General features: G+C 33.3%; 1 long non-coding RNA gene across 1 annotated transcript; it reads left to right on the forward strand.

The window, feature by feature from the left end:
* Nucleotides 1-2,372: 2,372 nt before the first annotated feature.
* Nucleotides 2,373-102,548, forward strand: LOC116660017. The gene is made up of 3 exons (XR_004315372.1): nucleotides 2,373-2,784; nucleotides 100,016-100,128; nucleotides 102,004-102,548. It is a non-coding gene; the product is annotated as an uncharacterized LOC116660017 (long non-coding RNA).
* The last annotated feature ends 41,631 nt before the right edge of the window (nucleotides 102,549-144,179 follow it).

Genomic DNA, 144,179 nt, shown 5'->3' on the forward strand with positions numbered 1-144,179 from the left:
TGCTGTAATTAGGAGGTCCTCAGTTTTCCACCTAGCTTCATTTCCTGCCATAGCAATGCCTTTGCCACGCAACATCCATGAGATGACCATGTCAGTCATACATTACATTTTTTTGTTCTCCAAGAGCATGTCTAAGAAGAAAACAATAAAAAAAAACTAACACACACAACAACACAACACACACATTTATACACACAGCCTTATAGTTTATAATCTGATTTTGCCTGAAAGTCTGAAAAACTAAATTCTAATAAAATCTTTTGAGCATCTTGCACTGACATTGATGGTATTCTTAGTTTTTAATGTAGATTCTTTAAAAATTAATTTCTCATCTTCTGTGTAGCTAAATATTTTGAAACTATGTAATTTTTCCATCATGAAAAAAGGAATTTAGAAACATATTTCTTGACATCATTCCAATGGGAATTTCATGCAAAAGTAATATTTTAACAGCAGGCTGGAAGGAAGACTCATTGCCTTGTCAAGTGCCAGTTATAAAATTAGACACAGTCTTAAAGGGAATAAATGGGGGATTAAAATGTTTTTGAAGCTACTCATTTGTCTAAACTTTATTAAAATTTCCATGAAAGGGTAATGATATTGATCGATACATTGTCATACATACAGAACAAAAACAAAGTGAAAGGAAGAATGATAAATTATTTTGTCTTAAAAATTAACATTACCAATGGCCAGTGCTATCAGACCTATTTAGATGAATTAAACAGATGTTACACTTCTATTTCTAGAGAAAGAAATGTAATTCAAACTAAAACATAGGAAGGCAAATCTCAGAAAAATACGTGAAGGTTTAAAACAATCACAGCACTGCCTGTTGAGATGTCATTAGCAAACAATTTTATCGGAAATAAAATTTACATTATTATCATACTTGCTATCAATATACAATGTTTTTATGAATTTACAGCAGTGACTAGGTTATAAACCACAAATTATTGTATCATTGTGCTGCTTTTAACGTCTGTGTCCTTTAGGGTTTAAAGTGATCCATTATGAGTTTTTCTAGTCTTTTGGGCTAGTGTCCTTATACAGCCAGGCTGACAGAGCTACCTTTGATAACAGGCTGGGGCCTGGTTGTTGAGACCCTTTACTAGAGGGCTCGCACCTGAACAAACATGTCCTCGAGCAACAGAATGCAAACTAGAAGAGACTAAGAATAACTGCATGCATGTGTAATTGGGGCAAATTATGAACAATGAGACACAAAAAGGCCAAAAACCAACTGCTACTTGGACATGCCGGGAGCAAAAGCGAGGCACTGTGAATGGTCCCTACACACGGCACCACCAAGGGAGTGGGCAGACCACCTAAGCCACCCCTCCAACTCGACCCACTGATCTGCCCCTCAGCCCATTTAAGGAACCAGCCTGCCTTGTCGTTGAGGGAGCAAGGGTACCGGTTTCTTGTTTTCGCTCCCTGGTGCTACAGCATGAGTTCCAATAAAGTCTTAACCTGAATTTGTTTGCCCTCTTGTCAATTTCTATTGATTAAAGAGCGCAAGTACCAAAGGTCTGTAGCACCTTTACTCTTAATGGATTTCTCTTTGCAAATTGATGCATCCTTTTCTTTTCTCTTTACAAATCATGTTTTCTACTCTGAGTGGTTTTTTTTTTCCCCTGTATGTGACTTTATCGTTATTCCCTAGAGTAAATCACTGAATGGTGCATACACCAAACCTGCTGTAGTAGTACTTAGTTGAAAATCTCCTGGACAGAAAAGTAATAGGTGGATGTGCAGATTCCCCAGTGGCTGTTGCATTTGGAGCCCCCAAAGCATTATCTGGGGTGCAGGGCCGGGGGGGCGTTGTCTTTAAGCAACGTGTTTTTTTTTTTTTTTTTTTAATTTTTTGGTACAGTAAAAGGAAGCTGTTTAGTCTTTTTAAAGCAAACTAATTTAAAAAACCAGGTGAGGTTAAGAGAGAGAGACAGACAGGAGAGAGGATGGGCACTGGGCATGGACTTAAATGTCAGATCTTCTCCGTCTTGGACGTGAGGTCGTCACGGACTCTGCTCAGCTGTTTTCTTTAGGTTTCTGCAGAGAGTGGACGCACATTTGCTACTTTAGGGCCAAGGTCTTCCATCCCGGCCTCCTGTTTTTCAAACCTCTTGAAGAGGTCAGAGAAAGATTTTTCCCTGTAGTTCAGTTCTGCATTAAGTCACTCTTACTTTGAGAAGCTTCTGGATGCTGGCTTTGTCAAGTTCCTTCTGTTTCTGAACCTCATACATCGCCGGGCACGCCATCCCTTCAAAGCGGTCCATGACCTTCCCCACCTCCTCGGGCTTCACGTGGGGCGCCCGACACCTTCTCTTGGGCAACAGGGTCTTTTGTGTCGCTTCCGCGCCGGGTCCAGATTCTTCTGGCTGCACTACAGCTGGTCCGTGACAGGCCGAGGCCGCATGGAAGGACACCTCATCTCCTCGGAGCCCAGCGCCGGTCACAGACCGGGTGGGGGTTCCCCAGGAGGCGCATGCGCACCGCGCGCAGGGCCCGCCTCAGGGCCGGGGCGCTGGTCTCTGAGGGTCGCCCCTCAGGTACAGCCTGAGGCATACGGACCTTTCCCTCGGGGCTCCGGCTCCACTGGGCTCCGGATTCCCCTCAGGCCGGAGCCAGAACCCCAGCTGCGCCTCGGAAGCGCCCCTGGTTCCCGTCCTCATCCCGTCCGAGGCGGGGGAGGCGCTGCGCCCAACGACGCCGCGCCGGTTCCCGCCGTCCGCGCGCCGCCGTCCCGCCGCCTGTCGGGGCCTCAGGAGAGCCACCTCTGAGGTGAGTCCTGCGCGCGGGGACCCGCCGGCCTCCCCTGGGGCCGGGGGCCGGGCCCCTCGTCCGTCGTCTCTGACCAGGTGACCAGGACGCCGCCTCGCCCTGGTCCAGGCTGTAGGACCCCGGGCAGGGGGAGGAGGCCCTCGCCTCTGGCGCCGGGCTCCTCAAGGGACGTCTGAGGCCGGTCTCTTCCCCAGGTTTGCTTGGTGGTGGCGGCTTTTTCCTGGTGGCCGCGTGCCTGAAGTTAATTCCCAGCCTTCGGGGCCCGCGCGTCCCACCCTGGCCGCTTGGGCCTCGGCCTCTCCCTCCTGAGGCCCCGGGGGCCTGGAAGCGGTCCCGGGTGAGAGCTTCGGCCTGGCCCTCGGCTGTATCCTGGGACGCCGGGCCCCGAGGGTCTCCTAGGCCTTCCCTGGTTACCCCGTGAGGGGGGCAGCGTGACCCGGGCTCCACGGCCCGTTTTCCAGCGCAGGGCTCGTGGGTGGAGTCCTGCAGTGTCGGTCGGGGTTCGGGGCCGGCGGCCGCACCTGCGCGTCTCGGACAGAGCGCTGCTTGCGTGTTTGCACTTCGGCGTCCCTGGGGGGACACAGCCGCCGTGCCCCCGGCATGACCACTGCTTGGTTGGGGTTGAACTGTTCTTAGTAATCTTGGCTTTCGTCGTTTTTCAAGAAGCTTTGTAGGAGACCAAGCTCTTTTTTGAGAGACCAGCCTGCAAGTGTCAGTCTGGCTAACTTACACCCATCCCTGATAAAAAATATATATTTTCATTAAAATATGAACCATGGGTTTACTGTAAAGCATAAGCTGTATAGTTGTTACCGAGTCCACGCTTGGACAAGCCAGTAAATCCAAAGACATGTTGTTGGGGCAAGGGATTTCCGACTTTATTCAGAAAGCCAGCGGAGCAAAAGGATGGTGCACTAGTGTCCCAAATAATCACCTTGCCCAGGTTTGGAAGCTAGTTTCTTTTATAGAGCAAAGAATGGGAGATGAGGAGGTAAAATAAAAAAAGGCGATTAAGTTGTTGCAAATAATTCCTGATTCCAGCCAGACTCGGGGAGGGCATGTGTTAATTCCTTCTTTCCAGCAGCCATTCACAGTTCGGTTTGGTCAGGATGGTTCGTGTGAGCTTAAACAAAGATGTTTTAGCTTACCACTCAGGCACCTGAAGCATGGTTCCCTGAGATATATTCTTTAAGCTATAGGCAACATCCCTTTAATGATTAACTTGTAGCAAAAGCAATAGAATATAAAGTTTAATGGATCCAGTATGGAGTCAGAATTTTTCCTTCCTTACAACATTTCTAAATTTGTAATGTTTTTAAAATTATGACTTGGTTATAATTGAAAGTGTGTGATTATAAAATTAAATGAAAATTTAACATGTATAGATATTTGTCATGCATATGAAAGAGAACAGAAAGCTCAGAAAATACTATAAATATGACTGGCATAAAAATCAATGCCAACAAATAAACTTTCACAACTTCCACAATGAAAAACTATCCACAGAGTTTAACTCTTGTTTTAATAAAGTATATATATTTCCCATGATAAAAGAGAAAAAGTTAATCAAACAAAAATAAATTATATGGATTGTAACATACTTCCTCCATAATCGCCAAATGATAGCCTGTTCTCTAAAACTCACCACTCCTTAAAATATCTGCTTTTACTTAATTTGATTATTACCAGCCTAACTCTAATGAATACAATTAAAATGCAGTATAGCAATTTGAGATTTCATATCCTGCTCTATTCTTAGAGGCAGACTTGGAGAAAATTGTCTGACTTCCTATGCCTACATTCTATAATTTTAAAATAGAATAATAATACTATATCTCTTAAAAGTGTGTTGTAAAGATTCATTAAATTAATATGCATAAACTTCAGAACTGTATAATGCATAATATTCACTTCATGTTATTGTTAGTCTTATGAGAAAACTGAAAATTATAAGTCACATACCCAGTTGATGCCCATCTTTTATCTTCTACCTCCTTTCCCAATTTTTTGTTAATTATGTAATTCATGGTTCCTCTTTTAGTTACCTTTATAATTTAGAGTAGGGTATAAATCTATTTTTTGATCCATCAGATTTAGATATATTTTTGATTGATGATACTCATTGCATCCTTATTCTCAAATACAAGGAAAGTAGCATAGCTGTGCTTCCTCCACCCTCTGATTTATTTTTGCTCGATCTCTACCATCATTAATGTTCCTGACACTGGTAAGCTATAGTGTAGCTATATTAGTGTACATTGCTTTGTCTAAAGATCAGTTATATATATTGAATAACATTGAACACCAGTAGGAGCTAACAATTATGGTTTATTTTGTGCTAAGCACTGTGCTAAGTAGTGAATACAGGAGATGAATTATCTCAATTTATGATCTAACCAATCAGAATGGTTCTAATTTTAGAATGCTGCTTTATAAATGCAGTTATATTTTTAAAACTGTATTTTGTAAATGAGAACTCTGATGTATAGAGAAATTTTACAAAGTTTCTGAGACTTAACACCTAATAAATGAAGGAAATTTATATGCAGCAAATCTGCTACTAGCATTTTTAAAAGATATGTCATGATGCCACTCAAATATATGTACAAATCAGTATCATGGCTATGTAAATATTAAATATGTAAATATTTATGACATAATTAAATGCAGTAATGGACTTTTTTAAAAGTACTGTGATGGTTTCTTAAGTAAGAAAATGTAAATTTTTAAGCTACTTGAAGGAGAATGTTCAAACCATTGGGTCCAGTGCAGTCTCTTCACTCAATCAATTTCTCAAAACTATATCATGAGTTAGATTGCTTTATAGTCATACCATAAATACTTGTAGAGTATTCTTATTTTCCTGGAGTTTCTAGTTAATATTCTTTTTTGTATGTAGAAGAGTCATTGCAATTCCTATAACATGCATTTTGCTGGCTGGGAAAGGTATCTTCATCTTCTAACTTGCTGGTAATACACTCTTCATGGAGCTTCCTTTGACTTCCTTTTTTTTTTTTTTTTTTTTTTTTTTTTGATTCTTGTTTTCAGTTTCCTGGAGGAAGTCTATACTTAGGTTAGTTTGGATATTGCAGGTGGCTGAATTAGAATGACTCCAAATAATAGTGACTTTAAAAAAAGTAGTTTATTTCTAATGTAAGTATAAGATGGTCCTTGGCTGGTAAGGCAACTCTAGTTTTCAGACTTCTGTGTCATTTCTCTGCCCTCCTCAACACTTGGTTTCATTTTCATGGCCCGGTGTGTCCACTTCAGTTTCCTCTGTCGTATCACTTTATGCAGGAGAAAGGGAGAAATGGGAAAGGCAGTGATGTAGTGAAGAATTTTCTCTTTCTGTTAAGGGAAGAAACCAGAGCACTCTTACATTTACATTGCAATGGTCAGAACCCAGGCACAGAGCCACACCTAGGTGCAAGAAAGGTTGGGAAAACTTTTCTTTAGCTAGGTGATTATTGCTCAACTAAACATTCTTACATTGTAAGAAGACATATTACAGGGCTGCTAGCTGTCTCTGCCACTGTTCAAAATACACCTGCATATCTTTCTATTCACACACAGAATCCACAAATTTCTCTTCCATCATATCATCCACCTCGGGATTTCTGGCTGATGTGTAGTCTTCTCTTTCAGGACCAATTGTAGTTCCATGTGGTCTGATGATAGATATTTTAAAAACTTAAAAACAAACAAAAAAACCCAAACCTTAAAATTAATTTAAAAAAAAAGAACCGAGGAAGGTTATTTGCACACCCTGCCCCCATAAACACCAAATATACAGTGGTTTGGTATAAATAGGTAATTACAATACAATATATAATTTGAAGAAGGAAAAACAGGGAAAAAATACTGAAACAACTGTTCTTTAGCTGTTACCGTATTTTGCTTGGCCAGAATTGTGAAGACTTTTGACTGAGGCAGGGAGGTAAATTCCCTGGTAAGCCCCTTTGTCAGCACTGTACTGCTTTGTGGAAGAAATTCCTTTGTCCTTCACTGTCTGTTGACTTTGGTTGTGCTAAGTGGTCCTTCCTTTTCTGTTACCCTCTGTAGTCTTTCTGAGATCTACTGAAGATTTACAGCTGAAATTTTATTGGTGCATTTTGTGATAGAAATATCACAGGCCTCTGTGGGCTAAAGTGTAGTCTCTTTAACAATACATTTTCAGAAAGAAAAAAAATATAGATTTCCAGTCTTTTTGCTTTTTGTCAATTTCCTGTGCAAATTACCCCAGACAGAGAGCCCATCTGGACATAGAGATTAAACCTGAACACTTTCACCTTCTCTTTACTGGTCCTTGTGGTTTGTCCTTCAGAATCTCTCTCAGACCACAGGGAACTAAAATTGGGCTTAGTTATTGAATATCTACCAGTCAACACCAGTTTTAGCAAGCTGTATTATCGGTGGCAAGTTTGATGTTTGTTTAGTTTTTGTTCCTTTGCAGATGACCTGTATTTTCATCATATACATCTTTTAAAATTATGTATTTTTCATTGGAATTTTCATCACTCTTGTCTGTGTGTCTAGATCAGGAAACTCAGTATGTCTTTCAGTTAAAAGACTGAATGGTGTATTTGGCAATCACTTCATTAATTGCCATAGATATTTTCTGTCTTACTGGTCTTTGTTATTGTATCTATATTCTGTCAACCAGTGCTATTAGAAGTGTCACATTTGTAACACATTTATTGTAATTTTGATGGGATTTTGGAGGGAAAATTAAATTTAAAATGTTTTGTCAATCCACCTCCATTTAAAAATCTCAAAAATGAACACAAAATAAGAATAAGGACTAAAGCTTTCCAAATGAGAACAGTTACCAGGATTATTTCAAACTCCCGAACTATTTACAAAGACAGAGCTATTTAAATATCATAAGTATACTTTCTTTTAATGTATAGTAAGTATAAAAATAACTAAGTTATCAATTCTTTTTTTTTATTGTTTGCTCTTTTTAAAATGTTTAATATTCAGATAATTGACATATTTCCTGTTCCAAAATTAGGCGATGTTATATTATCTGAGTATTTTGAAAAAAAAAAAAAAAAAAAAAAAAGATGACTGGCAAACTATATCACAATCTCTTCCATGACAACAACAGTATGGAAAGCAAGGTACATTTTATATGTAAATAAATGTAGTTTGGATCTATGTTTTCCATTCTCAAATGGTACTAGAACATCTGATTGATGGCTTTATGTTAATAAATCTCTGGACATTGAAAGTCTGCTTGGGCTGTTGAAAACCAGAAAGCAACTGAGCAGTCGAGCAGTGGAGAGGAGTATGTATGTGCACTGAAAATGTGGTTATGCATTTATATTTAAAATGTTATTTTTCACACATTTTTAATGCATCAACCTCATGTGAAACTTTGTTGATCAATATTTAGAACTGCTTTTGTATATCTCTGTAACAAATACACATATGCATCTATTTACCTGAGTATGATTTAATTAATTGAGGAATTCATATCTCTCATTAGCTTATTTTGATAATGGCTCACAGTTTTTTCCAAAGGCCTTAAGGACCAATGTATAATAAACAAATCAATAAATTCTCAAATGTTATTATTCCTTGTTTTCATATTTGACATAAATAATTTGCTTCCCTATAGTCCTAGCCATATATGATTAATTAGGCAGAGTATTCCAATGTTGAAACTTCTTCCTTGTATATATTCCTCCTTTAGACTTTGAAACAACTTATTCTATAATTACCAGTTCATAAAGTTTTTGAAAGAAAATATTGTGAAATATCCCTGTCGTTGACTAACTTTGCACTTGAAAATTATATTTTAGTGGATCTGTAGGAACAAGCCAATTTTAAATTTAGTAGAAATGAGATATTTTGCAAATGGAAGAAAATAGCTTGTGTGGTGGCTGTTTGAGAGAAATGGTGTCGAGCAAGTTTGTATTGTTGTTTGTTTCATTTTGCTTTGTTTCTCTGTATCTAAAAAGGAACAATATATTTTTATATTTTTATACCCTTGAGAAGAAAGCAGCACAAAAATGTAAAATCAGTAAGACAGAACAGGAAACTGCCAGAGCGGTATATGTAAGTGCAAAGATGATTGAGTCTAGAAAATCAGTGGAGAGATTGGCTTGGCGTAATAACTTTGGCAGGTCACTAAGTTAACAGTTGGAAAGGCAGAGCCTGGGGTACAGATCCTGGTGGGTGGGTGCATTGGTGGTGGGAGTCTGTGGAACATCTCTCCTAAAGTTGCAGCCACACCAACAAAGGGTAAATCAGGACATTCCCTGAAATTAGGGAGAAGAGAGAGAGCTGGAAATTTGAGGAAAGAAAAGTTGTAAAGGAGCCATCTATGGCAGTGGGAGATGAAGGAGCCAGAGAGGTCTGACTGTTGGGCAGCCTAAAGGTCACTCAAGGTTTATGCCATCAATATAAGGGAGGCCGATCAGATGCATGAATGCAGAAATAGAGGTAGACAGTTGGGTTTAACCAAAAAGTGGTGCTTTTGCCAAGTGAGTTTAAACAGAGAGAAAAAGGTAGGAGAGTCAAGGAATTATATGAAAGAAACATTATTTTGATTGACCCTGATATTTAAGCTGGCTGAGGACAGGACATCAGATGGGTGAGGGATGTGAAAATGCAGTAAGCTTTGAAGATCTGATAGGTAGAGGGATTGTTGGAGAGTAGGTCTTTCAAGAAGTGATCTCAAATGCCAGTCAGCAGTGGTGACAGTGAGATGCATGAAATTGAGATCATGAAGGGTGTGCAGATATTTGTGGGGACAAAATCTGTGGTTAATTGCTTCTGTACGGTGAAGAATAAGAGCAGTAAGGGGGAGATCTGAAGGATGTGAATACTTTGGTGTTGGAAGCATCAACTATAGGCAGACTGAAGTCATGAAGAATTAAGACAGGTGACTTAAAGAGGATGATACTGAGTGGGGAACTGAAGTAATCAGTAAATAAGGGTGAATAACCCAGGTATTGGGAAATGACATTGATAAGTTTTGTAATTGGTACTATAAAGTAATAATAAGAGTTTTAAAAAGCTGGGCATTTTTAGGGAAGTGTCAGGGAAAGTGGTCTCAAGGGTAGAGAGCAGGAGACACCTATCCTATCCTATATCTGGAGCCAGTGGTTCAAGGTCATTTCAGGGGTATGGAGAACATTCACCACTAGAGATGACTGTGAAGAAACATTGACCTCTCCAGAAGAGGCCAGTTTCATTGGAACAAAAAGAATAAGGAAGTGTACAGAGAAGATATGGAAGATAAAGTCATTTTGCAGATGATAGGCTGTACATTTCAGAAGGCATGGTAGGGTTAAGAGTGTTGAAAACAAGGATGATAGATCGTTTTGTGGATTAGACTGTGAGGGAAGCCTGGTAAATGAGAGGCTTAGGCTTCCTGTGATGACCTGTTTACAAAGGATGAGAAGGCATAATGAAGTCAGTTTCATCTTGTCTGAGAGATGATAGTCATGAGGCTATGAGTGTGGGAAGGGAGGCAGAGTAGATGTCTAGGGCTCACTCTTGATCCCCGCTGGGGGAAGCTGAAGGGTGAACAAGTAGATTTTGGGCAGAAGGCAAAGCAACTGCAAAGACTGAAAAAAGCAAAGGGCATTTGGCTCATTCAAGAAACAGCAAGAAGACCAAGTAGAACGAAGATAACAGATCAGGGGAGAAAGGTAGCTGAGGCTAAATCGTATAGAAACCAGAAGTGTCTAAAAAAGACTTGAATTTAGTTTACGGTGAGATAGTCTTTGGAGGGTTTTGAGCAGAGGAATGATTTTATCTACCTTAGGGTTTTCTGAATGGCTAATTTGGGATTTATGTAGATATTGGTTCGATAAATATCCAGGCAGGCAAAGGTGGTAGCCTAGAAAAAGGTGGACATGGAAATACTGAGAATCAATAGGATTTTGCATATATTTTGAAATGAAAGCTGAGTAGATTTGTTGTTGGAATGGATATACACTTGAAGGACAGGTAATAGTCAGAGGTAATTTAAGATTTCTTGAGCTACCAGCTGGCAATTGAACTTGCATTTACCTTGATGGAGAGGGCTGATGGTGAGGATTTGTCCAAGTGAGGATAAAGTCAAGAGTTAGTTCTGTTTTCAGGATACTGTATTTCAGATGTCTATTAGACATGAACATGGAGATGTTGAATTAGAAGTTGTTGAATTTGTGAAAGTCTGGAATTTGTGGATGAAGTCAGGGTTTGGGATTTAAATTATCTTAATATTTCATGTATTATTTTGTTGATATTTCCCTTTAAATATTATAGTATATACAAGTATTATTTAGTCAACATTTTAGCTTTGTTCTGTATATTTTAAAAATATGAGTAACACTTTCCTCCTTTTCAACATTTTTGGCTCAGCCTTCTGCTTCATACCTTCTAGAAGTGATATTTTTTCTTCTGTGCCTGTTAACTCTTCCCTCACAGTTTCTATCTCTGTGAACATTGCCTTTTCCCCTGGGAAAATTGTCCCATTTAATTTGCTTGCTCATTAAACATCCCTCCTAAGTTTTCTGTCATTCTGCCATTATTAAGATTTTTTATTTTTCCCACAATAAACATTTTCATTGAAGAAATCTCTGCTATGCTATCTTATGGATGCACTGCCCTCTCATAGCACTCTGAAATTATTTTTTAAATTTTATTTTAATGTCTCTTGTTTGTTGCTTTATATATTAACTTTCATTTTGTTATGTTAAAAATTATTTCTTGTTTATTATATTTGATCTCTTTTATTTATGGAGTTACCTTTCCTGAAAGTTGTGCTGATTCTTGGTTTAATGCTCATATTTTAAATCAGAGATTTCCTATTGGCCTGTTTTATGAGTCCTGTGTAAGCTTCCTGTACCCTCCCTCCAGTGACGATGTGTAGGCAGCGATGTGTAGTTCTGGCGGGCATGGCTATGATTAGTCTACTGGACATGGAACCTTTTCTTTATCTTAGTGTCTCCTCTCCAGGATTATTCCTGCTTTCTGTCCAAACGGTTCACACTCTCTGCTCTTCTCCTAGACATGTTTCTGTTGTCTGCTGTTTGGTAGAAGTAAGTGTGGCATCAGGAGTCTAATTAGCCTAGCTGCCTCTCCAAACAAACATCTTAAGAGTTTTCCCCTTTTCCCCAAATTTGCCACATTTTAGATTGGAGCAACTCTCGCAGTGAACAGGGTTGCTACAAAAATAAAACACATCCAGAGTTTAATACCAGTCTTCCTACTGAATAGATGCCAGGCAGTCTGCTAAGCACTTCGTATGAAGTTAACCATCTCATCCCCATTTCAGATCTGTGAAATCAATCCTGTTGTTATTACTAGTTTGTTAAAGAGGATGGTATCAGAGTCAAAATAGTTTTCTCAAGTTCATAATATAAAATAATTGACACAATCCCAGTTTGTCTGCAGGGTCCATGCCTAATACATCATGATTTACTACCAAGTTTCAATGAAAGACTGCTCTGTATTTCTCCTTTTCTATAATCTGAGTGTTAGTTCCTTGTCCACTTGGAGCCTCCCATTCAGAAATTATTCCTCTTTACTCCACCTGGCTTTTCTTGATGATTTTCTAGTGTCTTTGGCTTTTCTGGTGGGATGATCTTTCTGTGGGTAAATTTTTTAGCAATTATATTTTATATATTCATCATTTAAGTCAAGCTGTAACAATGATGTTAAAGATTTCAGCTCTGCTAACTGTAGCTATTTTTATTGTATTAATTTTTATCCTTTGAGGTTGAATGTAAAAAGAATCCAGGGTAAATCTAAATTCTCTCAAATTATATACCATGTTGTGTTTATGTCTACATTGGTATTTTTTTTTTTCCTGTAGTTAAGGTCCAAAGATTTCATTAGGTCTTAAACTTGTAAACCGCAAAAGACATTATGTAGGAAAAATATCCCTACACACAAATATAATACCATACTTCATTTTGTAAACAAAATGGGAAACTAAAAATTGCATACAGACCGAGCGGCATGAAATGAAAAACATTTTCCATTGGATTTACCATTGGGAATGACAGTAAAAAGAGATCAGTAAAAGCACGAAAATGCTAAATCTTAAATCTTGCAAATATATAGGAGCAGAAGAAATGAACATTTCTCATGTTCTCATAAAATATAATGTTATTTACAAACCACATAAAACACATAAAATAGTTCTAATGGTAGAAAATGTGTATTATCATTCTAAATCAAGCCATAACTAATGACACTCAGAGAAAGGTTTAGTTTATACTGAGGCTAGGTGTCTTGCAAATGAAAAGCTATTTAAGTGCTAAAATCTATTGACTATATAATACCATGTTTTCTGATGGGAACAGTGCACAAAAGATGCCTGGAAGTTGTTTGTTACAATGGCTAAATGAGATTCTACCTCTGGTTATTATCAACCCATACATTCATCATTATAAACCGCTTCATTTTTATTTTATTATATTGATTTACCTTAGCACCCAAGACGGTTTATACTCCTACAAAATTCAGAAAACATTGATTTACATAAATTATTCAATACTTTACTGTATGGCTATTATGTCATTTAACATTTTAGACAAATCAATACAACTTTTTTTAATTGCCTGTCACATACCTAAGGTATTGCAAATGTGTTTTGCTGGAATCATTAATTTGCACTATGTTGATGACATTTTTATAAATCAACTAGTTTAGAACAATAAGTAGCATACGTGGGGGGAAAAGTACTAGAATATGAAATGAATAATTTAAACTAGTTGGAATATATAACACTGCAGAATACTTTATTAAATTTATAATAATTCCACTTCTCAAATACCTGAAAGGGAGATTGCTATCCTCTGTGGACATTGTATATGAATTTTTTCCCCTTTAAACACTGCATAACTATAATAGATGGGATGGTAAGGAAGCTCAATGCAATGTTTTCTGTTTTGAGAAATCTGCTGTAGAAAATCTGCTGTAGAAAATGGTAGAGGAATCATTTTAATTGAAAAGAAAGATACACTTCAAATGATATTTTGCTATCTTTGTGTATTAGAAGAGACCAAAAAAGTTGGTAATTAAAATGGTAAAATGAACTTATACAGCAAAATGATTATCTAAAAGTGTTAATGTGAACCTGCCAACACTATCTCCTTTCTGATCATTCTGGGAAGAGTTATTGTGAATGGTGGGCTCATTCTTCCACCTAGAAAATAAGCCATATATGGGCAGGGATTCATGCCTGTTTTACTTATTTGCTATATATGTAATACCTGTGATATTCCTGAAAAAGTAAGGGATCAAAAAGTGTAATTTTTATTGTCTTTTATTTAATTGGGGTACTTAAACCACTTGAGGCACCTACACTTGTGTTTTCCTGAGTTAAAGTATATACAATATAAAGATAAATATCAAATTAAGTGGACACAGTGAACACGTTACATTGAAGCTGAATTTGAACCCAAAGTGAATATTGTTAAAGTATCATCTATGTATTATAGAATAATAGGAAATATATATAGCAGAGCCTTAAGAAAAAAATAAGTCACCCAAAGTCATAGCAGCCAGAAGATAGCAAGGTACATAACATTGGTGTTCTGAGGGATGATTTAAACACATGCATATGGATTACTGCATTCCAGTGAATTTCCTGTCAGTTCTGTTTAATACCATGAAGAATTATAGTATGATTAGTATTACCTACTTTAAGAAAAAGATAACTATACCTTTGAAGGGTTTATATTTTATGAATGAGTGTGTTGTTATAGTTATCATAATTATTTACTTACTGATTTTTATACTATGTTTGAGGCATCTATTATGACCCAGAAACAGTTGTAGGTAATTTCTTGGAATTGAAGAACTTTACATCTGGGAAAGAAAAATACAAAGAGAATTTTAAATCAAAAGTGTGTTGAAAGTGATAAACTGTGGGAAAAATGTGATGTATGAATATAAACCAAATTAATGCTTCTAAAACCATATGTGGTAAAGGACTACTTTCCCCCAATGTGTCATAAACTAATATTTCTTAAAAATACAACAAAAAAGTGAAATTCTAGAAAAATGGAAATAAAACATATAAAATGTGTCATAAATTATAGTTAATAGATTTAGCAGAGATAAAAATAAAGTTGTATTTCAGTAAATACAATCATAACAAGCGTGGCATTAAAAAGAAAAATATTCACATTAAATATACCTGTTGATCATTGCAAGTCTGCACATTGGAGATAAGTTAAGAGAATCACTATTACATTTGTAATAACGTGTCATCATACATCATATCTAATCAGAAATTGATGAATGAAAAAGCAGTTCCATGTATAGAATATCTTTGAGCTCATTTTGAATAAATATCAGTATTTAAAGTTTTTAATTTGACAGGAAATGCTTGCTGTTTACTTATTAATTTATGTTAATCTAGAGTGGATTGCAACCTCACTATTTGTAAGAGACAATACCGATTCAGACTTTTCTATGATTTGTTTGAAAAACACTCATGTTAGAGAAGCCAGTTTCAGAGATGAGTTTTGACAAGAGTAGGCAAACAGATGATAAAGCAAGTTCAGCATATTCACTTATAATTTTATCCAAATGTAGAAATTTATGCTCTATTTTTGAATTTAATTTACCTATAATTTTTCAGTATAAAGCTGTTAAATTTAAATAAGCTTTTTGATACATTTTTTGAAAAGTATATTCAAATCCACAAATTTCTTATTGATAGATCTACTTAATGGAAAATAAAATTCAAAATATTGTATTAAATTCATTACGTGATTGACGATACCTTTCAACAAGGATGATGACCTATTTCACTGATAACTATTGTTAAATTATGGAACATGTCATAAAAATCCCTATGAATGTTTTTTTTTCTAAACTTCTAACTTTCCTTTGTGCCTTTGGATCTTATCTGCCATTGGAAAAATTCTGTCTTTTCCTTTTCTGTATGAAAGGATCAAAATCATTAAAAATACCAAAGGTATGAGGCAGATTAGCAAGACTGTCCAGGTCACATCTTTAGAGAGTTGGGACCAAAGTGGTTTTTATTTTGCAGAAATACTAAGAGTCTGTTCTGTACCTCAGAAGTCACAACTGAACTTTTGCCCTTGAAAAACATCATACTTTAGCATGAATTAAAATTTGTTTATAATCAGTTTTCACACTGTTACCAATAGAAGAAAAATTGATATTAATATATGTGACTAAACATACTTGGTTTGTGTGACTCTTTTTTTATGCCAATACTTACTAAAGAAAGTAGTGTTTGGTTTACATTTTTGTGTGACAATCTTAATTTGGTAAAGCTACTGACATTAAAACATACTCCTACACAAAACAAAGTCCCATTCACATCTTACCCCTCTTAGTTATATAGCTCAGAGCTAGTTGTGTTTGTTGTCAATGGATTTTTTAAAAAAAGATTTCTTACTTCGTGTTACCATTGCGTTAAAATAATGAGCACAAATACTTACATTGACAGTATCTGTACATTTATTAAGTTGAAATTATAAAGTGTTTATTGACTTTATTTGCTCAGAGTTGGTCCTTCATATCTTTAGCCAACTCCTGACTATGCCCAAGTATAGTACCATTAGAAAGTATCCTATGAGCTTCCTTCTTACAGAGGATTCACCTAACATTTCTAGTCAACATCTTAAATACTGTCTTCCACTAATGTCAGGGCACAGGTACATGTTTACGTATTAGTTTGCTGGTCTTAGAAAATCAAAATGGTATTGTGTAAGAAAGCTGCAAAGCACTGATGTTTATATGTAAAATATTATACATCTGCTTCCATCAGCTTTTTTATTCAACAGTCTTTCAAGTAACCGTCTTATTTTTAATTTATTCCATTTAATATTTTGGATGAAAATGCTGATTAAGTTTTGATTATTTCATTGCTTCGCTAGCCAGTAAACCTCTTCAAGTAACACATTGGACTTCATGCTCCAACAACAGTTTTAGGAACAAAACTGAACTCAAGACTAATGAAGCTAGAGCAGATACTTTGGGCGTATACTTTTTCAAGGTCCTTTCCAACATTATTTGGCTTAATAATATTGATATTTGGCTTAACACTATTTCACGGAAGAGTTCTGTCTTTATCAGGAAGAAATTCTAGTGAAGCTTATTTCACCACCTCTGAATTGGGGTTAAAATACACATTTCACTTTCTTAATTTGTCTAATAAGTTTAAATAATTTTTAAAGATTTTATCAAAACATTTCAAACTTGTAAATCTAATATTTCTTGCCAATCATAAGATGATTAGCAGAATGTTATCATTCTTTTGTGAATTCTGTTTTCTCTCCCAAAGCACTCTATCCTGTATCTTGTAGCACTTATTCCAATTTCCAATAACATATCTATTGTGTATTATTTATAGTCTTAAGTAAAGTTAGGGTTCATGGCTCATTCATCATTATGTATCCAGTTTTTAATGTGCTGGCAATACATAGGAAGTCTTCAATAATTACATATTTAATGAGTGGTTGGATATTATTACTAGTGATCACATAGGTCAAATATATAACTAAATGCTTTTTGGACTTTCCATGGGGTCCACCCTTCTCAGTCTCTCAACTGGATGGTTTGAATAGCTTGTTACTGTGTTCCTGCTTGCATTTGACCCACTGTAATCAATTTTATTTACAAAAACCAAAGTTGTCTTTTTAAAAAGAAATCTGGATTATGTCACTTACCTCTGAAAATTTCCTATTGAGTGTAATTAAAATGAACTGATTTACAAAGCCATCCATAAGTTGATTACTGCCTAATTTTGGAAATAATTTATTGTCACCTTTCTTCAGGCTCACTATTCACGATAACTGGTTTTCTAATATTTTCTTATACACATCAAAGTTACTCCTCCATAGAACCAGTAACAGGTAGTTAAGACCAAACTTATGGAACAAATGAAACAAAACGTTCAGTGATTCACATCAAATAAAAATTAATTACTCTCTCATGTAACAGATTGGGGCAGGCAAGAGATCCAGCTTGCTGATCTGATAGCTTCCTAGGGATTTGTCTGTGTTTGCTTTGCTTAGGCTAGCCATCAGAACCATATATGAGTTCCAACCCCTAAGTAGAAAGTAGTAACTAGATCCTTCTTTAAAAGGCATATCCTGTAAGTTGAATATATTTCCACGCATAGCCCACTGGTTACTCATTTCACAGGGCCACCCGTAACAGTTTGGGAAGTGTGGATATGTGTCCTACATAAAGGAAGAGGTTTTATTTATTAAAAGAAGGAGAAAAATAATACTAGGGAGAACTAGCTTGCTCTGTTACAGGGTCTTGGCATTTGTAATTTCCTTTGCCTAAAATGGTTGGACTTCAGATTTTAAAATGCTTAGTTCCTAGTTACCGTTCATGTTTCAACTAAAATTAACATCCTTAGATAATTTTAACAATCAAGCACATATGGTCTCCATCATTACTCTTTACTAATATTCTTTTCATAGCACTCATTGCTGCCTGAAAATTCTTATCCAATTATTGACTTACGTTTCTATTTTTATGTTTAAATATCCTGTTCTCTTTCTGTTTCTTCATTGAAATGAATGCAGGTAAGCACCTTGAGAACAGGAATTTTGTCTATGTAATGCTCTGTGTCCACGTTTTCTGTATCTTGAAGAATGCCTGTTGTATAGTTCTCAAAAAATTATGGATTGAGTGAATAGAATGTTATACGTCTGACATTTATATGACATATAAAGAAAATACTCATTTTTAACTTTCCTTTCATGCTTGCATGAGATAGAGATAAATATAACAGTGGCTAAATAAGTAACATAGTCTACTGATGTAACACCTAGAATCAGAAGTAATTCAGTCCATATTTGAAAGATATTTTTGTTTTTATGTATGTATGAGACACAATCAGTTCTTTAGTAAAGAGCTATTTCATAGCAATATATTCTCTTAACTTTGTATTTCAACCTATTTCTGTACAAGGTGACTAATTATCTAGGGAACTTCTACCTAAATATTTCTCCCAGAAGGTCACATGATTCCTGTATGACAAGCATTTCCATTACCAATATCTCAGCTATTGTAATAAACAAAAGCAATCAGATCTGTAAGAGTGCAATTAATATTTAGGGATCGATGACTGTCCTAAGAACAACTGAAAGTTCAGCTAAGAATGCTGCCTGTAAGATGTGACTTTTTAGTAGTTTTGAAGGAGAAACAAATTGTACATAGAAGAGCACTTTAGAAAATAGAATAGTACTTGTAATTTCTAGAAATAAGAATGACCTGCCTAATGTAGCCTCAGATGATCAAGGAGAATCAGTTGTTGATGGGCTTGAAAACAATTTTCTTTCAAATGCCTTTTTCAAAAGCACAGCTACTTTTGTTCTGTTAGCTTCCCAATTTGCAAAGCCTGGACTTTGATCCTAAAGTATGATATTTCATCACTAGTATCGCTCTGTTTCTGGTTAGCTCTTTTATTTTTTTGTTGTTGCTGTTTTTCAAGGGCAGATTGAACATTAATTAATTTAATTTGTGTTAACATTATCTCTAAATAATTGGATTTGGTATGATCCCATTACCAGATTCCCTTACATAAGACAATCTCATTAACAGGGCCCTGAGATGTCACTTTAGATCCATTTGGTAACAGAGATACAGACATAAACTCATTACTTGATGCACTCTCCATTCTTAAACTGATGAGGTTTTCTCTGGTTGTTGATTGAAAGCAAATGCTTATAATATAGTATTTCTGGAAATGATAAAGAAAATTATTTTCTAACAGAAAAAGTTTATGAAGAGAAGGAAAGAAAAAAGGAAGGATGCAAGGAAATAAAAGCAAACGTATAAATTATTCCTTAATCAATTACACAATCAGACTATATTTATTAAAAGTTATAGAAACACTTGCATCTGCTTTGATTAACCTACTACAACTATTTACTATCATTAAATGTAATTAAATTTTTGTAAGACAGAAAAATATCCTTTTTATTTCTTATCATTTATATTGAGACTAGTCTCATACTTTCAAAAAATTAATATAAAATGTGCATCTCTTTTTAAGATTTCAGATAAGAAATTAGTAATACATTATCTGCTGAATATATTTGGTTAGTAAGTCTAAGATCCTGCCTCAGTTCAATGCCCTCTTCTTACCGAAATTTTGGGATATTGTTGGTAATTGGGTGGGAGTGGGGGTGGCCAGGACTCAGGGATCCAGAAAACAGAGCTTCTTTATTTGCTCTATGTTGGCTGGCATTGATTTAAACTGAAGTTCTGTGCACAAATTACAACTGAGATGACAAGAAATCTTCCTGACATACTCTTCTATTTCCAAGCCAGTAGAGAATCTGCTTTTTTTTTTTTTTTTAGTGTAGGATGATGAGGTTTTTTTAATTCATTTTTTAATACGTAAGTTTTTAATATGTAAAAATAGTAGTACTATAATTGAGAATGGCAGTTTCTGCCTCACCCCTTCATATTTCTGATTTTCACTCCCCAGAGGCACCTATGCAACTCATTCATCTGTTTCTTCTGGCATATTTCATTGTATTTCTAAATGTGGGTATAGCCTATATTACTGTTCCTAGGTTTTTTCATGTATAAACCAGTTGACTGCCTACTGTGAAAGATGAGAATGTACCTTCTTATTCAATACGTTCATTTCCTTCTTTTCCCAACACTTGTATCTCAATTTCTGGTTCAGTATTTAGTGATTACATTATGGTTATAAATGTTATTTAAACTGACTCCCGTCATTTATTGTGATTATATTTCCCATTCTGGACGCCCTTTTATTTTTCTTGGAGCTAATAATTTATTCATTTGAGTGTGTGTGCATTTTCTTTCTGCCTATTGCTCATTGATTAATCCAGACTTTCTAAGAGAACCATGAAACTCCTCTCAAATGTTCAAATACTTTATCAGGTAAACTACAATTTAATTTTTTTTTCTTGTACTCATTGTTCTGAAATGCTCTTGTCTTGATGTTATAATTTGAATTGGTTGTGTTCTAGACCTGCAACACAGCTGTTGTCATGGAACTTCTTTTTATTACGCACTTGAGAAGTCTTACGCCTTTTTCCTATGTTGAATACTTCTGTCCTGTTTCCCACATTTTTTTTTTATTTTCATGGTTAACTTTTATCATCTTTTGAAACATATGCTCCAGTAATTTCTTGAAAAAAACAATGAATAAAGGTAAACACTTTGAGACCTTCAGTGATCTTTATATCCTTCTTCAGTGACTTTATATACTTTGATTGATATTTTAGTCAAAACTGCAGGTAATTTCCTGTTAGTTTGTGACAGTCACTGTGACTTGATCCCAATATTCATCTGCATCATTTACCCTCCTTTATTACTTCCTTTGTGGCATCAGTGTGCTTATCAAAAAAACATCAACTGTGTACCCATTATCAGATTTGGTCACTGTAGAAAGACTCCGAATATCAGTGGCTTAAATCAAGCAGAAATATTTCTGTCTTTAGATAACTGTCTAAATATTGTCATTTGAGGGCTGACATGATTGCTCTACAGTATTAGAGATTCAGTTTATCCACTCTCATTTCTCTATCATTTTCTTCACATGGCTTCTATTTTATGATTTGTCATTACTGGTCCAGCCGCTTGAGCACTTCCAACCAGCAGGAAGAGGAGAAGGGAGAGTGGAGGATTCCTTTCTTTTAACAGCAGTGGCAAGAAGTTACACAGAGTAATAACTTCATACCTCCTGGGCCAGAAGACATGGTTCTTTATGTTTTCTGAACGCCCCTTTTGCGTACCATTGTGATTTTTTCCAAGAATGCATTTTCCTTTTATATGTTGCTTGGATTTATAGTTTTAGTTGAATTTTTTACCTAAAAATTCTGCCTGCTTCTTCTGAGTTCTTTTTGCTGTTGGCATGGGTACATGTATATGATGATCTCTAGGTAACTATTTATAATTAAAAATGAGGCACTCCAGTGGCAACTGGAGACACCTTGTAGATGGGTCTCCACTTACAGAATAAAGAATTTTACCATAGGGTAATTAGTAGGAGAGTCTATTTATCCACTGGGGAAATCCTAAAGTGTCATTATCTTTTCACATTTTGTCTGTCCACTGCCCAGAAAAAAATCCTGGTAAAATATGTTGAGGAAGAAAGCAGAGGGATGTCACCGTGCACTATGTAGACATGCATTACTCTTCAGCTTCATTCCTCTGCTGTGTCTAGTTCTCTGAGTCCAGAGCCTTACTTCCAGCCTTTTTAGAGAATGTATTTCTGTTCTGCTTGGGTGAGAAATGTATATTTTTCTGGCAGCAAAGCTTTGGGGAAAACAATCTGGAGGCTTCAGTTATAGTGTTTGCAGTCTCGACCTTCACACTCCAGCCTTCAGAAGTGGTTGTTGCCTCCAAAATTCTAGATCTTCTAGTTTTCTGTGGGATAATTTTGCTAGTTTATAATTGGCTCCATGCCTTTGAGGATTATCTTTCTCTCTCTGTGACAGTTGTCACTCATCTGTCCACTTTCTGTCTCTCAAAATTTGTTGACTTTTCTTATCTTGTACTTGTCACCTTTTCCATCCTTTCTGTCCTTGTTGGAATACAATTTAACATTTTTATTTTCTTTATTGTTGTAATAGTGAAATCTGAGGAGGTTAACAGAGAAAAACGTGTGATCAGTGCTACATTTGTAGGTGGACGTTCCCAAAGCTTACTTATGGAGTACCTTTGAAGGTAATCGAGGGACAGTTTCTCCTGTAAATAACAAGAGAAAGAAGTAGAAATATTTGATCCCCAAAAAGACTCATGTCCCACTTACTGTCTGCTTTCCAGTAGGCTGAAAGACTATTGAGATGACATCTTTATGAGATACCTTGAGGCTGAATCTTAGGTACCTGAATGTACAGTCTCAGCAAGAGGACAGAACACAAAGCAAGGAGGCCAAGGAAGACTTCAGCAGTGAGGGAATGAGAAGTGACTGCGATGGCCAAATAAATGAGGCGATTCTCCGATTTAGTCACCCAGGGAGAAGGAGGATGCTACAGAGACATTGTGCCTCTGTTAGAGCTGTTAAACTGGACGTCACGAAAAAACACAGAACTTTGATGAAGTACTGCCCTTCGTCATTACTGCCAAAGATCTTTCCCTATTATGTCACAGGGATAACACTTCCTTTTGTGTGTGTGTGTTTCCAAATTTCTCCTACTAGGATTTTACTTTCTATTTCACTAGAAGCAGGATTAATCTGAATTATTGATTATTTAAAAGTGTGGTAATGAATCATGAGAATTTGCTCACTCTTTCTGAAATGCTTTAATGACTTTTCTTTTTCCCTAATTTACCTTGATTTAAAATTACAAGATAACCAATTTTTTATGATACAGACATAATTACGGAAGAAAAACATTAAACTAAACATACTACCCTGCGCGTGGCTGATTACATTAGAGTTTACTTGGTGTATTAGTTACTTATTACTGCTGTAATAAATTACCAGAAACTTAATGGCTTATAACAACAGGAATGTATTGTGTTATCATTCTGGAGATCAGAAATCTAGATAGAAAGATCCCAGAGAAAATTCCAGAGCCACTTACTTTTGTATTATTAAACAAACAAGGGCCTGTTTTGTGTAAGAAAAAAAAATCCATATAGGCCTTTGTGAACCTTCAGCTCGTGTGCTTCTTTAGTATTAAAAACCTTTTTGTAAATGAGATTTCTAACTTGATTCTTTTTTCTGGCTTTTATTAAGCTCTTCCTCTCTCCTGGATCACCTCAAAACAAAACACCTGCATCCCTCTCGTCTTTGACCTTCTTAGTTTCTGCCCCATTCTGTCTCATCTCTGCCAAATTTCTTGAAAAACCAATCTGCTGTTGTAATCCCAGTTCATGCTCCAGTCTACTGTTTTCAGATTTCTATCTGCTTTTCCTATGAACTTCTCTCTGAAGTGAATTCTATTTTCCAAACAAACTGGCATTTTAAGTTCCTATGTTGATGACCAGCTGCTTTCTTAAAATATCTGTATTATCTTCTTTTTTTCTTCTCCTGTACTTCTGTTTATCTTTTCTTTATCTCACGCTCTTAGGATCCACCTCATGATATGCAGAATTCCAAGATGATCTCCCAAAGCTGTGCCACCTTTAAGTTCTGGGCATGATCTGATATCACTTCTGTGATCGTATCATGTTATAAAATACAGTTGACCTAAGGTAGGGAGATTATCTGAGTGGACCTAAACCAATCCCATGAACCATTTCAAAGGCAGAGGTTCTCTCTCCTTTGGCAGAGGGAAAGATTTGAAACAGGAGAAGCATTTGATGCACTGTGTCTGGCTTGAAGATAGAGGGGATTCTTTGCATGAAATGTAGGTAGCCTTTAGAAGCTGAGAGCAGCTCCCAGTTAATAGCCATTGAAGAAATGGGGACTTCAGTCCTACAACCTTGAAACTCAGTTTTTCCAAGAACCCAAATGAGCTTGAAAGAGAACCCTATTATTCACCATGATCTAAATAAAAGATATGGTAAAATTTGATAGTTTTAGGAAAATAATTTATGATGTATTGTGTACAAAATATCTTAGCACCAACCAGTTGATTTGATTATATTTAAATCTAAGTATTTTTCTGATTATTTAGAAGACTGTGTTAATGTCTTCTTAGATTTAAACTTACATAAAATGCATTTATGGAATCTTATTTTGACAAATTTCAGCTGTTTTGAGTATCACTGAGGTGAAAATTGGTATGAAGACATAAATGCCTATCACATACATGGTAAACAACAAACACATATTTAAAATTACAAAGTTACACTGTCAAAAATCAAAGATAAATTTTGACACTGACAGAAATACGGTTCACTTAAAGGAAATATAAAAATACTCAGGCTTGTGTTAATTACCTTCAGTTCTCTTCACTCAGCAGGGTGTTTAGGGATTAAAAAAAAAAAGTAATGGTCTCTTAGGCACATAATGTTTATAAGTTCAGGATTTTGTGTACTCAGACTTTTTTCTAAATGACAATCTTGCTCAAAACATCACCCAGAATCCCATTTGCTCTCTCACTAGAGACTTTTTAATTAACAGTCACATCTGTGCTATTACACAATATTTTTGCAAAGCTAGCAACAGCTTAAACCACATTATTAAATTATGAAAAAGTGCATTAATCTCAGCGGACTTGTTTGGTGTTTAAAGAGCCAGAAGTAGTGATCCCTGTGCCTCTAGAGTTTGGCCTTGAATTACTTAAATTTTTTAATGATATTAAATATTTAATAGTATAATATTTTGAGTAACTTCAAATATAAATTACATTAAAAATTAACCTTTTTAAACTAGTTAAGGTTACCTGAGTAAATTTGATTAGAAATCAGTTTCAAATCTATTTAAAATAGCAGCGATGCTAGGAGATGCAATTTTCCAAAAAAACAGTAAATCTATAGTTTAATATTTAAGTGAAATATATACTAAATTAAATAATTTAAGTTCAAATCACTTTGTAGGATCAGGGGATGCTTAAAAACATCAAGATAAATTTTTATTGCTACATTATCATCATTTAATTTCTGTATACAAAATCTTTACTTAAAAAATAATCACTGGCCTAATTATATATAACTTTAGTACCATAAGATCGTGTCTGCTGTATCTTTCCTTATTATTCAGTTTCCTGATTTTTCTTTTCATTATAATATATAATTTCCTAATATTCAATGGAAAAGTTGCCTGGAAATTTTGCAAGGCATTTCTTCAACTTTAAATTAGAATTCACACTCCAACTCATGAATTCATATCTAATGTTTGGTAATCAATAATTGAAATAAGGGAAACATGAAATCTATATGCAGAAAATTATTCTGTTATAAAATCTTCACTAAGTTAATAGCCATATCCTGCACTTAAAAAGTATTTCAGAACTATAATGAACTACATATTGAACAAATTAATATTAGCTCTTATTAATAAAAATATAATTGTACAGAGTGGGAAAGCATTTAATATTATTCCAAATATTTCAAATCATTTTATGGAAAATTGTTGAAGCTTTACTTAACTCTAAATCACATGCGAATCCAAGAATTAATTGCAATTGATTTTTTGGAACAGTAAAGCAGGACTTTGAAAAATCTGTTGTTTTTCAGAAAGTTTGGAATAATACAGTTTTCCTTGATATCACTGGAGGCCAGGGAAAGCTGATATAATTTGACAGTGATAAGTCTTGTCTTTTTTTAAATGGAATATTTAAAAATATGTCAGATAACTCTGATGATTTAATCATTTTATGAAACATTGAGTGCAGCATATATTAATACTATTCCTTTCCAAAAAAGAGAAGAGAGATAATGTACTGTGGTTCTATAATTTAGAAAGATGAATATGTGAAATTTTTAAGTTTTTAATGTAAGACATGGTATTTATAATTGATACCATTTAACACAGTCTATACAAAGAAATTAACATTTGTACCAAGAGTATAAGTTTATGAATTTAGATTGTGATCCTTCCTTTTCTTCTTTGTGAAATGCTTCTTTTAAATTATCCTATGTATGTGTTTATTAAGTAAATCTACACAATGTTTATGTCTAGACTCAGATAAATCTTCATTGAGATGAATTATGCAGCATTATGTCTCTCTTCTTGCAGAATTACACATGTTCATATACACCATATAGAGGTTGGGTCTAGTAAATACATCTCATCTTTAAAATGAAGCTGACTTCAGAGTGACCCAAACCAGAAAAAAGTGGAATTAGCCTTTGATTTAAAACAAACCAAAAAAAGCAAAAGAAAAACAAGAAGCAGAAAATAAAGTATGTACATCTTAACCTGAGGTAGCAGAGACATAAGACAAGTTGTTTCATATGCAGTTAATCTTACAGGTAGTTGAGTATCCCTGAGAAAGTATGAGAGACTGAGAAAACCAAAGCAGTCCATAAGTACTTTACAAAGCCGAGTAGGAAACTGGAAAATTATAGAAAGATCACCGATGTTAGAGTCCCTGAATCCTTAGTGATATCCATTGGCAGAGTCATGTGATTTGCCAGAACAGAATTCACATGCTGGGTTAAAGAAATGGGAGTGACTGTTATAGGACTAATACAGTATGAGGGGAAGTTTATCTTGGAGGAAGGGGAATTTTATAAGTAAGAATGTGCTTGGAATGAGGACCTCTTTTGTTTATAGATTGGCCAAGGGAAAATAAAAATTCAAACAGAACAGTAAATGGGATTGTTAAATGAAGAGAAGATGGTTATTTCAAAGAGCTAGATATAACAAGAGGGCTGAAAAATACAAGGGGTGGAAGGAAGAGCTTGAGTGAAATAGTGTGATAAAAAGTATATAAGAAGAGAGAATGAATTTAGAAGAACAGGACTGTGACAGTAAAGAGTCAAGGACAAGGAAAGCCTCATGAGTTCACTTTAAGATATATGTCTTATGGAGACAAACTCTCTAAATCTCATTTTCTCTATTTGACAAAGTAAAACAATGTGGCTTATTGAAGTGTTGTGAGAATTAAACAATAACAAGTAAGTGATTGATACAGTTTTGGGCACGTTGTTATGAAATATTTTCCATATATGAATGCAGTTTTTAATTCATTTATTAATTAGTCTTTTTCCTCTTTCCTCATTAGCAAAGCAGCCTCACATGTGGTTAGTGATCCTTTTAAGTTTAATTTGCCGGATTTTTATTTTTCAAATTAAATATTGTCTCTGTCTGGAACCCACTTTCCACTGGATTTCTGCATGTCTTGCTAAATTAATTTGACCACCCTTTTACAGATGCACATCAGTAGCAAACCTGTCTTGCCTTTCATGTTTAGTGCCTTGGCCACTAGCTAAGTCCTAAAGTCTGTTAGACTTTCTGAAAGCTGTTTTTTGGTTTCTAGGTGTCTGGCCCATTGTGGTTTCTTTAATGATTTGGCATGTGCAGTACCCCATCTCTAGGCATTGTAGATTGCCCCTTTACCTGTTCCTGATCTCACTTTTTAGTTACTAGCAAGCCTGTAAGGAAATACTTCTTTCAATTATTCTGCAAACTATTTTGCTGGCATTGTGAGCTATCTGTCACAAATAGAAAAAGAGTAAAGTTGAAGAGTTTCTCTTTATCTGCATCAGTAATTTCACATCTAGCAATGAAGTTTTATTTTTATGTAGCTTGCTCAAGTGTTCCTTTTTTTTCCTATTACATTTTTCATTAAAACGATTTCTATTTCTCGGCATGGAGTCAAACCAGAAATAATTATTGACTGATTTCTCCACCATTAAGTTTGAGAGTCTCTTGCTTGTTGCTCAGTCATTTGGTTGTAGATTATATTAATTACAGAATCTGTGTCACATACTTTTTTCTGATATTTGTTTTAACGTCTCTTGTGTCTTCCTGAAAAATTTAGGACCTATATATGGAAAAATTATCAGTCAGATATGTAACACCCCTTCCATGAAAATAAGGCAGGATGGAAAAATCCATGATTAAATTATAACAGTCCTTTGCTCCATTCTTCTGTTTGTCACTCCTACTATAGGAGTTTTAGTGTCAGACTCAGTTCTTGATCTTGTTCCAAATGGAGATTTCCAGGGCAGCATGAAGTTTTATTAACTCTTTGAGCTCACTGGGATTCCATTAAAGTTAGTGCTTTAATGTGTGAGAACTAAAGAATAAGAAATAGTGTGAATTTTTGATGGCACTTTGATAGTAATCACATTTCTATCCCTGGGTGTACTCAGTGTTGTAATTAAGTTGCTCTTAAGTGTATGAAACAGTACCCTGGGGGTATAAAAGTGATACCTTCTGAAGGTGCCAGGTTGGTGACCAGAGAGTAACTAAGACCCTGTAAAAATGAGATCATTATATTGACCCCTGCTTTGCCAATTTTTTCTCTCACTGATCTTCTATTATAAAACTATATTTAGTGTTAAGCAGAGTATATAAATACATACTGACTTTTTAACACTGTTAGTTGAATAGCAATAGACATATTATGTCTTCCTGTGGCAATTCTTTGGCTCAACAGGCAGCCAATTAGCACTATAGGACATAGAAATATAACATCACAAACAAGCTATTTGTGTATTTCAGTATTAAATTAGTTTTCTTTTAATTTAGTGAAAGTAATGCTAATGATAAGATCTAATGAGTGAACATGCATTCTCAAGCATTTTCTTTAATCTCTAATTCATTTTATTTTTCTTTATCACTTTGATTTAACATTGAAAGGGACTCATTAGGGAAAACACAAAGATTAATATAAAGATTTAAGTGATATAAAGTGTACTGTATAAGGTACAGGTGCAATATCAAATAATTTTAATTAAAATAATGAAACTAGAGAGGCATTTTAGAAGATGGTAATCTCTAAGCTGTTACACTAGAACAATCTCCATATAGCCAAGTATTATCTTTTCTCAGCACACATACAGTGAGGAAAATGAAAGATATTTTATTATTGTACTAAGAAACATTTTATGTTCAAAAATGTTTGTTTTAACATTGAGATTGCCCTTTAATATATGTTCTTTAGTAATTATTTCTAATGACATACAACATTCATTTCAGTTCCATCCACTGAGACATTCCATTCACTAAGGAATATGTACTAATTCTGACTTATAGAAAATTTATGTTCCATATTTTGACAGATGAACCCAGCAGTTATGAAAGCAAAGTGTAAAGATATTCTTTTTCAGGAGGTTTGGCCATGGTAACAGTTGACTTGCCTTATATTACCAAGGGGAAACAAAACAATTACATTGTCAGAAAAGTGTATTTTTTACCTTTAAAAATAAGGTAATATGTATAAATATTAAAGCCTTATGCCAGAGGTAGCATCTAATAATTTTACTAATATTTTACTAATAAAATATCTATATTTCTAGAACTTTTTCTTTACCCTCAAATATATATGTAAGCCTAGAAATATAAAGTTTTCAAGGTTTATATTTACATAAAATTATAGAGTACAATGTGTTGTTTTACATCTTGGGTTTTTTTTTCAATTAAGTTGGAAACTTGGATCTGTTTTCAGGATAGCTCATGCAAGTATCCTTAATTCTTTAACTGTTGTATAGAATCCCAAATGTAAATACACCATAATTGATTTAATATTCATCTATTAGTAAATGTTTCAGTTTTTCTAACTTCCACTGTTATAAACATGCTATAAAGAGTATCTTGGTAATGCTTTTTAATGAGCATGTATAAAAATGCCAAGAAGGAGAATTTCCTGGTTAAAGTGTATGCATAATAAGTACTATACACTACATAATTTTTTATGATATCCATTCCAAACTATAAGAATCACTAATTTTACTTTGAACTTTCTGTATTACTGAGGTAGAGAATTTTTATACATTCATTTGCCATTAGTATTATATTTTGCATGTATTTATTTGTATTTATCATACAATTTATAAATTTGGGTTTGTCTTTTTCATTATTTTTGATGTCGGAAATTTTATTTTTTGGAAATGAAATCTTTGTCACATTTGTCACAAATGTTATGCTCATCCTACAGTTCTTTCTTGTTTTTTGGTATGTTTTAATTTTTTAAATTTTTATTTAATGAATTAGATGTACTAATCTTCCATTTTTATTGGTTCTGTGTTTCTGTTTTGCTAAAAATTACTCAAGATTTTAAAATATGTCCTTACAGTTTTTATGATTTTATTTTAACTATCATGCTTATTTCAAATCTTTATTCAAACATAGGCTTTTATCAGTTTTTTTTTTTTTTTTTGGCAAATAAGGAATAAAGACCTCAAACAAAAATATTAAATGATCATCTTTCTCACTGTCTTCTGTTTGGTGCTACTCTCCTCTGGCTATCTCATCCCCAGTTACTATCCATATATGGACAAAGAAGATTCACAAGACCCAAGACTGCATAACCCTTCTAACTAGTGATTCCAGAGGAATACAGACCCACTCTATTCCATAAAATATGTATCAAAACTCAGTAAAAACCCTCATCAGCCTGCTTTGGTTTACAAATCTGTTCCTGACTCAGTTGCCATGGCTGAAGGCAGAGAGGATTTGTTACGTGACCTAGAAAATATATCCACTCTGAGGCATGGAGTGAGCATGGGAAATTTGATATGCAGTAAGAGAGAGCTGGGGATAGAATACGCAAGCAGGTTAAAAATGTTTCACCTTTTTGTTGACTGTGTCTGACTTACATACTGGTATTTCATCATATAGATAAAGATTTAGAGACCCCTAGCCAAATATAAATGAACTACATAAAGAACAGAATTTCAGACTATGATCCTCAAAGGACTTCCAAGTTTCCTTCAGGGTAAGAGTATATAAATCAACATGTAGAGTCCTATGACTTAAAAGTCACAACATTCCCCTCCCTTGGTGTCTCATTTATTTATTATTGTTTCTATCTCTGTACTGAAATGTCCATCTGTTTACACATGGTCTCCATTCTTTCCTCTAGAGGTTTTGTGTACTTTTCATCGCTTTGTTTTTTAATTGAAGTATGGTTGATTTGCGATGTTGCATTAGTTTCTGGTGTGCAGCATAGTGATTCAGTTCTGCACTATATTTATATATATATAAAATTCTTTTTCATTATAGGCTATTACAAGATATTGAATATAGTTCCTTGTGCCAGTAGGTCCTTGTTGTTTATCTATTTTATCTATAGTAATTTGTATCTGCAAATCCCAACTTCTTGATGTATCCCTCCTTTTTTCCTCTTTGGTGACATAAGTTTGTTTTCTATGTCTGAATCTGTTTCTGTTTTGCAAATAAGTTCATTTATGTCATTTGTTTAGATTCCACATATGAATGATATCATATGGTAGTTGTCTTTCTTTTTCTGACTTCACTTAATATGATAATCTCTAGGTCCATCCATGATGCTGCAGATGGCATTATTTCATTCTTTTCACAGCTGAGTAGTAGTCCATTTTATATCTATTTATCTATCTGTCTATCTACCTAACTGTCTATCTATCTATCTATATATATATCACATCTTCTTTGTCTAATCATCTGTCAGTGGACATTTAGGTTGTTTCTGTGCCTTGACTATTGTGAATACTGCTGCTATGAACATGGGGGTACATGTGTCTTTTCGAGTTAGAGTTCTCTCTGGATATATGCCCAAGAGTGGGATTGCTGGATCATATGGTAATTCCATTTTGAGATTTTTTTAAGGAATCTCCCTTCTGTTTTCCATACTGGCTGCACCAAACTACTTTCCCATCAACAGTGTAGGAGGGTGCCTTTTTCTCCACACCCTCTCCAGCATTTATCATTTGTGGACTTTTTAATAATAGCCATTCTAATCAATATGAAGTGATACCTCCTTTGCAAATCTCTGATAATTAGTGCTATTGAGCATATTTTCATGTGCTTGTTGGCCATGTGAATGTCTTAATTAGAGAAATGTCTGCTTAGGACTCCTGCCCATTTTTTGATTGGGTTATTTTTGGTTTTGTTTTTTAATTGAGTTGTTTATGCTGCTTGTATATTCTGGAAATTAAGCCTTTGTCATGTTGATAGTGGGTGCCTATGGAGGACCCCTGCCCCATCTTGTTCATGCTAACAATGGTGGCCTGGACCACACTTCAGGCCCTCTGGGCCATCTCAGTGCATGTAAACTGAGTCCTCTCCCTGGTTCTGTCTGCTGAAGCCCAAGTTTTAGCACCCACCCTCTGTGGGTGCTAGCAGGCACGCCTTTCAGGCTGGTAGGTGAGGATATGTGGCAGCTGTCAGTGTGGGCCTCTCTCTGTCCTGATTGTTAGCAAGCCAGCAACTGCACAGTCTTCTGGACCAAAGTCCAGGACACTCTTGCTCCCTGTCTGTCCCAGTAAACCTCCCAGTGGTGAAGGACCTTCCCAGGGTGAGGGAACCTTTCCTCTTTCACAGCTCCCTCCCATGGAGGCAGGTCCTGTCCCAGTTTTTTGTTTTTATTTTTTGACCTACCTAGTTATGTGGTGATCTTTCTTACAGCTTTGGTTATATAAGAGATCTTTTGCCAGCTTTCAGTGAGTTTTCTTTGATAATTGTTCCACATGTAGATATATTTTTGATATGTTTGTAGGTGAGGGTGAGCTCCATGTCCTTCTACTCTGCTATCTTGATATCTGCCACCCCTAATATCACTTTTCTTAATAGAGCTCCTGAAATTATTATAGGCAAGGAAAAGTATACAAACAGATAAAATACAATGTTATTATTATATGATTAATTAATTCACTAATGCATATCTATGGGGAAGCTTGATTGGAACATTAATCTTGAGCCAGACGTAATAAAGTCCAGAAAGCAAAGCTTACCTGTAAAGCACCAGAAAACTCATGGATTTTTTAACCATTTACCATTACTGCTCCAGCAATTACTGTGGAATGAACAATGTGGTAGATTATTCCAGTCTTATTATCACATTCTTGGTTGCAAAGATTCTTAGAAAAAGGCAAAGGAAAATTAGTAACAAAATTCAAGTTTCCCCACAATCTCATTATAAACTTTTCTAAATTTTTTTTATTGAAGTATAGTCAGTTTGCAATGTTGTGTCAATTTCTGGTACATAGCATAATGCTTCAGTCATACATATACATACATAATATTTGTTTTTGTTATAGGTTACTACAAGCTATTGAATATAGTTCCCTATGCTATACAGAAGAAACTTTTGGTTTATCTACTTTATATGTAGTAGTTAGTATCTACAAATCTCAAACTCCCAATTTATCCCTTCCTACTCCCTTACTCGCTGGTAACCATAAGTTTGTTTTCTATGTTTGTGACTCTTTCTGTTTTGTAAATAAGTTCATTTGTCTTTTTTTAAGATTCCACATATAAGTGATATCATATGGTATTTTTCTTTCTCTTTCTTTACTTCACTTAGGATGACAATCTCCAGGTCCATCCATGTTGCTGCAAAAAGCATTATTTTATTATTTTTTTTATGACTGGGTAATAAATTTTCTAATGCTTTCAGCCTTGCCCTCAGCCTTCTCAAAACCTTCTCAAATGACAGCCTGTCTTCCTATAACACAGAAGTTTTCAGGCATGTAGCCTCATTGATTTACTGGCTCCTGTATCACTTTATCTTAGTGTGAGTCCATCCTGATTTCTTCATTCTGCTTTCTCCAAAGGTAAGCTTCTTATGCAAAGCAGATTCATGTCTCTGTACTGTGGAGATTTACCCTTCCTGTCATTTTAGCAAAAGATGTGCATCAGTTTCCTAGCTTCTCCGCTGTGTTATCTTTTCCTTTTCAATTGGCTTCTCTCCCTGAACACTTAAGTGTCTTTAAGTTTTTAACACCTTAAAAAGAATCCTGCTGTGACCCTGTGACTCTCCTTCTTTTTATATCTAAGCTTTAAAAAGAGAAACTCTTGATCCTGTCTACATTTTTACTTCCCATTAACTATTTAACCCATTTAAATCTGATTCCCGTACTTAACTTTTCACTGAAACTTTTTTCAATAAGGTTGTCAGTGATTTTTATCACCAAGTCCATTGAGCACTCTTCAGTCCTTATCTTATTTAAACTCCCCTGTGGTATTTGACATTCTTGATCACTATTCTTTCCTTGAAATTCTCCGTGGTCTTTACTAAGATCTTTATGTTGGCTCAGGCAGGCATCAGTTTATACTTGCCTTAAAAAATGCTCAAGGTAAAACCGCTTTATTCATGCTGTATGAAACAGAACTGTGTGAGCTCATTCTCAAGCAAACTGTGCAATAAATTAAATTTAGAACCATTATCTGAGGTTAATTTTGACTGCCCTGCCTGGAGGCATTCCCAAGGCTTATCTTTGAACATAGGTTGGATGTTCTTCGGTTCACATGCTTTTCACTTTCACTTTTAGGCTGTTCAGCTTTTATGGAAGGGTATTAATCCTCCTCGGCTGAATATGTGTTCAATGAATGCCTTTTAATAGTTTTCAATCAAGTGTTTTCCAGGGAGTATAATCTATGTTTAACCTCTTTGAAGATTTATCAGAATCTCAGTTTGGAGAAATCATAATGAGGGAATATTAATTAAAACTATGCAAACTATCCTCACTTTTAGAAATGCTAAACTGCGAAACACTAACTCTTCCCAAACAAGAGACAATCGTGTATATCCGTTATATGGATCCCATATAAAATTGCTAATATGGAGGAGACAGTATAATATAGTGATTAGGAACTTGTACTTTGGAGTGAGACAAGAGTTTGAATCTGGTTCAATAAATTCTGAATTAAGCAATCATGTAAAATGATATTTCATTTCACTAAACCTACAAGACATCATGATAGCATTCACCTGCATATGTTATCCCTCAATTTCAGGAATCAGCCACACTAGTAATATTCATTACACTCACTCTGCTCTGGCTAGTAGTACTCCTAATCTTACCACTAATATTACACTTCTCAGAAATCAGATGCTTCTCTCATACATTTACACTTGGTAATTTATCAAGATACTACAAGACCTAGTCTATGTTAATCAGTCAGCAAACTGTGTAATACCTTCTTCCCTATCTCTGGAATCGTTTCCTTTTTTTTTTTTTTTTTTTTCCTATGTAGCAACCATCGTTTATAAATATGGTTTGTTTTAATAATATTCACTTCATATTTTCTAAAAGGTGTGTGTGCATGTGCAGAGCATCTCTTCCTCACTGACTCAAGATGTAAACTTCTGAAGGATATGTTTTTTTTTTCTTCAGTCTTGCGTTTTGTTAGCTTTTTAGATTTTTAGGGTCAGTAGTTTATACAATAACTGGTCATTAGAAAACATTGTAGAAACAATTGTTGATTGTATGTATAAATAAGTAAATGATGAAATGCAGTATGTAATGGCTCTATTAGGAGTTTTGTCTCAAGTTTTTTCAAGATTATGACAATAATTTGATTAAATTTAGGGAATATATTATCAAATTTTCAGATGACATTTACCAAAAAAACCACAACAATGATACAACAATGACAATACAAATTTATGTTAAAATCTTTAGTGGAAATAATGAGCTGATTCTGAAAAGAGCAATTTCAATAAGGATATATGTAAATTTCCTAAATATAATTCAAAACCATATGATACAAGTACAGAATGGAATAACAATAGCTACACAAGTGAAAATGACCTTAGGGTTTTTTTTAATGTTTTTAGCAGACTTTACAGGACTTCTGCTTCCAGGAAAATTCAATATTCATATTTCCCTGTTCCTCCTTCTAAATACAAATAAAAACCCTTGAACTTATATATATGGCAGTCATAAGAAGACCCTGAAAGGTGAGAAGAAGGAAGATCAGATAGGGACCCTGGGACCCAAGGAACCACATGGTAGTAATATTCCTGTTTTTGTTTTTGTATTGGCTCATATATCACAGACCTAGTACTGAATAAAATAGCAACTGGAAATATGAAAGTGTTCAGACAAAAATAAACCCACACTGGATTAAAGGGAACCACAATTTCCCTTCACAATTTTCAAATATGTGAGATACAGCTAAAGAAGTGGAGAGAGCTAAATTTATGGCATTAAATGCATATATAAGAACAGAAGAAATGTCTCACTTTCAGCTAAAGATTTTAACATAAATTTGTATTATAACTGTTGTAGCCTTGTGCTGAAATGAACTCACTTGTTTCTCATGTTGAATTTTGTTTTCATTAACACATCCAACAGATGTCCCACAAATATTTTGTTCAGAAGTGTAAAACTAGAGACCTGAATGTGCTGGTTAGTTAATATCTATCATCTCTACATGTTTCTAAGCTTGCTGATGAAAATTAATATATTTTATTAATCTTTGAAACCCCAAATGACTGGAATACCACATTATAAACCTTAGGTTCTCATGATTCCTTTCTCAGTCAAATAAGTTACAGTGAACTCAAGTTTCCTGAACCTCTGCAGTATTCCTACATTGTTCATGTTGTGGAGTTTGGGGAAGATTAAATTGTTAAATTTACATAGAATGCTTAAATTTATGTTAGATTCTTTGGTTATAATCATAAAGGTAAACTCAAGTTAAAAATATAAACACTCTTATTTTTAGTCCTTGGCAGCAAATTGATAATGTGGCTACTCAGTTGGACAAAGGAATTTCCAAATTTCTTCATAAAGTAATACCAATATATATAGGATATGGTAGAGACTAAACTCTCAAGATTTTGATTCAAATTCTGCTACAAGACATCAAATCAATATATTGAAAGTATTGTAGCATCCATTTTTTTCTGAATGGGTTACATTGTTTTAGAAAAGATCAACTGCTTTTTTCATTCATTTTGACTAACTGACAATACTACCAGAAATGGAATGCCATGGCTAATGCACCACTATACTCAGCTCAATGGTCAATATTATTCTTAATACAAATAGCTTATAATATCTAATAAAATCACTTTTTTGACATGAACTAAAATATCTAATGAAAGGGTGACTAAAGGACTGAAATGAAAGCTATCATTACATTGAGTTAGAAAGAGATTTATTTAACTGGTTTGGATTCTGACTGAAGTAACTGCATTCAATTTGTTAATAGGTCTGTGAGTATATTTATAGGCTGCAATTTTTTTTAACTGTCCCACTGACAGTTCAGCATTCACAAGACGAGCTCTAGTTCTGCCATCAACTCACTGCATGAATTTCAAGTTTACATTTGCCAAACAACAGGAAATTGCCTTACCTACAGTGCTTATTCTGAAATATAATTGGTGTTTATTCCCCTGTTTTTTAATTGCATCTACTGAGACAGCACTGTTATTGGGAATCCAAACAACTGGAATTTATTTCATGCTTTATAATTTTATGAGGAGCAAGTGATAATAAACAGTCTGATACCCTGACTATATTCATAAAAACAACTTAGAGACTATGGTCAGTGCAAATCCTATATTAATAATTATACTCTCTGCAATAAGATACTGGATATGTATGGAACAAAGCAATGCACATTAAAGATGACGATTATTGATTGAACTATCAAAAGAGGAGAGCTTATTTTCTGAGGTTTTGGGCTCTCGAGTTCACTGTGATTGTAGTGTTAAGACACAGGTTATGTTACCCTTGCTACAAAAAAGTTAGAATGTATACGTAACATGTGTGTTATCAACCTGTTCATTAGAAATATTTATCCATTTTATAACATAAATTTATACAAAGTTGACAGTGATAATCTCCATTATACAGCTGAGGGAACTGACACAACCATGGTTGAGGAACACGCCCACATTTACCAGCCAGTATGTGTAGAAGCCTTGTTATCAGACTAGCCAGGCGCCACAGATGCCTAGGATGTTTGTTCTATTATAAATGCTGTTCTAAATCTATCACTGGAGAGTAGAATTGAGGGCCATCTAGAGAATTCATTGGACTCACTAACAGGAGTGTATAGCATCTAACTTTTACGATAATATAATCCTAGTTGAAAATTACAGTCATTCTTTCTTTACCCCAAAGACATCATCTAAATAAAAATTGAGGTTTTAGTTGATTATAAATTAAATGTAGAGTTATTTTAGGCACTATGTACTAGAAAATATCAGATAATTCTAGATGAGTATTGTCATTATTATTCTGTGAGTATGCCTAATTCTGCTGTTTCAAAAAAAAGGAAATAGGGATTTTTTTAACCTTAGTGGAGTTAATAATCACGGTGATAGTTATGCAGCATTTATGTAGTCCCCTCCCCTTACCCTTTATCAAAATTCTCAGGTGTATTTTACTGTTTCCATGTGTAAAGGTAGATTTCAGTGGCCAACAGAATACACGTCGAGCCTGTACTTCCTCTATAGTTGTTCTGCAAGTATTAGTACATTTTATTTGTTTTCTTATTTGTTTTAATTCTCTACAGATATTTGAATAGTGGATTTGCTCATTTCGTTCTCATACTGGAGAATAGTAATTCTATAGTAAGATATACATATATATATATATATATATATATATATATATATATATGTATTACTGTGCTATAATAATAGTTCTAGACTTTCAAAAGTTCATTCTGTGAACTTGTCTTATTCTGGCTTAACCTCATTTCTTGTATTCATTCTTCTTTGATATCTATTATTTATCATGGTAATGAGTGAATTCTTTAATTTACATAAAGAAGTGGTATTTGCATATATACACATAGAAAATAAGGAAACAAAGCAAAGCAAAGCATACCTCTCAGTATATTTAAAATCTTGAAGCATCAGATTCAGGGCTAAGGAAAGTTTAACCAAAAGCAGTTGTAATAAAAATAGTATGTCATAAGACCATCAATGGTGATATATTCAGTAATATTTATGAACTAATTTCTGTGAGTCCCAATGTGAATACTTACAATCAAAGATGAATGAGACATCTGTATTTGGAATACATGGAATTTAGATCAGTATTTGTGACCTTATTAAAGAAATGTTTTCATAATATGAAGGTTTTTCTCATGAAGAGGCAGGAATAAAGGCTATGAATCAATTCTGAAAAGAAAAATGACTGCTACATCTAATAAATATAGAGTACTACATTGGAACACCACAGCAGAGAGCTGTTCATAAATGCGGTGGATGTGGATGCAAAGTGATATGTGAGGAACTGGCAGCATGCCTCAGTAAAAATAAAATGCGTGCCATCTTTGCTGTTGTGGATTGCTGGTTACTGAGCAGTTGTTGTGGATTGCCAACTCAGAGCTCAGGTTTTGTTGTTGTTATTGTTCGTCTGTTTGTTTTGCACAATGGAAAGGTTTCATTTCCTACTGCTTTGGCTTTGTGAATAGTAATACTTGATAATGTGATACATTTTTCTTTATATTTATAAACACTAAAGTCTCATAAATCATACAGAGAAGCACACAAATTATAAATTTATTTTTGGATGAATTTTCACCAAGTGAACAAATCCATGTAACTAGTACTCAGGTGAAGAAACAAAACATGCACAGAACCACAGAAACTTGTTTTGCCTGTTTCAGCCATGAAACTCTCCAAGGATAATCACTATTTTGATTTCTAGTACTACAGATAAATTTTGCCAGTTACTGGACTTTATTTAAATCAAATAATACAGCGTATATTCTTTTGTATCTACTTTTTTTAATTCAACTTTGTGACTTTGAGATTTACCCAAATTATTTTATATATAGTTTCAAGTCATTCATTCTTAATATTCATAGGGCTGTCCAATAGATCTTTCTGTAGTATTGGAACAGTTTCATATATGGGCTGTAATGAGCTGTCAAGTACAGTAGCCATGATCCCCATCGTGTTAGTGAGCACTTACAATATGGCTAGGTGTGGCTGAGAAACTAAATGTTTAATTTTACTTAAAATTTTAATTGAGTTTAAATGTAACCAGTTTGATGTGGCTAGTGGTTACCATATTGGAAAAGACCAATATAGAGCATACATTTGTGTGACATGCCACAATTTCATCATCTATTCTTCTGTGGAAAAATATTTGGGTAGTTGAAGGTTCATACTATTATGAATAATGTTCTTATGCAATATATTTTATGTGTCTTTCAGGGAAATACATATACATTTTCATTGAATACAGTTCCTTTATGTAGGAAAAGTATTAAGACTTTCAACTTTAATAGACAATGTTATATAATTCTTCAAATTGGTTGCACCAAATTACCATCTTAAAAGCAATGTGTTCCAATTACTCCACATACTCATCAATTATATTGTCTATCTCTTTTGTTTTCACCATTTTGTTAGGTATGAAATATGGCAATTATAGTTTCAACTTCCATTTTTTAAAAAATTACTATTGAAGAAAGGGAGCATCTTTTCAAATATGATGACAATGATACTCCACCAATGTGGTCTTCCTTCAGAATAGTCCTAATAGCTGTACAGTAATAAGGGAAATATCAGAAAAATCCCAGTTGAAAGTCATTCTACAGAATACCTGAGCCAGTACTTCTCAAAACTGTGAAGGATATGAAAAACAAGGCAAGTCTAAGAATCTGTCAGTCAAAAGAACTTAAGCAACATGACCACTAAATGAAATGTGCTGTGCTGGATGAGATCTTAAAACAGAAAAAGTATGTTGGGTAAAAACTAAGGAATTCTGAATTAAGTATGCATTTTAATTGACATAGTATATATCATATTGGTCCATTTATTGTAACAAATAGACTACACTCGTATAAGATGCCAATAATAGAGGAATCTCAGTGTAGTATATGGGAATTGTCTGTAATATCTTCACAATTTGTTCTCTTATTTTCAGTTGTCTGAAAACAAATAGTTTATTCAAGATGGTAGACCTAGAATGCATTTTTTTGCTTTATTTCCACTCTCCTGGGGCTCCCATTCTGAAACTTTAAAAAACATTTAAAGTGCTGCTAATAAATATATTGATCGATCTCAGATAAGTAAAAAGTAAAGTTTTCCTATCTAACTGTGCTTTAAAGAATGAAATAAAATTTTCCCAAAGTGCAGTGTAAAAGGTCACTAAATACTCAAAGGTGCTATTTGTAGACTGTGAGAGAGATGGAAAGGAACATAGCTTGGTAAACTGCCTCACTGCACTGAGACTCCATGATTGACTTATTGTGACAAATAGGAAATGAGATTTTTAAAAAGACCACAATGCCACAGTTTTTTTTTCTTCCTCAAACATATGTAAGTAACAAAAGGTAGACTGTGTCTTTTTTTTTTCTTTGAGAGAGAAACATCACTCCTATTTCATCAGCACAGGAGATTAATTTCAGTACAGGGATTCTCCATGAATGTATTTTGCTTCCAACATTTCCAGGGTCAATAGAGTTTTGACTTTCTGGTGCATTTGTACTGGATACACAGCTTAAGTCTTCCTAAAGCAAACATAACTCAGAATCTATCAAGTTCTCTTTTTAAAGTTCAAGTTGAGTATTTCTATTTCTAGTTCACCCTTTAAATGCTATAATGTTTTCATTTCTCCTTGCCATATTCCTTGGCTTCTTTTTATGTACATAAAACCTCAGATTATATTGATTAAGATTTTTAATGAGCATTAAAATAAGAAGCAAAGATTATTGGATTAAGGCAGTAACTACGTGTGTGCACTGAGTTTCCAAGTGTAAGCTCAGGTTGATGTTTAATTAGAACTATACTGTAGTGAATAAATTAGTTTTACGTGTCTGTGTGTGTAAGAGTGGGTAACTTGGTAACCTTTGTAGAACATGTGATTTATGTGATTTATCTGTGTATTTTTAAGTGGATAGCTTCAGCAGTATAAAATATAGAAAATGAAATATGATGGTATGCACAGCTGAAAAATAAAAATACTGAACTTATGTATTTTATATTGCTTGTCTTCAAATTAAATTTGTAAGCTCTAGACATTTATCTTCACATATTCAGTCCATTTGAATATACCTTTAAGTGATTTATGGTTTATGTCAGTGGAGGGCTCCATTGAAGCCATTGCTCCAAATTTCCTGATTCTTATATACCCAGTTAAACAAAAACAGCCCTGTGCTTTAACATGGAAGATTCCTGTTGTATATTTCTAGAGTAAAGTAACATTGAGTCCATCTTTGCTAGTATATGAAATAAATGCATATTGCTTTATTTTGAATATTACTTTTGTTTTTAAAACTCTCCTCTTTTTCAATACATGGACTTCTTTTCTTTTTCTATGTGTAGTACAAACACTTCTCACTGTTTCTTTGGAGATGATGATCTGCAGAAACATAAATGTGAGATTTAAAAAATGAGAATTTCAGACATTGAAGGAGAAAATGTTATAGAGGCTAATCAGGGAGATTATTTGGCTGTCTTATGGTTTCTTTCAACATCTGTTGCTCCTCTACTCTTCTTAGGCTGTTAACAGTACCCTTCATTTATTTTGGGAATTGCTCCTTCTGTACATGATGTGTCCTACAAAGGAGGCCTTCAATATCAGAAACACAGCGGTAGAATCCTGAGGCAGGTCTATGTGAACCTTTCCTTTGGGTATGATTTTTAGTTGAGAAAAGGACATTTTATCAAAACTGAGATAGTCAGATTTATTTTAATGAATTGCAAGGGACAGAGAAAAAGATGACATCTTCCTTTAAAGACTATTGATAGTAAGATATCTTTAAGTGTACATTTTCTGTTATTTGTGCCACTGTGTAGCGACATCTCTCAAGAGAATGACACATAGCCAAAAGTGAGACAGAAATATTCCTGAAGAGCATTTTTTTCTTCAGGAAATTTTTGGATGCCTCTATCAAGCCTTGCCTAACTTTTTACACCCCACCCTTCTTCCCAGGTAGATTATTGATTTTGATTTGGATTCCTGTCATTTTCATGGAAAAATAACTGACTCATACCTTAAAGCATATATACAGGTGCTTCTCTGACCTGTAGTTCTTTTTTCTTTTTCTTTTTTTCTTTCTTTGTTTTTTTTCCTTCTAACTTGGCATATATCAGTCTGTGACAATTAGCATACATAAATTAGGAAAAAGGGCCTATAGTGCTTTAGAGTAAAATGACAATATGTAAAACATATCACTAAATAGACAGCCACCTTAGGGTTTTTAATAAGTCACAACTATCAGAATAGTCAATTCTAGGATATAGTTCAGTACAGTGATTCCACTTTGTAACAGTAGAAACTTTGAAAAATCAGAATAGTTTCAAGAGAAAAACACCCTCAAAAGTATACAAATGGTCTGTCTCCTTTAAATGCTTTTGTATTGGAAAAACACTAATTGGTCTTTGTGGGAATACAATTAAGAAATTAAAATGTATACATGCCAAATCAGTAAAATCTAAATGGGCAGAGTTGAAGAACTTTGCCATTAATCTGCACTTAGCCCCCTTTGTCATCCAGTAGAATTATGACCTCATTATTTTGATGTCAGGTTTTAATGTTATATTTTTAAGGCAGGCACTCTTTATTTCCTTTTACTTGATACACTTCTGAATTTCACAATTAGAGAAGAATATTTACTAAGTTATAATCAAGTTTAATTAATATGTATGAATATTTCCCTCTTATTAATGGAAGAAAACACTGAAATTAGTTTTAGCAGCTATCGTGCCAATCTAATACAGAAATCAGACTCATAATTTTGAAATTTTGGCAGATTTTGCTTCATGGAATATTCCAGTGAGTCAGATAACTTCTTGTGGTATATAGGCTTAATGGTGTTGGAAACTGCAATGCCCTGGCTTGTTTTAAATCAGAATTAAAGATGTGCCAATCTGTCACAACTCCTGTGCACAAAGTACACTGTAGTTTTTCACACCCCTTTGAATTCCTATCAATCATTTGAAAATAACATTTTTCCCTCAGAATGAGCTGTCACTATCGATTTGAATCGTGGTTGTTGAGCTGGAATTCATCCAAATTTTCAGCAAGCCATTTGGTTCATTATATCACAAACCAAATGACTTACAAAACCATATTTTTTCATAGTGTTTTAAAGCAAATACAATACTATATCTTCAAAGATTACAGTGATAATTTAAGATATTTCTGTCCAAATATCTGTTTAGATTTCTATTTTTTCCTGCTTTATTGGACATTTCTGATTTACTTTTCAATAATCAGCCAAAAGCCGTTTTTCTTAATAGCAAATGTACTTTGATTCATCGGTACTTTAACTCTGTTAATCACCAAATGTGTTGCTCTATTTCTGTTCCTGTTATAAAAATGTGAAATGCTAGATGCTATACAGTAAAGATGGTTTTCTGAGTAAAACAGAAGATTGTGAACACATCTGAATAAAAAGGTTCTCATTTTAACACATCTACCATACCTGGCATTTCATAAAATTCTTGTGGTTCAGAATTGTTTTTGTATTGTTATCTGTAACTAAGTGACATAGGCTGTTATATGGGATTGAAAATGTAAAATCAGCTGCAGTTTTCCTAGAGAAAAACATCTGTTGCTCCCTTTTTCTTGGTTTTTTGTTTCCATTTTATTTCAGAATTAATCCATAAGCTTTTATTATTAGGAGAAAAATATTTTATCAACCACAGAGGTTTCAATTTGTGTAACCTGTCCATTTCAATTAAACTTTTATAATAAAACTTAATTCAAATAAACTCTATTAACTCCTATATAAGTCATACTTGTAGAAGATTTGTTAGAAATCAAATCAAACGTAACAGAGAACACATGTCACAATTTGTGGCAAAGATTAATAGCTAACACCTGGAAGTTGTCGATGTGGCATGAAGTCTTCCACAACTGACTGGGGCATTCAGTTCTAAGTCCTAGATCTCATTCTGACCAAAAGTGTCGTCATGTTACATATCTCTGTAGACATTGGCTACTTCACCCAGAAAATGAGGCTAAAACACTAAACTGCCTGTATCACTGACATGCTATCAAAGTAAAACAGTGTATCCAATGCAAAATAATTTGAAGTATTGGAAGTGTCACAATTCAAGAAGAGTAGATAAATTACCTGTTACAGTGATGCTGGAAAATCCAACTTAATTTTACCTACATTTTCTCATGTCTGAAATCACATTCCTTGTATGTTTTGACATAATCTGAAACTCAAGTAACTTACATTTCCCTAGCCAATCAATAAATCCTTTGTAGCATCCCTTCTACTTCTGTGTTGCCCCAGGATATGTGCATTCTGACACGAACAAAATTTTCACAGTGTTGAACATTTGCAATTATTTGCTAGATTCTCTGTTCTTCCCTGGTGGTAACTTCCCTTTCAATTAGGGGCACTGCATATCCAACGCCCTTAACTAATTCATAGAAACAGTGCTATGGGTCATCATATTACTACTACCTCACTTTTATTTGCCAAGTATTGCTCTGCCACTACCATTAAAAGCACTCTCTCAGAAGTTCATGCCACCTACTGTAGCATGCCTCTGTATTTTCATTGCTGTTATTTATTTATGCCCAGGAGGTCTTCAGCAGTTTGGGACCTTGATCAGTTTCTTTGTATGTAGATGTGTTTTGCCGTATATCTTGGCAACTTCTGATTTCTTATTAATGACTTATTTCTCTTCTAAATTTTTCTAAATGTATTTTTTTTAAATCTTCAGACGCCAGTGAATTTTATCTTTATTAGATTTCCTTCACCTGCAAGAGCAATCAACACTTTGATCACATCACCCTGAGCAGTACTTTGATTCTAAGACATTAAACTGACATTTATTGTCATACCAAACAGCTTTTATTTATTACAAGCTCTATATCCAAAATTTGCATAAAATCATCCTTCTCCTTCATTCTTAGCATAATCATGTAAACCCCCATCCTATTTTATCAAGTCTTACGTAGCATAATTGTTGTTCTAAGCTTCTTTGACTCTTTCATAGACCATTTAAAATATGTTATATTGTGGTTTATAAATTTTGATCTATTTTTTTTAGTTTTATATTTTTACTTTTTATTTAAGCTTTATTGAGGTATGATTAACATATACAATTGTAAGATATTTAAAGTGTGCATTGTGATTTGATATATGTATACATTGTGAAAGAATTTCCCCTGTATAATTAACACGTCCATCAGTTCACATTTTATCTTTTTTTGTGAGAACATTGGTCCTATCTAATCTCTTAGCAAATTTCTATTACACAGTATACTGTTGTAGTCTGTATTCATCATGTTCTACAGTAGATCCTCAAAATTTACTAATCTGATAGCTTAAAGTTTGTACTCTTACCAACATCTCCTCTTTCTTACACTCCTCAACCCAAGGCAACCACTTTTCTGCTCTCTTTTTCTGTGAGCTTGAGCTGTGTTTTTCTTTTGTTTTCTTTTGTTTTTAGATTCCATGTGTAAGTGAGGTAATACATTATTTGTCTTTCTCCATGTCACTTATTTCACTTCACATAATGCCCTCAAGTTTCATCCATGCTGTTTGGAAATGGCAGGACTTAACTTCTTTTTATGGCTGAATAATAGTCCATTGTATATTATAATATGGATACTCTATATATAAAATAATAATTTTCCATATGTATATATGGGGTGTCTATCTATCTATCTATCTATCTATCTATCTATCTATCTATCTATATCTCACCACATTTCTTTTGGATGATACCCATTCTAATAGGTGTGAGATGACTTCTCATTGTGGTTTTGATTTGCATTCCTCTGGTGAATAGTGATGTTGAGTATCTTTTTATATATCTGTTGGCCATCTTTCTGTCTTCTTTGAAAAATGTCTGTTCAGTTCCTCTCTCGATTTTTAAAATGGATTGTTACTTTTCTTGTTATTAATTGTATGAGATTTTTATGTATTTTCAATGTCATCTCCTTATCAGAAATGCTGTTTTCAAATATTTTCTCCCATTCTGTAGTTTGCCTTTCATTTTTCAGATGGTATCCTTTGCTGTGCAAAAGCTCCTTAGTTTGATGTTGTCTCATTTATTTTTGCTCTTGTTGTCTTAGCTTTTGGTGTGAAATCCAAAAAAATCATATCCAAAAGTGATGTCAAGAAACTTACCCCCTGTGTTTTCTTGTGTGAGTTTTTTGACTTCAGATCTTAAATTTAAGTTTTTCATCCATTTGGAGGTGAATTTTATGTATGGTATAAGAGAGGGGTCCAGTTTCATTCTTTTGCTTGTGGCTCTCCGATTTTCCCAGTACCATCATGAAAGAGACTGTCCTTTCCTCATTGTATATTATTGGCTCCTTTATCATAAGTTAATTGACCATATATGCATGGGTGTATTTTTGGGCTCTCTGCTCTGTTCTGCAGATCTGTATGTCTGTTTCCGTCCTAGTATGATGTTATTTTGATTACTATAACTTTATAATGTAGCTTTAAATCACAAAGTGTGATAGCTCCAATTTTGTTTTTCTTCTTAAAAATTGCTTTGGCTCCTCGAGGTCTTTTGTGGCTCCATGTGGCTCCAATTTTAGCATTTTTTTCTTTTTCTGAGAAAAATGCAGTTGGAATTTTGATACAGATTGAATAGAGTATATAGATTAAAGTTTTAAGTATACAGACCTTTCACCTCCTTAGTTAAATTTATTTCTAGATATTTTATTCTTTTTGATTATAAGTAGGATTCCTCCTTTTGATAGTTCACTGTTAGTGTATAAAAACACAGATGGTTTTTGTATATCGATTTTATTTTCTGCATGTGAACTAAATTTGTTTGCTAGGTCTAACAATTTTTTAATGGAGTCTTTAGGGTTTTCTATATATAATACCATGTTATCTGCAAACAGAGACAACTTTACTTCTTCCCCTCCAATTTCAATGTCTTTTATTTATTTTCCTTGCCTCATTGTTCTGGTAAGGTCATTGAGTACTACAGTGAATAAATATGCTAAGAGTAGACATCTTTGTCTTTTTTCTGATCTTAACTTAAAAAGCGTTCAGCTTTTCACCATTGAGTTTGATGTAGGCTGTGAAATTGTCATGTATGGCCTTTACTGTGGTGAGGTATAGCCATACCCAGTTTGTTGAGGGTTTTTTTTTTAATCATGAATAGATGTTGAACTTTGTCAAACTTTTTTTTTTTTTGCATCTTTTGAGATAATTATATGATTTTCCTCCTTTATTTTGTTAATGTGGTGTATCACATTGTTTGACTTGTGGTTGCTGAACCGTCCTTGCATCTCGTAGGATAAATCCCACTTTATTATGGTGTATGATCCTTTTAATGTATTGGTGAATTCAGCATTTATTTGTAAAATGCATCCATGTTTCTGCACACTATTAAAATATATTCACTTTTAGAGCTGAGTAATATCTAAATTACATGAACATGCAAGTAAGGTAAGAGCCATTTTACATGGCCTTTTCTTAGTTCTTTTTCATATTCTGTCTTTGCTATTCTGCACTAAATTTTCCTTTTTTATATACATTCTTATCAAGTCACAAATTAGGAAAGAATGAAATACTTGAAACAAAATATAGACCAGCTAGAAGTATGACGAATTTATTAGCTCTTCATTGAAAATGGCAAATATGTGGTACCTAAAGGTGTGGGAGAAGATTGAGGTCATCTGTTGAGAAGAGAATGAGGTACACAGAGGGCAGTTTATGCTCCTGAAGAGTGTAATATCTGTCTTTATACAATATTGAATTTCCGTCAGTTCATTCTGAAACTGACTGCAAAGTTCACATATTTTGGGCAATTGAAAGCACTCAGAAAATGCAGCAAAGCATTTTAATATAATACTTTATTAAAAAATAAATGATGTGGTACTATAGGAGAAAATACAAGCAGGGGGCATTTGAGAGACTTATGGGCACAGGGTCTTGGGATATTTTCTTAGCCACATAGAATGAGCTTGGTCATTGGTATATAAACCACTAAGATATGTACAAGAAATCTTGATTTTAGGAGAGCTCCCACAAAGGTTTTCAGTATGTTTTTCACATCCCTCAGGTCATGTAGTCAAATCAAACTGCTTAATGATTACACCTAACAGATTATTGATGGTAAAAGCCATCAATAAACAGTTTGTTCTGAACGCCACCAGGGAAGTTTCAAACTAAAGGACCCTTTAAAACTCATCAGTTACCTTGCTTATCCTTACCTTGTCAAGATCAGTACCAGAGTTCTAATTATCCCTGGAGCTAAGTCTGGAGGTTTGCCATTTTAACTATACAATACTCTGATTAAAAAAATAGGAAAGATCAATGAAACCAAGAGCTGTTGGTTTGAAAAGATACACAAAATTGATAAACCTTTAGGCAGGCTCACCAAGAAGAAAAGAGAGAGGGCCAAAATAAGCAAAAAAAGAAATGAGAGGAGAAGTAACAACTGATACTACAGAAATACAAAAATTAGAAGAGAATATAATGAACAGTTATATGCCAACAAATTGGACAACTTATAAGAAATGGACAAATTCCTAGATAGATACAGTCTTCTGAGACTGAGTGAAGAAGAATCAGACAGTTGGAACGGACTGAGCACTAGAATTGGACTAGAATCTGTAATAAAAAAAAAGTCCCTGCAAATAAAAGCCCGGGACCGGATGGCTTCACTGGGGAATTCCACCAAACATATAAAGAAGAACTTACACCTGTCCTTCGCAAACTATTCCAAAAAATTGAAGAGGGTCAAGCACTCCCAAATTCATTCTGTGAAACCATCATTACCCTGATATCAAAACCAGAGAAAGATATTTCAAAAAAAAGAAAATTACAAGCCAATATCTTTGATGAATATAGATGTAAAAATTCTCAACAAAATAATAACAAACTGAATCCAACAATACATAAAATGATTATACACCATCATCATGTTTGATTTATTCCAGTGTCACAAAGATGGTTCAACACATGTAAATCAATCAATGTGATCTACCATATTAAGAAAAGGAAAGACGAAAACCATTATATTATGATAACCTGTAATAGGATATAATCTGCAAAAATATTGAATCACTATGCTATACATCTGAAACTAACACAATATTGTAGATCAACTATACTTCAATTAAAAAAAAAACCCTCTGTTTTATGCACTGGCTCATAGTAGGCACACAGTAATGTTTATTATACACCAATAGCTGTGTATAGCTCCACCAAGTAGAAGCCATAAAGCCCAGTAGGTGAAAAGGATGCCCTGATGCAAACTATACTTGATTTTAAAAGTATGAATTAAAACTAGGAGGAACAAATTCCATTCAGATAATCTGGGAATCTGCAGTAATAATTACAATAAAATGAAGGAGGACAACCTGTTCATTTATTAGTTCATTCAGTCAGTCAACAAATATTTGTTGAGAGCTTGGTATTGCCACACATAGCACTTCCCTGGCTGATTTATTATTTTTTTTAAAGCATATTTATCTAGGAGGTTTAGCAGGATTTAAAACACTTATATATCTAGAAATAGGCTTTCTGCAATTCAGATTTTTGAAACAACTTTGCATTAATCCATAAAACCAGTCCATTACTTCAAGAATATTTTATTTGGAGGCCAGTTAGACACATCACAGGGGGAGACTATCCATCACTTGAGGGGCAGAAAACTATGAGTAGGAATTAAAGTGATCATACAGATTGTAGTCAAAGGCCATGGCAAAAGGGTTATGTTAGTGCTTTCATTACCATTTAGGTGACTCAACCCAAAATAGGCTGGTCACGATTGTCAGAATCCACAGATGATCTCCAAAGCTAGTCCTTAGAGAATTTAGAATGTAGTCTTAGATAATCTAGCCAAACTAATAAATATTTCCTGGGGATGGGCTCAAAGGTTAATCAATCAGCAGAGACCATTTAGCAGACTGCTACTAAGGTACAGAGTTGAGAATGAGCTAGTAAAGAACATACCTACAAATATCCCACTTCATTTTGTACTTATGAGATTTATTTTATGATGAGAAACTTTAATGTTACAGTGTGCTTGATATTCAATTTTAGCTTATTTTCATACTTTTACATCTTATTATTCATGCTAAATTTTAGTGAATGTAATATTTTAGTAATATTGCTGTTTGAACTTTAGTATTTTGGGGGTCTCATTTCATCTTACAAGATCTTAGTTCTAATTGTAAAAATCTGAATAATGATTACTTATTAGTTTGCTTGTTCTTTATATGTAATATCATAATTCCTAACAAAACACAATACTTGGACTCAAAATGTCAAATAAAATGTAGAGTCAGGTTTCAACAAGAATAATAAAGAACAATACTTTTCAGCTAGTCTGTGCTATCAGTAAAAGCACAAAAATTAAAGCTAGAAAAATGTATCATATGTACAGCTGACTGTACACTAAACTGAGAACCCAGACAAAAAAATATGAACTTTGCTTAGAGGAGTAAGATACAATTAAAAATCCACATTATATCCAAATGTCTGTTATTATGGAATGGGATATTGTTATCATGGGGTTTACTATATTTTTAAGTAGTTTCTAAAACTCAAAAAAGGAGAAGTCAGATTTAAGTCAGAGAAGAAAAGCATTTACTTTAACATCTCTTTGTTAATTTTTTAAAATCATCAAGTGCATGTTTCCTTAAGCATTTGGTTTTAACCTATGACAATTTTTGGATTGTAGTAATGACTTTGTGTGTTGTCTATTCAATCTTAATTGAAAATTTTATCAGTAATCATAGGGCCTGTATAGATTTGATATCTCTGCTTTGTTGTTGATCTTGATAAGTTATTTGTTATTGTAATTCATAGGGATGAACATAAAGGCAGTGTGTTCATTTGTTCTCACAGGTTTTACTGTCTGAGGGGAAGAATTCTGCAAACCTCAAAAGGTTCTTCTTGAACAGTAGAATCCTATGAGTTTTGCAAGACTGTCAGAGATGGAACCTGAAATGCATTTTCCAAAGTATTGTGGGCTTACATTAAATAGTTTATTTATGCCACATAAAATTTGCTTCTCAGTGTTTCTATCCTCCATGAAATGCATTCATTTATTGTTTTCAGAATGAATCTTTTGACTTTTCACTTACAGTTATATTGCCAAATATGCATTACTTAATAGAGGAAGAAAATAAAAATAAAAATTAAACTGCCCTATGTTTTTCAGAAGATTACATTTTTATGGCCATTTAGAGCTCTTTAACTACTTGTTCTTTGCTCTCCTTGCCAATTTTTTTTCCCAAGCCACAGATGTCAGTTCCTACTCATCTGCTGCTCCGTTTCTTACTGACACCCTGCAGATTGCAGGCGATGTATTCCAGCTCAAACTGAATCATTTGAGTAAGAAAGGAATTTTAAAATCTGTTACTTTTTCCTTTAACTTCTCTTTACCTCCTTCCCACACAATTTTATACTTTAATAAGTAGTCATTTTTTTATTTCAGTTTCTAATGTTGGGCAATTCACGTATGTGTAGGCCTTAGTTTGACTTTTGAAAATTCTCAAAAACCATTCTCTTTCCAACAGTAATTTAAAATGGGGAATTGTATATGTCAGACTTCAAAATACCAGTCAATTATGTATATATTTAAAGCAATAGACATATTAATTTTACAAAAACAACAAAAAGTAATTTATTGAAATGTATTTTAATAGCATTTGGCTTGTAATCATCAAACTAATATTAATTTTCAGTTATTTTAGTATAGTTTAGCTAAACACTATACTTTTTGGTAAAGGAAAATCTGAAAAAAAAAAAAACATTCTCAACATTTTAGAGTACCTTTACACGATTGATGATCTTCTGCAATATTTTATGAAGATTTAATTCTGACAGAAAGTTAATGATTTTGAAATCATCCTCATTCAGTGATATCTCTCAGTGGCATTTTAAAGTATGTAAAAATCTATTACTGTTTTCCCATGTCTTACGAATACATTGTCTTCCGTCTTCAGTGACATCGTAGCTCAGTATTTTCATGCTCACACCAAGTCTTTAGAAAAAGACATATCATTAATTAATATTAGAGCCGAAGTTTGAAATTTTACTGTGCATATATACTACCTGAGAGCTTGTTTAATATCCACTTTCAGTCTCCACCAGCAGAAATAAGATATATATCTAGAAATGTTTAAATAATTAGCACATATGGAAATTCTGACCTTAGAGTCATTTAAACACACTTTAGGAATTTTATACAAAAGAATAAGTGATTAATTACAGCATAAAGTATTTCCCCACCCATAAGCATTTTTACTTTGCTGTAATATTTTAAGTAAATGGAATTAGTCATTTATTAATGGATTGAGAATAAAAACAATGAAGAAGAAGGGGATTTTTTTTGGGGGGAAATCCTTAAATTATATCATGTTAGTATGTTCACATTATTTCTACACACTATGCTAGAATTCCTTACAAAATCACCTTAGATAAAAATACTAACTTGACTTACTGGTTGATGAAACAAAGCAATTCAGAAACAACTGTGCAAAATAACATAATCACTGTAGGCAGCAGTTTTGGGGCCAGACTACCTAGGGTCAAGTCTCAGCTCTTCAATGTACTTAGTGACTTAAGCTATCTATGCTCTGGTTAACCAATCTATAAAATTCTGTTTAAAAATAGTCAGTGCTTCATAAAGTCATTATGAAGATGAAATAGGTTAAACATCTAAAACATTCAGAAGAGTGTGTCATTTATCATATATGCTTATTAGATGATTGATTACCTGTTATTTTGGTGATTAAATCAATTATTAGTGTATTTTCTTTCTTTTCACGAAGGTAGTATATGTTGATATTTTTGTGCTATTTAACACAATGAAAATTTATAGAAAAATGTCCTCCTTTTTAAACATTTTAACAGAGAAGTTCTTTGATGTTTGTAACAAAATCCATCTGTATTATTTTTGCAAATCCCAGGGTATATGTAGAAATGGAACAATAATTTACTGTTGAGATATAAACAATCTGAAAGTTCCCTACCCACACTTACAGTCACATAAAACTTCTAAGAAATTAATCACGCAATAGATGTACACAAAATTAGATATCCCATTAAATTCCTGCTATGCTTTAATGGCTTCAAATTTTAAAGATGTTGTATGTAATTAGGGAATTATAATGTATTATAGCTTAATTCCATGCAATTTTTTTTACCTTAAAGCTTTGTCAAATCATATTATTTTCATTGTACATTTAACCTAAAATAATGACTTATTAACTTGATTCATATAAAGTTTATATATATGTATGTATATATAATTTGAGCATCTGTCTTTAACAACATCATTTAAGTCTTGATATTCTACATTCTTTGGTTACAGATGGCTGAAAAACTGAATAGCTCACATGGACCATTTTAATTTCTTGGTCACTGCTCTATCATGTACCGCCCCTGGGGCTTCCGTGCCTCCTTTATTTTGTTTTTTGTAGCCTTGTGTAAATTGAAGTGTTCCTATTCTCATCTCCTCATTCCTTTACTGTCATAACAATCCCATTTTGTATTGGAAATTGGTCTTCTCTGAGGCTTAAATATTGTTTTATGTTCTTTATGGTTTCTATATTCTAAATGAAAACTAAGATTTATGATGCCCTGGAGAGACCGCTTGGTTTCAGTCCTTCAAAGAAAAATGTTACATTAAAGTCAGTGTTGGTAACCCCACAGTGTGTCAAAACACTTTATGAAGTGTTAACTGTGCTAGAAAGAGAGATAAGAGTGTGTTTAGTTATGGAGCCGAAAATTATTGTATGTGCTAGTGTGAAGTTATGAATATTCACAACATTTCTTAAATTACTTTCTTTTTTCTATGACACTGATGAACGCTACACCTTCCCTGGAACAACTCCCTCCCTCACATCAGTTCTTAAGGTATTCTTTGTATTACTACACAGAAACTGCTGAATAACCTCAAGGGAATTCATCTGTTGTCTTGAAGAAGAAAGATCTGTCTTTTAGGATAAATGTGAAACATTAGTAAATTCCACAGGATGCTATATAAATTGCTTTTCCATTCAAAGCAAAAACAACCATTATTTAAGGTTGCTCTTCAATGGATTATTTTTGTTATTTTCCTGAACTCCAATTAGAGTATCTCATGTAAAGCCCATACTAAGGCAATCTATTTAAAGTCAACACATGAATGTTGTCATTTTAATCACTATATGTAATTCAGGCTCCATTTTTTTTCCTTCTTTTTCTTTTAAGACGTAAGACAGATGAGGTTAAGGTCAAGCATGATCAGCCATGGACAGTATCATTTTATAAGAAGAGTTGTTTTTGAGACATTATAATGGCTCTTTCCAAGTCTTCATGATCTCGCTATTCCAAATGTATCTTTTTTGCAGAAGTCATTAATGACCATGCTGATAATGCATTTTTTTTTCATTTTTTACCTTATATCACAACCATTGTATTTAGTTAATTGGATTCTCCCTCTTCAAAATGTTGCTTCCTTAATTTCTTTGACACCACTTTACTCCTATTAGTTGCCAATCAAAAGCAGTATCTTTTTTTTTTTTTTTTTTTGCTAACAAAGTCAAATTTATGGAGATGACTACCATTTTACTTACTTAGAAAAAGTATTCACCACTCTCTGCTAACATAAAGAATCTTAGGTCATGTAACAGACAACTGTGGTCTCATTCTTGCTAATGGAATGCACATGTGTGCCAGTTATGCCCACCAGAACCTGCGAGAAGGTGTGCTTGTTGGCTTCTGGAAATTGTTTTCCTTACTAAAACAAATCTTTGCATAGAGGAAAACACCCCTTTTCTTTTCTGAATATCATCTTGTCTTCATGCAGTGCTTAGAATTACTGAAGCCATCTCATGAACATGAAGGAAGATAACATCAATAACTGGGGATGCCAGAATAGAAAGAAACCAGTTCCTTTGTGACATTGCTGAGTAACTGAGTCAACAAACCTTGAAATGTTCCTATCTGCTTATTATCTCATTATTTAATTCACTGCAATTCTTTTATTTCTGTGCAAAGCATTCTGAATCCTGCATCTGGATTTGGGATTCATCTTTTTTAATATGGAGAATCAGAGAATAAATTCCTTGGGGATGTTACCTGTCTGGACACGTGGAAATTCAAAATGCAGAGAGTCAGTTGCAGGTTACATTGCTGTCATGTATGAGACATTGAGGAAGAAAGATGAATAGGACATTGTATTCAGAGGGTGTTTAATGGCTGAAATTTTGATGGTATCAATGCCCATAGCATAATGATGATGTTAGATGACTGAAGTAGAATGGAAAGAAAATTACAAAATAGTAGTTTGAGAAGCAAAGATACAAAGTTGCTGAATGGGTGTTCTGCAGTGATTTTTAGACTATCAAAGTATATTACATGATGTGTCATATACAGAAAGCAATAAGTGAAGTGCTAAAGTCATAATTTTGAAAGGAAGGGGTCCAGAAGTTTTTTTTTTTAATTCATTTGTTTAAAAACTTTTATTGAGCATCTGCTGTGTGATAAGTGCTATCCTGGGTACTTGCACTCACAAAAGCAAAAGAAGAAACATGCACTCATGTGGCTCATTTTCAAATAGCAGGATACAGACATGAATTGAAAAATTATGCAATACTGAGGTAAAGAAACACATTTTGATGAAAATATAAAATAAAAGAATATTAGACATACGAAAGGGTTAAGGAAATTTCTCTATGGAGGAAATACTTGATTTGAGAACTGAAGAATCAGGAGTTAATTAAAGATTAAAAAAGGCAGGAGTTTGGAGTTTGGAGTTTGGAGTTTGGCAGAAGGGTCCTTAGCAGAAAAAAAATCATGAAGAAAAGATATGTATAAGAATGGAATATGACGTAATTCATGAACAAACACTTATATTTGAGACATGGAGAGGTAAAGAGAGAGTGTACTACACTTACAGAATTGAAAAGGCAGGCAGTAGTTGCTCATACAGTATGATGAAAGTCACATGAAGGATCTGCCCTAAAACGTAATATTGCAAAAAAAAAAAAAAATTCAAGTTAATTGAAGTGCTTCAAAAGAGGAAGTCACATAATTGTTTTTAAAATATTAAATAATTACTGTAATAATGTGTTTGGTGAAAGTTTTATCTGAATAATGAGTTTTAGTGTGGGAGAGGCATTTACAATGGAATTAATGTTCGGAAGTATATTAATTTATTAGCATGTTCAGCTGGTAGTCATATAAAGTCATATAAATGTAGCTTGAAATGATAGAAGGTTATTTCTCTCTTATATAAACAAAAAGGTCAGGACCCCAATTTTCAGGATTCAAGTGCCTTTTATGTTGCTGTCTGGACTTTTCATCAAATGGATTCTATGTAATTCTCTAAAATGACTGCACCAGCACAAATTCCAGCCACCAGTCTAGCCAGATGGAAAAGTAGAAAGAAAATGGAAGAATATGCCATTCTCCTTAATACTTTGCTAAAAGGTGCACATACCCCTTCTTTCTACATCTCATTGGCCAGAATTTATTCACATGGCTAAAATTAGATTCAAGAGAGCCTCTTAAGTATAGACTTTATCTCTTGCAAAGCTAACTGAGGAAAAGGTGGAGAATGAATATTGTGGTCAACTACCTATTTTGGCTTAGAATATGAGGTTGACGTCAATCTAGTTTCCAATCCTGAGATTCATGGACTATGGGAAAATCGTGATCTTAATATACTTACAGTCTGCTGTAAAAGCTCTCCTGATGTTCAATACATGTTCTACCCTACTAACTAAAACAATAGTTGCATCACATCACTTTATAAGTATAAATTGAATTTGACATAAGGGAGAAAATGAATGTTATCTTTACATATCTGAAAGGATAATGTCTTATCCTTAGTTTACTGGCTGATTTAGTTAGGAATCTGCAGGAATCATGTACCTATATGTATCCATAGTCATCTGTGTAAGATTTCTTTTGAAAACTAAGGCCTGTGCTCAAGAATAATCCATTGGCTCAAAAAATAATGAGCTCGCCTTTGTGAATTAGACTCTTAATTTTTTGAGGTTATTGAATTATGTTTTTCTATGTTAACAAGCATGGTTTAGAAATGTGGTTTGGAACTCTCAAATTTTTATTTTAAAAACTACATAGAGATATACTCAAACATACTATAATTAAATATACAGAGGATCCCCCCAAAATGCTCAAGTAACTCTCAGGAAGACAAGTAAAAATAAGTAGGGACAACAAAAAGAGGAAACAAAAAACAAATAAATTGTTAGAGTTCTACTGTCTCAGTAATTATCTTAAATATAAGTGGTCTAAATATACCAATCAAAAAAATGAGACGGATAGAGTGGATTAATAACCATGACCCAACTGTATGCTGTTTATAAGAAACATACATCAAATTCAAATTCAATGACACAGGTACTTGAAAGTAAAAAACTAAACAAAACAAACAAACAAAAAAACTGCTACACAGAAAACCAGCAAATATTTAGAAGATTTGGAGAGCAAAATCAACCAACAGAATCCAGTTGACCTATTTATAAAGCATCCCTCCAAACAGAAGGTAAACATTTTTTTAAGCACCAAGAGATATTCATCAACATAGATGATAGCCCAAGCCATAAAACAAACTGCTACAAATTTGAAAGAATTGAAATCATATAGAGGATATACTTTGACCTTAATGGGATAAAACTTGAATAACAGAAAGATGACAGGAATATTTCTAAATATGAGAAAATGAAAACAGTACAAACAGTACACTTCTAAATTATCCATGGGTCTAAGAGAAGGTCTAAAGGTTTATATATATATGTGTGTGTGTGTGTGTGTGTGTGTGTATATATATGTATGTGTGTGTATGTATATATATGTATGTGTGTATATATATATTTAGAATGTATATATTGAATGTGTGTATGTATATGTGTATATATGTATACACACATATATAAAATTCAACATGTCAAAATATTCAGGAGATAATTAAAGCAGTATTTAGAGGGAAATTCATAGCATTAAATGTTTACATAAGAAAAGGCTCAAATCAGTAATTTAGCTCTGACTTAATTATTCTGGGAAGGAAGAGCACAATAAACCCAAACCAAACACAAAGAAGAAATAATAAAAATCAGAGCATGAATCAATTGAATTGAAAAAAGGAAATGATAGAGAAAATGAAACAAAAATCTGGCTCTTCAAAAAAGTTGATAAAATTGATCAATCTCTAGGAAGACTGGCAAAAATAAAAATAAAGACACAAATTACTAATATCAGAAATGAAACAGGGAATGTCTTTCATATCCTGCAGATACTAAAACAATAATAAAGGAGTATTACTGCCATTTGAGCTCCCACTTTAGGGAAGTGAAACCCAGGGATCATTTTGATTGAAGGCACAGGTTCAATACACCCACATAAAGGAATCAGAATCATAAGATTTATTACTTACAGATCCCAGAATTGCGGGTGGGAGACACACAGTGAGCCAGAGGAAGTACAGTCCTCTCTCCCAGGTCAGGAGTAGGCAGGAGATAGAGGACTGGGTAGCAAGTGCCTATTACGTATTAGGTGATTGGGGCAGGGGTCTCTAACTTTTCTCAGGCTAAATCTAAGTGATTATTTTACAAAGTGCCCCCTGCCATGGGGAATTTATGGTGGATTCAGTCCTTATCTAAATTTCCAGGCTCTGGGTGTAAGTGGGATTATCATGCTATAAGATGCGTAGGCAGCAACACAAAAACCTATCACTTTAATGGTAATAGCCCACACTGGAAACAATCTAGATATCTTTTAATGGATAAACAGTTAATTGGGACATCCATACCATGGAATAAATACCCAGCTAAAAGGAGCAAAGTATTGACAGAGTCAACAAAGATTAATCTGAAAATTTTTAAAAATACAAAATTTTACTTGGAGAGAACAGATTAGTGATTACCAAGGATTCAGGTATGGCAGTAGTGATAGGTCAGGTGTGGTTATAAAAAGACAAAATCAGGAAGCCTTGTAGTGTTGTAACTGTTCTGTATCTTGATTGATGAAATTTGGTGATAGGAAACTAAATCTGGAGCTTAATGGCATTGTAAAATATGTACCTTCTTTTCTCTTCTTTGAGCACATTTGTTTTATGGAATTTTATGTCAGCCTAATTTCTCTCACAGTAACAAGAGGTATGTAACATTAAAATATACAACATTTAAAAATAAAAATATCCGGAGGAAACAAAGATCGTCATATTCCTGTAGATCTTTCTTTGAAGTGAGGAAATTTTTCCTAGAAATTCACCTATGCCTACCTCCAGCCCACTCCATTATCAGCTGGCTTCCTTTAATTCCTCATTATCATTTTTTTAAGGGCTCAAGTCTCAAAGAGTTACTTTTAATGGAAATAAAATCATCAGAATTGCTGAGGTAAGTTTAGACTAATCCCAAAGTACTCTCTCTCCACGTTGTGAAGGCCGTGGGGTCAAATTCCCTGAAGAGTAGAACTCATTTTCCATGTCTTCTAGGCTGCTTCCTGTTCATGAAGTCTAATGAGTACAGTGTCAGAGTACAGTGTCATCACTGTGATGGACATGTATGCTGTCTAGGGGCATGATACAGTTTTACATAAAATTCCAGTGTGGAAATGTTTACTTGGACCATTTTACTTATGCATGTAGAAATGTATCACCAAAGTTCCTTGATCTATCCAAATATTATGTCCCCCTCCCTTTTTTTTTAAGGAATGGTATATTTGGTTGGGCTGTCTCCGGAAAATGTCTAGGTATTCTGTCTTACTGGGGATGTGGGGAAGAGGTCTTCTTCCTTACTACCTGGAGGTAAATGAACCATTTCAGCAAAATTTAGGCCACAGCAAAGCCGTATCTGTCTTCCAGTAACTTGCTTGTTAATTGGGTCACTCATATTTACAAGGTTTAACATTTAAAACTCTGATTAATGTTAAACATTTTGTTACTTTGAAACTTTTGAAGGCATATTTCTTTATCTTGTCAATCCAAATTAGACATTTCACTTTCAATTCAGAAAAATACTTCTAAAAGTTGGAATAATTTTGTTCAAAAAAGACCCACAGACTGGTGATTTCTAGTCTGTTTGATGTTTTCTCTTACTGTCTTGCTCTTTTCTCTTGTGACTGCAGACACTGGATTACCTCTCACAAGTCATCCCTTTGCCTTATTCTGTTCAGAGACTGAAAATTGTACTGTCTGTCTATGAGACTCCATTCCAGTTAGGATTGGTTACGTGGCCAGGCTCTGTTATTAAGATGTAGAGAGAAGTGCCTGGTGAAGCTCTCAGCCAAGCTGTGATAGGTGCAGGTTTGGTTGGTTCATGAAATTTTGCTCTTTGCATTTCTGTACCTTTATTCTTCTCTTTTCTTTATATCTGTAGTGTAGATTTGATTCCAGGAGGAATGATAGATGTATTACTATCATGAGAAAAAAGCTGCACACTGAGAACAGTGGAACAAGAAGGCAAAGTTGTCTAACTGCCTTGGATTTCTTAGAAATCATTTTAAATGATAAAAAATCATCACGTTGTTAAACCACTATAATTGGATTACCTACTGCTTATAGCTACACACACAACTCACTGAAGTAATCTGTGAATTTGGAAAATGTGGGTAGAGTTTTTCATTGTGTCAGTTATGTAGTTTTAGTAATATCTCTTTGTTTTTACTAAAAGCTATGAACCAGACATTCGAGACCTTCCTTAAAATGGTGAGGATGAAGATGATGACGATGATGATGGTAGCAACAAAGAAGGTGGTGACAGCCCCAGTCTATAGAACTTATTTTCTATCCTTACTTTGTATCGTGCATTTTTCAAAGCACTTAATAGATATTACTGCCTTTAATTTTTTTAAAATGTCGTTTGATTTAAAACCATTCTGTCTGGATTTTACGGACAATGAAACTGAGCCTTGAGTTAAACTATTTGCTCAAATATGACCAGCAGGGGAGTGGTGGAGTCTGACTCCAGAGCTGTGTGCTATTCTCACTAATCCTAACTGCTTTATGACTACTTGAAAGTACTGAAAGATCAGGCATTTGTTTGTCAGTATTTCTCAGTATTATAGCACTGTTGAACATTTTTGTTTTATTTTTGCAGTTTTCTTTTTGTGTACATAGACATTTTCTTCCAAGTGTCACACTATGGCTAGACCATTTAGAATTGCTCAGATTGGCAGGAGTTGTACGACAGTCTTTACATAGACTCAATTCTATAGAAAATGTGGAATCTGTATGTATATGTGTGTATACACACACACACACACACACACATATGCAAGTTTTCTCTCTCTAGGGAAGGAGTGAGAGAGAGAAAGAAAAAGGGAGAGAGGGAAAAGTATAAACATACTTGAAAGTGTAAGTGTTATTTCTTTTGTGGTGATTGTAATAGTCACTAGACACTTATGAATAATTGTTTTTTGTTTTTCTCTTGAATAAATAACTTTGCTACTAAAAGATAATCACAAAAAATAGAACCTCAAGCAACTAAGTTTTAAGATGTTTTCCTTTTTAAAGATTGTATTTAAACTGAGTAGAAGAACATATAAGTATCACAGTATACTTTATTGCCAAATTCTTACTTTTTATTAGCTTAGCTCTAGATAATCAATTCACATTGGACATGAATTATCTTTGAATGCTTTTATCATTAAAAGCTTTACCATTAATAGTTATTTTGATTTTACTATCTCATATTATTTTTATTGCTTCTGCCTACACAGGAGTCTAGTAGTCAAGGTATATAATTCATTCATCTATTTTATATATTTTAACATATATTAGTTTGAATTTCCAAATTACAAGAGAGTTAGACAAAAATAAGCTTTTATTTGTTGATAGTAGGAAACAGTGTAATGATTTAATTCTTAGGATTCAATTCATAGTGTAACAAAATCACAGCCATCTTCATTTGATAGGCTGCAGAATGCTTTTTTTCTCCCAGTTTTATGAAATATAATTAACATAACATTGTGTTAGTTTACTGTGTATAACATAGTGATTTGATATATGTATATATTATTAAATGATTACCACAATAAGTTTACTTAACATCCTTCACCTCACATAATTATACTTTTTTTCTTGTGATGAGAACATTTAAGATCTACTCTCTTAGAAACTTTCAAGCATATAATGCAAGTATTGTTAACTATAGTCACTGTGCTGTATATCAGATCTCCAGAACTTTATCATCTTCTAAATGGAAGTTTGTACACTTTGACTGACATCTCCCCATTTTACATACACCCTAGGTCTTAGCAACCACCATTCTACCCTCTGATTTTATGTTAAGATTTTTAGATTCCACATGAAAGTTACATCATATGGTATTTGGCTTTCTCTGTCTGAGTTACTTCACTTAGCATGATGCCCACAAGGTCCATTTATGTTGTCACAAATGGCAATATTTCTTTCTTTCTTTCTTTCTTTCTTTCTTTCTTTCTTTCTTTCTTTCTTTCTTTCTTTCTTTCTTTCTTTCTTTCATTTATTTATTTATTTATTTATTTATTTATTTATTTATTTATTTATTTATTTATTTATTTATTTATTTATTTATGGCTTAATACTGTTCCCCTGTGCGTGTGTAGCATCTTTTCTTTCTTTATTCATCAGTGGACACTTAGGTCGTTTCCATGTCTGGGCTATTGTAAATAATGCTGTGATGAACACAGGGATATAGATATTTCTTTGAGATAATAATATTGTTTCCTTTGGATATATATTCAGAAGTGGTTTTGCTGGATCATATGTTAGTTCTGTTTTCATTTTTTTGAAGAACCTCTATACTGTTTTCCATAGCAGCTGAGTTGATACACATTTCCACCAACAGTGTACAAGGTTTCCTTTATTACTTCTTATCTTTTTGATGTTAGTCATTCTAATTGCTGTGAGATGGTATTTCATTGCGGTTTTGACTTGCATTTCCCTGATTGGTGATGTTGAGCACCTTTCATGTATATGCCTGATGGTCATCTGAATGTCTTCTTTGGAAAAATGTCTGTTCAGTTCCTCTGATATTTTTAATCAGATTGGGTTTTTTCCTATTGAGTTGTATGAGTTCTTTATGTGTTTTAGATATTAACCTCTTATCATGATTAGCAAAATTTTCTTCCATTCCATAGGTTAACTTTTCATTTTGTTAATAGTTTACTTTGCTGTGCAAACTTTTCAGTTTGATGTAGTTTTGTCTATTTTTGCTTTTGTTGTCTTTGCTTTTGGTATCAAATTGCAAAATGCATCTCTTTTATTTTGTCTAAGTTGTTCCATATTACTTGTTGTGCTTTCTTGATAGCAGTAAATTTCATAATACTTTCTAGATTTCACATCAGCAGCTATCTGTCTAGATGCAATACAAAATCAACCGTAGGTAATACACCAATTAGAATAACTAGAATACTGTTTTGCTTCCAAGTATCACATATGATAATTGCTGTGATGCGTATTAGAAAGAATAACAAAATATTGTAATTTCAACAATAATTTGCATGTATTTTGAAAGCATTCATAAATATATAAAAAACTATAAACCTGAAAGAGAGGTAAGGAAAGACTGTTATGCATATGAAGGATTTGTACTTTGAAAATCTGCTTGATTATCAAGACACTGCCAATATAGTCTGTACATTCTTCCTGCATGAGAATCTCTCTCATACATCACGTTAGAGTGGATTATAACAGTGACACAACACTAAGCAACACAGTGTCTGCTTCTGTTGCAACAACAGTATTGTGCGCTTGGCTTGGTTTTCATTCTGTGTTCCTGTTAATCTTTCCTTCTTTATTTGTTTTTAAAGACTTAGTTAGAGGACACATTATCAATGTATACAGTAAACAGTACAATTTTGAGGTTGAATTATAAGCTGTGAAATTTCACATGACAGCCATGTGACACACTGCTCTAGTTTACTACATTATGGGGTATAGCTCTTAATTCTTATTTTATCAGTGGGTGTCAGGTACCCACCCTGAGTCATTTGCAAGTGTTCAGTTTTGGAACTCTTGAAAATATTGTTTATTTTAACAAAGCTGTTATTCAAAATTGTGTCAAAGTTTTAACAATACTAGAATCACCTCAAAATTTGAATGTCTCAGGTAATTATTGTGTTTAATGACTTCATATAAAGTGAATCTCTGAAATTATTTGACTGATCATGGCAATATTTCATGAAGGGATTTTTCATGTTGTTAGACTATCTAGCATGCAATATGTATTTTTGTAAATCTATGTCTCTTTGTATATACATATATTGTTCATGCTTTTTATTATTATTAAATATTTTAAACTGAAAATGAAACATCACTTAAAATTTAACTTTCTAAGGTTGGTTTGTATTTATTAAGATATTTTAACAGTATCTCATGTCTCAGGAAGATCATTCATTTGCTGCTTCTTTTAATGTATGAAAAAATATGACCAGAACACATGTAAGAGAAATAAGGGAAAGAAGTGAAAGTATATTCATATTATTTCACAGATAGTTTTCTTTTAATCCCAAATCATCAGATAAGATTTTTCTCTTGATTTCTGGTTTTATAAAAGTTCACAAGTCTGAAGTCATAATACTTGTGATGGGTGGAGGTAGAACATGCAAGTGACATGAATTAGGGGAGCATCTTGCCATACAGAAGAATCACTGACCCCTCATCTGCCTGCCTGTAATTATATCTAACTATACAATATCTACATCCATACATACGTTATCATAATTATCATGTTTATAATTGCTAAATTTCTCTTCCTCATATTCTCTCTTTATATATACATACAAATGTATGTATTTACAGTATAATTATATATTTATATATACTATACTTATTGTATAATTGTATATAATATATACTATCTTAAAAGTGTATTATAATGATACCTATTGCATAATTTATACATACAAAATTTCAAATATGTTTATGTAATTTATTATGGAATCTATACAATTATAATTTACCTGGGAGGGAGTTTTTGGTTTTGTGGGAATAGACATTGTAAAATAAAGGCTAAGACACCTTAACAGTTATTCTAATTAACGGTTGTAGATTAGCAAGTTAGTTCAAGCAACACAAGATAAATGCTTAGCAAGAGAACAAAATGCTAAGATAAAATACCCAACATACTGGATTGAAACCTAGAATAAAGTTCATGCAGGATGCACTATTCTTTCCCACCTGTTCAGTTCTTACTTTGAAGTATCAATGACTCTTACTCCTGGGTGTCAGAATGTAAAAGTCATCTTGGTGGGGGCTTAGGCAACACTCAGACCTCTGATTATGATGCCATCCCTCTTGCTGAACCTAAAGGAAACCTGAAGGTACAGTTGAAGGATGTGGTTGCAATATTTGTTAAAGTAAAATATTCGGCTCATCTTGATCTTTAAAAAATCAGCAGGGGTGAAAACAAAATGACTTGGAAAAGTTTAGATTTGGGAATAATATGTTTTGAAAGATGAGAGCTATGGCACAGATTTGTGGCTTTTTAGGCAGAGCTTTATTTAAAAATCCTATCTTACCAATTTTTTAAAAATAAGAAATCCCATCCTTATTAGTGTATTTGCACCTTATGATTAGATACATGATAATCCATTTGGTGTGAATAATATCCATTGTCAAAACAATTTCCATATAATTTAAGAAATAAATGTAACAAAATTGATAACAAAAAAATAACTGTCAAAGGCAAGTTTGTCACTGATATTATCTTAGCTACATTAATTTAAATGTGATCATAATACATGGGGAAGAAAAAAGTTAGAAATAACTTTATTTTTATACTTTCCTTAAAAATTTTCTCTAAACATAAAGCAGTTAGTTTTATCACTTACTCACATACAAAAACAGCATTAACTTTTGTAATAACATCTTTAAATATGAAGGACAATGATGCATTTTACATAAAAGCTTGTCATGGCTGTAACATTTTAAAATGCAGAAAGGAAACCATTATGAGAAGATGAATTACTTTCCCAAATAGCCCAATAAATGGAATCCAAAAGTTATTAAGAATGACATTGGTACAATAGCGTATTGGGAGTTTTATTATACAATTTTAACTTTAAAGAGTGGTCAAATTTTGTCTTGTTTCAAATATAAGACAATTCAACCATGAAAATAAGTGCTGACATTGTATGCAGAAACTAATTAGGGTGTGGCTAGAGGAAATAAGTCAGTGTATTAATAAGAGTCATTCAGATAAAAATTTCAATGTGCTCTGCTTACTCTTTCTTCCATTTTTATAGGTTTCACGGTTCTCCCTGTAAGTGCAGAAAGCAGAACCCATTTCATATAGGCATGTATTACCATTAGTCATTCAGAACTCCTACTTGTGTCAAATTAACACATCACATCACGAATTGTAATTATTTCAGACTTTGAATAACTTTCCTCATTGCACTTCTACTCTGACCTTCACTCTGATTAATCAAACCTGCGTACCATTTTCTGTAATCTGTCTCTCCTTTCAATTTACAATTTCCTTACTTGGTGTACTTTTCACATTTCGTCCCTGAATCCATGCTTTTAGTCAAAAGCCAATGTAATTTTTTGTTTGCTTGTTTATTTTCTGTAGAATATAAAAAGAATTTCCAGGTAACTGGCCAATCCTTTCCCCACAGCTAGCTGCCAAGCCTGAGTGTGGCAGAACAAGGAGGAGCAAGAGAAGGGAGATGTGGAGGAAAATATAAACGATACTCACGCTGAATCTTAGGTGAGGAGGATAACTGTAGGCTTCTGGATACAGAAAATAGGAGCGATTTAATGTGAATAAAGAAGGGTCTTCAAAAAAAGGAAGTGGGACCAAAAAAAGAGAGATTTCAAACTGGCCAAAAGAAAGAGAAATGAGAAAACTAAAGAGTGGGAGAAAATGTGCGAAAGCCTTAATGAAAATCAGCGATATCATTCTTATATCTGTGTGAAATAAGTGGTAAAAGCTAAACCAGGCTCAGAGCAAGCACTCTCGCTGTGGCTGATTGGCAAGTGGGAAAGTCAGGGTTCAGAGAAGGGAGACAATCACAGAGGGATCAGCATCTCAAAAAGAAGCCCGGAGGAGAAGGGAAGGTAAAGTCTGAAAAAGCAGGAAGCTTAGAGAAGGATAATGAAAGGGGAAAAAAAAATCCAGGAGAAAAAGATAATATACTATGAATAAAACTCAATTAAATGGACATTGATTAGGGATAGAAAATTGTAAAGGGAAAAATGTTATTTTACGTTTAATGAATATGAAAAATACAAATAAGAAAGTTTGGGGGACAGTCAACCACTATTAATATACATGGGATTAAAACCCACATATTTGACTATATAATTAGGTTTAGAGGCAATGCCTAGGTGAAGGGAAAGAACTTTTGATAGCTGCAAAAGAACGACAGAAAGTTCCGTAAACATCAGGTTCCCTGGAGCAAGGAAAAGGGACCAAGACAGGTTACTGGATGACAGTTGAGGTCATTTTCTGTCTGCAAATAAGAGAAATAAGTAATATTTGAATGATACCGTGCATACATAACAGAGAAGGCTAATCAAGATAGTTGACATTATAAATAATGTTTAAAATTTTTTGAGAAGTCAGTTGGTTTATCTTAAAACTAATGCCAGCTCATAGTGGAAGGCGAAGCAAAAAAAAGTGAAAAGACCTTGAACCCTCCATAGTAAGAAACCAAATTATAGAAAAAGTTCAGAAATTTTAGAAACCTTTATTTCCTTTATTGAAGCCTCATTTAAGATAGAGAAAACATGATAGGCAAGGGTATGAAATGAAGTTACGTGTACAAAAGTGTGTTCATTTGTGTGTGTTTGTGTATGTTTTAATCAAAATATAGACAAAAATAATCTATCAGAATTTAGGAAGTGTAACATAGCCCTTAAAAATGTTCTAGAAACTTGTGTGTTCATTAATTAAGTTATGGGTACAAATAGATAAATGCAAAGACAGGATTATTATGTGACCATATGTGCACTCATAATATAGAGAAAAGAGAAATGAGAGTTTGTGATACATGAGCCACTATGTTTTACTTAACATCCTTCTTATCAGAAATATGCTACTTTCTTAAGATATTTACTTACTTCATTCTATAAAAGGATTGTTTTATTGAAAAGATGAATCAAAATATATTTAAACTTTTCTGTCTGGTTGGTGTAACTATGTCAGTCACCCAACCAATCTGGTAGAACATTTAATAGAGGTTGTTAACGCAGTTCTTATCCTTCTGGGAAGGGACTCTAATATAATACACTCAGTCTTTATACTAATAGGTCTTTGCATTATTTAACATTTAATTATATATAGATTCAGTCCAAAAATCAATCTATAATAATTGATTTAACCTTAAGACAACATGAGTATAGCAAAACATTTATTTATTCAGTAAATATACAATGAGAGTCTGCTCTGTGCTGGATTCTACTATTGAAAATAGAGAACAAACTGAGGAAATGAAGAAAAGGTAAATCCATGTTCTTTAATGAAAACTAGATAAAATGTGGTATGAATTACCTTGAACATAAATATTATACAAAGCACTATAAGTGATTTCCAGTAAAATTCTGAAGTTAATTTTAATCTGTGCACATTCAAGATCTAGGGAAACTCTTAGTCCATTGTGGCTCAAATATTTTCCCCATTGTTTATATCTAGTTTCATCCTATGGTGGTTAAGGTTGAGTTAACTTTGTAAATTAAATTAATTTTTAAAATTTTTAATTAATGTTTTAAATTTATTTTTTAAGTACCTACAGCAAAATTCATTCTGTGTGGTATATAGTTCATTGACTTGTGACAAATACATAGAATCATTTTTTCACCATCAAATCCTTGATAGGAACTAATTTCTCCTGTGTAACCCTAGCCTAACGTCTGGAATCCACTGATCCGTTTTTTTCTGTCCTTTTAATGTCCTTTTTTAGAATGTCATGTAAATGGACTTGTACTATATATAGCCTTTTGGGTCTGCCATCTCTTACTTAGCAAAATGAATTTCAGATATGTCCATTATTGAGAGTATCGATAGTTTTTTGTTTTTATTGCTGAGTAGTATCCTCTTGTATGGAGATAGCACAGCTTGTTTATCTGTTAACCAGTTGAGGGACAGTTGGTAGTTTACAACTTGGGTCTGTTATGAATAACGGGCTACAAATATTCATGTGCAGCTTTTTAAATGAACATAATTGTTTATTTCTCTGTAAGAAATGCACTTCATATATAAATATATATTTAGGTTAAAAATAAAAAGATCAAGCAATTTATACCACAGAAACACAAAAGAAAATAAACCTGAGATAGCCATAATGATTTTATACAGAACAAGTTGCAAGACAGGTTATTTTCAGGAATAATAAGGGGCATCACATATAAAAAAAGAGGTCAGTTCTCCAAGAGGACATATCAACTATAAATGTGTATGGATCTAAAAATAGAACTTTAAAATACAGGAGGCAAAGCCTAGTGTATTTGAAAGAAGTAGGCAAACCCAAAATTGTTGAAGATATTAACTCTTTTCTTAGTAGTTCGTGGAACACCCACCCCCACAATTCATGTCTACTTGGAACTGAATGTGACCTTATTGGAAAAAAGATATTTGCAGATGTAACTAAAATTATTAAGGACTCAAAATGATACCATTCACTGTAGTTTTATAAAAATATTGAAATCGGGTTGTTTGGATTCTCTGACTATTCTTTCTAGAGTTGATTTGCTATTCTAGTTCTTTTATTTTTTTCATATTTCTTTCTGACTTCTTTTGTATTAATTGAAAATTTTTTATAATTCCATTTTATTTCCTCTATTAACTTGTATTTTACACCTCTTCTTACTTTTTAAAATATTTGCTATAGACTTTATGTGATTCACCATTAGTTAGAGTCTGGTTTTAGAGACTATTATACTACTTTCACATTTAGTTTAGGGACTTTATAGCATGATAGTCCCAAAGTCTGTCATTTTTATGTTATTCTTGTCATACATTTTACTTTTACAAATGCTGTTGAAACAATGTAATATATGGAAATTATTTTTAGACAGATAATTATCTTTTATGGCAATATATAAAATTAAAAATGAATTTTATTTTGTCTTCATTTATTTCATTTCTGGATTTCTTTATTACTTTTTATAGATTCATGTTTCTGCTTGGGCCATATTTCTTTGGTTAGCGAAGTTTCAACATTTCTTGAAGTGCGGGGTCTGATAGTAATTAATTATATCATTAATTTTGTCTGGAAAAGTCTTATATCTTCTTCATTTTTTTAAAATTACTAAACTTTATTTTTAGAGCAGTTTTGGGTTCATAGCAAAACTGAGCAGAAAGTACAGAGAGTTTTCAAGTAGGCCCTGTATCCCCAAAACACACATGACCTACTTTGCTATCAACATCCCTCACCAGAGTGGTACATCTGTTACAGTCTATGAACCTATATTGTCACATGACTATCAGCCCAAATCCCAATTTTACATTAGGGTTTATTCTTTTTATAGTATACGCTATTGGTTTTAACAGATGTATAATGACATGTAACTACTGTTACAGTATAAATACAGAATAATTTCACTATACTAAACATTCTCTGTGTTCTGTTGATGCCTCCTTCCCCTCTAATCCCTGGAAAACCACTAATTTTTTTTTTCACTGTCTCCATAGTTTGCCTTTTTCAGAATGTTATATAGTTGGAATCATACAGTGTGCAGCCGTTTTACATTAGCTTCTTTCACTTAATACTATGCATGTAAGTTTCCTTCATGTCTTTCTGTGACTTGATGGTCCATTCCTTTCTAGTGCTGAATAATACTCACTTTCTGGATGTACTACAGTTTATTCATTCACCTACTGAAGGAAATCTTGATTGCCTCCAAGTTTTGGCAGTTGTAAATAAAGCTGCAGTAAATATCTGTGTGCAGGCTTTATGGGGATTTAAATTTCATTTCATTCAGTTAAATACCAATGAGCTCAAATGCTGGATCATGTGGTGTTAAGTGTGTTTTAACTGTTTTGTGAGAGACTGTTAAACTGTCTTCCATAATGTCATACCATTTTGCATTCCCACTAGCAATAAATGAGAGATCTTACTCCTCCACAGATGTGCTAGCATTGGGTTGTGTCAGTGTTCTTAGATTTTAGCCATTCTGATAGGTGTGTAGTGATATCTCAGTGTTGTTTCAATTTGTAATTTCCTAATGACATATGATGTGGAGCATCTCTCCATATGGTTACTTGCCAACTATATATATTCTTTAGTGAGTTTTCTGTTTAGAATTTTGCCCATTTTTTGTTTTCTTATTATTGAGTTTTAGGAATTCTTTGTATGTTTTGGATAATAATCCTATATCAAATGTGTCTTTTGAAAATATCTTCTCCCATTCTTTGGCTTTCCTTCTCATTCTCTTGACAGTGTCTTTTGCAGAGCAGAAGTCTTTCATTTAACGAATTCTAGCTTATCAATTATTTTAATGAATTCCAGCTTATCAATTATTTCTGTAGTGGATTATGCCTTTGGTGTATCTAAAGAAGTCATTGCCATACTAGTTGTCACCTAGATTTTCTCCTGTGTTATCTTCTAGGAGTTTTATAGTTTTACATTGAGACTTGTGATCCATTTTGAGTTAATTTTTGTGAGGGGTGTAAGATCTGGGTCGATTATTATTATTATTATTATTATTATTATTATTATTATTATTATTATTATTATTTTATTAACATGAGGATTCACAGTTGTTTCAGCACCATTTTTGGGAGGAAAAAAGAAAAGAAAACACCTGTCTTTCCTCCATTCTATTGCCTTTGCTCCTTAGTAAAATATCAGTTTGCTCTTTATTCTGCTCCATTGATCTGTTTGTGTGTTTTTTCACCAATATCACACCATCTTGATGGCCATAGCTTCTGTTAAGTTGTGAAGTCAAGTATTTTCAGCCCTCCAAATTTTCCTTTCCTTCAATAGTGAGTAGGCTATTCTTGGTCTTTCGCCTCTACATATAAACTTTAGAATCACACATTGATACCCACAAGATCGCTTGCTGGGTTTTTGTTGAGATTGCATTGAATCACATCACAGAAAATGTAGAGTTCACTGAGAGTGTCAGAATAGGTTTTGTAGGAGAAATTATATTAATTGAGACCTGAAGGAAGAGCAAGCACTAGTGAACCAAGAGGGGCAGAATGTGTGTTTCAGGCTGAGTGTGCTGTGTGAGCCAGGCCTTTTTTGCATTGTTATGGCAGATAAAAATCATTTTCACTTTTAATACACTTTTCTGTACCATAGGAAATAACACTTGAAAACATATAACAATAATATAAGATAAAATAGGTAAAAACAAAGCTCTGTAGTCTAAGACACTGATATCCAGGCCTTCCCTTTTTTTTTTTTTTGCTTTCTTTATTGTCTTTACAGATATTGCATTTTTTTATATTGAATATTTTTGGCAACCCTGTGTCAAACAAGTCTGTCTGAAAAATTTTTCCAACAGCATTGGCTTACTTTATGTCTCTGTGTTACATTTGGTAATTCTCACAATATTTGAAACTTTATTACTATTATTATTATTGTTGTTGTTGTTGTTATTATATTTGTTGTGGTCATCTGTGATCAGTAATGTTTGATGTCACTATTGTAATTGTTTTGGTGCCACAAACCACACCCATATAATGTGGCAAACTTCATGGATAAAATGCGTGTGATCTGACTGCTTCACCAGCCAGCCTTTCCCCCATCTCTCTCCCTTTGCTCGGGCCTCCCTATTCCCTGAGACACAGCAATGTTGAAATTAGGCCAATTAGTGATCATATAGTGACCTCTAAGAGTTCAAGTGAAAGGAAGAGCCTCACATCTCACACTTTATATCAAAAGTTAGTAATGATTAAGCCTAGTGAGAAGGCATGTCGAAAGCTGAGACAGGAGGAAACCTGAGCCTCTTGTGCCATTTAGCCAAGTTATGAATGCAAAAGAGAAGTTGTTGAAGGAAATTAAAAGTGCTGCTCCAATGAACACACTAATAGTGACAGTGAAACAGTCTTATTGCTGATATGGAGAAAGCTTGAGTGATCTGGACAGAAAATTAAACCAGCCACAACATTCCCTTAAGCCAAAAGCTTAATCCAGAGCAAGGCCCTATGTCTCTTTAGCTCCGTACAGGCTGAGAGGGGTGCAGAAGAGTAGTTGTTTGATGCTAGCAGAGGCTGGTTCATGAGGCTGCAGGAGAGAAGCTATCTCTATAATGTAGAAGCATGAGGTGAAGCTGCAAGTGCTGATGAGAAGCTGCCACAAGTTCTCCAGAAGATCTTTAATGAAGATTAATGAAGATCATTAATGAAGGTGGCTATGCTGAATAACAGATTTTCAGTGTAATCAAAGTAGACTTCTACTGGAAGAAGATGCCATCTAGGACTCTTATAGCCAGAAAGGAGAAGTCAATGCTTGGCTTCAGAGCTTCAAAGGATAAGATGATTGTCTTATTAGGGGCTAATGGTGTTGTTGACTTTCAGTTGAAGTCAGTGCTCATTTGCCATTCTGAAAATTTTAGGGTCCTTAAGGATTATGCTAAATCTCCTCTGTCTGTGCTCTATAAATGGAACAACAAAACCTGAATGATCTGTTTACAACATGGTTTACTGAATATTTCTGGCCCACTGTTGAGACTTACTGCTCAGAAGAAAAGATTCCTTTCAAAATATTACTGCTGTGTGACAATACACCTGGTCATGCAAGAGCTCTGAAGGAGATGTCCAATGAGATGAATTTTGTCGTGATACCTGCTAACATCACATCCATCCTGCAGCCCATGGATCAAGGAGTAATTCTAACTTTCAAGTCTTAGTATTTAAGAAATACACTTCATAAAGCTATTGCTACCATAGATAGTAATTCCTCTGATATATCTGGACAAAATAAATTGAAAATCTGGAAAGGATTTACCATTCTAGATGCCATTAAAAATATTAGTGATTCATGGGAAGAGGACAACATATGAACATTAATAGGAGTTTGGAAGAAGTTGATTACAACCCTCTTGGATATGTTTGAGGGGTTCAAGCCTTCAGTGGAGGAAGTAACTGCAGATGTGGTGGAAATGACAAGAGAACTAAAATTGGAAGTGAAAACTGAAGATGTGACCGAATTGCTGCAATCTCAGAATAAAACTTGAACAGACGAGGAGTTGCATTTTATGGATGAGCAAAGAAAGTGGTTTCTTGAGATGGAATCAACTCTTGATGAAGATGGTGTGAAGATTCTTAAAATGATAACAAAGGATTTAGAATATTCCATACACTTAGTTGATAAAGCAGTGGCAAGGTTTGAGAAGACTGACTCCAGTTTTGAAAAGAAGTTCCACTGTGAGTAAAATGCTATCAAACAGCATTGTGGGGGAGAAATCATTCCTGAAAGGAAGAGTCAATCAATGTGGCAAATTTCATTGCTGTCTTATTTTAAGAAATTGCCACAGCAACCCCAGCCTTCAGCAAGCACCATCTGATCAGTCAGCAGCCATCAACATCGAGGTGAGACCCTCCCCCAGGAAAAAAGTACAACTCCCTGAAGTCTCAGGTGGTGGATAGCATTTTTTAGCAAGAAAGTATTTTTAAATTAAGGTCTGTGCTTTTTTTAAGACATAATGCTATTGCACACTTAATAGAATACATTATAGTGTAAACATAACTTTTAGAGGCATTGGGAAACCAAAAATTTCATGTGGCTTATTTCATTGAGGTATTAATTTCATTGCTGTGGTCTGGAACTGGATGTGCAATATCTCTGAAGTCTGCTGATAATAATAATACTTCTTTAAAAATGCCTTAAGTTAGGGCATGGTGATTGGGGGTAGTTGAGCTCTAATGCTGATTCCTGGCAGCCCCAAATAGGCTGATATCAGATGCTCATATTTAAAAAAAAAAAACCAGTATATTCAGAACAGACCTATTTCAAAAACAGTATAATGATAATATTTTCAAGAAAAAATCTATATTTTTAAATAGGATTTATTTCCTCAAACAATGCCACTACCTCAGGACACATCAATTTATCCAGCTGCATTTAAGGTACATAGTTAATAATTTCAACTACGAGAAATAATTAGTAATAAAGGTAGGAGAGAAATAAGTAAACCAAAACCTGGATATAAGTAGAGGTGAAAGTTACATGGAGAAAAAAAGTAATGATTTAAGCATTATTATATAAATAAAAACTGACAAAGAAAGAATTAATTTTAAGATTCCTTTTCTACGTCTGAAATTGATAGGAGAGGTTGGACTCATTCTCAAGGAGAGGGATAAAAACATGGAAAGGGAGGAGGTAAAGAAAAAAAAGGAAGAGAAGAATGTTAGCTTTGATAGAGATTTGAGAAAAACACTATAATAGAAGCATTATAATAGCAAGACATGTTGGAATAATCTAGAGGAAGTACTTTGAAAGCATGAAGAGAGGGAGAATGAAGTGATGCAAAGAATGGATATATTTTAGGCTGGTAGGAGAGGGAAGCACACTGTTTCAGGTTACACTGAGAAGTGTTGGGGAAAGAGTGAAGAGGTTGAAGAGAAGGAAATAATAATAAAAAAGACATAGCATGAAAACACTTAAAGTTACTGTTTTATCACTAACAGTTCTGACATGGTATGTGGTTATATGTAAAAATATTGAATAAAACCTGGCCAGTCTGTCCAAAAATGTGGAAAGAATTTGATTTTCAAAGGTAACAAAATGTATTGCTTCAAAACTAATTTAGGAAGGAAATACAAAATCTTTTCAATAAAAATATTGTGAGGATAAATGAGATGTCACTTCAGCAATTTTTAATAAGAAATCTGTGAGGATAATAGAGATAATATACTGAAAATAATATGAGCATCTTATACAAAAGACACTATATAAAGTCACTATTACAGGGTTTGCTTTACCCATTATTGAATCTTTAGTGTGCCTAATATTGAAAAAGAAGAAAAGTGTTGTGGAAGATGGGTGCAGGTTTTTTTGTATAATAATTTTAAAATTTATGTATGTGTATTTAATAAATTATTTAATTTTCATAACATCACATTAACATCCTTTAATTAAGTTTCTCAGCAGTGAAACGTGTTTTATTGGCTTAATGATGAGATATTTTACAAAGTGCATGCTACAAATTTACAGTGGCAGGCCTCCAAGCTATTATTTAGTATCCATACTCATCCAATGTGAAAGCATGTTACCATATAGAGATAAGTAAAGATCAAGATAGAATAGGTAGAGATAAAATTTGATTAAGTCATTTGCACCTTTTATGAATATGAACATAAAATGGAATGTGTTCAGTAAATCACATTGCCAATGCTTCTTAAATTTGAGACAAAAATATTATCTTTGTTCAAGAACATGCACAAGAAAGCACTAACAGGATAAGAAACAAATTCATCCATCCGAGATGCTGTTATTTACTATATTTAAAGTCACTTAATTTGAGTTATTTTATTTTTTTAATATAGAATTATAGATATCATGACATTTTTCATCAGTAGTGAAGATTATCTTTATTCCTGAAACTGACACATTTCTGGCAGTTAAGTCCCTAAACTGCAATTTAGTTGCTGATTTGTGAATTGTCTTTGCCCTTACTAATGAAATGATTTACTAAAGGATTTAAAAAGCCATAGCAGCTTTTCAAATGTGGTTTCAGCTTCTTCTCATTGGAAGTAAATTAGATCCTCTTTGGACTGGAGCACTATTGTAATAATTAGACAAATAGCACCTTTATGACTGACTAGTCTTAAGTAAAGCTTTTAGCATTGCATTACACCTAAATTCAGGTAGTATTTTATCCTGAAGTCCAATGGTCACTAACAGCTATCTTGTGATAAATGTTAAAATGTAGTGGGGGCATGTGTAAGAGACAATCTCAGCACTCACACTGTCCCGTCTTTTCCCAAGATGACATCTAGTATCCCAGTTACCTGAGGTGTGACAATGGAAGAAGCCTTCTGTGACCTGTGTCTAGAGAAGCAGTGCAGCAGAGCACGGTCAGGTGTGGGCTTGGGAACTTGCCTGCATCCTGGGATTTGAACCTTAGCCCCAGGGCCCTAGGCAAGTTGCTTGACCTCTCTGTGCTTTTATTTCCTGATTCTACACAGGGGGATAATCCTGGGGTTGGTGTGGGCAGACGTAGGTAGGTTCTGGACTCCAGGTTCTTCTGTGCTGCTAGCGCCAACTTTGTTTCACTCTCTTAGAGTTACCAGCAGCCGCTGAGCAGTGCTCACACTCTTACCAGAGATCCTGCCTGCTGGCAGCACCCAGAGGCAAGAAACAAATGTGACTGGGACCTAAGGATTAAGGGGCAGGAGTGGTGGAAGGGTCAGAGAAGTTGGCCCCTTCAACTCATCGAAAACAGTTTTAAAGATCTTCCTTCCTTGTTCTGTCTGTCTTTCTCATATGGCTATTGCCATGTGAGTGACCATTTTCCTTACTCTACACAAATCCATGCTCATAATTAGATTGGAGATTTACATCCTTTAAGAAATCTGTTTTGATGAGTTTGTTATTTATATGTATGTAATTATAATGTAGATTCCTGTTATATACTAGGTGATTCTCATTTACCATTACTTTTATTTTTAAATATAAATATGTTATTAAATAAAGAATCTGACTTCTTTAATAGGTTTGCAGATCCTCTGAGGACAAAAATCTGTGCTTTCTCTCTCCTGTTTCCAAGCTCAGGGTAGTGTATCACACAAAACGTGAAGAAAAAGTCAAGATTCTTTAAATGAGGCTATGTAAATTTTACCATTAACCACTAAAAAGGAGGTATTATATTCTCTTTCTCTTACCCCATTCCTTGCTTGCATTCTTCCTAGGACTTTATTTATCAATATATAGTTTCCCTGAGAGAATTTTGTCTGTATACTCTGAAGACAATGAATACCTGATTCCCTTCCTCAGGAAAATATAATGTGTACTGATATTGTAGCGGCTAATTTTTAGCATGGAAATTAACTTTCTTGAAGAGCAGAACTTCACTCTACAGTATTCTGCCTGACATCAAATGTGTATAGGCAAGAAGCACTTTTAAAAATTATTTATCACATTTTTTTATCTAAGGAATTTCACAGAAAAAATTTCATTATAACATTTGGTATGGATTTTGCTGGTGCATGAGATAGATTATTTGAAATGTTTTGTCCATTGCTCAGTTGTCAATTCGTGCAGCCACATTTAAATAAAACTTTGTGCTTGGAGGGAGGCTTAGTACCAGAGCTGTCCTACAGCTGCTACTCGCCCTCAGCTGTTTGCACTTTCCAGTTTCTCTCCATCCAGATAAAGAGAATGAGCAGCTCTTAGGTCTGAGAGAGAACATCTCTTTTACATTTCATTATGCAGGCTATTTTTTAGCAGAGGAGTTAAACGTTAGCTGCCTAACTTTGCTGCACTGGACTGACCAAGATAATTATTGGTATTCTGCAGCTGTTCGAAGAGCATTTTTGTAGGCAGAGTATGAAGAACAGTAGATTTTCGTTATTTTGTCAACAGTCCGTGATCAAATAAGATCATGTGCCTAAGAATTTGAAACATGAGAAATGGAACCATGGAATTTTGTTTTCCAGCGTATTGAAATAACAGGAATAAGAGGCAAAAAAAAATGTTATTCATTAAGCATATCATAAATCTCTGGACTATTTTGCTATAAATTTAAAGTTATAAAGGAGACATATCCTTATCTTTCCTTTATCTGGTTAATTTAACCTGCCAATTTATTTAAAAAGATGGTACTAAATTCTTAAGATAATCTGTCCTTATTAAAGTAAGTATATTTTTAAAATAAAAAATATTGAAACTAAGAATAGTCTTTTTAAAATAAGAGTAACTTTTGAGAAATGTTCAAAGCTTGCTAAGATTTTAGAAGTATACAGAAATTCAAGCTATCATTGGTAGAATCTAAGATTAGAAAATATTCTGGGGGCAGATTTTCAGGGTCCCCAGATGTGAGCTACTACATTTTGACTTTATCATCTGATCTACAGGGATGTTTGGAAGGTTCTGTAACAGAAAGGTAGCAGCAGAGTAAAAGGTATAATGTTAGGAAAATTTTAAGGCTGAAAACATGTAACAGAATTAGAAGAACTGGAAAGAAATACTCAAGACTAAAACCATATTAGGAAATAAATGCCACAATTAAGTCAAAATATTTCCTTTCAGGAATAACTCTCCTCTCTTGGCTTTTATGACACTGAGATTTTCTGGTTCCAAATCTTTCCTAGCTATGCTTTCTTAACTCTGTGACATTTTTTTCTGCATGCAGAACGTTCCACACTGGTTATCTGCTTCCTTCCCCACTTCCCCCACCCACTGTTGTCTCCTCCCCTCTCTCCTCTCTTTTCCTCACTTCACCTCCCTTTCTTTCCCCTCCCTTTGACCTTCTTTTCCTTTTCTTCCCCTTCCTGTTACTTCCTTCTGTCTTCTTTTTTCTCTGTTGTCTCCTTCCTGCCCTGTTTCCTTCTCTCTCTCTCAGTATATCTAGATCCATATCCATACCCATACCTATATCTGCATCTGTATCATCTGTTTTCTTCAGAAATGTTTACCAGTAACATGTCTTCAAGTATCATCTCTGTGTGAATGACTGCTTACTGTACGACTCTAGCTCCCCTAGAAATGCAATTTTGTGGTCTCTCAAAATATAAATGGCAATTCCCTAAGTTGAAATATAGAATCACAGTAATAAATTAGTTCTCTTGAAAAGGTAGAAAATCCCAGTGATACTTGTCTGGCTTTCTGTGTAACCTGGGGAAAGTTAGCAGACCTCTCTGAATCTTAGATGTCTCATCTAGAAAATGAAGAGAAAAAGAATGCCTATTTCCATGGGTCTGCTCTAATGATTAAACAAGCCCATTAGTATAAAGTACATAGCCCTGCCTCTTGTATAAACTCTCAATAAAAAGTTTGGTCTTTCATTATTTTATAGTTTTGTAGATAAAATAGAAAACAGTCTGTAGCTTCTTTAGTCTCTTTATTCTATCTCAAGGGTTATGGCTTGTACTTAGTGATCAGTTTTAATCACAAATTACCATCACTCCCTAATTAGAACTACTATAGAATGAGGATCAATTTAACACTGAGCAAGGCATTTAAATAATTTGAGCCTATTAGTTTTCCTTCAAAATATAATGAGGAAGATACTTACTAGGTTAAGCCTTTTTTGAGTGTCAAAAATAGTATGTTTGGAAGCATATACATTTAATTTCAACAAATTTTAAGGTATTACTTAGACTAATTCTATATAATGCGATTGAGATAGACTACATTATGGCCTAAATACATTTCCCCTGATCAAAACATTCTGGAGTTAAAAGTTTATTCCTAGATATCAGCTCTGAAAGAGATACAGAGCAACGTTTGTCTGTATTTTTCCTAGTTGAGGGGCTAGTATTCAAAATGCTCTTACTCTTTCATTAAGTAATATTAACCACATATTATCAGGTACTTACATTGAACCCAAAGGAATTATAATGAAATTTAAAGACTACAAGCTTTAGTTCAGTATCAAATAAATATAAATATCCCATATAAATTTTGTGTATATTGACTGTGGTTAAAAACCTCGTGTTTTGTCTCATTCTCAATGTTTGAGCTGTATTATAAGCTTGAGATCAGTTGTTTCAACACTCTTTACTCACACTGAAATTAAAAATTGAAGATCTAAAAAGGATGAATGTCTTGGCTAAAGTGTTTAGTGGCAGAATAGGAAGTGGACATCAGGTCTCTTGCCTCAGTTTGAGGTGCTTTTTGTAATAGTACTCCAGAATAAGATTCATACATTTCAAACTAATATTAACCGAGTTATTTTTTAAAGTTCTGTCAATGATCACTGAAGTTACATAATTAGTATATTCTTGAGAAATGTTCTTATGTTAATTATTTAAATAATTCTTTAATCAAATCCTCATGTAAGCTTAGGTTGGGGTACAGTCATACTACAAGGCAACAGAGCTTTTTTCTAATAATTTCAATTTATTTATACTCTGACCTGATTTAAATAATGCTATGAAAATTATTTAATGGTATCTTCTCTTTCTTTTTAATGCAAATATTAAACCATTTTCATAGACAATCATTTAATACAATAATTTTGTTATCCAAAAGATATTGTAACACATTATACCCTAAAGTAGTTACTGTTTTTAATAGCAATCATCACTTAAGTCAATTTGTACATTTCTATTTACATATGCAGTCTCTAAAATATGAGAACTCTCAAGTACAGGATGTTGATATTTTAAGAGAGAATTTTTAAAACTACCTTGTGAATTTAATTATATTGCTTAGATGAGAGCTTTGTTTTTTACACTGGAAAATATTTCATTTGAATGATAGCTAAAATAAAGTATTTAATAAAATCACATCAAAATGTTACATAATTATTTTCTGTCATTAATTTTATTTTTGAGTTAGTAAGTGTATTAGCACATTAGTGAGAGGTATGCCTACTACCTTACTCTTTTTATCACTGTGATAGTTTTTCTTTCCTATATTTTTAGTCATAATTACATCATTTCTTTGAAATCATCAAGGAGTAAGGTGTTATGCAGTGAAATGTAGTTCCTCCAAATTAAAATATTAAATTATATCTGCTAGTAAAATTTAGGCCTAGAATTTGTTTCCTCTTTTTTATCACAAGGTTCAAAATGTTGGGGATTATATATACACATGTGTAATCTTAGAATTATTATTCAAAACATCAAACATTACATTATTACGTTTGGGTTTTTATATACTGATATTTTATGAGCTATTGTAGAACAAAGTGTTGTTCATCCCAACATAACACAAACTTATTTATATTTTTATCTGGGCTGGTAAATTTGATCTGATATTATTTTAGACAGCTGAAAGTTTTTCTTAATCTTTCTCATCTCATCTTCATATTGCTGCTCCAAATGTTAAAAGTTTTAACAAATAAGCAGCTTATGAAATTATAAGTAAATTAAGAATTAATACATTATTAACTCACAGTAATGGCTTTAGACACTCAATGCTTTCCAAAGATTTAAAATATATTAATTCAATTTTATGAATTTCTGGCTACTTCTTTAGAATTATTTTACTTAATTTTAGAAAAATGCTTTAGAGTTATGACAGGTACTGTCAGTTTTCTAATTAAAAGCCATGCAGTTCCTTCCTTCTTACTGGCAGTAGCTCTGATTTTGTTTGATTACTTGGCATCTGCCGGTCTGTGTGCTTGGGAAAATCTTCTCCTGCAGGTGTATACAGATCACAGCTTATTAAATACTCCAGAGTATTAAAGATTTGGATCATTAATGGTCAGAGTCACATGCACATGTGACCCAAACATACTCATGGGAATCAGAAGAAGTCTGCTGGAGGGCATCTGGGAAAGGATTTGTTATTGATAAATATTCACATGGAATAAAATGTAGTCGTCTTTGCTGGATTGTAGTTTCTGCCTGTGACACCTAGAATCGCTTTTGCCAGGTTGCAATGTCCCCCCTCCAAAAAAAAGATGACCAACGTGCTGAGAATGACAGGGCAGAGGGATGCAAATGAGTTGGATCCATGTTGTGGTGTCAGGACTGAGCTGAAGTTTGTTCATGGTTATCTGTAGCTGTAAACATTCTCTAATAATAACAGCAAGATTGTATCTGAGATAGTTGAAATAACAAGAAGCAGATTCTTGACAAACCATGTGCTGCTGGATTTGGTACTAATATTCAAGGGTAAATGGAAAGGATACGTCCTTCAAATATAATTCTTTATTCCCTGATGTCCTTTACTATCTCCTGGCTACACTTCTGAGAATTGAGTAATGAGAAACAATATATACAACATACAACAGACTCATGGACTGCAGTGCCAGCGTGGAATGTTCTTATCCTTTAATTTTGTGACTCCTTTAGGATTGCTGTGTCATTAGTATTTAAATCACTTCATAAATATTTCACTTTAAATACCATTGTAATGTCTTGTGTATGCCTTAATTTGTGTCAAACATAATGGTTTTGTATAGTGAGACAGTTTCATCAGGGCATTTATACGATTAAAAAGAGATTTAATGGAACACTTTTTTACTTTGAGTTGACCATGGAACAGAAAGCAAAGGCTATTTAATTTTTTTTAGAAATAGCTTCTTATAGTTAGATGCTTTTATTTTTTAAAGAAAAATCAACATGTACATGCCTCACGATACATATTCAGGAAACTTGTAGACACTGCAGCTTTGGTGGAAGAAGAAAGCAGAGAGAAGCAGGGAATAAAACCCTCAAAGTCTTGACATAACTTTGTGTGGGGAGATTGAGGAAAGGAGTGGCAAAAGAATGTATGTACAGTTGATGGTTAAAATGTGGGGAATTTCTTTGGCTTATGAAAGGTTTATTTTCCTTGATTCCTTTTTGTTGTTCTTCTATTGGAGTGTATTCTGGGGTTTTCAAGAATGTAAGCCATATGGATACATTCTACAGGAAGAGTGTCACCAGCATTTCCTTATGCACATGTAGGAAATTTGAATTGTTTTCCCTTTTCCTCTGTTGAAGGTGTATCTGATGAAGACTCGAAGTACATTTCTTTTCTCAAGCATCCCATTCTTTATATAGTTTGTTCTTATTTTAATTGAAAGTCCTATTGAACTCACTAAAGAGAGGATTTTATCTTGTGCTTTGCATCTTGATAGTATCCAGACAGCTAAGCAATAATTGTTGATTCATTAAAAATTTACTTTTGAAGACTTGCCTCATCATAACAGAGTAATGTCATCTTTTCTTGTTTGCTCTCAATCATTTAGATTTTGAGGTATTTTGAAATTCCATTCAAATCTGGGAAAAGAAAATTTGGAGGAAGTATGACACCAAATTACAGATAAGAACAAAACTGAAATTTAACTTGTAAAGTTGTTTCAATAAAATTAATCCATTAAGGTTGCGTGCCAGTACTTATATATTGACTTTTCTGTTTAATTATGTAGTATGTAATTTTGACCCTGAAAACAAAGGGACACTATAAAGAAGTGAGTCATTGTTTTCAGGGAAAAGCATGCTTCTTTCTTGTGAAAAAAAGTTACAAAGTGCAGCAACATTGAACTCTGAATTTGAAAGGAAATTAGCAAAAGTAATTGTATACTTGAATCAAGACTGACTTATCTCCAGCGACCAGGAATAGGTTCCCTAATTTTTGCTGTGTAACTGACATCCCAGGGTTAGCACCTATGGAAGATAATGGCATAAAACTTATTTTGCTTAAAAGGAAAGTTCAAGGGATAGGAAATAGTGAAAGAAAATTTAGAAGACATGGAGGCTAAGTGAGAATACCCAAAGGATGTTTTGATAAAATTCCAGAAGGATAGAGAAAATTAGAGGAGACAATATTCAAAGACAGCAATGACTGAGAATATTTCAGAGTTGATAAAACATGTAATCCTCATAGTGTTGAAACTTAAGAACTCTTGATGAGTATTTTTATTTTTAATTCATATCCCAGTAAAATGCAAAGAAAAGAGAAAAAGAGAAGCTTTAAAAAGTGAGTTATCTTACAGCAATCAGACTTAGTAGATTCAAGGCAGCAGAAGGTGTCAGAAGATAAGGGAACACCATTGGGTCATATCTCACTTGTATCAAGTTCAGCAAGTTCAAAACAACCAAGTTCTCCTGCAGGTGTATACAGATCACAGCTTATTAAATACTCCAGAGCATACTCTAGTCTTCAAGTGCTTTGCATTGTGAACTGAGCTGAATTGCCATAGCACTGTCAATCCATTATAAAACGATTAAAGTTGTTGCTTGTTTTAAAGAATAGCCACTACTTAGCATTTGGATGAATATTATATGAATTTTGACTACACTGTAGTCCAGGGCATGTGTTTTCTGTGCCTCTGTGCTGTAAGTTGTCACCAAAGATGTTTTCAGTTGACCTGAGATGAGTTACAGCAAGGAGACAGAGGACTGACCTTATATATACTGTTTTCTGATATCATGTGAAGGCATGGCAAATAGCAAAATAATAACTATGTCACAATTTGAGACAGTTGAATACACTTCAGGTTGGAGAAATCAGGTGGCTGTGGAGTAAACTTCATTTATATGGAACATGCTCAAAAACACACAAATACAATGAGATTGAGGCATGCAACACACAGTATGCTTATATTGTATTTCTGTATGATGCAAACATATTCTGACATCTTCAAATTGCTGAGAGTAGAAAAATAGTATGATTATGTGCAATGAAACTGACTTGACATGAGAAGATGAGATTAAAAGTCACGTTAGAAAAAGATAAGGAAATTTACTTCTAATAGAACAAACTGGAAAATAGTAATAAAGGATTTGAAGAGAAAAGGATTGGTCTTAAAAGAAAAGTTTGAGAAAAAATATTGATGACCAAATAAATTGAAACTGTGTGACAGAAATACCAATAATGACTAATTTGACAAATGAACAAATGTGGTGGAATGATAATGCTGAAAAATGCAGCATGTACCACAGGGCTGGTAGTCAGAATTAAAGGAGTCTAAGGTCCATATTATTTTTTAAAGTGTAATAGTGGAATAATTAACTTCTTAAGGTTAAATTTAAATAATAACAATTTAAAGGTAGTCAATGAGGAATCAAAATACAACATCAAATGTCTAAATTAAGAGTAGAGAGAAAGCTGAGAGGGACCTAATGACTAATCAATTCTAAGGAAGGTCATAAAGAGGACAAATGAATAAGAGAGTAAGTAGGGTTAAAGGAAAGCATGAAAAATAGTAGCAACAAATCCAAATGTGTCAATAATAATGACAAATTACTAGTTAAAAAGGAGATTGTAAATTGGATTTTCCCCCCTCAAATCTAGCTCTGTACCACTTAACAGGAACACAGAAAGACTGAAATTTAAAAATTAGGAGAGAAAGTTAGTGTTGGTATATTGACACAGAAAATGAAAGAACTTTAAAAAAAATTATTGAAGTATAGTCAGTTACAATGTGTCAATTTCTGGTGTACAGCATAATGTCCCAATTATGCATATACATACATACATTCGTTTCCATATTCTTTTTCTTTAAAGGTATTACAAGATATTGAATATAGTTCCTTGTGCTATACAGAAGAAACTTGTTTTTTAATCTATTTTTATACATAGTGGTTAACCTTTGCAAATCTCAAACTCCCAAATTTATCCCTTCCCACCCCCTTTCCTCTGGTAACCATAATATTGTCTGCAAGCCTGTTTCTGTTTTGTAAATGAGTTCGTTAGTGTCTTCTTTTTTCTTTTTCTTTTCTAAGATTCCACATATGAGTGATATCATATGGTATTTTTCTTTCTGTTTCTGGCTTACTTCTCTTGGAATGACAGTCTCCAGGTCCATCCATGTTGCTACAGATGACATTATTTCATTCTTTTGTATTGCTGAATAATATTTCCATTGTGTAAATATGCCATAACTTCTTTATCCAGTCATCTGTTGATGGACATTTAGGTTGCTTCTATGTCTTGGGTAGTGTATGTAGTGCTGCTGTGAACATTGGGGTGCATCTATCTTTTTGAATTTGAATTCTTTCTGGCTGTATGCCCAGGAATGGGATCACTGGATCATGTGGTAAATCTATTTTTAGCTTTTTAAGGAATCTCCATACGGTTTTCCATAATGGCTGCACCAAACTACATTCCCACCAGCAGTATAGGCAGGTTCCCTTTAGAAAATGAAAGAACTTTCAGTCAGTAATAGGGCTAATGATTGATGATGTTCACTACACAATAATAATGAAAAATTCTTCAAAGAGTTGTTCCTACATTTGTAATTTGGAGTACATCTTAGAAAATATATAATTTGACAGAATTACAAGTAGAATTTGACAAATTCGTATCAGAGTAGAAAACATTACAAATGCAGTATTCTATGCATAATGTAGGAAAGCTATGGCATTGTTTTCTAACCTGTTTGCAGCAGAGAGGCATATGATAGTGCTATCAAAGTTGACAACTTTGTAGGAAATTTTGCTGATACAAAATATAGATCTTTACAATATTGATGTAAAATTCCTTATCACTCACTGTCTGAATACTAGGCAGGTGACACCTGAAGACATGTTACTGCATGTTTATACATTTCTGGGTTTTTTTGTATTTTGTTTTTGTTTTTTTTTTAAGGATAGGTTAAACTATTCTGCAGGAACAAAGAAACTTCAATATCTCAGTTACTTGAATACAACAAAGTTTTATTTTCTGCTCAAACAAATGGAGATATAATTTTTGTTTGTATAGGTCTTCCAAATAATTCTCTTTTATGTAGTGACTCAGAGACACAGACTCTTCCATCAGTATTTTCACTTTTCCTCATCAGAGTCTTGGGGGCCCACCCTAGATTCTTGGAATCTAATTGGGCAGTGAGGAGAAATGGGAGCTTGTGTTCATGGGAATTTCCGTAGCTAGGCCAGAAATGGACATACATTCATTCCAGTGTCCCAGACTGGTCACATTGTCCCACCAGGGTGTAAAGGAGCCTTGCTAATAACATAGGAAGTGTGCCCAGGAAGAAGAGTGAAACTGTACACTGGTCAACACAAAGCTCTCACTGACGTGGAGCCTGCGGAATTTAGTTGCTTGGTGGACAGTACACTTAAAAAAATTTTATGAAAGAACAGAAAGGTGGATTTCGATGTCCAAATAGCAGTCTCCATCAAAACTGTAAACTTAAATTTCTTAAGAAGTCTTAGGACATGGGGCAATTAGAACCACTGTAAGTAAAAAAAAAAAAAAAATTTCTGAAATCCCCATTTTACTCAAAAGTTCATATATTGCAATTTACTACATAATATATCAATGTTAATTTAACATAAAAGAAAACACTTTGCAGCTACACAGATTTTGGTAAAATGCATACTCTCCCAAATATGAAATGCTTCAACCTGTATGCATCAAATATATAATCAGTATCTACTCAATGACAGGCATAAAATGGGGGAATGGGAGACAGCAGTGAACAGGATGACATGGCTTCTAACTTAATAGAATTTAGAATTTAACTGATCTGGTATTTCTGTAGACATACCCCTAAATGCCCTATATGGTAAATGTACCCCAACTTGAGAAATTGCCTTACACACTCCTGAGAGGGATATAGATCTAATTATTTAAAGGAATCCCAGATTTATGCTGCTTTAAGTGATCATTTCAGGTTTTACAAGTAATGAGTCATTCAAACAGGGTCAAGTCTCAGCTCTTCTGGAATATTTTACATTCCTATCAGTATTGATAATAAAAACAAGAGGACTTGGAGATATTACGGAGTGTCAGAGAGAGATGACATTGAAATATAAATATTGAAACTCTGAGACTGTTTGAAATACTAAAAAGAGATGGAGTTGTTTTTGTTTATTTGTGTTAGGTTAATGTATGATCCAACAACTTTGATCCTTGTATTTGAAGATTTTTTTTTTTCAGTAGGCGGTGATTAATCACAAGTATATTTTATAGTCTTTAATAAAAAAACTACATAGTAAAAACAAGTTATTTCTCCAAAATATGTTAAATAAGATAGCAAATACACTTTCCTTAAAATATCTGAAGATCTGTTTGACAACATACAGGAAATTATTGCATTTATGACTATTAATTAAGAGTAAATAGAGTGACCTGAATCTCATTTGTCCTGGTAAATATCTCAGAAAGCAGTGAATCACATCTAAAATTTCCCTTTTGGGATTAATGACAGATGCTGAAAAGTGTCATCCATTGGATTTAAAGGTGGTACTTCTCAAGAATTCAGGGAGAGGAAATAACTAATAGGTGCCATGCCTATGACTATAATTTTCCTTTATTTTCATCAGAGATATTTTGGCATTTTTATTAATATGCCCCAAATGTCAAAAACAAACCTATAATTATTCCAAAATAATATGCCCTTATAAGATTAGTATCAGGACTTTTTACACACAGGACATGTGCTGAAATAGCACCAGTGTTAAATACTAATTGTTTTATAATGTATCAGAGAATTCACATTTCTTGTAATTACTTCTTAAAGCCCCGTGGGAAAAAATGAAGGAAAAAAGAAGTGCTTTATATTTCATTCTAAAGACTCTTGTCCTGTTCTATCAAAGTGTTGGTTTTTACCACCATTTTATGTACACAGAGGCGTGAGGTTTGTTAGCTTGACTTATATTTCAAAAGTAGGAATCTTTTCTGTTTAAGCTCAGTGCCAGTTGTGTGCTGACTGCCTGCTGCTTTCAAACTACGTATCTAGAATTTTGTAGTTTAATTGCCACTTGCACAGTGGTATCGCACATAAACACAGCAGCTGCTACTGTATGTTGGAAGTGGCTCAGAAAAATCTATGGACACCATTCAGCTTTGACTAAAAAGCCAAAAATTTTAGACCCAGCTGCATTACTCTAACAGCTTGGCAATATAACACCTTAACAAAAAGAATTCATCTCATCAGAAGTCAACTTACAATATGTTTGAGACCACACTAGAGAACATTGCATGGGACCATGTGGTCTAAGTGGTAAAACTTTCCAAAAATGAAGATAGTCTTTCCCTTTTTTCCTATTCACAGAGGTCCCTATCTTTTGTTCGTTAGTATTCTGTATTGCTAGAGATAGCCACTAGAGATAAGAAAGCTAATATGAAACTTGGACATCTTCCTGTTACCAGGTAGAGATCATGTTCTTTTTGGTTAAACCAATTAAAAATGTGAAACCAAAGGGGAAATGTGCAGAAACCTTGACAGAAGACCTCTGTGGCAGCAGCTTGCAGAACTTAATGAACACTCTGTTATGTGGAAGATGCTGACTGATGTCACATTTAGATGTAGTCATGAAAAAAACACTTTTCAGTTTGTACATAAATGTCTCTACATTCATATTTTTTTTGAAGCAGAAAAATTAGAAAGTGATTTTTCTTTTTTTTCCCCCACGTACAAAGCAAATGCAGGGCATTGCAATTAAAGAAGAAATCAAGGCAACTTTGTTTCACTGCCTTAATATTTATCCCTTCCTTGTGCAGTTTTTCATATTTTAGTAATTAGAAGTCAAAGTAGTATTCTTTGAAGAATAAAACTTCCTGCTGAAATTAGAAGCTAGAAATTTATAGGTCTACTATGGAATATTATTGTTACCTTGATGATGATATTATTATCGTTGTTGTTGTTGTTGTTATTATCATTATTATTATTAGGTCTTTCTGATGAATTTTAGAATGCCGAAGCTCATCTAGCAAGATCTTAAGCTCATTTCAGTCCAAAATATTATTTTTTAAGATTTACGTACCTGGGCTATCCAAGTGCAGTTCCATAAACCACTGTTAGTTCCATCAACTGTGATGTTTCAGATATGTGAGAGAGAAAATATTAAGGTATGTGCACTAAGGGATTCTTTTGGAGCACAGTAAATCCAAATCCAGTGCCTGGTTCTTAGTACTTGAAAAATAATTAAGGCTATTTATTTTCTCTCTCAGTGTTATAAATATGAAGAGACAGCTATATCTACTATAAACCAGGTCTACCCTAGTTCAGAGTCACATTAAAGAATTTTTCTGAGCTAAATATTCTGCAGTAACAACCTAGCTATAAAGTGTTTTCAAAGCTTTTATTAAATCAAAAAAAGAATCTCTTAGTTTTTAACTAGTTAAATCAAATGGCTACAGTTCAGAATTGTAAGAAATGGCTAAATAAGCTAAGTCAATTTAGAAATCTGAATGCAATATAAATATATTTAATTTAATTAGGAAATCATTATGCCACATATTTTTAAGTGTATCATGTTGAATATTATCCCAGTTTTTGAAGGAAGAATTGATCTCAGTATTTCAATAGCAGTAATCAGTAAGTAGACAGTGAAATTAAAAGCACCTTTAATTTTTTTGTTTGCTTTATTTTTCTTTTCCTCATTTTCTACAGTTAGTTAATAAAATTTAATACCATAAGTGCTTTCCTATAAAAAATTTTGATCACCCGAAGATAGCAATGTAGTGTACCTTATAAACTCATGGTTTCTTAATGACAATTTATGTAGTTAAAAACACTTGGTCACATTAATATCTAGGGTAAGGGATAAGGGAAGAAGAAATGAATACACTCTGTATAAAAAATATATCTGAAAATTGATCACTTTGAAGATAACTTGCTACAACAACAGAGTACATTGACAAAAATAATGGAAAAGCAAAGATGCAGAATTATACTCCAAGTCTATAACTTCCATAGGTAAATGACTGGCTGTAGGACAGAGACATGTTGACTAACAAAGTCCAAGGATACTGTCTATTAGAACTAGTCTTACTATCATGCATTTGATTTTTACTTAAAGAGGCCCTTTACATTATTATAACTATAACTTATATAATCTTTTAATAAACCCATAACCAGTCAGCTTTTATGCTGGTATCAGAGCAGACAAATAAAAACCAGTATCTCAGTTCATCAGCAGTAAGCATTTATTTCTTGCTCATGTTACATGAAGACTGAGGTTCATTAATGGCTTTGCTTTTTTGCTTTTTCTGTCTGGTTTCCCTGACTCAGCTAGACTTGATATTATATATCTTGTCATTCTAGAATGAAGGATGAAGGAATGGCTATATTGGGAACATTTTGTTCTCATGGTGTAGAGAAATGAAGAGGGCCCCAGTGAAGCCACATTAGTATATTTAGAACTTCCGCTTAGACATTGCATGTCAAGTCTGCTCAAAATCCATTAAATAGAAAAAGTCACGTGGCAAAGTAAAAATCATTGGGGAGGATAAGAATATTTTACCTAGCAAGAAGCACTGATGGAGAGAAAGTAATTATTAACATATAGTAGGATATACCACAGTCCCAGCCCATTTGGTTTCTGTGTCAGGAGTATTTATACCCACTGTTTAATGGTAACCCACGTCTGTCACTTTATGTAACCTAGTTTTATAAATATTCAGTTCTTTAGGTTTTTCTCTCCCATTTTCAATCCAAGAGGGTTTACAGTTCTGTGAGTGAAATAAGAGGCTTAATGACATCACAAAGCTTGGAGAAAGATTGCTCTGAATTTGCAATGGTTCTTGTACTGTTTTACAGTTGGCTTGTTTGGTTTGGTAATTAGATTCTGTATGTTGATATCTGCTGAAGCATATAGCTGGGGAACTTGTGAATTCTTTTCCTGACCTATTCAAAGAAAGATGGACCTCCCTCAGGGACTATAGCCTTTTATTGTTTTCAGTGTTGTTGTTGTTCTCTTTAAATTGCTGCTACATCTTGTAGCTGGGCTCTTCAATAGACTGTGCTTCTTTCCGCTACTATAGTGGGATCACTTCTTCTATCATGGGAGTGGTTTCATACAGATTTTTTGGCTCTTATTACAGTTAAATTAAGTCATCTCCATTGGGTATGTTTTCATCTTAGATGTTTTCCATTCTATAGAGGAGCTGGGGAGTGCAGGACTGTGAGCCCTTTAATCCTAGTAAATTACTGCCTTAATCCATTGTACTATTTTCTTCAGACCCCTAATCTGTTATGAAGTGCTTTGTTTTCTTTCTTGAATCAGTAGAATACTGTTTTTCCTTGATTCTACTACATCCTTTACTGTTTTATCAAGGAGATACTCTCTTCTTGCTCCAAGTCAGGAACTTAGAAGAAATGATTGGCATGTCCTTTGATCACTATTGTTATTAGGGGTTTGTTGCCCTATCTTTAATGGTATCCTGAATTTTGGAGGAAGATTATTAACATTTGCTTACTCTATATTCTGTCCTTCCCTGTTTTCAAAGATTCTTTACTTCACCATGTTTATCCACCCCATTTCCATCCCAGTTTAATTATATGCAAACATAACCCACTTTTGCAGTTCACTACTATTTAATATTGCTCCACCTTAAATATTTCAAAATCAGCAATTTCTCCTCTGACCACAGATTCTTTTTTCAACTTCTCTTTTTTCTTTCTACTTTATTCTGTTCATCTTTATTATAAACTTGAGTTCTTTGAAACACATCAAATTTTTCACTCATTACTATTGCTAAACGTCACTTGATTTCCTCAAACATATTAATCTCCTGATTAGAAGCTACAATATTCATACTATGATGCATTTAGTTTCCTGATAGTCTTCTCTTGTTAACTTCAGACAAAATTAAGTCCACATTTCTCTGATTATTCTGTTTCTCTTCCAGGTTAAGTATTTTGTATAAGGTCATGAAAAATGCTGAATGATTGTATTTTAAATCCCTGCTACTGAAATTTATCTAGAATTTTTTTTTTTTTTGCTAATTTGATTTCCATTTACTTTTTTCTCTTGTCTCTCAAATGTGTTTTTCTACAGTAGTTGTCTTACAATATTTTCCATGGTCTTGAAAAATATCCGCATTTCCACAAGCCTCAGTGTTGGTTGGCCATATGACTTCTGACTCTTTTTGGAAAATGGATATAAAAAAATGTATGTAATTTCTAGTTTATCTCTCCACTACCAGTCAACCCTACTAATTTTTGCAATATGGCTCTTATGTTATTACCCAAGGGAAAATGTTCTTGAGCTTCTTAAATATAGGAGAGAGATTTTATTCTTAAATAATTGTCAAACTGTATGATCTGGCAAGATGAATTTTACTCCAATGGAAATAGAAAAATACATTTTAATTCGGACTTGTCCCAGAAAAGGAAACACTAATCATATCCCTGCACCATTGATCATTCATAGCCTTCTCCAGGGCACATCATCCAATTTCTTTAATGCTGTACGTATATGCAGACTTGATAAGTATGTCTAGACTGAGATTTTCCTGCCTGCTGAGTACAGCTGGAATATCACTTTGTGCAATAACATCATCATTCTCTAGTGCAACAGAAAATCTTGCCACAGAATAAAGGGAAGGTTATCTTGGAAAATATTTTTCTGACATGTTTCAAAATGCTAAACAGCCTAATAAAGAGACTGTGTAAAAACTAAGGAGAAGTTTAATTTGAAGAATAGTTACTTTTTACAAGAAAAGTTAAGCCATAAAAAATTTTAATACATTCAATAAAAATATTTCCATGAAACCCTGAGTGAATTATCTGAGGGAGTACCATGCCAGTTGCATAGAATACGAAACACAAGCATCATTTCTGCAGAGCTAGCAATAAATTATTTTTTGAGCGATCTTTAATTTCAGATTTTGCAGTTCAAGACCTTATAGCTGGCATCTATTATACCTCTGTTGCCAAATGCATAATTTCCTGAATTCTAATTAGATACATTTGCAAGTAATATAAAATATTTTTGAAGGATGAAACATAAAAATAATATGCTTTTAAATTTAATAAATACGATATAAACAAATAATATTGTTTTTTTAAATTTTTTTCTTTTTCACTTAGCAAAAGATAATGCACATAGAAATTTCTGGATAAATTAATCTTGAAAGATTCACATCTTAAATAAAGAATAGATTCCACAATCTCATACCATTTTATTAATCCATTGCTACATTGAAGGAAGAATCTAAGGTTAATATGTTTATTCAAAAATGTAAGTTTCAACATTTAGTTGGGTAATAATAGAATTGCAAAAAATTAATGCTTTTTGTTTCATGCTCATTGTATATTACCCAAATCTTAATTTCTACAAAGTAAAATGCAGTGATCTTTTGGCATATACTGCTATTTGACATTGAAAATAACAATAATCTACCAAAACATAAATTCTAGCAGAGGGTTCCATGAATTCACATTTATGGATTTGGTACTGAAGAATAAGGTAATGCAAAAATGTGAAATATACTTTATTGTGATAATATAGAAATCAAATGAAGCAAATAAGTAACTGCAAAGCAGCTTTGCCTATCTTGTTCTCTTTTAGTAACATTAGCAAATAATAGCAAATAATAATTGTATGTTTTATATAACACATATGCTTGCAGGCAGTATTGAAACAGTTCTTCAATTAGCTTAGATGTATTCCAGAAAAAAAGAGGTTTGTTTTTTGTTTTTAATATAGCAGCTAGAAAAGCCACAGCAGAATTGGGAAAAGAAAACATTGATTGCGGGCTACAGATGTTTTTTTCAAGGACAATATTGGAATGGTTATTTCAAAGGGAATCATCCTGTTAAAGAGCTGAACTCTGAATTCTTCTCCTTTTCTAAGATCACTTTGAAATGGAAATGGTAAGAATTAGCTTAGATGTATTCCAGAAAAAAAGAGGTTTGTTTTTTGTTTTTAATTCAGCAGCTAGAAAAGCCACAGCAGAATTGGGAAAAGAAAACATTGATTGTGGGCTACAGATGTTTTTTTCAAGGACAATATTGGAATGGTTATTTCAAAGGGACTCATCCTGTTAAACAGCTGAACTCTGAATTCTTCTCCTTTTCTAAGATCACTTTGAAATGGAAATGGTAAGAACCTTTAATGACTTGCCCAAATAGAAAGGTGTGCAGAAATCAGAGCTGTGCTTGGCAAGAGACAAGATGTTTTGCAAATAAAGCTGGGATGAGCAAGTATAGCCTGCATCGTCCCAAAGAATAATGAGAAGTTAGGATGGCCAGGGATTTCAAGTGGAGCTGAAGGGGCAGTTGGAGATACGTTTTCTTCTGTGTTATCTTCTAGTTGTGGCCACAGAAATATTTATTCTGGTAGTGAGTAGGTATGTTGTGGCATATCTGGATCATAATTTATGCGTACATTGTTACTTTGCTTTAGAAATATCCCCAAGGATATTCTACTTAATATTGTTTTCTCTGTTAACTTTGGTATAAATTATTTTAATATTATACAGTTTTGGTTATGCCATATACTATAATAATCTCTGTGAAAAAGTAAGATGAAAATTATTGAAGGCTACACTCAGATTTTATGCTAATTGTAAATACCAGGGAAAAAAGAAAATAAAGGAAATAATATATTTAAAGTTGTGCCTAGGAAAACTGCAGATAGAGCAAATTGAGTTATGGCATTGAGTGTATCATCCCGAACTCATTCTGTACAGTGAATTACAGAAGAGCTTGATCTGGTTTTTTTTGTTTGCTTTTTTTTTTTTTCTTCTGTTTACCAGAGAGCTTGTACAGGGGACTTCCTACAATATTGATGCTTGTTATCTTTCTTTTATTGTTACTCAGAGAGAGCAATTTTATAAAGAGTAAGTGGAGTAGCCACTGTGTGGCAATGAGGAAGCTGATAGCTCAGCACTGGAGAGCCAAGACCGGCAGGGGGCTTCCGCTGAATACAGATTCATTGATTTTCCTTTTTATCAGATAGACTCTATTCCATTTACTTTGTCAGAACTCTTGTTTCCAGGCCCTATAGGTGCATGCTGGATGTGAAGAAAAATCACACTGCTTCTATATACTTGTCTGTGATTATTTGTTCCTTATTGAGATAAGAGTTTCAGAAGACAAATAATCTTGTTTTCACTTAGATTACAAAAATAAATTAAAAAAAAAGACATAGACAAAGTAGTTCACATAAGTTTGTAAAAATAAATTATTGACTCTATATCAACTTTCTTCTATGTGTAAGTTGTTCTCTCCAACATACAAGCACATATTTATTAATTGGCCATTTCTTGCAAAATGTAAACAATCTTAAAAAAATTCCAACTGAGAGAAAGCTGATTTTTTTGACAGTGGCCATCTAACCAACATCTTTAAAGTAATTAACTTGTAACTCTATTTTAACTTATTAAAAGCAGCTCTTTGAAAGCAAGATGAGTTTGCAAACTGAAGCTTTATTCATCTGTCAGAATTCCGTTGAAATTTAAAAAATACTGCATTTCTCATTTTTCAGCAATATAAGCTTGAACATGAATAAGTAAATGCCTGTAATACACTTATTTAACTTCAATTTTAGAAAAAATATTATGTCTCTTACATAACTCTAATACTATGTTCTATTGTTTCCAAGTCATTGTGTTAATTCTAGTTGGATTTTATGGCATGTGATCAAAATACATATTTTAGAACTTCAGCTGTAAGTATTTCTCTTATCTGTAAAATATCTTCAGATAATTGTATCTTAGAAAATTTTGAATGTAAATAATGTCAATTTTCTGAATCTTACCAATGATCAGATACAAGTCCTAAGAGTGTAAAATTAAGAATGTTGAACTGATTGATAATGTAGGCATTTATTTAATGTGAATGGAATTACATGTGAGGAAATGCGAAGCAAAGATTTCAGAAAATATCACAGATGAGGATATAAATTAATTCATTGCGAATCCTACTAGTGTTTTTTAAAAACACAGGCAATTGTTTTCCCTAACTTTACCAATTATTGTGACAAATACCATTCTTTGCTGTGATGTTGCCAAATTCAACCTTGATTTATACTGCCATCTAAATTTAGAATAAAAACTAGTTTTTATTTCTGCATTGCAATGCTCAATTAGCTGAAATTTCATCAGGGCATAAAGCAGCATGTTGTCTTTAAGTGACAATTTCTGGGTACATTTCTTTTCACAATTAAGCAGTTATATTGAGTTAAAGTATTATAAAATGTTTAGGAAGCTATGATAAAATTGTAAGGTAGTTATCATATTAACATATCAAGCACTCTCACAAATTACAGATTATTTAAAAAAAAATTTCTCCCTAAAGTGTCTTTATTTTATTTTACTTTATTTAATTTATTTTTTTACTTGAAGTATAATCAGTTTATAGTGTGTCAATTTCTGGTGTACAGCATAATGTTGCAGTCATACATATACATACGTTCCTTTTGCTGTTCTTTTTCCTTATAGGTTAGTACAAGATACTGAATGTAGTTCCCTGTGCTATACAGTATAAACTTGTTTATCTATTTTGTATATAGTAGTTAGTAGCTGCAAATCTCAAACTTCCAACTTATCCTGTCCCACCCCCTTCCACCCTTTGGTAACCATAAGTTTGTTTTCTATGTCTGTGAGTCTCTTTCTGTTTTATAAATATGTTTATTTGTGTCTTTTTTTTTTAGATTCCACATATAAATGATATCAGACAGTATTTTTCTTTCTCTTTCTGGATTATTTCACTTAGAATGATAGTCTCCAGATCCATCCATGTTGCTTCAAATGGCATTATTTTATTCTTTTTTATGGCTGAGTACTATTCTATTGTATAAATATACCACAAATGCTTTATTCAGTCATCTGTTGATGGACTTTTAGGTTGTTCCATGTCTTTACTATTGTTAAGTAGTGCTGCTATAAACATTAGGGTGAAAATCTTTTTGAATTAGAGTTCCCTCTGGATATATGAATGAGTGGGATTGCTGGATCATATGGTAAGTCTACGTTTAGTCTTTTGAGGAATCTTCATATTGTCTTCCATGATGGCTGCCCCAAACTACATTCCCAACAACAATGTAGGAGGTTCCCTTTTTCTTCTATACCCTCTCCAGCATTTATCATTTGTGGACTTTTTAATGTTGGCCATTCTGACTGGTGTGCGGTGATGCCTCATTGTAGTTTTGATTTGTAGAAATTACAGATTTGGAATTATAAATAAGGAAGATATGATACACATGGATATAAATGGACCTTTGAAATCATGAAAAAAATCTATGATAACTGTATTTATATGTACACTCCACATACATTATAAGTTTAGTATATTTGGTGGTTAAAAATTAAAATTCAATATTCTTTATATCAGTAAAATGTAATTCAATACTCTACATATTAGCAATATAATTGAAATAAATATTTGGTATTTTATAGTAGCATACTTTTTAAGCTTTTTTAATGTATTATCATGAAAATCATTATTTCCTAGCCTTCAAATACACAGCAGTTCTGTACATTTTATCTGAACTTTGGTTTCTCTAAAGTTGTACACTCAGTATTTGGGAATTTAATTATATCTTTTTGGCTATTTACATAAAGAATGGTGAGGTATTATTACAGGAAAGATTTTGAAGACCTAGAAAATAGTCTTTTTCCAGGTGTCAGAACTGCAAGAAAGTTTTTTTTTTTCCTGTTCATTCTGAGGAAGTGACCATTTATCCTAATTGTCAATCTGTATATATAAGGAGGAAGGCAGTTTGACTATCATGCATGTGGCTGAATGGTTACAAGAACAAATTGAGTCACATTTTCCTTAAGACAATTTTGTAAGTTATTTTGTACTATGAGGTCAGTAAGATCATACTGTCTTGGGGATATGATCTTGACCAAAATAAAAGCAACTGCTCATTTTTATGAAAAATTCAAGGAACTGTAGCTATACTTCAAAAATATCATTCAAATGCTCCTTTCACTTCCCTCCAGTGTAACTCAGGTGTTCTTCTGCATCTTTTGTGACAGCTTTTCTCAAACTTTAATGTGAAAACAAATCACCTGGGAATCTTATTAAACTGCAAGTCTGATTTGATAGGACTGGATTGGAACCCAAGACTGCCTCTCTAACAGACTCCCAGGTAATGCTTCTGTTGTTGTTTCCTTGAAATGATTTTGGTTACTTTGGAGCTATTTTGGTAGCTTCCAGGTAATGCTGATGCTTTTGGTTTCTTAAACCACACAAAATCCTTTGGCTTTCATGGGGGAAAGGTAAAACTCAACATCCCTCATAATTATACTTGATCATAGTGATAGGAGGGTAGTTTTATAGGTTTAATTTCTATTTTCATAAAGGCTTATAGCTAATACGGTATTTAATTCATAAAACAAAACATTAATCAGATTAGATCCTAAGAGTTCATAAAGATTTCTACAACTTTACCTAACTTGGCACACAAATATATAAAGCATATGATTGGGAATAATAACTGAAAGTGTGGTGAGTTGTGTGTGTGTGTCTGTGTAAAGTGTGGGTAAGATCAATAAAGGCAAGGAGATGAGACAGAAGACAGCAAAAAGAAGATAATCACCAAAATAAGTTAAATTCTGAATTCTTCACATAAGTAGCTAATGTCAGGAGTTAATATTTGCCCCATCTTGTCCTCTGGGACCACAAACCACTGTGCCTCTGCTGCTTACATTTTGTAATTGGATAGAGTCACGTGATTTGCACTGCCTTTGCCTTTACCCTAAATGACATGAAGCATCTATGTAATAGTGGACTTTAATTTTTTTCCCTGAAATTCAGGGAAAGCCAAGGAGATACTCTTGGCTTCACTGGTTTTGTTAGACTCCACCCATGTCAAGTTCTTAGTGTCTATTGTAGATTTTGTGTGTGTTTGTTTTTTTAAAGGTTTCCATCAGTATTCCTGTTCAGAAAAAAGAAAACCTTTAAAATTATTACATATACTATTGGTAAGATTCTCTTTTCACATCAAACCCCCAATACAGTATGACACAAGCAATACGTACTACTACATGTTTTATTAATCCTGAGAAAATGTGCATTACTTGATTCATGCCTGCAGTTTACTATTTCACTTGCCAAAAAGCCAACAATAAGAATAATCCTCCAAACTAGCTTGATTTACGGTGACATGGGGTGATTAGTTGAAAGATACTTGGACTGGTTGCCCCTACAAGATGATCCAACCCTGAGGCTGTGTTTCTTGGGTTGATTCCCAGACCATCTCTGTGTGGTAAACAAAATTTTATCTAGAGTGTTGTCAATATTTTTTCCACTTTAGTCATTTATTTTAAAAAAATCCTTCTTTGTAATTTTGGAATCTTTTTTTGTGAACAATTCTTTTATATAAATGTGTTCCTCTTAGGATCCAGTTTTGTAACTCCCTGTAGGAATGCAGACAGGAAGCCTGAGCGCTTGTCTGTATGACGCCATCCCCTCCTGGCTTCCACGCTGCTCTTGTTAGGAAAGGTGGGGGACTCACAGCATGCTCCTTGCTCCTGGAAATTTTCCTCTTTCCCATCAACCCATTCTAATACTAAAAATTTTAGCAAAATATTTTTAAGAGACCAGAACTAATCTCACCATGCTTTATTTGGCATATTTATATTAATAACTACAAAAAAAACCCTAAATCCAGGCTTTTTCTCAAAACTCAGCTTTTCACGTTATTACAGATGTCATCCACATATAGCACTAACACAAACCCACATTCTGTTTTACTCCCAATATGGAAACCTTTCCACTGAACTTTCTGGAACACAGAATTAGTAAATCTCTTTTATTATTATTATAATTCCTTCCATGTTCTTACCGTAACTGAAACCTGACTCTTCTCTAAAAATATTGCTTCTGAACCTGTAATTATTGGTAGTTAACGGTAGTTTCTCTCCAGTTCTCTATAAATCACTGAGTATAGAGATGAATAAGTGTATTTTTTGTTCGTCATTACAACTTGTACACCATTTTCTTTCTCTCCCTTAAACTCCAGATTTCAAGACCATGTTTCCAGATGATACGACCCGCTTTAACTCTTCAGATCAAAAGTCTATAGACCCTGGTGCCATGTCTTAATATACCTTTAATATGTCAGCTCTGGCTTATTGTCACTTTCTTTCATACTGTCTTGAAAGTTCTGAATTTCCAATGGCTTAAAAAAATAATTGAAGAGATGAAACAATGTCTAGTCTGAATCTGGAAAACTTAAAGATCTCCATCATGTAAATATTTAAAAGACAAATTAATGGAAACAAAGAATCTAAGTGGTCAAGAAATGTGTGTGTGTGTGTGTGTGTGTGTGTGTGTGTGTATGTGTGTATGTTTCCACTTTTTTAGTAATCAAGGGATTTGAAAAAGTCACAAAGAGTACATACCCAAAACAGACAGACAGTTTTGTCAAAAAGATCAACAAATCTAGTATGTTTGGTAATACCATGTCATGGTAAGAATGTAGAGCAAAGAGACCTTTAATACCCTGCTGGTGGCACTGCATTTAGAAACCTTTCATATGTTGTATTTTCTAATAAAGGTGAACATACATACAGCTTGTTACCCATAAATTGTGTTTCTTAGTATTTAATCTGCAGAAATATGTAACAACTTTGCTTATAATTGCAGTAACCAGGAAATAGATAAATGCTCATCACCATGTAATTGTGGCATATTTAGGCAGTGGACTCTCATATCAATGAAAACTTACTGTTTTCTACATGCAAGAACATGAGTATATTTTAACAAGTGTTAAATAAGTGCAATGACTCAGACACAAAATATGTATCCTGGTGCCTCCATTTATGTAATGTTCAAACAGAGCAATCTGAACTATTCTGAAGTATGTATTTTTAGATTATAAAACTGTAAAGGAAAATATTGAAGCAATTGTTGTAAACTGCAGGGTAGCGGTTGTCTCTAAGAGAGAGTAATGGCATTTTGATTGGCAAGGACTATACAAGGAGCTTAGGGACTGTGACTTCCATGTCTTTATACCATGTGGCTCAAAATTGCACAGACAGTTGCTTTAAAATACTTTCTATTTAAGTGGCATAAATGTTACTAAATATGTGGTTTATTTCACAATATAAAAGTCTCATAAAATTTCTTTGAACTTTGTGTTAGTTTTCTATTGCAGCTGTAACAAATTGCTACAAATTTATTATCTAACTATTATTTATGGTTCTGAATATCAAGGGTCTGAAATCAGTTTCACTGGCCTCAATCTGTGGTGTCCACAGGGCTGTGATCCTTCAAGGAGCTCTAGGGGAATGCATTTTCTTTTCCCATCTTACAGAGCTTCCTGCATTCCTTATCTGACCCTGGACTTCCTCTTGTAAGGACCCTTGTGATTGCGTTAGGGCCACGTGGATAACCCAGGATAATGTCCCCATCTCAATTCTTCTTAATTTAATCACCTCACGAAGTCCCTTTGCCATGTAAGGTAACATAACCCTAGGTTTTGGGGGCTACGATACGTGTACCTATTAGGGGCTATTATTCAGCATATAACACCTCAGAATATCCTTTTTACTACTGACACATTTCTGTTCTCACTGATACAGCAAAACCTATCAAAATATGTTAGGATCGAGATTTCTAAATCTCCTTTCCCATTTATTCCTCTTTGTTCATACTTTTATTTCCTACAGTCTACAAAAAAGAAAAAAACCCTTTGTTAACCAATCCATTGGTTAGCTCTCTTTATTATAATCAGTCATTGGACATGTTAAACCTCCCTTTTTCTTAAAACACTGTTTTTGTTGCTTATTTCTAGTACAGTGTATTCCTGCTTATCTCCTTACAAATGTCTGTATCTTCTCAGTCTCCTCTAAAGATTCCTTCTCTGCGTGTTACAGTGGTCTAGAGTCAAATCCTCAGATGACTCCTCTTTTCTATTTATGTAAAGTCCCTGGATTATCTCTTCCAGTTTTGTTTCTAGGCAGATGATTCTAAAATGTTTATATTCTTCCCAAATTTCTCCTCTAAACCTAACTGATTCATACTCAGCTGCCTACCGGTTCTCTTCCTACAAAGCAAAGAGATACTTGAAATGGACTTGAGTCCTCCCTTCCACTCACATCTGACATCTATTTCTTATCAGTTTGTACTACCTTTAATATATATCCAGCATCTGATCAATTCTCAACACTTCTTCTACTGTTCCCCATTCAGATTTCCAGTTTAGAGACTACTACATTCATTCAGCAAGAAGTGAATATGCTTTTTTGTTTGTTTTTTTTCCATTTACCATTCTACAGTCCGTTGGGAACACAGTATCCAGAATCATTCTCTCAAAAACTTGAGTTATATATTCTTATTCTTCCTCTTATAACTCTCCAGTGTGTCTCTATGGCACTCCCAGTCACAGTCAAACCCTTTATAAAGACAGCAAAAGCCTGCATGATCTCACCCTTTTTACCTCTTTAATTTCATTTCCTTCTTCTCCCTCCACCTTGTTCCTTATGTTACTACTCTTGCACTGGCTACCTTGCTGCTATTCACGCAGTCAAGTTTGTTCCTCCCTCAAGATATTTTCCATTTGTGGTTTTTCCTGTTGGAAAGCCTGTTCCCCACCAGCTGCAAGTACTCCCCAGCTACTTTCTGATCCTTGGTTCAAGTGCCACCCAGTTAGTGGGTCATTCCTGAAGACTGACTATTACTGCTACAAATTATGAATCCTTGACCTGCTAAGTCCCCATTAATTTTTTTTATTTCAGATAATTTTGATCATCTAACTTGATATTTATTGACATATTTAAATGTGTTATCTGTTTACACTGATAAGGCTATATTACTGTTTAGTGCAGGACCTTTATTTTGTTCACTGTTGTATCTCCAGCACCTAAAACAAAGTAGACGCTCGATAACTACTTGTGGAATGCACAGATAATTGATAAAATAAATATTAACTCTATATACTTTACTGGCAAATAGATTGGCTCCCCAAAATAAACAATGCTAAGTTAACAGAAGTACTTAGACTTCTCTAACACCATTTAGTGACCACAGCCATTTCCTTTGGGTCATAAGAGACAAGAGCTTACTGGAAAATAAGACTTCTGGTAGTAGGCATCTTTGACTTGAGGTAAATATAACAGTATAAACTGATCTTTTATCATGTAATGATAAATTCATGGTAGTGTTTTGCTTGTGTTTTGAGGATGAGGGACTTCATGGTGATACTTGCAATATAAAATACTACTAAGAAAGAAAAATAGAAAATACAGCAGTTGGAAGTAGGGATTCTGTTGTTATATATCATCAAATAATGTAACATTATAGAGTCTGCCTTCCATATCCCCTTGTTCACTCTCTTCCCAAGTACAGTCCCTGTGTGGCCCTACATGTCATGTGGTGTCCTTCTCTCCCAGGCTGAGTATGTGTGACTGTTCGACATGTTGATCCCATTTCTCTAGTGTCAGCGATCATGTGCTCGTACATAGCGATAGCCTTAGGATAAGAATCTCTCCTTCACCAGTGGGGTGACGAGTTGCCAAATACAGTGACCCTGTGTTTGGTACATAACAGAAACCACCTTGTAGTTCATCTTCTGGTCACTGATTTTGTTTGTGGTCTATTGCTGTTTAAAAATCAGCCTAAAATTTAGTAGTTTAAAACCACAAAACCTGTTAACTGCTAGTTTCTCTAAGTCAAGAATATAAGTACTGATTAACTATGTTCCTCTGACCAAAGGGTTTTCAGAAGTTTGCAGTCAAACTGTGTTCAGGATTGTGGACTCACCTCATGGCCCAGTGTGGGTGGGATTCAGTTCCAGTTCCATGTCTCACTGTCTCTCTTCACATTACGTCTCACGTAATGGCAGCCGGGTCCTCCTAGGGTGAGAGACCTGAAAGAACAAGAGAGAGGGAGAAAGTCCAGGACTAAAGCTGCAGTCTTTTATGATCTAACCTCAGAAGTGACATCCTATTATGTGTACCATTTTGAATGTGAGCACTAAATCCAGCTCACATTTAAGGGGTGAGAACTACGGAAGGTTGTAAATTAGGAAGAGAGGATCTTTGCAGGACATCTTAGTGGCTTCTTACCATAGTCACTCATCACCCTGCTTCTCAGTGACTTACATCTTTCCCACAGGGAAAACATATGCTCTTCCTCCTAAAGCCTCTGTACTAGTTTCCTATGGCTGTTGTAATAAAATACTACAAAACAAATGCCTTAAAACAGCAAAAATGTATTTTCTCGTAGTTCTGGAGGCTAGAACTCTGAAATCAAGGTGTTGGCAGGTCGTGTTCCCTCTAATTCTTCTAAACAGAGATCTTTCCTTGCCTTTTCTGTCTTCCAATATCCCCAGGTATTCCTAGAATCATGGCAGCATAGCTTTAATTCTACTTCTGTCTTCATATGGCGGTATCCCCTTGGTGAATCTCTCAGTCTTTACATGCATTTTCCTTTCTATGTCTCTTCTCTTCTTATAAAGACAACAATCATATTGGAGTAAGGGTCCACCCAATTCTAGTATGACATCATTTTAACTAGATTTACAATTACCTTTTTTCTAAACAAGGTTACAATCGGAGGTACTGGGAGTTAGGAATTCAACATATCTTTTTAGGAGATACATTCAACCCATAAAATTCCCCCAATGTCTCATCCTATTATAATGATTCTCTGTGGATAACATATAAAATTTTTCTTACAATGTATCTTTTATATGGCAGCAAAAAAGTATATAGACTTTACCCTTATGAAAAATACGTTTTCTATTTTTAAAAAGTCTCTCATTTGTCTTCTAAATTAACACGTTTTTACTAAACTCAACAGGAAAAATAAACATATAATAAGTATATAACTTATGGACAAATTAATAATGCAACTCCAATCAATAATAACATTCCAGAGGAATTTTTTTTTGAGACTTATGTGTAGATGTATCTCCTAGCAATACCTGGTAATCCGTAAGAGAAGGTAGAATGTTATATATGTTACATATCCATAGTTTATTGAGAGAAAGTAAATTTTGATTCTAAAACACATATTCAGGTTTGGCTATTATTTAACATTTTTTAAGGATATAAGTAAACATTTACATATGCAGATCTAGTAAGCCAGTTTATTTAGGCTTTGGTTCAGCTAAGGATGTGTTCTGATTCAAGTAACAGAAAATCCGACTTGCAATAGCTGAAAAAGAAGTTTTATTTTTTCTCACATAACACAAAGTCTAGAAGTAGATGTAGCTTGCATCAGTTCAGCTGATCAAAGATGCCAACTTTTGCCTCTCAAATGTATTCTCTCCCATACAAAGTGTGATGGCTTTATTCCCTAAGCTTGTTACTTTTTGTTCACAAGTTGACTACTTCTGCTCCAAAAAAACACATTCATTTTGAAGACAGAAAGACAGAGAAAACAGGGCGTACCATTAAAGTCTGCCCAGGTTTTGCGGAGGAAAAAGGAAAAAAAGAAATACTTTCTAAATACTTTAGCTTTCACTAAAAAGTACGTATGTCTCAATGGTCGGAGTGAGTCACAAAGCCACTGTACTCGTGCATAGTGAAGGGGCAGGTGGCTACAGTCATCAAAGTAGAGATTAGTAGTCAGTGAAAGAATTCATTTCACTAACTTTTCTTCAATTTCTAAAGCAAATTTATTTCAGTGTAAGATTTAGTGAAGCATAAAGCAAAAAAGAGTTTTAATTCAAATAAATTACTTTTTGACATATTAAGCAATTTGCACTAATACGCACTTATCACCAGTGGTTAACCTTGAATGATAGAAGTCAGACCAATTCCTATTCCCAATATCTTGCCCAACACTTTCCTGTAAGGAATATCTAGGTAATACTGCATTTCTGGAAAAAGGACAGATGTTATCCCATGAGGACAGTCTCAGTGAAAGTCAAGAGGTGTTCAAATAAAGCTCTGACCTCTTTGGCAAAGGGGAAAAATTGAGAATCCATTTTTTGGTATATTGTTAGGTCTAAGTAGAAAATGGTTCCCTGGAGCACCAAGTTCTCATGAAACAGAGAACCCATCAGTATTTTAAGTTTATAATGTGACTGAAGTTCAACAAAACAGAGTGACTGATAAGGTTTCATCCTGGTTTTTTTGGAGAGATTGTGAACATATTTTATTTTTCAATAACAATATTTAAGTTATATTATGCAGATGTTGCTGTATTTTTTTTGAAGATTGAATTGGGTATTGGGTAGTTAAATTGGCTGTAGTGGATATGATTGATATGTACTCTGTCTCCTTTCCAAACTGCTTCAAGTTGAACTTCCTGTCACAGAGAGGATGAAAATCTAAAATTACATATTCTTGGATACTTTGCAACCGATGTTCTTAATACAAATTGGGTTTTATCACTAAGATGCAAGAACTAAACCTTGGAAAGACAGAAACATCAGTTTCCTGTTGCTTTTCTCTGTATCCGCTAGATGGTATGACTGGATTCACTATTTCACATTCTTGCATGGCCAGGGTCACTGCATTTGTGGTGCTGGTGACCGTATTGTACAATAGCTTCCTGATCTTTGGAGAACAGCTACACAAAGGCATGAACTATTTTAGCAGGAGTTCCAGTGACAGCCTCTGGAGAATATTCCTTCAATGGTTTCAGTAATTTTATAAGCACTAAGTTCTTGTATTAAATGTCTTTTGCTCCTTAATATGCTTTACATGGTTTTGGTTTCAGGCACTGAACCCTGACTGATCCAGTTTATGTACTCATGTAGACACTGCAAACTTAATGACTGCAGAATATTCACAGAATGTATGCATTTCAAGGCAATCAATGTGAAAAATAAAATGAGAAAAACAGCCAAAATGAAAAGAAAACAGTAAGAGAGAAAAATATAAGAAACATAGGACAAATAGGAAGTTAAAAATTTGAGTGTAGGAAAAAGTCTAAGTATAATATTATTGAAAATAAATGCAAATATACAGAATTCTAGATTTTACTAAGTTTACATTGACAGAATAGATTAAGGTCAATCCATATACATGCTCTTTACAAAAATATTGCTAAACATAAATAAAAAGATATGTGTCTTAAAAGTATGAGCAAAACATGTCATGTAAACACCAACCAAATAAAAACTTGTGAAATGGTCTTTTATGCACCTAGTAACATATATTCAATATGTATAAATTGAAAATTGATAGAAATACATGAAGAAATTAAGAAATCTGTAAATATAGTGAGAGATTTGAAAATAGCTTTCACACATAATTAACCTCCTGGGCAAACATATTAGCATATGCACCAAAGGAGCCACAAACACCATGTAGAATCAGCATAATTGACAAGATGATTTAATGAGAAGGTATGGAGCTAGACAGTTTCTCTGGGACCTCCTTCTCTTCATTTCTCAGTTTCTCACTAGTGAACACCTGAGGGACAAAAATGTAAAATCCACTGCCATTTCTTTAGTACCTTGAATTCTTATGCTTTTCCCCACCTGCCTACTGTTTATGTTATTTATGATAGAAAGACTTCAAATAGATGTGCCTTATTTTTATTTTAGTTTCATAACTTCATTCAATATTAGATGAATGTTGGTACGTGCTTGTCTCCAGAATAGGAATGTCTAGTTTGGCAATTTCTTTAAAAAGACAATAAAAGATATCATGAGATCTGATTTGTATGTTTGAAATACCATTTTCTAAACCACAATGTAAACATTTTCCTGATCCTGTATAATAGATCTTGGCATTACCACGTTCTTGCGAAAGAAAATATTTCAGATGGTAGCTACAAAGTACACAAGAGTCTTGCATTAATCACAAACTTTAAATTTCTCTCAGAAGGTTTACAAATCTCAACTTTAGTTCCTCATTGCTGTACTTCTTATTTGCAGTATATGACCTAAATCAATTAAGAGATAAAATTCCAATGACTTTAAATTGTTTTCGATTTTTTATCTCTCTCCTGAGGCATCTTTATTTTCTTGTACATGTTCATTCCTTTCAGACAATATTTCTTACTATTTATCTTCCTAATCTTTTTATCCCTTCCTTAATGCCTACCATTGGGTTTTTAGTAATTTTTTCTTAGCACTCCAACATATCTTCCTCATTACTAATACATATTTATGTTTCCTGTTAGCTGTTACATCCACCTATTTATCTAGATCTAAATGGAGATTGAGATTAAGACAGAGATATGGGCATAGATACAGATACAGAAGGAGACATAGACTTATCTCCTCTAATCTCTGCATCTCTACTGTTTCAATTAGATAATACTCTAGGCAGAAAATCCTTATGTAATTTTCATTTATTCAAGTATCTCAGCTGTCACCTAACTGCTAGGACCTTTTCTAATCTTTTATCTTCTGCCTTCAGTTTCTATGTAATTAATATCAAGTTTAATTTTGGCCTATCTTCATTTAAAGATTTTTGAGTTTTACTATTTTTCTTTTGTTTGGTTTTATGTTTTGTTGTATGCTTTTACTTCTTGAACAGACTCTTCTCAAATCACAAGTTTAATGTCACTAATCTGACAAATTTAATTTCCAGAGGAAGAAAGATTCTTACATCTTGGTGTTTAATTTAATATCATATATGTTTCATGGTATTGCTCTTTTACTTCTTGTAGATACATTTTTCTTAAAATATTAATCTTGTTTTCATTCTTTCCAGTTTATCATATATATTTTAAAAGTTCATATATGAACAAAATTATGTAGATAGCTGTGATGAAACACTTTTTCTAACTTTATATACGAGCAAGTATCCTCCTCACATGAGTGTGAATTTTAAAGGAGATAATTTCTTCCATTCTTGCTTTGTTCAGAAGAAATGTGCATTTTAAAGCACACTTAAGTCTCTCTTAAATTACTGATCATGAAGCCTAGACTAGCTATTTAGTTTATTGCTTTGTTACATAGATGAAGCTCCCTTCAAAATATCTTATAACAGATTTAATACATCACTACCTTAGATTCTAATTCATACGATATTTTTTTGTAACCAGTTATAAAATTAGATTTTCTATCTCATACACAAAAGTAATTTAATGAGCATTAAGTAATTAAGTTGTAATATACATTGCTAAAAACTATAAGCTCCTATTTTTAAGTTCAGTAGTGTTTATAAATAAAAATGTGAATAGTAACAGTCCTATAAATATGAACATAAATACATATATGTTCTTATATGAAACATATTTGGAAAATGTGTACCTTCTTGAAGGAAATACAGTCTCTGACAAATAGTTTCTGCATGTTTTGCTGTTACAAATATTTTGGTATCAAGAATTATTTAAGCTTACTAATACTTTTATAAGGAAGAAGGTGCATTGGTCTTTTCTTGAAATTTATCTCTTTAAACTTTGTGAGATAAATCTGCAGTATTTGCATTTTTGCAAATCTAGTTCAGATCAGCACTTTAATTTTACTAGTTTTGCTGGCTGTGCATAATTTTTGCACCACTATTAATTTTTGTAGGTATATGTAACGAGATTATTCTTTCCTTGGTTTTAAAAACTATGTTTGTTTTATATATATTTTTAAAAGATGTGTGATGAAAGGTGATAACTTAAAGGGAAACAAATATAAGTTAAAATAAAAATATTAGGGACTTATGTATGAACATCTTAGCTTAATATTGAGGTTATTAATGGTATTATAATGCCAAACAGTAAGTGTAGGGTCAAAAGATTTAAATACTAAAAACTTTGGGAAAATATTAAAAAAGCAAGGCTTATTTTGCTTACCACCAAAACCTCTGTACCCAGAACAATTTCTACATTATAAGTAGCCAAGAAGTGTTTTTTATGAAAGGAAGAAATGAATGTTGTTTATGATAGTAATATATTTCTTAAACATAACAAAAATAAATGTGAAAGCCTAAAAGATGTCAGGATATTCACACATACTTAGAAAATTAATGCATTGAATATATTTAACCACAGAATAGCTAAAAATGAAAGTGATTTGAGTTTAGGTCATTAATAATTTAAAATAAAGATACTTTTCTTTTTAAGTTTTAGAAACAATTCAGTTTTAGCTTTTGGAATTTCATCTTAGGATTTAAGCATAGTAAAATAACTAAGTAACTATAGATCTGGGCCTTCATTAGGGATGAATGCCCAGGAAAACCAGATTTTTGATGTTTGCAAAGATACAGTAAGTTCAACAGATGAGAATAGAAAATATTGAATCTTTAAATAGTAGACTTGCTTGGCGAGTGAAATCAGTTCTCCAGACTATACTGAACTCAATATTTTCAGTAATGTGTTCAGGAGAAAGTGTGAAATATTTTAAAACTGTTTACAATATAAACTATTTCTATACAGTCTATGAACATAATTAATGTTAAAGAAAAATAGCAAACCACTGAAGACTTAAGAGAATTGACAGAATTGAAACAAGAAAAAATAATTAAACTCTCTTAAGACTAGTGTTTGGTGGAATACATCAATTTCTTAATAAAGCTGAATTTATTTTTAGAGAAATATGAGAGATTTGATTGACAAGAAAGGAATCAAAGCCCTATATTAATCCCTAGAATTCATAGAGTGATGAAGAGACATCCAGGCTGACTTGTCAAAATCAGTACTGACAAGGGCAATAGTATTTCTTGGCTTTCTTCTACTATTGGTTCTTACAGAAATCACCTGAATACTGGAAGTTAACAGCACAATGATAAATTTTCATTCTCAATACTTTATAATACAAACAAGAGGACGTATTTCTTAATATTTTGGATATTTGGTTTAATGTCTTACTTGAAAATTAAAAAACAGGTAGAATTTTTAAAAAATAAATTTCTATTGTAAAATTTAGGTAACTTATAGTCATATATAGTATAAATAATATTTATTTACATATCTTATTATCCTGGTATGTTAATCAGTGGTTCCATCTCAGTACAAGGAAAACAAACCAAATCGAGTTTCATGGATAAATACCCCAAAATAAATTTGCTGAATTACTCAGTGCACTTTAGAGTATAAATTGAGGCAATGTTTGAAGGGATTCCTGAGTTAAATGTAGTACTTTAATTCTCATATTCTACATTATGTTTAATGAAATTGTAATAATAAATCTTAAAAGTAATCTATCTTTCACCTTCTATGCTCCTTGAAGCATTCTTTTCCAAAATCTAAAATGCTTCTCATCAACATTTTCACTGATCATGTTTTTAGTCTAAAGATGGTTTTAGGTGTCTCACTCCAGATTAAAAATATTGTCATGGATTCATTTCCCTTAATTGTAAACCTATCTTGTCCTTTGTGTGTTTCTTACTTTAATTTTCTCTCATTAGAAAATGTGCTAAAACTGCATTTTGGTAGCACTATTTCCATTTCTTTAAATAATAATTTAGTGAATAGATAAATTTACAAAAGACCATTTATCATCCAGCTGGAAAAAGAAATCCAGTTATACTCAAATGACTATGATCTTTTCTCCAATGTCTGGAATTAGATATACAAATGTATATATTTTTCTGGACATAGAGTCTTTCTAATTGGAATTCTGTGTGGTTTAGTAGCTATATGCTTATCAGTAAATATTATTTACCAAAATAGTCTTGTCAGATGCTATCAGTTATTTATAAACAATGATAGCAAATTAGTTCTCCCATGCATTTACTTTTAATTTTGCCCCTGAGGCCCAGGCTTAGTCCTAAGGCTTTGCACAAAATAGGAGAATATATTTCTCAAGGTCACTTTCACGATACTACAGACCACTTTTTTCTCACTTAACCAGTGTTTGGTTTCATTATTCAGGGCATTAATTATCTCTGTTTAAAATGTGTTTGTTTCAGCTAACTACCTAATCTCATTCTAATATCTATCCTTACCAAAGCTACATCTCCATATATGTGTACCATATCCACCCTCTTGGATGTTTTTTGTACAGGATATCACTATTATACCTTGTGATCAAACAGCATCATGCAGTGGTACCTTGAGGCTTTGGTCAGGTTACATAATCCTTATGATTATCAGCTTCTGGTATGATAATACAAAAGCCTCTGGATTATTTTACATATTAGTTGGTACAATGAGAACAAATCATGCAGTATACCACCCAGGGTATAGTGATTATACAACCAATGTCGATTTCATTCCTTTACTTTTCAGTGTAGTTAATGGGTCATCCACCCTTTATGAATTAAACAGTGTGGTATAAATTCAGAAGATATTAACTGCCAGTATAATGAAAAAGTGATGAGAATAAAGACTGACAATATGCAGAGAAAAATAAATGGAAAAGATTATGTGCATTTAATTTTCTATACACAATTTATTGCCTTCTTTTTCTCTCTCTCAATAGATTCTTAGCTGCAGTGAGTTATAAACAAAATAGTTAAATTACTGAGCTCTATGATAAATCAAATGAGAATTAAGTGAAAGCTTCTATGTACACTCTGCCTACATTACTTACATTCAAATAATGAGAATTTGATAACATTAAAACTGTGCTGATTATATTGTATTTTCTCTAAGTTTGTACATAATCACTAGGTTGTTATTTTACAACCATATGAATGGGAGAAAATATTTGCAAATTATATGATCAATAATGGGTTAATATCCAAAATATATAAAAGGCTTACACTACTCAATATTAAATAAAACATACAAACATAAGTATGGTCAACAGGCCCATGAAAAGATACTCAACATTACTAATCATCAGAGAAATGCAAATCAAAACCAAAAGCTATCACCTTACACCTATCAGAATAGCTACTATCTAAAAGACCACAAATAACAAATATTGGTGAGCATGTGGAGGAAAGGGAACCCTTGTACACAGTTAGCTGGAATGTAAATTGGTGTAGCTACTGTGGAAAACTGTGTGGTGTTTCCTCTAAAAAACTGTATATACAACAACCATATGATTCAGTAATTCCATGCCTGGATATGTATTTGAAGAAAAGGAAAACATCATACTTAAAAATATACATGCACTGCATATTCCTGCAGCATTCTTTACAGTAGGCAAGATATGAAATTAATTTAAATGTCCATCAACAGATGAATGGATAAAATGTGGTGTATATTTATACAATGGAATACTACTCAACCATAAAGAAGAATTCAGTTTTGCCATTTGCAACAACAGGTGGACCTGAAGTGTAGAATGCTTTGTGAAATAAGTTAGACAGAGATAGACAAATACTGCATGTTATCACTTATATGTGCAACCTAAAAAATAAAAGAAAGGAATCAATATAACTAAACAGAAACAGACTCGTAGGTATATAGTACAAACTAGTGATTACAAGTGAGGAGAGGGAATGGGGAAGGGCAAGACAGGGTAGGCAATTAAGAGGTAACAAACTACTGTGAACAAAAAAGTAAGCTACAGGGGTATATTGCACAGAACAGGGGGTATAGTTTATATTTTATAATAACTCTAATTGAAATGTAACCTCTGAAAACTTGAATCCCTAGGTTGCACTAATATTGTAAATCACTGCACCACAACAACAACAACAACAGTAAAGCAACAGTAAGCTGGAAAGAGTCTTATTAGTCACACACACACACACACACTCTTCAAGGTCTTTCATATGAATGTGTTTGCAGGATGGGTATCAACTTGAACCTTGTGTGGCAAAATTCAAATTCAAAATTCAAAACTTAAAAATTCAAATTCCCTGGGTGTATGCTATACTCAGTAAACTAATTAGTGTTGAAGTATCTAATAATTATTTTTTAAACTTTACACATATCTACTTCCATCTGCTTTTACTTTAGATAAATATAAATTTAGATACATTTTTCATGAAAATATGTTGTTTAATGAGTATGAATATATCCATCGAGTATATCACATAATTTTTCATAACTTTTTATTATCAAGCATGGGACTTTTGTTATTTTGTAGGACCAGATATATATTTATATATACGTATACATGTGCTCTATTTTGTATGTATATTATACTTTTATAAAAAGCCAAAAGTATATGAAGATTAAAGTCTGTCATTACTTAGGATTGTAGAACATACATTTGACATATTCATGTGTATGTTGATGATTTCTTTTATGGAACTGTGTATAACTAGCGAGAAAAACAATGTCTAATTTTTTTTAATTAACCATAGTAGTTAATATCACGTAACCCTGTAAATTCCCCACCTATTTCTTTTCAATGCATTTTTAGATTTAATTTTTCAAACACAATGCATAAATCACAGAAAAAATAGTTGTGATTAATCCATGTACAACTTGGCATTCTGCAAATCCTTCATAACTTAGTACAGCGATCCCTTAATGCTAATTTGAAATATGCTTCTTTATTGTATTAGTAACAGAATAACCCTGTTATTTATTAAATAATTCAGACAAGTAGAAATAGCTTTCCGTAGTGTCTTTTGTAAATATGTTTTTTTGCTTTCTTCTTATTGGTTGCTAAGCTAGCAGTGAAACATATTTTCTTTTGGACACAATGCACTAATTTTGATATTGACATGATACACTTACTCTACAGTACAAGTCCTTAAAATTATTTTGTTTTTATATTTATTATTAAGATAAATGTTAATTTCTCATACTGTCTTATTTCCCAAGAGATGTAAATGTTTTGTGATTGTACTTTTAATAAATAGAAGTGTTAAACTAAGTAAGTTTCTTATACTTATAAATTCAAGAATATATAGAATTCAAGAATAAAACAGACTCAACTTTTCAGGAGTGGAATGTCAAGTGATTGCTATTTCCTATTCTTTTCTAACATGGAAGTTACAGAACAAATACTGTAGATTATGTTTGCTGTTTTTGTTCGCTGTTCTTTGATAATATAAAATGTCTCATATAAATAGCATTCATGCCCAATAAATAATAACTAAAGTTTCCAAGTCAGATGTTCTTCTTACGTTGGTTAAAATTGCAACAAAATTCTGCTCTTATATTTGAATGTACAGGTTTTAGTTTTTTTTTTTTAAGCAGCATTAATTCTAAAATTAGATGAATCTTATCCAAAGTGTATAGGTATATTTGGGCAATTTTGAGCTAAACTGAGCTTAACTGAAATGTGGATCTGGAAGGGATAGGTTCTTATGATGAACAGAAAGGCCCCATGTACAGAGAAAATCAGAATGCTATTGATACTACCTGATTCAAAGTTCATGGTATTGCCTTTAAAGTTCCTAGGAAATTGATGAACCAGGTGTTTTAGCATTTTCATTAATGCTGATATCTTTTAGTATCCTAAAGAGTTTGCTAATTGGCAAAAACATATAGAAATATTTTATCAGTTAAGTCTTGATATAGCCCAGAATCAATTTTACCAGAACTCTTCAATTTTTTGAATATCAATTTTAAAGAATAGTGGCTTTTTATTTTTCTAAAAACCCAGATGTCTGTTTTTCACTTTAATTCCTGTCTGTTGAAACGTTTGTTGTAAAAAAAAAAAAAAAGAATCTGAACGGAATTAAGTCAGTATTGTTTATGTGGGTGGATAGAAGAAACTGTAAGAGTTAAACTGAGTCTAGTGAATGAAAGGCTGGAGTTCTTAGTTACAGTTCTCAAATGACATACGTGTACACGTGTATAAAATTTTGTAAAAATTAAACTTAATAGCTTATATTTTCACAACATGATGAAAGTTCTGGAGATGGTTGGTGAGGATGGTTGTACAACAATGTGAATGTACTCAATGCAGTGGAACTTGTTACGCTTAAAAATGGCTAAAATCATAATTTTATATAATACACATTTACACAGTTAAAATAAAGCTTAGTATTTGAAAAATAAGCTCTTACCGAGTAATGTTATTTGCATGGCATAATGAAGATGCTTGTCTGTAATAAATTTGCCTTTGTTTATCATCTAGCATGAACTTTATTACATTATGTAGGTCATCCTAAAAAAATTTAAATTACTTATCTGGTAAAATTATTCCAAATTTTGTAAGCAAACTACTTTATAAATCTATTTGTCCTATTTAAATATACCTTCATATGGATCTTCAAATGTCACATTTTCTCTCATTCTCATCTTTTAGAATTCCAGTTGCATCATTTTTCTTTTCTTCTGCTTTTCTTTTTTATTCACATCAAGTACTAATTTCTCTCTTTCCTATTCTCTCTGTTCTACAAAGGTACTCAGGCTCTTTCCTCTGCCCGCAGGCTTTTCTCTTCCTTTCTTTGCCTTTTGTTCTGCCTGTTTGTCTCTCTGGACACCATTTCCCTCTGGCCTTTCGTTAAGCACTTCAGCTCTCAGAGTTTGGATTTTCTTTGTCCTAGTTTGCTTTAACTCTATCCAACCCGTTCCTGCTAAAGTATGATGCTCCTCTTGGTCATTGTTTTCCTTGGGGGAAATGATTCTCTTCTCTGTTAGTCTTTCTTTTTCCAATTGACATGAAAATCATACCATCCCAGAGGATAGTTTTGAACTCGGAGAAAGATGACAGGCTGCTGATTTCTTGGACTCACCTCCCTACTTCTCTCTGGTTTTATTGGATCTATTGATTTTTTTGATGATGGCCCAGCTTGACTTGCCAATACTGACTGTACCCTTGGGGACACATTCCCTTCTCTCCATTCCTCTCCTTTTAGTACTTAATGAAGTCTTGTTTATTTATCCCTCTTTATCAGAAAACCCATGCTAATTAAGATAGACAGGTTCCCTGCGTATAAGTTAAGGAAGAGGCAACAGACTGAGGCACCTTGGGGTCAAATTCTGATTCCAATGTATTCTGATTAAGTGAACTTGAAGAAATTCATCTCAGTGTGTCACTTGTTGTTAGTTCTCTTATCCATTAAATGGTCATAGTAATTATGTTCAGACAAGTATTTTGAAGATTAAGTGAGTTACTCAACTAGTCTTTAAGACTGGGCCTTGTCTTGGTCTGTTCAGGCTTCTATGATAAAATACCATAGACCAGGTGGCTTTAAACAAGAGATATTTCTCCCAATTATGGAGGTTGGCAGTCCAAGATAAAGCCACGGGTAGATCTGAAGTCTGGAGATAGCCCACTTCCTGGTACTTGGATGCCCATCTTCCTGCAGTGTCTTCACTTAGCAGAAGACCATGGTGGGGCGGAGCTCTCTGGGGTCTCATTTATAAGGTCACCAGTCCCATTCATGAAGGCTCTACTCACCTCTTAAAGGCTCCACCTCCAAATACCATCACATTGGGGATTAAGCTTCAACATAGAAAGTTTTGAAAGATACAAACATTCAGTCTATAGCAGGCCTGAAAGAGTAAATAATCAATAAACATTTATTATTGTCATTCTCATTATTACTATTGGTTATTATCATTTTATGCTGTAACAACATTTCTAGAACGTACTTTAAAATTAAAATATATGTGATTCAAGCATTTTAAATATAGTATTTTAAACGTAACATTTGTTCATTGTGTATATGACCCCATGAGTTTTTAAAAATTACACAATTAATAAAAAAAGAGTATATATTTTAATTATATCCATGGTTTTAATGCTTTGGCCAGGAAAGAATATTTTAAATGTGTCAAAGAACTAGAAAATACTTAAAAAATAATTACAACTTTTTTTAGTAAAAGCTAAAGCTACTTGAAAAAAAGGCAAAAACTTTCACTTTTTAGGACAGCACATGAGATGGATTATGCAGTACATAAAATATTTATAAATATACCGTTTTGATATTAAAAAGAAATTAAATATAAAAAGCATAAAGAAATTTATAACTAAATAAAAATACGTAAAATGTCTATCCAAAGGTAAAGAAAAAGCTGAAAAAGATAGTTTAAAGGCAGATGATTATAAAGGAGGGTTGCTTATAAAGACATGCTTGCCAGTTACTATACTGCACCCAGTTGCAAGAAAACTCACTGCCTTTTCCATTTGCAGGCAATGTTGTAGAAATAGTTATGACCTGACATCAACTAGAATGTATGATACATATATCCAATAAGCCCTCAAAGAACAGAGGTCTGAGGAGAGACAAACCTGGGTGTCCCTGGAGGCTAATTTCTCTCCTCTTGTCTAACTTAGTGAATCTACAGATTTAGGTCAAAGGAATCCAAGAACTCTCACTAAACTCTGGATTGAGTCCATATTTCTATTCAGGGATGCAGCTTTGTTATAAAATCAGCTACTCAATTGGATATTCTGTCATCTCCTTCCAAGTTCCCTATAAATCCATATATTGGTAGGGAGGTTAGGTACTTCTTTTGAAGTACTTTCTAGAGTGGCATCTGCTATGTCACTCTGAAGGAAGGCTGAGGCTCTTCTCCCTGTAAGTATCACCATAAAATTTACATTTCACCTTCCCCAGATTATAATGTGTGTCACTGTTTGCTAGACATACCATTTTTTAGATATAGTAACATTGAGTATATATTGATGAGCATTTAAGAGTGTGAGCATCTCATGTTTTTTAGCCGTCCCACATGTGTACCATTTATTCTTGATGACATTATTGCCATCCCAGATAATTCTGGGGAACTGGTTTATCATGCATTAGGCAGAAGTTTCAGTTAGTGCTGCTAATCATATTAGCCCTGCCTCTCTCACTGGGAAATTGGGATTGGAAATGAAATTGCTCCAAATTTGAGCAACTGATCAGATTCTCTTTACTAGGTGGTCAAATATGAGCTAAAGCACAGAGAGATGCCCCAGAGCTGGAGTTCAGTGCAGTAAACACAATAAAAATTCAAGAGCTCCTTAGGTGGATAAACATAATTACTTTTTATTTTTAAATAAGTGTTTATTATAGAACAATTCACAAATTATACTTGTGCAGATGTAGGTATTTCACTATATGAACACACCTATGTCATTCATATCGAGAAATAAAACGGCTTACTGTGGGATCTCCTGCTCTTCCCAGTTTGCTCCAGATGGTCCTCCATGTTCCAGTGAAGGTCCCACTGATAGATTAAATGATTTGCTCAAGTTCCCTTAATCAAGTCATGTTAGACACAGGATTGGGCCTCCACGGGGCCTGACTCTGATGCTGTTTCTCTTAACTGATATACATACTGCCTCACTATTAGTGAGAGAAACTAAGAGTTTTCCTGTTAAATCTCCAACATTAAAATAAGTTATTTTTTCTTATTTTTAAAAAATTTATATTAAGATGTTGATAATTATGGTAAACAATTCAGATCTATTTTAAAAACTTTAGTTAAGAATATTAGAACAGCATTTTAAAGGGAATAAGCAATAGTTAGTTAAGTGTAAGTAGGAGTATTATGAAAGGAAAGCTGGGTGTGGTTCCAAGGGTAGAGCCAGTGTGGGCAGTCAAGTGGGGTGCATCACAGTGAAATCAGTACCTCCAGTAAAGCTCAGGAGATGGCGGGAGATGTGTAATGGCAGAAGATGTTTAATCTTCAACTTCACTAAGCAATGAAAGAATTTTCCAAATTTACACTCCCATCAGCAGTGTGTAAGACTTTCAGTTACTTCATGTCCTCACCTAAAACTGGTGTTTTATGTCTTAATTTTTAAAACATTTTCCCCGTTGATAAAATTTAGCATTAGTTAATTGTTTTCTTTTGTATTTTTCTGAGAAGTGAGATGTAATATCTTCATATGTCTTTGAAATTTACAGAGTCTTCTATGTGAAGTACTTTTCCCAGGGTCTCCTCATTTTTTTGGTATCACATTTGTCTATTTATTAGTTATTTGGAGTTTATGTATTCTGGATACAGGTCCCTTGCTAGTTTTATGTAGTATAAAAAATTCTGTTTCTTTGTGGATTGTTTTTGATGAAAATAACTTTCTAATTTTAGCATATTTAAGTTTATCAATGTTTTTTCTGTGTTTAGTGTTCTCTGTCCAGTTATTTAACCTTTGCAAAAGGCATGAATAAATGTTTCTATGTTATATGCTCAAAACTTTACCTTTTATAATGATATCTGGGATCAAGCCTTCTCCACATAGCTGCAGACTACTTATTTTGGTAAAATAGAAATTATATTAGAAGATGATGTTTATTTACTTTATTGAATGTTTCAGAAGAATTTCAAAGGCAGAAATTTTATTTATCTGTGTCAAATTCCCACAACTTAAACTAGGTCTGATACAAAGAAGGCACGCAGTAGTAATTTGTTAAATTAATGAATAAACTCCCTTTTCTTTAAAGACTTTTAATTTTCAATTATGTAGAGGAAAAAGTCAAATACCATAATATACTGAAGTTCTGGAGTTCTCTATTACCATCCTTAGGCTCAGTGATTCACCAGAAGGACTCACAGGACTCAGAAGAGCTGTTCACTCACAATTACGATTTATTATAGTGAAAAGACACATATTAAGTCCATAGAGACATACTTAATTCTCCCAGCAACGATGTGTGATGACACATGAGAAAGTTGCCAACCACGGAAGTTTGCCAGAGCTTTGTTTTCCAGAGTTTTATTGGCATCAGTCACATAAGTATGCCAGGAACGCAGCTACTCAGATGAACCTGCACCTCCCAAATAAGATTTACCTTAAATCACAGAGTTAAGGTACATTTATCTGGTCTACCTGGTATGGCATAACCCAAGGCCTCAGGGACACAAAAACACAGAATCAAAAATCGCACAGAATATTCCAGATTCCCAGAGATCATCTGCCAGGAGCTGTCCAGGGGAAGGACTCCCAGAGCAGGGTTTTAACCTCCCAAAGCTTCTGAGTTATCCTTTCTCTGCTCATAGGACATGACATACAAAGCCTTTTCATAACAGTTTACCAAATTCCTTTTCTAGAAACTTCATCCCCCAATTTTGTTTCTGCATCTCATACCGTCCCACAATCTGACTATATTGAATTACTTCTCTTTCCCAGGACACATACGTTATGTGACGTTTCTATGTCCTCAACCCTCTCTCAGATTAAATATCATGAATTATTCCCACTTCATTCAAATGTCTGCTAGGCGAGATGTCTGTGAGATGATGTTCTGTAAGTGGCTGCATGGCATTAAGAAAACAGCCAAGACTTGAAGCTGAGAGTCCTGGATTCAAGTTTATTTTTTGCTGTTTATTAACAAGGTGACTTTAGATTTGTCAAGTAAGCCCTTTAAGATTATGAAGTTATGATCTTAATGCCTGTCTCTTGGGGAATTATGAGACTAAACTGATTTACTGACACTGAAAAACGTAAGTAAAGATTTATTGGACAGGTTAAATATATGCTTGTGTGCATTTGCTAATATACTGTCAACAAATTAGATTTGACAAAGTATTTTAATATATACATATATTAAATCCTTGTTTTTAGTAAATGACACTTATTAAATATAAAAATATTATGTAGATATATTAAAACCCTTTGTTTAAATCTAAATATCTGTTCATGTAAACTGCAGGAATAGAAGAATTGGTTGTATTATTTTTAATTGTATGTTATGATTCGGGATAATCTGACTCTGAGTCTTTTTTCATTGCTTTTATGATAAAGCAAAAAGTCACTAGGTCATGGTATTCATATATATGGCTCTTGTTTGTTGTCTTAAGACTATGCAACTTTGAAATGAAGCTAAAGTGAGGAACCATAATGTATCTGTAATAGTTTTTCTCTCTTCATCTCTGTAATTGATGTTAATGCTGAAAACAAAACAAAACGGAAAGTCCTATGCTACCTTCCCCTCTTAAACAGTCTGGAGGACACCAGCTTAGTTAGCTTTAGTTCCCTTTATTTTTCTGTCTCTGTCCATAGATCTCTTGAATGAGAAAGAAAATGACATCAAGTGATGGGTGTTTATGAAGGTGGCAAAGCTTTCTGGCCATACTCTGCTGAATTGCTTGTATCACTTTAATAGAGTTACTGTAGTTAAGCATTTCATTGCCCACGCTATAGCGACAGTTTTCAAAATATGGCTAGGTTATTTCTAAGAGACATTACTTTACTTGACATAAAATTTATGTTTCACAGCTCAAGATAGTTACATATCTATCAAAATAGCAGTAATAATGGAAAGTTAACAGAATGATAGCAGTCATCAGTTTTCTATGTTTGAAACTACTGTCAGTACATTTGTATCATGGGAAAGTGTCCAACAAGACCTAGTTAGAGATTTGTTCCCTGAATGGCCACTCCCTTCCTTACTAAATTGATGTTTATTTATAACCTTTATTACAAGTATTCTGGGGCAGAAAGAATGTGTGCTATATTCCCTTGACCTGTCTTTCACCCAAAGCTTATCTTTTATAAAATTATTAGAAACATTATTCCCTTTGACCCCTTTAATGTCCAAAGTGAATTTTGTATAAATCTTTCTTCCAGGTTTCTCTTTCATTGCTTCTCATAGTTTAAAAAAATATTGAGGTTTAGGTCTGGAAATGCTTTTGTGTCTTTAGCTTATATCATAAATACCAAATTGTACATTTGGCTTCTCACTTAGTGACACAAAACGGTATCTATTCTGAGTCTTGTAACTTTCACTTGTCCCTTCCCTACTTCATATTCTCTTTCACGTATGGGATGTATTGAACTCTGCCCACTGTGCTTCAGGTTTCTTGATAGGTGGATGGAATTTCAGTGAGGTTGAAAACCAAGGATGACACTGCTATATTCTAGTTAATTCAAGACCTACATTTCTGTCTTCAAAATATCTAGCGTGTCGCATGCCAAATAAATGTTGGTCTAGCTCTTGAAAAAAGTATAAGTTGCTGAAATATTTTCATTGCGTGGTAAAATATTTTTATTTTATTATGCTCTTAATTTTGGAGGGAGCTATTTTCTCACTTAGAGAAAGAATTTGAATATTTTTGGCTCAATTTATGTGAGTACTCATTTCAGAGAACAATATGTTCATTAAGGGAAAGTTCACAGTTGTTTTAGCAAAGGAATTGTTAAAAAACCTTTAGAATGATGCAAACTGAACAAAACTGCTATATCCTAAGAGATTTGGAACTCTGGGTGCTGTCATTTTTTATTGAAGCAAGTAGAATTAAAGATTTTATTTATTTATTTACTCACTCTCTTGCCCACATTGCTATTGTTACTAATTGCCACATTTAATCCCTGGGAATATACTAATGAAACATGAACATAATAGAAGTATAACCAGCAAAATAGTCTGTTTCATTCAAAGTAAGAAGCTCATTTCCTAGATATGCCTCAAAAGGGAAACAAGAATAAATGGAAATTTTAACTTGCCACATGCTAGATGGATGGGCACATTCTGTCATGGGATTTCTGCAGCTTTCAATTTTGGAAATGTTTGTAACAAACTCAAATTCCATTAATTGGTTCAATTCCTAGCAAAAAATTAGGTAGTATAATTCTTCAGGCACATAAAAAAATAACTTGGGACTGATATTTACTATTAATTATTAATGCAAGACTTGGAGAATGTAAAGAAAAGCACAGTTTAAAATCTGAAGATTCAGACCATCTGTATCTGTGTGTACACATGTGCACATATGTATCACATATTTTGACATACATTTATATACATATTGTAAGAATAATTAGCAAGCAGAAAAGTGTTTAATATATGCATCTATGATACATGTAAATTTGAATTCTGAATTAGATGATTTTGATATGAAAAAATTATATCTGGGGGATTTAGTCACTTAACATTCATACATAGATACATCTTTTAATGTTCAAGTGATCAGTACAAATTGATTTTAACACATTCACAATACAGTTTTCTGAAATTTCCTCTTGAATGTTATAAATACTTTTATGTATTTGTATTGCATATATAATATCAAAATTATTTTTAAAAACAAAATCATAAAAAGGCAGGCTATTCATCTTAAGATTATTAAAGTGCAGGTTTGTGTTTCATGGGTAAAGGAGTATCTGTTCCAAAGTTTCAAATAAATTGTAACTTTTCATTAAATCAATATATGTATTTCAGCTTAAGCATGATTTAGTTTTATCATACCAAAGTTAGATAGTGTCAAATAAGTTCATCAAAAGAAGTCATACACTTAATTTTATTACATCATTTGACAATTTATCAGTTAAAGCCTAGTGAACATACTCAATACAGAATAACAAGCAACCAGTTTAGTTTCTTGCATGAAACAGCTGAAAACTGGAAAAATATATAAAACAGTGTTTTTTTCAAGACACTGGACATCTGTGAATGAAGGACAGTGATTCCTGAGAGACAAGAAAAAATTGAAGCGGGGCCCTATATTTGCCCAGCTTGTTGCATTGAGAGAGTTTCCAGTTGAGGAAGGGAAACCCCATTGGAGCCCAGTGGGCTCCTGGAGTAGAGTAGTAGGGGTTGAGCGTCCAGGATGTTCAAGAAGGCTCGAGTTCCTACGATGGAGCACCAGCGAGATGAGAACTGCACAGAATGAAAACTTCATAAATCTGAAGGGGAGGCCCCACCAAGAACTGAGCAGCCTAATGATCGGGATATGCCTGTGAGGAAACTATCCAAAGAGGAAAAATACGTTTAAATTGGATCAGAGATAACACTGCCTATTGATGGAAATGTTTAGAATAGTTTCCTTTTCTGGAAACTTTCCTTACTGGACTGGAAAACCTCATGATGCACAGAACATTGGCTCAATAATGGGGAATAATTAGCTCTAGAGTAAATGATATTCTGCCAACCTACAGCACATTATAGAAGTAATAGAGAAAGAGTAAAAATGGTCTTGAAGTCACTTAAATGAGTCCCATAATAAACTGCAAGAAGATTTGTAGGAATACAAACCATCCATCATCCCAAAAGATAAAATATGGTAATCCCTCAATTCCAGTGAAAACAATTAGGCATGGCAAGAAGCAGAGAAGTGTGATCCAAGATAAACAGAAAATTCAATCAATCAAAATAAAGCCAGTATTGAAACAAATGTTAGAAGAAGATATTAACACAGTTATTTTTCACTGCATTGTGTAGTACATCTAATATTGTATATTCAAAAAGCTGAAACTGGAAAATGAAAATGACGTAATGTTGAGTGAGTACATGGAAGTTATAGAGAAGATCCAAATTAAAATTCTAAAAGTGGAGATGACAGAATGTGAGATGAAAAAGTCACAGGATACATTTAATTATCCATTAGGCCTTGCAGTATCAAATCATAGTGAAATTGAAAATACAATAATATAAAATACTCAAAATAATAGAAATTATTTTAAAAGAGCAAATATAGAGTAAAAACATGAAAAGAGCATATGAAAATTATGAGACAACCTCAAATATAATATATGTAATTATAATTCCCAAAGGAGAGGCATATAGATAGAAAAAGCTATTTTGTGTAAGAAATAATATAGAAGAATTTCTTTATTTGATGAGATCCACTTGGGAAGAAAATGTTCAAAGACATTAATTTCCCCTATAGTTCTTAAGTTGTTTTTAGGACTAATAGTTTCAAGGATACTATTAATTAGGTCTCCCTTTATGACTCAAGGGTTATTTAGAGACAATACATCCCCAACTCATTTTATTCAGATTAAATTAAGCAATGCCAGTTATGGTATTCAAGGAAATAATTTTCTTAAATGGGCTTACTAATTTGAGTGAAACTGATGAGGGGTTGGGTGGATATCCCATCTTTGATAATAATAATGTTTGTATAATTTTGTGTTAGTTGCTTATGTGATACATGATTATCTTCTGCCATTCACCAACTGTGCAGCTTCTCATTTAATCCTTATATTAGGGGAGTGACAGTGGGGAGAGTTAATTCAGGCCTGTATTCTGTGGATAAGCTCTGAACAATGTCACTGTTTTACTTTGCTTTACTTGAAGTATCAGTAAAACCTCCGTAGCATTTTGACAGATGAAGAGAAAGTTTACCATTGCTTATGAAACTTTCTCTTAATCTTCTGTTTTCTTGCAGTCCTTTAACCTATGTTCTATAAGAAAAATCACACTAATTCTTCATCATGGAGAAATATAAATGTTAATGCATATTATGATTCATTATAGGTAAGTTTCAGAATATATGAGGATTTATTAGATAGAAACCACTGAAGTGTATGAAGTCACCTTCTATTGATAATAACATGAGTGTGGCTTCTTATAACTAATGAATTCCTTTTTCTTAGTAATATCTTTCCACCAGCATGAAACATTATGTGATTTTACTTATTTTCATTTTCTAAATTACACAAATATGGTGGTTCTATATGTTGTGCAAAAAACACAGTGCCCGTGTGAGATTTATCATACTGAAGACTTATTTTACCATATTATTCTGAAAAACATTTTTTCTGGTACTAGGATTTCTAAGTAATTATAAAGTAACAGACTTGCCAGTGTTTTGGGGAAAGTGTCAGGTTCAACCACTTTTTAGAATTATTACAGCTATCTTTCTTTAATAACTCAAATTTAGGTGACAAAACCAACTTTAAAAAAAAGAATAATGATACTTAAGTGAAGAAGATGGTGGCTCATATTTAGTTCACTTTTATTAAGTAAATTACAACATCAATGTCGATCAAGAATATCAATTCTTAACTGCAGCGATATTTGTCTGTTTTAATGAAATGAGTTTCAGGTAATCTGTTACTTTTAGAGAAAAATACATTCACAGTAATTCCCTTAATAATTTCATACTCCTGAATTTGGCAGTATTTTTCCATGCATGAAAGTGGAAGGAGTGAGAGTACAATTAACAAAATATAAATAATAAACTATCTAAATTTGTTGAATCTAGTGATGATCAAAGTTATATTTATACCTTAAGCCTAATTACCTTTGTGCTTGTGAGTTATAGTCATTCTCATTTTTTGTAACCCACAGTGGTGATTGTGTATTACTAAGTAAGACAAGGATAGCTGGAGAAAACACAGCAAAAATATATGTATAAGGCAAATTAGTAAGAGGCATGGAGATGTATATTTTTTAATAACACTAAAAAGCTGCTATAAACAAATTAAATGCAAGCCACTGTGCAAGTGAAAGTTCCAAAAACAGGATTTATGTCACATCCTGTAAGCTGTTAGTAGTATTTATTATAATATTACACATTAATTTCCTATGTGGTTATTCTTTAATAATTAACACACTTCATCGGGCAACATAAATATTACCTTTGGAATAGTTCTAGGAAACACACATGGAAATTAGTTGATATAGTATTTTGCTTGTTAACTGGTAGTGTTAAGAATTTAAGATTTACTAAAGTTGCAGTGAAATCTCTCCATCTACTAATAAAAGTTGCCTGTGATGATTTTAACCCACTTCCTTCATGTTTTGGGGGGCCATGTTGTCACAAGTGCCAAGTTGGCCACTTGTCCAAATGTGGGCAAGTCTTTGGAAGTGTCTTGGTGATTGGGATGATCTTTGAAAGGCATCCTTACCAGCAGAGGTTGTAAGCCAGAGGCTATAAGGCACAGATATCTCAGTGAAAACTAAAGCAGTTGAACTATATAAAGCAGTAGATAAGATTCAGTCAATCATGCATATTTATAACAATGTCATTGCAAAATCTTAGTGCTCCCCTGGTATATTTATATCAATGTAAATACCTATTACACCATAGGAATTTTGATTTCTCTGTGCTTCATTTTTCTCAACTGACAAGGGGGGATAAGAATTGTACCTACCTGACACCTGTTGAGGGGATTAAGTGGTCTAGACAGTTAGAACAGTGCATGACTCATGGTAAGCATTCAGAGAATGTTACCTTTCATAGAACTTATTTCCATTGCAAGTAAGAATATTTGTCAAAGAACTTTAACTTACATTATTTAACATAATAACTTTGACATAGGTACAGATATTACTATGTCACATGTTGACATATATACAGTTTTATTGAGTGTAAAACACCATGCTAATTACTGCAGGAAATATTAGTATATTCTAAAAAAAAATTGGTAATCTAGAAGAGAAGGCAACATGAAGCACTGAATCTGATGCAGAGGAGAAAGGAATATATGGTATATCAGATATCAAAATCAAACTCTCATAGGAAGCAGATAAGGGAAGTGTTACTCCCTACATGGCTTGCAAAAAGTGCACACTGTATTTTCGGAATGGATTATCAAAATATTTTTTCTACTCTTTAGAAGAAGCATCTTGAAAGAACAATGACTTAGGATAACAATTACTTTTCTACACTAGTTCTGTTGCAAACTTAGGCAGTCTCAAGGGGTATGTAATTATAGCTACATATTTTGTGTCTCTCCCAGCCTAAACAAACAAAAAATTCCGTTACTCCTATCCCACCCATCTGTGGCCTTGCATGTTTGACAACTGACTCCAAATCAAACTTCCGAACCCTGCACCTCACAGTTTCTAACTGCTGAATTCCTTTTTCTCAGAAAGTAAATTCTCCATCCACTCAGTTACTTTTACTGTCTGGTACAAATCTAGAACTTTATCTTGTCAGTTTTTAAAACTTTTTTATCTTTCCTAACTGTCTATCTAAGAATTTAATATTCTGACTCTGACAGTTGCAACATCATGCTTTTGAAGACCGCAGACTGAATTCTGGGATCAGTGTTTCACTGAAATTGCCTGGATTTGCCCATCCAGAAATGTGTGGTGTCTGACTCTCAGGCTCCTGTTTCCCTCTGGATTTTTTTTCCTCTGCGACTGGTTCTTCTGTTAGGCTTTTGCCACCTCATCTCTCCCTCTGTTTTTCAATTACAAAGCCAACTACCAGTTTATATTAAATCTCATTTTAAAACTCACATTAAGGTTGCAAGCTTGCAAACACATACTCAGTTCTCAGTGGCAGTAGACGTGTAAGCTTCAGCAGGTCAGTTGACTTCTCTAAGTGTCATGCATTATTTGAATGATTTATGTCCGTCTTTTCAGGTCTAAAAAATAATGACCTTATAAATTTCAACTTGATTATTTGAAATAATGTATGGACTTAATGCGTAAGTACGGAAGTGCATTGCTGTTATATTTTGCTGCCATATAATTTTATTGTAATGTATAAAGTCTCTAAGGTGCTACCTTTGGAAATTATTTTAATACTTGGAATATTCCTTGCTTACAGGAGTGAACCAGGATCAGGAAGGAGACAAGACAGATATTTTAGTGCTATGCTTTTGAGAATTATTATGTTGAATTATGTGAAATATTTCGTAATTCCTGATCTACAAATGGATATTTTACATAACTCAATCTAATAAAAATTGAATATAAAATCTTTCTTTTTGACATACAGAAAACTTTGAATTATAGCAACCCACGTATTACACGAGTGATCATCTTGCTCTAGCCACGCCTCTAGGAGCTGTTCATCTTTGAAATTTTTTTAAGATCATGTCAAGTCCCCTATTAATTTTTACACAGATTTTATTTTGATAATTTAACATATTTTAATAATTCATGTTTATTTGATCTTTTATATACTTTGAACTGCTCATTATTTCCACTATATCATAATTATAATTATTTAAATATTTAAAATTGTATTGCCAGAGCATATATTGAATTCACATTTATATAGAAAATAAGTTTTCAAGGGAAATATAAAACTCATAGAAAATAATTATTTTGTATAATATAAATTAAATGGCTATCCCCTGTAATGCAAATGAAACTATATTACTGAAAAAAACTTCCTATCACTTGGGACTTTTTAATATTTAAGATCAGTGACATGAGAATTAATACATTTGGCACATTACTTTACCTCAGAGCACAAATGATTGCAACCAAAAAGGGCACTCAGAACAAAGCTGCATGTGTATTTTCCCTAAAAGTTTTCTATTTTGAGACTCATACCTATGGAAGGAAAAGGAAAGTAAGGTTTATACCAATTTGAGAAAAATATTTTCTTCTAGAATAGAAATGTAATTAAATGCTAAAAACAATGAGAAATTGTATCACACACACACACATACACACACACTAGGTAATAATTTGTCAGACAGATTTTTCTCCTATCTTATGATGGAAGGAAAATTTACTGAGCCAAGCTTAGTATTTATGACAAGTTTCACATTGTCATTTTACTAATCCGTGAATACAAGGATTAATCACTTCTTCCAGTATCACAATATGTTCCTGTCAAGTTGAATTCCTTTTAAAAGAAAATCCACTAGCCTGAATATTTAAGATAACAAAAATCAAACTAGGTTTGTTAAACTTTCCAATACTTACAAGTAAATATGTCTTATTGATACATGTTTAAAAATGACAAAAACCTGATGCAAACACTGAATCACACTGTAATCCAAAATGGCATGTGTGGTATAATATTAATAACTAACTTTTGTAGTTTTCTAACATATTTGAGCTCTTTAAACGAGTATGTTACCATTATGTGTGACCTGTGCTATGAATTTATATAGTATGTTACTATAAATGACAACATAATTAAATGCACTAGATTGATGATGCAGAAAATGTTTTATCCTTCTATAAATTCATTATAAAATATCCACTATGAAAAATATTCTTTATATCAAAAGTTTACCCACTCCCACCTGCCAATAATGAAAAATAAATTTATGACTAGTAGTCGAGCAGAGATTATTAATTCTCAAATTACATTTCCAATATTTTTAGGTCAAAGAAATCAAATAAAAATAGCAACCAAAATAAGATTTGCCCCATGATGACTCTGATTATATAATAATTATGAGCACTATACCCTTTGGGCTGACCAACTCCAGCTTTACTATTTCAGTTTAAAGTAAAATAAATGCATACTGAATATTTCTTATGTGCAAGCAATACAATAAATGCCAAAGAAACAAAGATGGTGTCATATGTTGCCAGTAATATTTAAGGTAGTTCAATTCAGCAACCGCTTTTTAAGCATAAACTAGGTGGTAGACACTCACTGTCTCTGGGGGAACAAAATAAACTAGATGAGAAGGCAGTCCTTGAAAAAAATTACAACCAGATGAATTCCCAAACAGCCATGGTCCATTGGGAAAATCTAATGACAAAATCAGCCAATGATAATTTCATAATTATGAAAAAAAGTTAATTTGCATAGTTGTTTTTCTTTACTTGTGCTTTTGCCAGCGATGTGTATGTAAAAGTTCTGAATTATGTTTACTCAAGTATTAATTAATTAGATTAAATCTTTATATATTAGGTAGAGTCAAAACCTTACAGTTGCCTTATCAAATACATTATATTCCGTTCAGGAAAATTATCAGTAGACAATTTTCTTTTGAACCTGAATAGGTCATATTATACAAGTTAACTATTATTTCTCAGAAGAAATAAACAAAACTGAAAAGCATTTGTTAGCTTGTTGAAGCCTGTCAATGTGTCTCAGAAAACAAAGGATTTATAGACTCATTTTCTTCTCTAAGACATCAATAGGATTCCTTGGACTACAGGAATTCCAAAATGAAAAGTGGGATAAGCCATTCCTCTCCACTGCGCATTCTAATTACTCCATTGCCAAATAACATGAATAGGAAGAAGGAGGGGAGAATGAGAAATAATTTTTTCTGCTTTTTTATAATTTTTTTAACAAGACCCCTGTAATCAAAGTATGGTCTTGTGCACCAGGTTTTAGCTTGGATATAGTCATTTTAATGCAATAAAGCACAATAAAAATAATTTTTTCCCTTGAAGTGAATTTTTTTTGTTTTCATGTTCCTTTTTGATATCCCTTATTTTGATGTCTGAGAACCTGTAAATTATATACCCCAAATTCTTCTTAAACTATGACAATGATAACATTTAGAATTATCTCTTATTGCATCATAAAATAAATTATTTTCCAGTGCAATGTTTAATATGTAATAATAGTTAGCTGGAAAATTTATTTGTAAGTACAATTAAAATATTTGATATTAGTGCATCATGAGGGAAAACTAATTTCAACTGAGATAATTCATAAGTTAAAAGTGTGTGTGTGCTGTAATGTAAGTTTATCATTGCATGCATATGGTAATGCTATATGAACCATGTGTCTTCATTTTCAAGAGAACATATGGAAAATGTTTAAAATAAGTACACTGTAAAAACACGGCAGGTTTGATAAAGCGTTCTTTTCTAGTAAATAAACAATCCACCATGAGAGTAAAACATGAACAAAAGATAATATTGTAATTTAACTAGAAATCTTAGCTAGTTCAAATTGACAGTTCAAGTATTTAAAGAGGATTAGTGCACTAAGGTCATCGTGATTTGTTAAAATAATTTTTATTGTATTAACTATGTGTGCATATGTGCAGGTGCGTGTGTATGTGTTTGGGTGTGACATTGTGAGATAGTTACGGTGATTCTAATCACACTAAACAATGGCAGAAACCTCTTCTAATAATAATTGAGTACTACTTAAAACCTATGCACGAATTGCAATATTGAAGGTACTATCAACATAGTTTTAAAAAAATACTCTTACATATCTAAATTGTAACATTTCAATAAAGGTGTTTAATCATCTAAAAATTTATATTTTTCTCCACGTTTTATATTTTATATTCAGAGATGCAGACTAGAGCAATAATTGTCACATTGTTGAAATGTCACAGTGGTATATGCTGAACAGATATAGAAGCTTGCACTCTCTTCGTGTGAACTCCAGTTATTTCATTAAGAGCCTTCCCTATACATGTGAGGAAACAGTGATTTTTAATAAAATATAGCAAAGTTGATATCAGTTTCAATCCTTACCTCTAATTCCAAAATAATTACTTCCTACCCTGTCTTCCCCCTTTATAAGAAATTTCAATTTCAGTTTTAAATGTGTTGAAATTATAAAAGTGTATCTCATGACTGCAACCTATAGAAGTAGTGACATGGAATGTTCGTGGATTATGGAGCATCATTTTAATTGTCTAGACATCCTTGAGCTCTGTTAAGATTCTTAGTTCTTAAACAAAGAAAGTAATTATAGGAAAAAAAAACAAGCAAAAGTGAATTAAAGAACAAAGCAGGCATACTACACATAACTAGAACTGGGTTTAAATCTCACACAAAGTATTTTTGCATTCTCTAAGTAAAGCACAAACAGTTGACAAATGAAGAAATATGAAAAAATAATGAATAGGGAAAGAAACTCAACTTCACAAAATGTTTCAAAGTGGAAAATTAAAACAATAAAATGTCAAATCTATTTTCTATTTAAATGCACAGCCATTAAAATCCACATTGTATATATATTTATAATAATATTTTATAACATTGTATAAAACATATATCTATAATAATTATAATATAAAATTGTATGTAATGTCAAGAAATATAGCATATTATTTTTGTTTTTTTTAATCCCTGGGAAAAGAGATTGAGAGAGTAATAAGATGTGTTTGTCACTCCAGTTTTTTTAATATAATTTTGTAATTTTGAGTTTTAATTTTATCTAATAATTTTTAAACAATATTTTAAATAACAATATTTACTACCTTTTGGGATATTTGAGCACATATAATTTATCAACATTTTAGATATTGAAAAGAAATATAGCAAAAGTATCAATCACTTTAAAATATTTATATTATTGATGCAGCTTTCCTGTTCTTCAAATTTGAGAGCTGGATTTTGAGATGTGTGTGTGAATATGTCCTCTACAATATTACAGTAATAAGTATAATAACTATAATATTAAACTTAAAATAATATATATGACTTCTATCCATGTTATGGAGTAGATATTATGAAACCATGGTTTAGATATGGAGAAAAAAGAACAAAAAGCCAAATTTATACGATTGATCTCAGTTTAATAAATAATTCAGGTTTCAGTATTTTTATTATTCATTCTTTAACATAGGAACCATTAGCTTGTGTGTCATATACAGGTAAAATATTAAAATTATGTAGGAGGATACTAAAATAAAAACTAAACTTTATTTCCTTTCCAAACTCTAGACTTTCCACATAAAATGTACTAATGGCAAGTTTTTTTCTGAAATAATAGTAAATGCTACATTAATTGCATAGTTAATTATGTATATTTTTAACAAATATACAAATGGAATCATAACATTATTATAGTTATTTAATAATAATGTTATTTTTATTAAAGTTCATATATCATTCCATTGACTATACTTTATTATGTTTATAATAAATTTATTTTGAACTTTTTCTTATATTTCAATTTTTTCTTATATACATACTCTTATTTGTAGTATTTCAGTGACTAATCTCATAAATACATCTTTGTAGTAATGTGTAGCAAATGTTTGGGTAGATTCCATACAAAAATATGAAATGTAAAATAATTGTCTTAGCAGGTATAATTTATCTTCAAAACTGTATTTCATTAGCACACATAAAATTATAAATTCTGAAATCCACAAGCAAAATTATTTATGTAAAAGTTGTATACAAACTCTGTAAAATTAATATCAAAATCAGCTTTCCTAAATAAAAATGACCTAGTTTTTGTATTAGTTTAAAATTAGTATAAAATATTTTGGGATAGATGTGTGGGAATATTTTACTAAGTACTACTCTGTAGATATAAAGTGAGCTTTTCATTTTTGTCATATAAAAATCTATTCCTTATCAACCTGTTCATCGTTTGCTTATACTCTCATAAAAGTAATTAAAATAAATGAGTAGAAACACATAGGTGATCTTAGGAGAGACTGACTATCCATCTGCTGTTGTGCATTTTTTCAAATGATATATTTTAAAATATAACAACACAAATCATTAAAAAGCTTTATGACTTAATTATTGGACAATTGCAAAATTTATCATTGAAAATATCCTCCTCAACATGAAGTAAGATATCATGAAATAAACATTAAATTGGCATTAAAGAAAGCAGGGCCATAGTTTTAAATGTGTCATTTATGACTTTAGAAACTTAATCTAATTTAGTTTCCTCTTCTGTAAAATACGATTAATAATGTTTGACCATTATAATCCTCATGGATTTATTAGGAAAATAAAATAAAGTTGAAAGAAATAGTTTAAATTATAAAGCACCGCTCAAATATTAGGAGGCATTATATGGGCTTAGTGACAGAACTCCAGTTGAATTCATTTAATTACAATGGTTGTGTATTTAATCTCTCTATATATTTTTAAAAGCATGGTTTTAATTTTCATAAAATTATATTGCTGTTGAAATTGCCTATACATTTACATTCAGCCATATTTCTGGCTACAATGTAAGAAATGAAAGAAAAATTATGTGAGAAAATTTTATAGCTTATCTTTCTAGATTTTACTTAAATTGAGTTTCTCCTCTCATGTTAACTTAAAACACTATTATTACTATTATTATTCTTCAATGTATCAGAAAGTCTGTTGAACATTATCAAAATAAACAATCACATTTTATTTCAAATCATGTCAATATTTATAGTAAGTAATATATAAAATAAGACTCCAGGTAAGATACTAATATTTAAATATAGCTGTTGTTTGTATATGTGTGTTTTAAGAATGCTTATTAATCAAAAGATTAAAATGTATACATCAAGAGTTTAATAAATATTTTTCTTTAATAACAGTCTTAATCTTAATTCTGGAAGCACTTGTTTGGTACATATTGATAGAAATTAGCTTGACATTTAGACATTCCCCATTAGCTTCAGTAGAATCTAATGAAACTGTTATGTCTGTGTACTGTTGTAGGCAAGGTGGGAATGAATCTTTACTCATCCTCCATGTGTATTTTCAGTTGCAAAGTCTATTTACATTTTGGTTTAGTGATAATCACAGGGCCATGGCTGTAGTTGCAATACGAAATCTGGAAGAATTTTAATAGATTAGAAAAAAGTAAAAAGTAGAAGATTGCTGAGTTTCCCCCTAGCAATGTGTGTGTTATCTACATACTAAAAAGGTTGGTTCTTGTAAACCACATGGATTTTCTTTCTCACCATGAGCAAAAAGACAACAACACATTTAATATTTGTTTATCTAAATACACATTATAATATATCAAGGCACATTTCTTTTTAGTGAAAATAACTCATTTTTACTTTTCGAAAGAATAAACTGAGATATGTTAGAATTTTGAAGAGTTTGAGCAAACATTGATTCTAACTGGGCAGTTCCACACCAAAAACGATTAGGAGCACGCCAGTAACAGGTGCTAAGGAGAGCTTTGTGAAAGCAAAGCCAAAAATTATCTGACTGGCTGTACCTCAGTTTATCTTTAAAAGTTCTGGTTTCAGAACTTAAGGCCATTAGATATCATCAAAGTTGTATCTGAAAATGAGGTACATTAATATTTTGGAGAGTTTATTTGAGCTAACATTGATTCCAACCAGGCAGCTGCCAAACTGAAAATGGTTAGGAGCATTCCACTTACAGGAGCTCAAAAAAGGCTTTAATAGAGAAGATGAAAAGCAAAGCAAGGTAAATTTGATTGGCAATACTTAATGGATCGCCTTATGTGGGGAAGGCTGGTTAACTGTCTGCGATTAGGTGTTCTTCAGTTTAATTTTCTCAGATTTGAGTACACTGTCTCTGGCTTAGGGTTCGTTTTGCTTACATGGTCCACTGAGGCATTGCAGCTTCCTCAGTCTAATGCCCCCCTGTTTAATTACTTTAACAAATGCATTATTTTCAAGTAGTAAAATAAAATAAAATCAGTGATACTTTTCAATTCATTAATGACTCTGAATTATATTAAATTGACTTACTGCTTATATGCAAAATCATTTGACAATACAATACAGGAAAATTTGGGAGAAATCATAATTCCTCAAAATTTAAGTAAAATGTTAGTTTTTGTTTGAATCCATAGCAACATATTCTTCTCGTTTGTCCATCTGGCAAAGGCATGACCATAAATTTAAATAATATTTATTACTTAGAAACGTGTTTTTTAATAGCCTGAAGTTTGAAAATTAACACATATGTCTACTGCCTTCTGGGCATTTTCTCTTTGATCTTGCCTCCTACTTTAACATTATATGAATGTTTCATTAAAAGCAACTGTGAAGTAAGTTTGGTTTAGTTTTATTGTACTTGACCTCAGTAAGGAAAGTATTTTTCTTATTAGGGAGAATAACTTGTAAAAGGGTAATTACAATATAATTTTAGTGCTATAAAATAAGGTGTTTAAGATAGAGTAGAACAGAGAACGCACACATTCAAACACAGGGGTTGGGTTAGGGAAGGTTTCCTGCAGGTGATGCATTTTATAGCAGTTAATTAGGTGTGAAACAAGGAAAGGACAGGAGGCATGGTCTTAATCATTTTGAAGAAAATCAGGGGAACAAACCTATTAACTCAAGGATGGCCTCCCAGCCAAACTCTCCCCCATGTCCTCAATTAAACAGTCAGTGATTGCACCACCAGAAATCTGAGTTCACCTTCCCCAAGGTTTTAAGTGAGTATTGCTATTTTGTTATTAAAAGCTTCCAGAAAATTATCATAACGTATCTGGTGGCCAAGAAGTCTGTGACCTAATAGGAAAAATAACTTACAGATAAAGCCTTCCTGTATATCTAATGATGAAAGTACAATTTTGATACCATCTTCATGATAAAATTCAATAAATTAGCATAATATGCCAGAATATGTTTATCACAGTTCTTTTCTCAAGAACTAAGAATTTACTCAGTCCTTTTCTACACATTAATTTTAAGGAATTGTACTTCCCTGTAATGTCTACGTACTCCTTTTTGGTTCTATTCTTTCTTAATACATGGTTATCAGATTTTCTGCATAATATAAAACATTTGTTTGTCCCCTTTCCCCTCTCCTCTTCTTCTCCATACCTCCTCTTTTCCACCATCAAATTCTTAATTTGATTAATTCCTACTGAACATTAAGTTTCTACTTTAATGAGCTATCCTTAGAAATGAGCCGTAAATCAAAATCAAGCTCCACATGTTACATCAAATGTCTTTTACTTTAATTCAAAAATTTATGATTTGTGACATGTTTTTTCTTTATATTTGCTAAAGATATTCCTCTCCTGTGACTAGACCGTAAGCTCCGTGAAGGTAGCAGTCTTGCTTTTTTATCCGGTTTTGTTTCTCTGTACCTAGCACTTAAGAAAGGCTCAAAGCATATTTGTGGACTGAATGAATTGGTGAGTACATGAAGAAATCAAACACACCATATATTTTAATATTATAATTCTGTAAGTCAAGAAGAAATTATTTTGGCAGCCCCATCATTTTATATAGACTTGTACAGATTTCAAAGAAAAAAATTTCAAAATTTTATTCTTAAAACCATTGCTTGCATCACATACTTAATGCTGTTGATATTTTACTACTGTCAGACTTTATTCTGGTTCCCAAGGAATCTAACCGCAGTGAAGTATAGACTGTGGCCTCAAATTAACATTCATTTTAGTTTTTGTTTGAATCTTACTACTCTGTAACCTAGAGCACATTAACTTAACCTCTCCAAGTTGCAGTTTCCTTGTCTATAAAATTAATATAATGTAAAACCTACCATATTAGTTAGAACCAAAAGAAAGCAAATATGTGAATATAGAAAGAGATTTATTGTAAGGAATTGTCTTACGGGATTGTGGAGATTGGCAATCCAAAATCTGAAGTGTGGCCCAGGAGGCTGGAGACCCAGGAGAGCTGCTGTTGCAAAGTCTGAATACTGTCTGCTAGAGAACTTTGCTCTTGCTCAGGGAAACCTTGTCTTTTTTTCTGATCAGATTCAGTTGATTGGATGAGGTCTATTCATGTTACGGAGGGCAATCTGATATATACTCAGTGTTCACTGACTTCAGTGTTAATTTCATCTACCGTATCCTCACAGGAACACCCAGACTAACATTTGATTATCCATCGTGGTCACCCCATGGCACAGCCAAATTGATGCAAAATGAACTATCATATCTACCAAAAAGGACCTGTGTAGGACATCAAGAAACCATGCATAATATTGTAGACTTTCTGACACATTAAGTTCTCAAAAGATGTTATCATGGCTATTATTGTGTTTAAAAAAGTTAGTAATGATTATCATTATTTTATATCTATTTTTTCCACAGGTATCATGAAAATTAAACATGTATCTTGTACAGTGATGGAAATATTACTACTTTAAGAAGTATAGATAGTTATAACTTGTTAATATTTATACCGCTTTAACAGTTGTTAACATCTCTTAAACTGTTCATCAGTTTGATTCTTTTAGCTTCTGTTAAACTAACCTTCAAACTATAAGCTTTAGCAATAATGAAACACTTGATGTGTTTTCAACTATCAAGCTTTTGCAGTTTTTACTTAATAAACTCTTATTTGTCACTCAGTGTCCAGCTCAAATGTTACCTCATTTTTAAAGCCCTTCATGATATCATTAATACCCTAGCCTGTCCTCTCAAATCACAGTATCATTGCTTCTAATTTTATCATAGTATATTCATCAATCAATTAATTTTCAGTATTTAGAATTAGACTTAAAAGTTATGATTCCAATCACTTTTTTAGTTTCACTAAGCAGTAGAATTGAGATTAGGTACTTTTTCAATTCAATTTTTCAATTAAGAAAGTTACTTTCTCAGTTCATCCTAGTATTAAGCTGATATTTTAGCTAAAAAGCTTGGGAGCAATAGAAATTTGCCTTGACATATATGCCTTTCAACCCTGAGAAATCTCTGAAATGGAGAAGTAAGTGAAGGAAATAATATCACATTTTATTATGATCTTGAATGTTTAGCCCAAAATAGAATTTACCAGAATGTAGGGTTGGACCATGAAGACACTTATTTATCTGGGGTGGAAACATTTTAGAACTTAGGACCGAAGCAAGACCTAGGGCCCACTATGCCTCAAATCTAAGTCCATTTCACACAATTTTCTTTTCCTATGAGGACAAATTTCATATCCATGACAAAATACAGAGTCTCTATTAATGGAGCAAAATACTTGATAATTTAAGAATAATGATTTAATTGCCTAGACTACCTGTGGTTAGATACACTAGAGGATTATGTCCTTTCTGCCCTCGCAGGATTTTCTTAGAGCGAATAACAGAGAGGGCTCAGGTGTTACGAGAGGGGAAGTACAGATCTTGAAGTTGAAAAGTTGATTTCACTTCCAAGGTCTGAAAGAAGTAATTCAGGGAACAGAATATCAATTTTATTATTGAAAAAATTGGACCTGCTTTGGACCTGACGTCAAGATGAAATTCCTTCTTCTCTTCCTAGTGTGGAGCAATAATACAGTGGGGAGATTTTAGAGCACAGCTCAGATGCTAACCTTGCTGTCTACACTGGAATCATGCCCTACCTCACACCACTGATGCAGGCATCCAGAAAAGCTCCAGGAATTCAGCAACATTTAACAAATAATCTTGACCAACAGAGGACACCAGAATGGGGAATGTCTCCTACCTTTAACAGAGTATCAAGGAAGGATGAACATTTACTTTTTATAGTTTGGAGAATGATATATGAATAGAGACAAAGAGGAAAATCATCCCTTCATCCTGCTTTTAGTAGCCTGAAGGATAAATCGATATGATGTGTATACATAAATAAGAGATAGATCAAATACTGTTTAATAATTTTTCATTGAATGTGTAACCATTTATCAGAACAACTAATGAAAAATTACCCTCACCCAAAATATATTAAAGAGAAAAATATGCATGAATAAATGACTATTACAGAATGTTCTGAATTTGGCTACTAGAGCAGAGTTGACAGTCACAGTGTGTTATGTTTCCCATCAAGTGAAATTTTATCATTCAGGTCACATTGTATGAAAATATGGCATGTCAGTCTAACAATTTGGACTCAAGTTCTTTGAAAAGTAATTTTTAAGTTGAGGAATAAAATTCCCATCTTTGTGGAAAGACAGTAAATGGATACCGAATACCAACATGGACATTTTGGCCTTCTTATATATCTTATGTTTATATTAAATTGGAATACAAAATACCTTATGCTTGCTGATATTCTTGAGGAAGTCTTTCAGTTGACATTATTTATAAATTGACTAAATTTTATAAGCATTTTTCGCATGCCTATGATTAGCATAAAAGCACCAGCCCATTGTTTAGCAGATGTTAAATTTTCCTGACATTTTTATTGTTACACAGCCAGCATTCTCTTTGAATTTATCTACACATAAATATACATTTATATGTTAAAGCAAAAACACATATACCTAGAATTGACCACTTGGAAGATGGAAGAGTCTTTGAGAATATATATGAGCATTAAAAAAGGGCCCTCTAGTTTCTGGTTATTACCAGAACTGGCTTTAGACATATTTAGAAGGGAAATGCACTGAAAGTCATTCTTATCTGGGCTAAAGAATTCTGGTAATAATCACTAAAGAAAGATAAATTTTGATTAAGACAATTAGAAACGTAGAACTTACTTTAAAGCATAAATACACAGCTACTAACTTAAATGGTAAAGCCAGTATTTGGAATTTTAGAGATGGAAGGAGATTAATAAATGCCCCCTTTTACAAAGAAAACAATGTAAGAACCGAGTAAGTGACTTCACCAAGTTTACATAGTGTGGGTCATTTCTGAAACTAGATTTAAACAATTCAAATCAATTCTTTCTATGACAGTACTCCCTCACTGTCTGTTCTGATGCTGGGATAGGGAAGAGTAGTGACAGCTACTTAGTACACAATGTACGTGATGAAGCCTGCAGGAGAGGTGCAGAGCGCTGCCTGCTGGGCCCAGTCATTGGGGCCCCTTCTCATACATATCTCATGTCCTTATGTAGGAAATGAAGCAGTAAGTGGCAAATTAATTTACTCATATCAAGTTCAGATTTATATTCTTTTCAAAAGTTATTTTTGTCATATACTGAAAGGATATTCAGATTTTGTAAAGGGACCACAATAAGTAATTAATGCAGAATGAAACATCACTAGTTCATTAATATTTACTTCTTTATTTTAGTGTATATACAGTACAGTTCATTTTAAGGGCAAGTGTTTTGACAAAGGCATAGAATTGTGTAGCACCAGTTTAATTGAGATACAAAGCCATTAAATCTCGTCCAAAAATTCCCTCCTACTACATCTTTATAATCAACCCAGTCCCCTCTTGACCCTTGGTAAATAACAATATGTTTTCCTCCCTATAGTCTTAGTTTTTCATAAATGGTATCGTGGAAATGGTTTATTGTGGTGAATTTTGAGTCTGACTTCTTTCACTTACGATAATGCATATAAAATTCATTCATCATGTGCATGAATCGATAGTTCATTCTTTCTTATTGCTGAGTATAGTATCACATTATATGATGTGAAACACAGAGATGAAATGGGCTTTGTTTATCCATTCCCTGATTGCAGGACATTTGGGCCATTTTCAGGTTTTGGTGTTTAGGATTAAAGGTGATAGAAACACTGGTGTCCAAGTACTCCTGTGAACATAGTTTTTTAAACTTTAGCTATTCTAGTAGGTATTCCCGTTGTTGAAATTTGCATTTCCGTAATGACTAGTGATCCTAGGCATCTTTTTACATGCTTGTTGAGTACCATGTATGTCCCTTGTGAAGTATCTCTTCACATCTTTTGCTCAGTTTTATTAGTTTGTTCATTTTCTTGTT

Source organism: Camelus ferus, chromosome 26 (genome assembly GCF_009834535.1).
Source record: "Camelus ferus isolate YT-003-E chromosome 26, BCGSAC_Cfer_1.0, whole genome shotgun sequence".
Taxonomy (NCBI): Eukaryota; Metazoa; Chordata; class Mammalia; order Artiodactyla; family Camelidae; genus Camelus; species Camelus ferus.